This window comes from Colossoma macropomum, unplaced genomic scaffold (genome assembly GCF_904425465.1).
Source record: "Colossoma macropomum unplaced genomic scaffold, Colossoma_macropomum, whole genome shotgun sequence".
In the NCBI taxonomy this organism is placed as follows: Eukaryota; Metazoa; Chordata; class Actinopteri; order Characiformes; family Serrasalmidae; genus Colossoma; species Colossoma macropomum.
Window position 1 is genome coordinate 22,329,177 of NW_023494805.1, and position 141,074 is coordinate 22,470,250.

General features: G+C 38.5%; 12 protein-coding genes across 25 annotated transcripts; 10 read left to right on the forward strand and 2 right to left on the reverse strand.

The window, feature by feature from the left end:
* The first annotated feature begins 2,612 nt into the window (after positions 1–2,612).
* Positions 2,613–5,096, forward strand: leap2 (liver-expressed antimicrobial peptide 2). Its single transcript, XM_036596763.1, has 3 exons — positions 2,613–2,837; positions 3,270–3,439; positions 3,953–5,096. Exons 1-3 carry the CDS (start codon positions 2,763–2,765, stop codon positions 3,990–3,992), a joined length of 285 nt encoding a protein of 94 aa, XP_036452656.1. The 5' UTR covers positions 2,613–2,762; the 3' UTR covers positions 3,993–5,096.
* A 4,335-nt stretch (positions 5,097–9,431) lies between these two features.
* phka1a (phosphorylase kinase, alpha 1a (muscle)) lies at positions 9,432–32,534 on the forward strand. Of its 3 annotated transcripts, none has more exons than XM_036596310.1 (33): positions 9,432–10,020; positions 11,444–11,602; positions 12,959–13,006; positions 13,242–13,410; positions 14,810–14,892; positions 14,997–15,077; positions 16,102–16,200; positions 17,062–17,208; positions 17,309–17,362; positions 17,587–17,709; positions 18,250–18,345; positions 18,484–18,591; positions 18,740–18,818; positions 18,930–19,064; positions 19,243–19,352; positions 19,567–19,711; positions 21,488–21,566; positions 21,813–21,883; positions 23,361–23,531; positions 23,693–23,781; positions 24,392–24,537; positions 25,525–25,678; positions 25,806–25,885; positions 26,232–26,310; positions 26,523–26,652; positions 26,927–27,028; positions 28,721–28,836; positions 28,988–29,026; positions 29,394–29,450; positions 29,705–29,866; positions 30,026–30,079; positions 31,458–31,658; positions 31,757–32,534. In XM_036596310.1, the coding sequence occupies exons 1-33, from the start codon at positions 9,943–9,945 to the stop codon at positions 31,928–31,930; spliced, it is 3,618 nt and encodes a 1,205-aa protein (XP_036452203.1). In that variant the 5' UTR covers positions 9,432–9,942; the 3' UTR covers positions 31,931–32,534. The 3 variants fall into 3 exon arrangements, with proteins under 3 accessions (XP_036452203.1, XP_036452201.1, XP_036452202.1); XM_036596308.1 differs by having other exon boundaries at positions 9,433–10,020; positions 21,813–21,979; XM_036596309.1 differs by lacking the exon at positions 28,988–29,026 and having other exon boundaries at positions 9,433–10,020; positions 21,813–21,979.
* Positions 32,535–33,986: 1,452 nt separating this feature from the next.
* LOC118826253 (calpain-5-like) lies at positions 33,987–53,596 on the forward strand. 4 transcript variants are annotated; one of them, XM_036597171.1, is made up of 15 exons: positions 33,987–34,259; positions 34,719–34,771; positions 36,713–37,042; positions 39,684–39,849; positions 44,209–44,340; positions 45,018–45,229; positions 45,695–45,887; positions 46,989–47,182; positions 47,556–47,633; positions 48,451–48,931; positions 51,312–51,434; positions 51,816–52,012; positions 52,875–52,993; positions 53,143–53,279; positions 53,417–53,596. In XM_036597171.1, exons 4-15 carry the CDS (start codon positions 39,685–39,687, stop codon positions 53,579–53,581), a joined length of 2,196 nt encoding a protein of 731 aa, XP_036453064.1. In that variant the 5' UTR covers positions 33,987–34,259; positions 34,719–34,771; positions 36,713–37,042; position 39,684; the 3' UTR covers positions 53,582–53,596. The 4 variants fall into 4 exon arrangements, with proteins under 4 accessions (XP_036453064.1, XP_036453063.1, XP_036453062.1 ...); XM_036597170.1 differs by lacking the exon at positions 34,719–34,771; XM_036597169.1 differs by lacking the exon at positions 34,719–34,771 and having other exon boundaries at positions 34,006–34,083.
* Positions 53,597–54,514: 918 nt separating this feature from the next.
* Positions 54,515–63,939, forward strand: LOC118825833 (transmembrane protein 272-like). Of its 4 annotated transcripts, none has more exons than XM_036596677.1 (5): positions 54,515–54,599; positions 58,825–58,908; positions 59,078–59,128; positions 62,592–62,780; positions 63,625–63,939. In XM_036596677.1, exons 2-5 carry the CDS (start codon positions 58,845–58,847, stop codon positions 63,819–63,821), a joined length of 501 nt encoding a protein of 166 aa, XP_036452570.1. In that variant the 5' UTR covers positions 54,515–54,599; positions 58,825–58,844; the 3' UTR covers positions 63,822–63,939. The 4 variants fall into 4 exon arrangements, with proteins under 4 accessions (XP_036452570.1, XP_036452568.1, XP_036452569.1 ...); XM_036596675.1 differs by lacking the exon at positions 54,515–54,599 and adding an exon at positions 55,459–55,538; XM_036596676.1 differs by lacking the exon at positions 54,515–54,599 and adding an exon at positions 55,462–55,542.
* Positions 63,940–65,047: 1,108 nt separating this feature from the next.
* LOC118825379 (transmembrane protein 272-like) lies at positions 65,048–71,728 on the forward strand. Its single transcript, XM_036595964.1, has 5 exons — positions 65,048–65,147; positions 66,275–66,325; positions 66,456–66,662; positions 66,748–66,884; positions 71,711–71,728. The coding sequence occupies exons 1-5, from the start codon at positions 65,084–65,086 to the stop codon at positions 71,726–71,728; spliced, it is 477 nt and encodes a 158-aa protein (XP_036451857.1). The 5' UTR covers positions 65,048–65,083.
* Positions 71,729–74,789: 3,061 nt separating this feature from the next.
* On the forward strand, positions 74,790–78,898 carry LOC118825835 (transmembrane protein 272-like). Of its 2 annotated transcripts, XM_036596679.1 has the most exons (5): positions 74,790–74,835; positions 74,960–75,034; positions 77,809–77,859; positions 77,999–78,190; positions 78,594–78,898. In XM_036596679.1, the coding sequence occupies exons 2-5, from the start codon at positions 74,986–74,988 to the stop codon at positions 78,797–78,799; spliced, it is 498 nt and encodes a 165-aa protein (XP_036452572.1). In that variant the 5' UTR covers positions 74,790–74,835; positions 74,960–74,985; the 3' UTR covers positions 78,800–78,898. The 2 variants fall into 2 exon arrangements, with proteins under 2 accessions (XP_036452572.1, XP_036452573.1); XM_036596680.1 differs by lacking the exon at positions 74,790–74,835 and having other exon boundaries at positions 74,860–75,034.
* A 2,167-nt stretch (positions 78,899–81,065) lies between these two features.
* LOC118825380 (transmembrane protein 272-like) lies at positions 81,066–84,578 on the forward strand. The gene is made up of 4 exons (XM_036595966.1): positions 81,066–81,266; positions 81,394–81,444; positions 82,023–82,214; positions 84,388–84,578. Exons 1-4 carry the CDS (start codon positions 81,224–81,226, stop codon positions 84,576–84,578), a joined length of 477 nt encoding a protein of 158 aa, XP_036451859.1. The 5' UTR covers positions 81,066–81,223.
* Positions 84,579–84,879: 301 nt separating this feature from the next.
* zgc:103586 lies at positions 84,880–89,161 on the forward strand. Its single transcript, XM_036596681.1, has 5 exons — positions 84,880–85,168; positions 86,767–86,877; positions 87,042–87,153; positions 88,459–88,516; positions 88,715–89,161. The coding sequence occupies exons 1-5, from the start codon at positions 85,162–85,164 to the stop codon at positions 88,826–88,828; spliced, it is 402 nt and encodes a 133-aa protein (XP_036452574.1). The 5' UTR covers positions 84,880–85,161; the 3' UTR covers positions 88,829–89,161.
* Positions 89,162–97,753: 8,592 nt separating this feature from the next.
* LOC118825465 (4F2 cell-surface antigen heavy chain-like) lies at positions 97,754–105,539 on the forward strand. Of its 2 annotated transcripts, none has more exons than XM_036596061.1 (9): positions 97,754–97,885; positions 98,193–98,412; positions 99,122–99,312; positions 100,825–100,998; positions 101,250–101,338; positions 101,467–101,603; positions 102,932–103,244; positions 103,352–103,414; positions 104,249–105,534. In XM_036596061.1, the coding sequence occupies exons 2-9, from the start codon at positions 98,222–98,224 to the stop codon at positions 104,594–104,596; spliced, it is 1,506 nt and encodes a 501-aa protein (XP_036451954.1). In that variant the 5' UTR covers positions 97,754–97,885; positions 98,193–98,221; the 3' UTR covers positions 104,597–105,534. The 2 variants fall into 2 exon arrangements, with proteins under 2 accessions (XP_036451954.1, XP_036451955.1); XM_036596062.1 differs by having other exon boundaries at positions 97,766–97,885; positions 98,196–98,412; positions 104,249–105,539.
* A 257-nt stretch (positions 105,540–105,796) lies between these two features.
* Positions 105,797–126,669, forward strand: si:dkey-19b23.10 (transcriptional-regulating factor 1). Of its 4 annotated transcripts, XM_036596057.1 has the most exons (15): positions 105,797–106,616; positions 109,754–109,989; positions 111,313–111,367; positions 117,883–117,943; positions 118,054–118,864; positions 119,009–119,127; positions 119,844–119,981; positions 120,201–120,415; positions 120,782–120,933; positions 123,835–123,938; positions 124,055–124,115; positions 124,486–124,574; positions 124,671–124,814; positions 125,066–125,166; positions 126,110–126,669. In XM_036596057.1, the coding sequence occupies exons 5-15, from the start codon at positions 118,117–118,119 to the stop codon at positions 126,516–126,518; spliced, it is 2,280 nt and encodes a 759-aa protein (XP_036451950.1). In that variant the 5' UTR covers positions 105,797–106,616; positions 109,754–109,989; positions 111,313–111,367; positions 117,883–117,943; positions 118,054–118,116; the 3' UTR covers positions 126,519–126,669. The 4 variants fall into 4 exon arrangements, with proteins under 4 accessions (XP_036451950.1, XP_036451952.1, XP_036451953.1 ...); XM_036596059.1 differs by lacking the exons at positions 105,797–106,616; positions 109,754–109,989 and having other exon boundaries at positions 111,238–111,367; XM_036596060.1 differs by lacking the exons at positions 105,797–106,616; positions 109,754–109,989; positions 111,313–111,367 and adding an exon at positions 115,622–115,709.
* Positions 126,670–128,617: 1,948 nt separating this feature from the next.
* On the reverse strand, positions 128,618–132,898 carry zpax4 (zona pellucida protein AX 4). Its single transcript, XM_036595967.1, has 16 exons — positions 132,820–132,898; positions 132,668–132,744; positions 132,480–132,569; positions 132,262–132,383; positions 131,987–132,130; positions 131,581–131,745; positions 131,349–131,445; positions 131,035–131,246; positions 130,684–130,786; positions 130,237–130,442; positions 129,981–130,098; positions 129,667–129,872; positions 129,361–129,478; positions 129,016–129,185; positions 128,846–128,943; positions 128,618–128,747 (listed from the first exon to the last, which is right to left on the reverse strand). The coding sequence occupies exons 1-16, from the start codon at positions 132,840–132,842 to the stop codon at positions 128,618–128,620; spliced, it is 2,079 nt and encodes a 692-aa protein (XP_036451860.1). The 5' UTR covers positions 132,843–132,898.
* Positions 132,899–133,345: 447 nt separating this feature from the next.
* On the reverse strand, positions 133,346–138,857 carry LOC118825382. The gene is made up of 9 exons (XM_036595968.1): positions 138,524–138,857; positions 137,915–138,068; positions 136,960–137,168; positions 136,710–136,827; positions 136,346–136,554; positions 135,976–136,093; positions 134,856–135,025; positions 134,023–134,120; positions 133,346–133,403 (listed from the first exon to the last, which is right to left on the reverse strand). The coding sequence occupies exons 1-9, from the start codon at positions 138,644–138,646 to the stop codon at positions 133,346–133,348; spliced, it is 1,257 nt and encodes a 418-aa protein (XP_036451861.1). The 5' UTR covers positions 138,647–138,857.
* Between the last annotated feature and the right edge of the window lie 2,217 nt (positions 138,858–141,074).

Below are 141,074 nucleotides of genomic sequence, written 5' to 3' on the forward strand. Positions count from 1 at the left end.
AACAGAACCATGCCCACTGGTCATCAGTTCTATCACTGAAAGAGCTAGGAAAATCATCAAACTCCTTCAGGATTGGAATGAGTGACCCCAGATTTAGGCAGTGACCTCTAGAGTATCTATAGTTGAGACTAGCTTTAGTCTTAGTCTGAACCAAGCTCAAGATGAAAATGAGCTGAGAAAGAGGTTGTTAGGGATTGAGAGTGAGTAGAGACGAAAGCCAAAACCCCAACTTATTCTACAGCATAACAGGCAGTTCATGTTCCAACAGTGCTTACGAATAAGAAAAAGCTTTTCTTTTAGCTGAACTTGGCAGGTCTTGGTTTTAAATTGGTTTAATATCCCAAGATTAAGAACAGTCTGTCAAACATTTTGAAGTGATGTACCTTGTTTCATCCCAGTGGCCTCTTCCATCAATACCACAAATAAAACCAACAGATTGTTTTTGTTGTTTTTTTTTCTTTAAACTGTGCCTGGTGTTACAAGCTTGGCATTTTTGTTATTTTATTTGCTTGTGCCTTTCATGTTCAAAAAGCTACCAGCCTGGAATATCTGGTATAGCAGTTTTATACTTTAGGAGGAATTCACTGATCAGTCAGACTTTTTTTCATTTCATTAGGACTGGCTGAATGCAAGGGGGAATGGTTCATTCTTGAATGCCAAAACCTGACTACAAAAATAAAAATATTTATCATTTAAAAAGGCAGGCATGCAGTATATTTAAACAAATATACCCTGAGTTTCAGCGAACTTAGTCCAGAGCCCACAAACAGTTCAGATAGAGAGGGTGTATTGACCTCACTGTTAAGTCTACAATCAGTGCATCATGATGGAGACAAAACAAAACTTTGGGTTAAAAGATGATGCCACAAATTATTAAGACTAAGCCTATATTCTTATTTCATTTTTTCAGTAAAGTCCACTTAAGACGTTTGTGTACCAAAAGCAGTCATTCTGACCTCTCTTGATCTCTTGGAATTAAACAGGCTGCTTTTTATTACTGTGCCTGTAAGACTATATATGTAAATGAGCCCTGTTCTGATTGGTTGCACTGTATTGTGCCTCATTAAAAAACACTGCAGGGTAACACTTCTTATAACTTCAGCATGAAGGGGTGGGGCTAAACTGCTGTAATCTGAATAGGTGAATATATGTAAATGTGTTCATGACATCACAAAAACTGTGTGTGTGTATATATATATATATATATATATATATATATATATATATATATAATATGCACACACAGAATCATGCAGATACAGCCTAGCAGCTTGTGGTAATGATGAAAGCAACCATCAGAATAGGGAAAAATCTGATGTGATTTGATGAATATCGATGGCACAATGATGGTAGGGTCAGAATTTGATTCCAACAGCATTAATCCATGGACCCAATTTACCTTGTGTCAACAGTCCAGGCTGGTGGAGGTGGTGTCATGGTGTGGGATTTTTTCCAGGCATACTTTGGGACCATTAATACCAATGAATCATCACTTGAATGCCACAGCCTATTTAAATATTGTTGACCATGTTCTTCCTTTCATGGCCACAATTTACTCATCTTTTAATATTTACATCCAGCATAATAATGCACCATGTCACAAACAAAAGTTGCCTCAAACAGGTTTTATGAACAGGACAATGAGTTCAGTGTTCTTCAGTAGCCTTCCCAGTCACCAGATCTGAATAGGACAACTTTGGGGTGTAGCAGAACGAGAGATTCGCAGCATGAAAGTGCAAATCTGCAGGAATTGCATGATGCAATCATGTTAAGATGGAACAGAATCTCAGAGGATCTCAAAATGTTTCCAACATTTTGTGGAATTCACTAAGCCGCTAAGAAGGGAGGCTGTTTGAAGAGCAAAAGGAGTCTCTGCCTTTGACTAAAAAAAAAGTAATCATGGACACAATGATTAATGTGAAATTCTTTTGTTGTACACATACTGTATACAGACAAAACAGATTTGCCTTACATGCAAAACAGACCAAGCCACCAGAGTGTCACTCACCAGAATTGAAGAAAAAAAGGGGAAAAAAAAAGTGTTATGCTGTAATAATCAGATTGTCATCAAGAGATTAGAGTTTAATAAGGTACCGTGTTTGGAGTAATTATAATGATTACCAGAGGAATATATCACAGTTAAAAACAAAACTGGACAGATTGCTGTTGAATTGTTAGAAATGTACTATACTAGAATCTGTGAATTCATCTTGTTTGGAGGCTGTGAAGATAAGGTTTCTTGTCTCTAAAAGTTGATGCCTGTGTATTAATCTATTTTTAAAATGCTTAAAGCTCCTTTTAAAGCAATGAGGCAAAGCGAAAAGCAAAAAGGAAAATTTGGTTTTTCATAATATGGGCCCCTTAAAGACTTATGAAGAGGTGAACGAGGTTAGCATGTTACCCCTATATGTAACTGTGCCACTCTCTAGTCCTGTGTCCTGTCCATTTTTTTAACCCTTGGCCTGGTGATAAGCCTGTGATGTTCTTGTCAACCCCTCCAGTCATCCTTGCTCATTTTTACTGACTGCATTCTCACCCAAAGCTCCAGAGGATCGCACTTATCCCCGTCACAAATATTAAGCAAACATGTGAGGTCACAACTGGGTACAAAAAGGCAGAGAGAAGGAGAGGCTGAACAAAGAGAGAGGGAGGTGAGGGGGAGACGAGCAGACTGGAAGTCTCAGTAGGGTTGACTGGAAAATATTCAAGGCTGTAAAGTCACTATTGCCAGAGTTTACAGATAGAAAACATATTCACTCAGCATGCAGGAGCAAAGACACTTCAGCAGAAAAGCTGTGGCAACTTGGTGCCTGGTGCTCATTGTGCTTGTCCAGCAGGTAAATCTGTTTCTCTTTTTTGCCTTTTTTATGTCAAATAACTTTAATCTGCCTTGACAGTTAATTCTAATGTTCATGTGTGATTGCACATCATTTTCGGTAAGATAAACAAACAAATGCAGACAATAAATTCTTACAGAGCCAGTTCCCTAGATCCAGATTATGCTTAGGCTAGACTAAAATGCTTTCAATGGTGAATAACCACAGGGAAGTGCAATTTAGTTAACTAGGCATTATCCAGGCCATGGAAACTGGCCCATAGTGTTTTTTATTATCCTACTTCTATGATGAAAGTTCTGTATTTGCTCCTGCTCAGTGCTCAGTTTATATTTTGACATCTGAAATGACTACTTTCAACAGGATTCAGTCACCTTGTCTGTTTTTAAGCTTTCATACTGTACTTAGATATGTGTATGTGTATTTGTGTTTAAGGTGACTTCTAGTCCTGTTCCAGAGCTGGGCAGCAGCTCGGGTTCTCTGAAAGGAGCTCAGAGGTCACTCAGGAGGTCAGCTCGCATGACGCCTCTTTGGAGGATCATGGGCACTAAACCCTATGGAGCCTATTGCCAGAATAACTTTGAGTGTACCACAGGCTCATGCAGGTATACTCGTGTTAGAGCTCTTAATAAGTTTCATGCATTTTGTAATATTTCACTAAGTGGTTACAATTTGATTATTATGGCCATTTTCATGGCACCAAATTCTATTTTTAGTCACAAAACTCATGCTCTAAAAAAATGTATTAAATTCTTTCTAAATGGCTTTTGGCTTGAACATATGGTTCTAGGAGAACTTTCATTGGTGAAGAACCTTTACATTACATTTGACTCCTGTGACTCCCACATGTGGAAAATGTTTAGCCTGGCCAGTCCCATGAGGTGCCTTATATATTGCTAAAAGGTTCTTCATCTTTTACAAAAAGTTCTTTAGTGCAGTGGTTCTTATACTGATCCTCAGGGACCCCCAGACAGTCCACATTTTTAATTCAGCCCAACTCACAGCAACTTTTAGAGCATTGCTAAAAAACCCCTTTATGTTTAACAGTGAACATTAATTCAAATCTGTTCTTTACTGTACGCTTTGTGTAAAACAAATATTGATTATTTTTCTTACAGGGATGGCCACTGTTCCTTCATCCATCAAATTCAGTCCTAAGAGTGGGAAATGTTTCTACATCTCCAGCCCAAGTGAGGATGACTGTCCAGCCCCTGCATGAAAACCTATTTTTACCTGGTGGAATCAGACAAAGGGCTCGATTCAGTCAGCAGTAAGGGTAAAATGTAACATGTAGCGCAGTGTGTCCGAAGGCAGGCTAAACAAAGAGTAGGTTAGAGTGTTTGTGTCTACTGATAGGCAAAACAAAATGGTCTGAAGTTTTTAGGTGGGCATGTTACTCATAATAAATTATAATCATATTAGCTCATAATACTGTATGTATCTCTCCAGTGTATCAACATAGACCTCATAACCTACAGTACAGTATATTTATACTACTACATTATGTCTTCTATTTAATAACAAATCTTTCTAATGTTTTCTGACCAAGGTCAGCATATTTTATGTACTACACATATATCAGATTTCAGGTGGTGCTAGTGATGGAGGTGTAATGGGTACAGTACTGGACAAACATTAAGCCTAGAAACTGGTTATTTCCAGGAAAGCATTCATTAGTATTAGATCATGCCATGAGTGGATGCTATGCAAGTAGATCTGGCAGCATGTTGTAAGTACAGATTGTGCAGAGTTTCAACCTGAGTGTCAATGAACTACAGATATTCTGGGGTAGAAAAGGGAGAGAAAGCATGAACAAAAGTGCAAAGGTAGCCTCTGTCAGCTGAGGGAAGCTATTAATAATGTCATGTTGCTCATATCAGTTTCAGTTCTAATGTTTTTCAGGTTTTTTTTTAACATAACTGAACGCTTTTCTATTTATGTAACTGCTGATCCAGAACTGACCTTTGTCATACATCTTGACTGACATAACTGTCAATTTTCAAATGTCCTTCTATGTTCCAGATAATTTATTTATTATATTCCTTATATACTCATTTTGTAGTCTTCAGCTGAGGCTTTTCACTGGCTCAGAAAGTAAGAAATGTTCTGATACTGTAACCTTAGTCAGGTATTTAGATAAGTCATCCTTGAATCTGTGTGTACTGTTTGTGTGCTTTCAATATAGTACATTTTCCTGTTATGCATGCTGCATGTGATATTTGAATGAAACATTATTAAGTAAATAAAAACACTTTTATATGACTTTGTGCATGTGATATGTCTTAAATATGAAGTTAAAAGTTGTGTCCATGATGAGAAATGTCACAATGACAAAGAAAAGACTAAATTTGTAAAAATATCTGCCTACAGCACTCTCAACAAGAATTAAACACTCCTTTGGATACAGATCTTCCCATATTTGAACATATCAGAAGAGAAATTCCAAACTATTTTTCAAAATGTCTGCATAATTCAATTGTTGAGATGTAAACAACGTTTTTGAGATATAAACAGAGTGGTTTGATATGAAATGCTTCATTGATTTACTCATTGACAAGTTTCTTTAGAATGGCGGTGATGGGAACCAGGGGTAATAACGTCTACGATGCAGAGGTTTTTATATGTAATATTCATAAAAGCAAAATACTGGCAAATCCAAATGTCCTCTTTGGGCAATATTTTTTCCCAGCATCACTACATGTACCTCACTACTATGAATGTATTTATGTTTGGGCCAAAACCTTAGTTCAGTATTTTAAATGCTTCAGGCATCAGGCAACATGTTTGTGAACATTTTGTCTCATGTTTTCTGTAAGGTTGCTTTTAGAGGCATTAAACATTTTGGACACTTGGTTCCTATCACCACCATTGTGAACAGTTCTGACTCTCTAACTCTAGAATGGAGCATTTCATATCAAACCACTCAGAATTACTTTTTTTTATTTTTTATTATTTTTTTTTCCCATTGCAACCATTTGATTATGCAGAAATGTTTAAAAATCAGTGGAATTCCTTTTTAACTGCTGAGCTGAATTGGTTGTGTTTAAGCAGAAAAATCTCCAAAGTGCAGGAAAACTGCTCTCTAGGACTGTAGTTCCCCACCCCTGACATTCAGGCAGCACATGCATGTTCATAAAGGAGCTCTGAACAGAAGTAATTCTGATCATGGATCAGATCCCCCCACTGTTCATGCCAATTAGTGATTTCCAGAAGTGATCTAGAAACAGCACTCTTAGCGTACTGCCCTTCTCAACATGCTGTTACAGTTTGTTAAGGTCAGCCAAGCACATGCAAGACACAGAAGGAATTAGTGATCAGAGACCTATAAATCATTGTTTCTGACCCAGCAGCTAACAAATGAAACCCCACAGGACATTCAGAAATGCACTTCGGTTCACATGCTTTCACTTGATGTTTTCTTGCTCAGTCTCTTTTTTCTCATTTACAAGCTGCATCTTTAGTTCTTTCTCTTCTATATGCCAAAAAGAACAGTACTACAAACATGCAACTAAGCCTAACTATCTTTGAAATATGAACACTGGATTGCCGGTTTTTAGGTAAACCTATTTCTCATTGGTCATTTAATTACGTGCAGCCACTATATAGTTACTTTTTGTAGGTTTGTCTGGAAAGATCACACATTTTCTAACACTCTGGGACTCAAACACAGTGAGAGCCATTATCTCAAATGGAAAAAAAAACTTAGAACAGTGGTGAATCTTCACAGAAGTGGATGCCCTACTAAAATTCCTCCAAGAGCACAGCAATGACTCACCTAGAAAGTCCCAAAAGAACCCAGATCTAAGAAACTGCAGGCATCGCTAGCCTCGCTAGGGCAAAAATGGTATCCAAGGTGAAAACCACTGCTAATCAAGAGAAGCATCAAGGCTCGTCTCACTTTTGCCAAAAACACCTTGCTGGCCTTCCAAGATTTTGGAATAATGTTCTGTGGAATAAAAAATGGAACTTTTTGGAAGACAAGGTTCCTGTTACATCTAGTGTAAAGCTAGCATTCCAAATAAAAGCATCACAGCAACAGTCAAGCATGATGTGTGGGGATGCTTTGGTACTTCAGTGCCTGGGTGACTTGCCAATTGGGTCATGCAGCAAGACAACAACCCAAAGCAGAAGAGCAATGGCTCGGAATGGCTCGAAAGAAAAAGAATTAAGGTTTTGGAGTGACTTACTGAAAGTTCAGACTTAAACCACATTGAGATTCTGATGCCTAACTCTGGACCTTAAACAGGCTGTTCATGTTGGAAATCCCTCCAGTGTGGCTGAATTGAAATAATTCTTCAAATGTTGCTGATGAAGGTAGCACAACCAGTTATCAAATTTAGCGGGGAATTACCTTTTGTGTTTGTTGTTGCCAAACGTTTTTCCTTCAATAAATGAAATGAGAACATTTAAAAACTGTGCCTTTTGTTTCCTTGTCTTATATTACGTTTTGTATTAGGATCTTAAACAATTTAAGGGGAGCAAAGATGTTTTTCATGGCACCGTACAAGTAATATCAATTCTATTATGATTGATACCACTTTTATTACAGAAATAAAAATGTGTTTTTGACAAAGTGCATTATATGTCAGCTGTTATTCTTTTCAAACCTCCTCTTGTTACAAATGGATATATAGCATTTATACCTGTCATCTACCCCATCCTGTAAGGAAAAGGGACCACCATAAGACCACCATTGACCAGATATGTTAATATTACTGCTGTGCTGAGAACAGCCCACCACCCAAATAAAAATCTGGTAGCAGTGATCCTCTGGTGGTCACTTTCCAGTAATGAATGGGCTGTATGGAAGCTAATATGACATTTGCTTCTTTTACTTTGAAAACATCTGGATCTAACTGAATCTGTTGTCAAGGGGTTTGTGCACAGTCCAGTATAAAATATTTTCATTCATGTTTCTCCTAAACAACACTACACAGTCACCATTTTAGAGCTATAATGAGGAGAGGAAAATAAATGCAATTTTTGTCTTGTCAATTCCAGTTAAATCTTCACTCTTATAGAAGAATTACACACTAGATTAAAGGCTGGATTATAGGTCGGTTTTACCCCTCCACCCCGCTCCCCAGAACAACAAATACACAAAAATGTCTCCAACAAACAGAACAACGGTGTTTCATGCTACCTTTTTAATCATGACACATAGGACATTTAGACCTTTGATAGGCTAATCCTTCACTGATTTGGCTTAGAATTTGATACCGGTGATCTAGTCATGGCCTTCCTAGCTATCAGGCCTTTGTAAGAATCACAGGACCTACAGCGGACAGTTACTCTTCGCATACTGTGTTGTAAGTTGTAAATATTTCTTTGTTGATCTCATGAGGAGGATAAGACAAAAAATGGTTTCAAGATCACACAAACCACTAACCTTCCTTTTGAATGCTATTGCATTGTTTTTATGGGTATTTTTATAACCTTCAAAAGTTAAGGATTCTTTTTTTTTTTGTTTTGAAATCAGGCTGACTACTTGTTTTCTCTGTTTTCAAGGATATACTGCAATGTGACTAAGTAAAAAAATATGTTTGCCTTTTTCACAAACATGGAATTGTCTGGACAGTAGGCAAAAGGTAATTATGTGATAAAGGACGTGATGATTGTACATTTTTTAAGTCTTTTGTTCAAGGAAGGTTTTCCAAGTCACCTTGAATTCTTTTGCTTCAGGAGGTCAGGTTTGCATGATTCTGAGAGAAAATGCTTCAAAACCTAAGAAAACTTTAAAGCAAAATAGGGAGATTTGTGGAGAGTTTAATTACATTTAAGCCTTTTAAAGTTCCTGTTATCATTATTATTATAAAAAATCCTACCAGATTCATATGGGTGTAAAATCATACTGGCGACAACTATAAATTTGCATTTTACTTTTAAATACCTGAATATTTTTAAATGTAGACTTTTTATACTTCCACTCCATGGCTCCATTCTTCCACTTTTAAGTGAGTGAGATTTGACCAACTATTCATAATTTTACAAACATATCACTTCTATGTACTTTTTCCGCCCCTGTTCCTGTAATTCATAGGCTGAATCTCAAATGGCTCCCTGTTCTCTATGTAGTGCACTTTGTAGGTCATAATGGTAACAATGGCTTCTGCACACAAACAGAGCATCATATGCCGGACAGAAGGTCATTTATACTCGGCTATTAGCTGCACGACTTCCTGTCTAACATTTAAAGACTATTTGGGCGATGAAGCAGAACAGTTTCACGACTTATGCAGTGCACTATGTAGGGAGCAGGGAGCCATTTGAGATTCACCCTATAGTAACTTATTCCAGACTATCCTGTGGCCTGTACAGTTTCGAATGCCTGTGCTGCCCCCTACTGGATACTTTCAGCCCAACATACTTACCATTAACAGTACGAAAACAGGGTTAGTATAAAATTAAACTAAATGAAATGTGAGGTTTGAGCCTCTCTTCACGTAGCGTTCTCTCAGTAGTTTGTACTGTAGTTTAGGTTACAGTCTACAGCAGGAGCGGGCTGTATCAGTTTGACATGGTGTCCAGGCATTTCGACCTCAAGACTTCACAATCTCACCCACACACATGCAGGTTTAGTGTACGGTGTTTTACTGCCCTGTGCACTTCATCTCCCTCCACTGAAGGTGTGGATTCCTAATCTGTGAGCACGTGCTCCTGACTGACCACTGACCCTCCGGCGCTCATAAATTCGTGTCAGATGTTTTTTGTTTCAAACGTCAGGTGCGAAACTAGAGGCCGAAACTCTCGCTCGTTGTTGTCGTTGACATTGCTATAAAAAACACTCAGACACACAGTTTCTGTTCACTCTTCCGGAGTTGTGCACGTGTTTTGTTTACATTCAGTCAGCAGAGTTAGCTGTATGGCCGAAGGTCTCAGGAGAAGAAGCGAAGCGAGCTTTGTTGCTAATAAAAGTTAGCCCGCTCTGACAGCTCGACGTTAGCAGACACCCGTTTGACTCTGAGCTCCGGCTCGAAGGGGTTCCGGCAGCAGCCTGTAGAAAGAGCTACTCCGAGCTTCCTCGCAAAGGCTGCTCAAAAGCTTCAAAACGATGTCAGCGGCGGAACTAGAAGAGTGAAGACAGCCGAAGAAAAGAGCAGCCGAGAAAATGAGAAGTCGCAGTAATTCTGGAGTTAAACTCGACAACTATGCGCGGATAGTTCACCAAACTATCCTTCGTTACCAAGTGAGTAACTTACACGCGGGATTTGGTCGATTTGGACGTCCACCTAGCTGGACTAGCGTTATGTCGGTTGTGATAATTTAGGTGTTTTTTTCTCTAACTCAGTCGGTGACATGACGAGGCTGAAGTTGGCTTCTCATTCGCCAACTTCTTATTCGAATTTTCCGTACCACCTTAAACGGTGCAGCAGTGACACACTGGCGCTTTAAGGTGGAGCGGAAAATTCACTTCAGTTCAGTTCAAACTTCAGTTTCGTAACTAGTTAACAACGCGGTGTTCGTTCACTGGTAGCCAACGGTACATATGTACCTGTACACTTCTGTTCTGGGTGTTTGGGACACAGCAGAGCTCTGATAGTGACATTTTGATGGCTGGTTTTCCTCTCTGTCCGTGGAGGCCTGTACTTGAATATTCATCCAGACATAATTAGCTTACAGTTATGTTTAGCGCTGTGTCCTTGTATAATGGGAACTGTTATTGGTAACAGCTGACTGGTTCAGTTTCAGCTGCCCTTCTGGCTGGTGTTGTCTCTCTGTGTGCGGGCCAGCAAGGTCAGTTTTCTAAGACGTCTGGGATGGTCACACTGTATGGCTAAAATGACATCCCTAGAAAGGGTTCACAATGCCTACACTCTTAAGAAGGTTTTTAAAAAGGGTTTTAATAAATGCAGTGGTTCTGTTTAGAACCGTGAGTCTTATGTGGAACCATTTTATGCCTAAATGGTTCTTTGTATGGTAAACTTGTTCTTCAGGTTGATGGAGAAATGTATGTGGTTGTATATAGAACCTTTTTGAAAGGGGTTCTTATATGGTTATGATGTCAAGCTTGTAACAATAGAAGAACCCTTTTTTGTGCTTTTAAAGAACCATTTGTTTTTTTTTTTTTTAAAAAGAGGTTCCATATTTAACACATACAACACACTCCTCTATCAATCTAAAGAACCAGTTCACCGTGCAGAGAACCATTTAAGTATGAAATGGTTCTATATATAACTCGTGGTTCTAAATAAAATCGTTCTCTTTACTAAAGAACCCTTGAAAAACCGTCTTTTTAAGTGTGTAGCTGTGTTCAGATGAACTCTCTACCTACAATAATATAAGCAGTGGACACAAGACATTTCAAGAAGTGACCAGGCTCTCAAATTTACATTATTCTCTTGTCCTGTATAAAGAAACACTCGAGTCATCTTGACTTGTGTGGTTCATGTATGCAGTGGAGCTGTTTAACTGAAACCATGACCATGTGTTATTTGGATGGTTGTTTTGCTTGATGTTCAATACAACAATAGTTTAATCTCATACATTGTTATTTTTTCCTGTTTATATTCAGATTAATTGTCTGTTTGGATTTTGCATCACAAAACAGCATGTAGGCTGTATTAATGAAGATGTCTGTCATTTTCTCTAATCCTCCGGGTGATGTGTAGGACCCAGTGACAGGTCTTCTCCCTGCGAGTAAAGAGCAGCCGGACGCCTGGGTCAGGGATAATGTCTACAGCATCATCTCGGTCTGGGCTCTGAGCCTGGCCTACAGGAAGAATGCTGACCGTGATGAGGATAAGGCCAAAGCCTACGAGCTGGAGCAGGTAGGAAACTGGAGAGAGTATGAATCCTCTACAACTGATGTGCTGTGGGACCTGTTTTGTCTTGGTACATCCTGGCTCTAGATAGGTTCATAATCTAGAACCAGTCACCCTTGTTCATACCTGAATGTTTCCTTTTGAAGATAAATTGCAGAACTGTTCTTAGATTAGCTTAGAACTGTAATGGCTCTTAGAAAAAAATGACTCTCTTGAAAAAGTAAGAATTAAGTCCTAGTAAATGTATGAGCAAAGAGCCTCTCCAAAGAAGCTTGAGGACTTTCCAAAAGTGATGTGTTTCTGTATTGAACGTTAAATCTGAGCCTGTATTCATGAAGCTTCTCAGAGTAGGGCTGCTGATCTGGGATCTGGTCCTGTCTGTGAAGTCATAAGTCAGTAAATATAAGAGGAATCTGATCCTAGATCAGCACTGCTATTCTGAGAAGCTTCATGAATACACACCCAGGTCTCTTTGCTGACCTTTGATCATGACTTTAGCCATGTCTTTACATTTCTTTATTTGTTGAATAGAATATGCTGTACTGTGCAAAAGTCAGCTACAACCCTTTTGTTATTCCAGTCGTACCAGCCCTTAAGTACAAGCTTCAGTTGTGTATTAAACTGAAAAAGCCTCCAACATAAAGTATAATTTCAGATCTTATAGTATTTAGTTTGTACATTCTTTACTTTTGTGCACCTACTGCCACTTTAACTCTTCTTAAAACCAACAAGTTCCAGCTGTGCCCTCACGCTCCCCTTCAAAGAGGCACTAACATTCACACAAGCAATTTCCCAAACAAACTTTAGCTGCCTTGTCAATTTCCTCCTCATGTGCATCTAAAAAGGGTAAATAAGCTATGTCTTAGGAGGTTTAATGTGAGATAATCCACTTGCATGAGGAAGTGGAAAGTCAAAGGGTTTGTGCTTAGAACTTGTACTTAGTGGCTGTTTTGACTGGACATTAAATGAATAAAAGGGTGGCCTCTAATTTTTTGCGCTATACTGTAGCTGAATCATCAGCCTAGCCATGCAGTACAGCTGATGATCTAGAAGTGTTAGTAAACTTAAAAACAAGTGCATCAGGCTGTCTTGATCATATACTCAGTAGTGGAACTATGTTTGGGGCCCTGTGGCTGTGTGTGTTTATCTGAATGTAAGCTGCTGCAGTGCAGAGAAGACTAATCAGGCCCCCGTCATCTCAAATTACTCTTTAAAGAGGAGATGAAAAGGTCAAAGTTAAGTTTGTACTGTGCATTCATTTTAAGATGGGTTCATATGTACTACAAAACATCGCTGTATTTTGTCTGTCTTTTCCATTCTCTTATGGAGTCTAACTCTTTGTCTCTCTTTCTCTCCCCCCAGAGTGTTGTGAAGCTTATGAGGGGCCTGCTTCAGTGCATTATGCGGCAGGTATTCCAGAAGCCCCGAAAGAATATTGAGATTCGTTGAATACATTAAGAGCCGGCTGACTGATACTGATATGCCAGCGTGTTCTCATAGTGACATGCCATTCTATTTCTTCTCAGTACATTCTAACCCCACTCACACATGCACACCCCTCTGCTTAGTAAACATGTTCACTGCTTTGTCCCATCAGCAATCTGAAGGGCATTACATGGCTGGTTTTTTGCTTTTTACTCCTTAGCTGGACAAAGTGGAGAGGTTCAAGTACAGCAAGAGTACAATGGACTGCCTCCATGCTAAATACAACACCTGCACCTGTGCCACTGTGGTGGGGGACACTGAGTGGGGCCACCTGCAGATGGATGCAACCTCCCTCTTTTTGCTCTTTTTGGCTCAAATGACTGCCTCAGGTATGGTGGGCATCACCACAGGCATCAGGCATTAGCTTAGACAGTACACCATCACATTTTTCCATGACAGACTGTCATTTGTTTTTAGTTTATGTCATCCAGGCTTTGGTGAAACCCTTGCCATCCAGAAACAGTTTTGCTTTGAGCACTGGCTAATACCAATACTGATATTTTTGTTCATTTAAAAAATAGTAAGCTATAGTGATGTAAAAGTACTATGCTCAAACGTGCTCAAACGTACTCAAACACTCTACCCCCGTATTGGAAGAAATACATAACCAACAAGCACAGCTTTTTTTTAGTTAAACTCTGTCATAAATTAATATGACTGCAAATTTGTGCGAAATTCAATTTTAAAAATTAGAGCTGGCACAGTACCATTTTTTTCTTTTCTAACATTACTAACAATATTGAAACCTTGAGTATCAGCCAATACTAATCTGATAATTCTTTTAAACATCTACACTTTAAAATAAGCTTCATAAAGTGCCAGAGAACACTGTAAAATTACAATTGAGTGTTATATGAATTGTTTAAACAAGCAAACGGACTGAAGAATGAACGGGCAGACAGATGACAGACAGATGATCTAGCTTCATAGCTCAGTTATGCCTGATAGATTAGCTTTTGCACAGTACGTTTTTCCAACTTCAATGAAGAGACTCTGTGGGGACACAGTTTTGTTAAAGCTGTGTGGTGGGGAAGACCCATTTCAGCCTTGTGATTGGTGAGGACACTGATTATGTGCATGTTACCCAAGATTAGGAACGCAGTTTACATCGAAAGAGGAGAATTGTGGCGAAATACTTTGGTCATTTAGTTGACATTGTAAAGTTATTCACAGAACATACTTTGTCCATGTGCATTGTGTGTGCACAAGAGCAAGATTGACCCACTATTTAAGTTCCCTGTGGCTTTAAAAAGAGCATCTGTGCTGCCCCACAGGGTGAAATACAGAGTGTGAGTGTGTAATATTTCAGACTAGGTTTGTTACGGGATGGGATTTTTTTCCCCATTTTCTGCTGGTTTTGGCCCGATACCAAAACTGATCAATACTGATATGCAAATGAGTTTGTATAATACATAACTAGCTTGTTTACTATTCAGTTATAGTTATCACAAGACTGACTTTGCTTTGCTTTATGTGGCACTATAATAACAGCAATTCTCTGTTATTTCGCATTAGATTTGTTACAGAATTGGATTGTATTAGTTCTTCTTCTCTCTGATACCTGATCCAGCATTTTCTGCCCAGTACAAATGTAGATCATTGGATCAGTGCCATTAATAATTTGCGTAATACTAATTGGTAACATTCACATATTTGAACTTTAATGAATCAGGGCCTGAGTGGTTTGAACTGACGTGTTTGTCATTTGGTGTGATTTGGTTCCCTCAGGGCTCCACATTGTTTACACTCAGGATGAGGTGGATGTGGTCCAGAATCTGGTGTTCTATATTGAGTCTGCATACAAAGTGGCAGTAAGTCTGTCTAAGAAACTCTAAACACCTGGTCCATTTATGTCATTGTAGATCAGCATTTTCAGGGTAACAAGTTTGCTTGATGTCATTTTTCTGCTTTGCAGGACTTCGGAATGTGGGAGCGAGGAGACAAGACCAATCAGGGAATCCCTGAGCTCAATGCTAGCTCTATTGGCATGGCCAAAGTGAGTTTATATTATTAGATACAGTTCAGTCAATTGAAGTAAAACAGACTTTGTGTTTTGTTTGTCATCACTGTTGTAACATCTTGTATTTCTAAAATAGTAACTTTATAGGTGATTCTTAACTTTTAATGTACATTAATATGAGATTTTATTTCAATTTAATCTGAACATTTCTATTCATCTGAACTATTTCTATTGGTCCATTCATCATAAAAAGTTCACACAATGTTGAAGGAAGCTGCCGTTTTCAAATGGAGAAAAAAAAAGTTATGAGATAATAAAATTACTGTGATGTACAGCCAAGATTTAATGCATATACACTGGGCACAAAAGGTCTGAGACCACCAGTGAAAATGCTTCTATTTTGCTTTGTTTTCTAATTTAATACAAAATGTTTAATAACGATTAATATTATCAGAAAAGTAGCCTCTGATGAGCAGATCAAATCCACTGTATAGTGACTTCGCAACAATTGTTTGCTGATCAGCTAGTCAAAACAGAACTACACACAATTTGTTTCACTCAAATAACCTTTTTTTTCTCTTTTCTTTCTCTTTCTATTCTTGCTCTGTCACGTTTCCGCACATACATGCATACCCACACACTCATATACACAAATTTTTCTGCGCTGAGCAGCTGAGAATGTTGCTGAGGTGGCATGACAGAATGCATTGCTTCCATGTATGTGCACCCCATGACACTGTTGGTGCTGTGCCTGACCTAATATAACCTCCACATGGCTCCTCTGGAGTCATTGACAGTATCCTTTCAGGCTTTTGCCTGTGAACTCCGTCCAACTGCAGTGAAGTCTTGCTGTTACTCTGGGTAGTGAGGCAATGAAAGTTATAGCCTTGGCACTAAGTTTGTATACAGCTACAGTGAAATATCACCTTGGCACTCCAAAGTGGAAAGGCTGTGATTTCAAGGCCAGAACTCTGAATGCCCAGAGTGAATGTTAGCTTTGTTTTTACTCATGACCTGAGACTTGAGCACAATGACTGAATGGAGTCGTTTGTGTCTGTAGGCAGCACTAGAGGCCCTGGATGAGCTGAATCTGTTTGGGGCCAAAGGGGGACCTAGCTCAGTGGTCCATGCTCTACCAGATGACATCCAGCACTGTCAGGTAAAGTTAGAACCGGCCTGAAAACATGCTTAAATAGTTACAGAGCACAGTCCAGGCCTGAAAGAGTCAACTTATGAGCAGTGGTCCTGAAATATGTACTTGCATTTGGACAGTCTGTATGTTTAATAAACTTTAGAACAACATACACTGTAACTTTACTCTGTAACATTAGGGGGCGCCATGGTGGTGCAGTGGGTATAAACATTGACATGACTATAACATAATCATAATTTTTGCCATGACGTGTATGGTTATGTCCATGTGTCCATGTTGTGTAACAGTGTTATCCTTTACTCTTATCTCAATTACTTTTGTATTTTAAGTCCTGCTTTACCCTCGTATCTGATAAGCATTTTGTCTAGGCAGTTTCATTCAAATGTTCCAGCTATGACATATTCAGCTTATGCTAGGGGCTTTATGTCAGTTCTGGAAGACTGCAGTAATGTGCAGTTCAGTGTTTACCCTCGTCCAACAACCCTGACATCACTTGAAAAGAATGGCTCAAATTTGTCCTTTAAATTTATTATAATGGCTTAGCATTTAAGCATTTATGAAACATAGTTAGCCAGCTGACGCCATTTGCCATTTTGTTGTTTTAAGAGATTCAACTGTTAGGTGGAACATTCTGCTGACCCGAAAGCAATGGGAGCCATCATATCTGCAACATTCCACTGTATTCAGTACCAAAGTAAATTTCTCTGATTTCCAGGCATCTTCTTAGAGCATGAGGTGTTTGGAAATGAGATTAATGATGCACTGAACTGTGCAGTGCTGCGGCCCACCAGGATTTGTGTTTGAAAATCCTGTATTATGTTGTTAGTGTGACCATGGTGTCAATCTTCCCTTCCCCCCCAACCCCAGTCCATTCTTAACTCCATGTTACCCAGAGCCTCCACGTCAAAAGAGGTAGACGCTGGAGTCCTCGCCATAATCTCCTACCCAGCCTTTGCTGTGGAAGACATGGAACTAGTCAACATCACTAAGGAGGAAATCATATCTAAACTACAGGTAGGAGCTGCTGTTATTTTACATATGGTTAGGCTGAGTGCAAATTATTTTCGCTGTCCTTCTTCTTCTGACACTGTACTCTTATGTTTATTTTCTGTAGGGGCGATATGGCTGCTGTCGGTTTCTCAGAGATGGCCATAAAACACCTAAAGAGGTAGAATTTATTTATGACTACATCACATCATGTTGGCACGACTATTAGCCCTACATCCTTTTTACTTTGTAACCATTCCATATTACCAATTTAGCTAAATAATGGTTAAGATTCAGATTGTACGCATTATCTGTGGATACTTTCGTTCTCTCAAGATTTTCTACTATTAAGTCAGTCTTCACTGTGCCTCCCCATGCTAAGTATTAACTATGTCCTTTCCACAGGACCCCAGTAGACTGTATTATGAGTCTGCTGAGCTGAAATTGTTTGAGAACATTGAATGTGAGTGGCCTCTCTTTTGGACCTACCTCATCCTGGATGGCATCTTCATAAACAGCCCAGAACAGGTTAAAAAAAACCACTGCACATTCGGGTGGGCAGTATGGCAAAATATTGTATCACAGTAATTCAAGACATTTTCATGATACCCAGTACACATCGAGATGTTCAGTTTTTTTCTTTGAGATTAAATAACTTGGAGCAGACAAAATAGAACCTGTAGTGCCACATATATAAAAACAAACTATAATAATTAGAATAAACCTAAAACTAGTGATTTCTGTTCATTGTTTTACAATCTGCACTGCACTAAATCCAATTGAACAGATCTAATTATGCGCACTTTGTAATGAAACATGTAGCTGGTCGGTGTTCTTTAAGTGCTGATGATATCCACGATAGCATATTGTAAAAAGCATATTGTGACATAACACTATTTTATCGTTATCATAATAAATTATATCGCCCACGCCTACTGCATGTTTTCCCTCAAATGCTGTTGATTAGCCAAGACACATTGATGTCTGAAGGTGTTGATGCTCTAGATGTCAAAAAGAGGACCAGTCTTTGGGTTTCTCAAAGGCATTGCGTGAAATGTGTCTTCTCAGGTGCAGGAGTACAGAGAGGCATTGGATGGTATTCTGATCAAACAAAAAGATGGAATACGTCTAATGCCTGAGCTCTACAGCGTCCCTCCTGATCGAGTAAGATTAACCTACTCCATGGTCACTGTGTAGTAAAACTTTGGCATTGACATTTTTAATTGTGGGGAGAATCTGTGCTTTAAATACCACTGTGATTTTTCAGAACTGCATTGATGTCATGTATATATCTTCTCCCAGGTGGATGAGGAGTATGTGAACCCTCACTCTGTGGAGAGGATCCCGATGGGCAAGTGTCCTCTCAAGTGGGGGCAGTCCCTCTACATTCTGGGAAACCTGCTGGCAGAGGTGAGAGCTTAATCAGTTCATGGTCAAGGATTTAAAGTTTTTAAAGGAATCAGAAATTGTTCTTTTGTATCATTCACTCCAAATAACCATAGATTAGAGTTAGATGTTATAGGAAATTTCAAATTTCAGGTTCTCATTCTATTTCAAGGGTTTCTTGGCTCCTGGAGAAATAGACCCACTCAATCGCCGATTCTCCACCATCCCCAAGCCTGATGTTGTTGTCCAAGGTAAGCTTTGTTCTGTTTTTCTAATTTGTGATGCAATTTGTGATGAAACATCTCTTCTGTTTTGATGTAGACTTTTTCATTTCTTGGATGTTGGCCTGTTTTTTTGGGTAGTGTCCATTGTGGCGGAGAATGATGAGATTAAGGCATTGCTGCTGAAGAATGGGATAGAGGTGGAGACAGTGGCAGACATCCACCCTATCAGAGTGCAACCTTCCCGAGTTCTTAGCCACATTTACGCCAGGCTAGGTAGGACACAATGTGATAAAAAATTAAATAAAATTGTGTTCTGCGTTTTACAACTTATTGACAACAGCATGTTGTCAAATATCTTCAAAGATTGGATCAACATTAACAATTCTCTTTTGTTCATTTTGGGCCAGTGCTTGTGATTTATCTGGAAGATAAAATTAGCTTTCTCCTAAAGGTCGCAATAGGAGGCTAGGGCTGACTGGCAGGCCATATCGCAGGATTGGCGTATTGGGAACCTCTAAGCTGTACATCATTCGCAACACCATCTTTACTTTTACGCCTCAGGTACTGCGAGATACAGGACACTTTTATGTTAATTGATTTAGAAGAGGGATATTTTTGTTTCATTATTGTAAATAAAATGTTTGAGAGGTTTAAGTGATAAAATTTCTTAAAATATCTTCTGAATTTTTTTGTGGTTTTTGCTTGGAAGCTTTTCTATTATGCTTTCTTCCATGTGTTTTTATTGATCTTTGTTTTCCCTAATCTCTCGGAACAGTTCATTGATCACCAGCAGTTCTACCTGGCCCTGGATAACAGGATGATTGTGGAGATGCTGCGAACTGACCTGTCCTACCTTTCCTCTCGCTGGAGGATGACTGGCCGGCCCACTGTCACCTTCCCTGTTTCCCAGACCATGCTGAGTGAGTGGGGCCAAAGGGGGGTATATTTACAAAGCTTCATAATTATTAGTTATTAGACAGCTTTAACTCAAGATAACACTCAATATAGTTGTGTATACACTACCAGTCAAATTTTTTTTTTCGTTTTTTTTGGAATAGTAATGAAATGGGAATATAGAAATACTCCTGTCAGTAATATTGGCTTCTTACAAATAGGGGTGTTTAGACCTCGCCCTCCCTTCTTACAGCACAGCTGATTGGCTGAAATGCATTAACATGGACAGACTTCACTTGTTAATTCTGAGAAACACATAGTAATTAGTTTGATAAGAGAAACATGTAGTAATTAGTGGCTCCAGCTCTACATTTTGCAAATCCAAATTTGACCAAAATGCTAAATGAAAACTCATTGTGTAAAAGTAGATGATCCAAATGTCAAAAATTCAAGAAAATAGAAAAACAATCAAATATGTATATAACTTTATTATGGAAGTGTAGTTTCTTTGATTTCAGCTCAAAACTGTGAACTAATTAATTAGCCCACCCTCAGAGTACACCTCACTTTTGTTAAGATGAGTGCTGATCTTTGCTCTTTTTCCCCATCCCTGGACATAGTTCATGGATCTCCACAGTACACATGAGCCTCTAAGGCCCGATCCCATTTCTTCTTTTTACCCCTACCCCATTTCTTCTTTTTACCCCTACCCCTTGTTTTCGAGTGTCACCCTAACCCCTTGGAACTGAGTTACAAGGGGTAATGGTTGAAATCTTGCCCTACGAAATGGGACAACCCTCAAAAAAAACAAAAAAACAAAAAAACACATTGCTTCATTAACAGCTACTAGCGGTGCTCTGTAGGCGACCCAGCCCGTCTTCAGTGATAGCAGAGGAGGGAAAGTTCAGCAACCTCACCGCTGGGCTTTAGTTACATTTAGGGCATCATATGCTTTCAAAGAGGGGGGATGAGACAATTATTTATTATCGCCCACCGCTGATTCTTCGGTGATATGACGCTGAAGTCAGCTATTCGCCAGCTTCTTGTTCGCGTTTTCCTGTTCCGCCTTAAATGGTTCAGCAGTTACATTCTGGCGCTTCAGGTGTCAGCACTGCTGGACTATTTAAGGTGGAACGGGAAACTTAGCTAGCTAGCTACCAAGACATTAGCATGCTATTAGCGATGTGCTTGTTATGAAGAAAACGACCATAATACACTGAAACGACGTTAAACTAAGATAATACAATGGTTATTGTAATTTTTTTAACAGAAATTCTCACATTTGTGGCTTTCTTTGGTCGCTCGCGCAGCCATCTTGACGGTTTTTCTTTTTTTCTCATAACACTCTGTTTGGAGTGAGCCTCTGTAAAACCTATGTTTGGAGGGCCATGTAGCCCTAACATTTCGCCCTACCCTTCTATCTCAACAAAAATTGGGACACCCTAATGCTAGACGTGAACACGCAAAACAAAGGGCTAAGGGCTATGTGGTAGGGGCAAGGGGTGAAATGGGATTGGGCCTAAGTCTTCTTTTTCTTAATTTATTACTTTGCCAGCTGAAATTATGTATCCATGTTTTTTCAAATAATTACATCACATATAATGAAAGATGGTTAATGATATCATCGTAATGATCATATCCATATTGTTTTGGCCAACAATATTTTTATCTGGAACTGGCAATTTCTGTCTGAAAAAGGCTCATGTACAAACCCCAGATATAAATGCTAACCGTAAATGCCTTTAAATTTTAAGCAAGTGAGGAGATGAGTAGGTGAGGTATGTTTTTGCCTCTCCATCCAGCTGAGGACCACACAGACCTGGACCCTGCAGTACTGGCCACTCTGAAGAAACTCCAGGATGGCTACTATGGAGGAGCACGGTGAGAAAGTAGCTATGAGACGTTTGATTAGCATTTTCCCCCAATCTGTTAAACACTTTAACCAATATCATTTGCCTGATAAAGACGGAACAATGAAAAACGTCATATAAATTCCTAAATAAATAATGAGGAAGCTTTGAAATAATCAGTGGGCAGACATTTGAGTAGATAAATGTCTTGTGTCTTGTGCCTGTAGCAGACTCTGGTGGGATGTGCACATTTTACCCTGCCCTTACCTCCTTTTAGGATACAGACGGGAAAGTTATCAGAGTTTCTTACTACTTCCTGTTTTGCTCACCTGAGCTTCCTGGATAGCGGTAAGCCACGCTCCAGCAGCATGGGCTGGGGTGAGGATGAGGAGGAAGAGAACTTCTTTAGTGAAGGGACTGTGCATGATCTCCACATTGATGATGGTAAGGTGGAAGAATCACAGGCTAGAATAGTTAGATAACAGTGTCATTAATGTGCAATCCGTTTAAAACTTAAGAACCTTTTATATGATGGATGCTTCTACTCTGCCTATAACGCAGACTAATTGTATCGGGTTTGAACCTGGGGACGTCCATTCACTTTCTTGTAGTGCTTGTATGTGCTAAAACAGTGATCATACACTATATGGTCAAAAGTATGTGGAATTCTGACCATCACACCTGTATGAGCTTGTTGGACATCAATATGGAGTTGTGCCCACTCTTCTTTTTAGAGTGTCTATTAGGCCTGGGCAATATCTAAAAAGAGCATGATATTTTCTAGTTTTAAAAAAATGCAGTTGTCCGTTGTCATCAACAATATCCCATCACATCGCCCAGGCCTAATGTCTTGAGGGAATTTGTGCCCGTTCAGTCAGAAGAACAGGTCAGGCCCTGACATTGGACAAGAAGGTCTGGCTCACAATCATCTAAAATGTCTTTGTATGCTGTAGCATTAACCTTACCTTTCACTGGACCTAAGGGGCCAAGCCCAAACCCTCAAAAACAGCCCCAGACCTTTAACCCTCTACCACCAAAACTTTACTGTTGACACTATGCATTCTGATAGGTAACGTTCTCCTGGTATCTGCCAAATCCAGATTTGTCCATCACACTACCAGATAGCTCCAGAGCTTCCACAGCTCCGGAGTTCAGTGGCGATAATCTTTACACTTCTCTGGCTAATGCTTGGCATTGCATTGTGAGCAGCTGCTCATGCATGGAAATCCATTTCATTTAGCTCTGGACACACAGTCGTCATGCTGACTTTGCTTTCTGAGTTTGTGAGTTTGAACTCAATAATTAGAAGTGTCCATGTACTTTTGGCCATGTAATGTAGCACATACAAATGCAGTTCTCATAACATGCTGTTCTCCTCTTTAAAAAAGTATTTACTTCTGACCCTGTGTCTGATTTCTCTACCATCATTGTAAGATAAGGAGACTGCTTTTCATGGCTTTCATGGTGTCTAGTAAAGTAGCAGCGCTTACTTACAGTGCAAACAGAACAACTATATGCTGTTTAAAGGTTTTTATGTATGTAAGCATTTAGATGTTTAGATGCAAATGCATTGAACAACCACTGCATGACTGGCCATGAATTAATTGTTTCATTTGCTAGGCTTATGGAGAATGCTTTTTGATTTGATGTGCACTATTTTTTAGGCTTTGTTTCAGTGAATGGAACAATGCATGAGTTTTGATTAAAAATGTACTTCAAGTGAAATACAGTAGAGTTCAAAATGAACTTACTTTGTGTGAATTTATGCTCAGAACCCTCCATACACATATGCTTATCTGTCCATCTTGCACTGAAACAAATTCAGATTCAGATGACCTGGCTCAGTATCTGGATCACCTCTTGGCTACAGCATTGCCGCAGAGGGGTATGAGAGCGGAGGGCAGGGCCACTGGACTGTGCCGTTTCAAAGCTGCAGCCAGTAAGACCAGGGAGATGGTGTCTTTAGTGAACAAGGCCAAAGAGCTCCACATCCATAGTAAGTGTAGCTGTTAGCATTTTTGTTCTAGCCTGATTTGATTAATGATACCATTACTGGTTATAGGTGGCAGCGTTTCCTCTTCAGTTGTATATTTGCATGTAGATGTGAGGTGATGTGATATTCCCTCATTTTCATTTTTTTCCATTTTATCACTATAGATGTGCACATGTATCTGCCCACTAAGCTCTTCCGATCCCCACAACCTTCTCTCAATCTAAAAGACTCTTCTGGACCAGAAAACAGCCAGGTACACACAGAGACACACACACACAAACACACACCTATGGTTTAAATAATTCTCATTTTAAGAAATCACTGGTATTTTTATGTATTGCTGTAAATGCTGTTGCTACTCATTTTGGAAAAAAAAAGATCCATAATTTGTAGGTCTCATTTAAATCCTTTAAATTCCATGATTTGGCCACCATCTAATGGGCCCATATCCCACTCTTGTCCTGTATTTTGCTATTATATTATATGTCATAATTTAGTTTTAAATTTTTCAATCTCTCTTTACTAAACAGGCTATTTTTGTTACTGTGCCTTTAAGGCTGATATATGTAAATGACCTCATTCAAAAAGTGGTCTAGGCCAAAAAAATCTTTTTTTTTTCAGTGTAAAGTGTTAAAACCTAAACAGCCATAGGGTCACTAGGTAAATATATTTGTGACATCACACGCTAATGGTTGTTTGAATCTGAGTCTGACTATAGGACAGCCTCTTTCACACCATTAAACATGTAAACATGCAGTAAAATTGTCTGGTTATGCAAAAAAATTATACTATAATAAAATTGCCCAAGGCTACACACACAAACAGAAACAAATAAAAGCTTTTCTCTGTGTCACCCATTGTAGTGTCCGGAGCTGGATGTGATGTCAGAGAGCAATTTGCCCTGCGGTGCTGACGGCTCTATAGACTACACGGCTCTAGCACAGCACCTCAAAGACACACACAGTCTCCAGGACCAGGCAGACATTCTCTACATTCTTTTCAAAGACAAGTCAGCCTCTCACATGTTCCTCTACACTTTCATACTGTACTGTGCAAAAATCAGAGACCACCCACCGTTTATTTAATCTGTAACATTGCACATCAAACTACGTTGAATATCTTTATTTACATCTCAGTGATTGAATTGTGCAGTGCAACAATTTTGACAATAATTAATACAATAAATAAATGAAGTGTGGTCTCTGACCTTTCCACGGTATTGTAACGTAGTCTAAAGCCCTTTTTGGCTGGGATTGGTTTTTCATGGGGAGGTGGGACAAAGGCAGTTTACACAGGACATGCATAGTTTTTGTGACCAGTTCACACGGGATAAGAAATCTGAGTATAAATGACAGAGATGGGAGAGGCTACTGGGTTTATGCACTGCCTTCACTCCAGAGATAAGTAGATAACACAAAAACATTTAATTTAGCTGTTATTCAGGTTATCCTATCCATTTATCTTGCTGTCTTAAGTGAATGTAGTGTGTCATTTAGTACATTTCAGGTAGGACTGTACATATCAGCTTGATTTCAGCCACAGAGAACACAAGTAAACCTTGAGTGCCTTTTCTCCACAGAATATGATAGCATTTTTACTGAGAAGTTGATTCGCATGGCATTAATATAACCTGAGGTTATTTCTATGGTTAGTTTTATGGAAAGTAAAAAGAATTTTTATTGATGTGGAAGCATACAGTGCATAAAAATGACAGACGTGGCGCATTCCGGTGGCACTAAGATCACCGAGACACACCGCCAAAAATGACATTGTCACACCTTCCTGTGTAAAACTAATTCCATCCAAATAGGTCTTAAGTGTCTTAAGACCCAGTGCTCATTTAGAAAGAAGGGAATCACTAGAAATTGTCATGTAATGTAGAGTTTATCCATGCTTTAACCTGTGACCCTGCCTTAATAATCAAAGATGATACAGGTGTCGGAGTTAGAATCTGTGCTTAGCAGGTTGTTTTTTTCTGGTGGGTGTGTTCCGTCAGGGGAATGGAGTGGGACACTGAGCTGCATGGTAAAGGCAGCACAGTGCATGAGCTGCTGCTGGAACTGTATGAGAAAGCAGGAGATCTGCGCTGCTGGGGTCTCATCCGCATGATTTCTGGCATGCTCCGCAAGAAAGTGGAGGAGCTTGACTGGGTGAGCAAGCAACACCACTGTGTTTAGTTTAGATGTGTGATTTGATCAAGAATTATCTTCAGATGGAATATTCTTTATAGTGTGCAGTATGTGGATGGTGGTGTATGTTGCTTGTGTGTGTTTGCAGGCCTGCTCTGATTTGCTGGCTCATCAGAAGCACCTGACAGTGGGCTTACCACCAGAGCCCAGAGAAAAGACCATCACTGCGTGAGTTAGCTGCTAACTATCTGCAAGTTTCAGTGACAAACTGTGCACATGCATACTGCAATTGTAAGAAAACCGCGCAACTTTTTCATGTGAATACTTCTTGACCCATGAAATTGCCCAGTAGAAAATTTGAAGAGCCAAAAGAAGCAAAACCTGCTTTTTTACATTAAAATTTGCATTAATAGATGCTTAGAATATTTTTCATTCTCCTATACCAGTTCAGAGCTACAGTGTTGTCTTAAGAAAATGATCTCCTGGTACAGTCTGTTTTTGACAGGATTGCTTATTTTGGCTTTGTGTACAAGTAGTAAGAAACAAGCAGTGTCTGATTTGTGTCTTGTCTCAGGCCCATGCCACCTGACCAGCTGGCTAAACTGATTGAACAGGCTAGTGAGAACAACATCACTATCTCCATCCTCACCCAGGTTAGCTAGATCCCTACTTCCACATCGTACCTATCCTTCATGTAGACTTTTCATATAAAATAAAAAGAAAAAGAGAAACTCAATGTTGTTGTTATTATTAGCTATGTGAATGAAAACAAGTAGTTTTTTTTTGTATATATATTTAGTCTAATTTATGCTCTCTGTCCTAGAAGTCTTTTGGCTGTATGTTACTATGTGGGTGTGTGTGACAGGAGATCATGGTGTACCTGGCGATGAACATCAGGACCCAGCCTGGACTGTTTAGTGAGATGTTTAGGCTTCGGATCGGCCTCATCATTCAGGTCATGGCTACTGAACTGGCCCAGTCACTCAGCTGTTCGGGTACAGCAAAAAAGAATGAAATGCTCTGTTTTATACTGGATTTTTTTTTCTTTTATAGTAATTAATCTTTGTGTAAGACGGACATAAGCTAAGCTTATGTAGCTTAAGTTACCATCTTAAACTTTAAGGACCTGTTGGCCTCACTCTCATAACTGCACTCTTATAACTACATCACTTTGTCTCATAGTAGTTACAAAGTAGGAAGCTTTAAGATTAATGACTGAATAATTAGCTTAAAGTTTATGCATGTCTTTGTGTGTTTTGGGTGTTTCAGGTGAGGAGGCTACAGAGAGTCTGATGAGTCTGAGTCCCTCTGAGCTAAAGAATCTATTACATCACATCCTCAGTGGCAAAGAGTTTGGTGTGCAGAAAAGCGGTTAGTGACTTTATGCCTTAATATCTTTACCACTTCCTTATCTTTCCTCTTCTTCCCCTTTGCTTCTCCTTTTTTGTTTTCTTGGTTGAACTGTTGATAGTGTATGTATATGTGCTAGTGTGCTATGTGCTGCACAGTATTTAGTGTGTTCAGCCGATGTACAGCACTGTAAAATAGCAAGATGTTTACAACCATTTATCTCAGCAGTAAGTGTGTCAGGAAAATCTCTCTTTAACTCTAGAATAAATACGGTGAAAACGAAGATTTTTTTTATTTTCATAAAAGTAGTTTTCTACTTTTACTAGTTTGCTATGTACACTTGTTTGGAGAACACAGGTTTGCTTCTAGATATGTCCTCAACACCTCAGCCCACTACAGAGTTCCACTGATGTATTATTATTTTTGCATAATTAATACATTAAGATGTAAGCAAAGTCAGTCAGAGTGGTTTGATATGCTTCGTTCTAGAGAAACTTCTAAGTCAAAGTTTTTCTCAGCAGTGATAATAGTAACATATTCTTAATGTGTATTTAAAAAAATATATTTTTTTGTGGCTCTGCACTTCACTTATCACCAACCAGAGACTAAATAATGCTCAACATTCTGAATAATAGCATCTGACTTGGCTCATAGTGTAGCAGCAACAGGAGTGGGAATCAGATCACCCATAAATAAAATTTAAAAAATGAACAGCCTAATTATCGTGGCTACAAAATGAAATTTAATTTCCACTTTGACAAGTGTATTTATCAGTCAGGGCCTTTTGAATAGCATAACAAACTGTTTAATCTGGATAAACTACATAATGGATATGTTTACACCTTGCATTAACCTGTTTTTTTTGGTGATTGGGTCATATTTGTATTTCACTTGAAATTGAAATCCTTCAATCCAAGGTGCATTGTGAGCGGACTACGATCAGATCACTCAAACCACATTCTGAGGTGGTCAGAGATGAATCTTAACCACAATTAACACACAATCAACAATTAATTAAGTGTAAATGGCATGAGTTTTCGATATCCGTATAAAATTGTATGAGCAAAAATGCGTCTACTGAGTGCTGACTAGTGAGTGAGAGAATAAAAAAGGAAGCAAAAGATGGAGGATACAGGAGGCTGAACCAGTAGTCCTCATGCACTCTTGACCAATGAAAGCTTCCAAGCCAAGCTTGTCCACTCGTATCGTAATGGGGGAAAGTGTAAACAAAAATGAAATGGAAACAATGTATGTCTTGATATGCTTTTTACTCAGGTATAGTACAATTGGATCTCATATGATCAAGCTTTTTTAGTGAAAAATGTAAATAGATTCTGGTCAAAGTACATCCAGATACGATCTGGACACTAAACTCATGTTAGTGCAAGATGTGAACAGGCTCAGTGTGTTGTCTTCATGCTGGCCTTGTGGGCATCACTGCCGACAACTCCAAGAAAACCCAGCATCCCAGATTAAAAATAGTTAGAGGTAATGTGGAGAGGAAGAATAAAGTTGAAAGAAAACCTAAAGCAAGGAAAGGTGCAGGACCCAGTTTGCTGAAGGTGAGAGATGGACTATGACAACCCAAACGTGAAACTTGAGCTTGACCTTGGCAATTGACATCTAAACTTGAAAGCTGATGCAAACAGGGTTTGGACAAATATTTCAAGCTCTTACACTTCTTTTGTTTGTGTTTGTTTTCCTGCTGTCCAGTCCGCTCAGTGGAGACAGGTGCAAGTCCTGCCATCTCTATCCATGAGGTTGGCCATGTGGGTGCCACCAAAAGCGAGCGAGCAGGCATCAGCAAACTGAAGAGTGATATGAAGCTGGTAAGCAACAGAAACAGTCAGCAACAGGAAGCAGAGACTCATCATACGTATAAATTACTTAGGACATTACTCACAGCACTGGACCTGGGAAATTTAAACAAGTCCTGCTCTGCTGTGGTAAGAATGAGCTCAGTTGTGTCTTCATTTGCAGCTGGAGGAGAGCAGATTGTCTTGGTCTTCTCAGAGTAAGGTGATTTGTCAGCCCTAACATGCTTCAGTCTGGTGCAATGGGAGTCAATTCAAAAATGTTCAGGCCTAATGCAATAATTAATATTTGCTGAAGTCCGTGTGATAACTAGATAATAAAGAATTTGCTGGTGTTGGAAAATGAAAATTTGCAACACAATTTCACACTTGGTAATCCACTCCAGTCCAATCTCACAAAAAACCTTAAGTGACCTGAACAACGTGTCCACTGATGTCACAGGGGCTGCAGATGCATGGTAATGTGGTGATCGTCAGAGCTGCATGAACTTAATTGTAAATAGTGCTTTGTCAAGCAGAAGTATAGCTTTTAAAATTGATCCTCAAACTGGTTTCTGTTTTCTTCTCCACAGACCTTACCATCACCCTCCATCGATATTGAGCATATTGAGCCCACTGCAAGACCTGAGGTATACTTAATTTTAGTTCCAAGTGGTTTATTTTAAATTCCTGAATGTTATGTTAAATTTTGAAGTGCTTTCTTGACAAAAAAACAAACAAAAAAAAAACCCAGTGAACTGAATATGGCCTTGATGGTGTTTTAAACAGAGTAATACTGCTGACATGAGCCATTTTTCATATTGTTGCGGTCCAAAACAAGTGTAGCTCCATTTTCTTTTTATTTAGTTAGTACTGATGTGTGTCTGTTCTACGTGACTGCCAGATGCGCCGTCTCCAGTCGATGGAGTCGTTTGATGGCTCTGTGAGTGTGCCTGCAGTGCAGGACAGTCGTCAGGGTCAGTGGCTGCGCAGGAGAAGGCTGGATGGAGCCCTTAACAGAGTTCCAGTGGGTTTTTATCAGAAAGTCTGGAACATTCTGCAGAAGGTGAGCAAGGTTTACACATTATGAGCACTAAAAAGACTCCACATTATGACAAGTGCTTTTAAAGCTTTTGCAGTATGATTCATTGTGAAGAGAAATTACAATACTGTAAATAAAATGAGTGCAGAATTTTTTATTTGTTTATTTTTTTTTCTCTATTAGTGTCATGGGCTGTCCATCGAAGGCTTTGTGCTTCCATCATCCACTACAAGAGAGGTTTGATACTGACAGAGCATGTATATACTTCCATGCAAAAAAACTACCACTACCACTAGGGGGTGGCAAAGAGATGTATAGGAACTACATCAACAATATTTTTTGTGGACATAGAAATACATTGATCTTCTACAGCTATAGCAGCTCTGGAGTCATGTGCACTCATACATCAAAAAGTCGGTAGTTATATCCAATGTTTTTCCATGTACGTATTTGCTTGTGGCGATGCATAAACATTCATAAAATATAGCACTTGGTACTACATTTACCTGGATTAACATGAGAAAGAAATATAGGATTTATTTATGAAATTCAAGTGTTATAAATACAGTACCCCATTGTCACCTACATGTTCTACTCTTTTGGAGCACTATAAATACGTTATCAGATATCAGTTTGAAACATTGATCAAATCTAAACATCTGTCCAATGGAGAGTCTGAAACTGGTGGCAGTTTTGCTTTTCATTGGTAGTGTGTTGGAGTGTTAGAACTGATCATATTTGATTACAATCCAGTAAAGTATGCATTCATATTTGGCCAAAATAAAATACATAAAAAATTCTCAGGCTAATTTTAAATGTAAAATTTGAAAAACATTCTTTTCTTACTGTTTTTAATGTGTTGTGTACTTTATGCCATACTGTGCAAATTATTCTTCTAGTCACATTAGTGTATTCAACACATTTGTAAAAGTACATTTGGTGCATTCTGAATTACATCAGAAGTATGGAATCAAATCATGTTGGAATTTGAGATGATGTGACACATTGAATTGTTTTTCTAAAGATTTGTAATGGAATTGATTTGAATCAAAGAGTTTTGCGAATTCAGACCATTCCTTCAACATATGGTTGTGGTATAAAAGAGAAGTAAGACTGCAGGAGGGGAGAGAACTCTAAGAACTTGGGCTGGCATTCTGACGTTCTCCTCAACCCTTTGAAAAACAGAGGAATGACTGAGAGAGCACTGATGAACAGGAAGGAGATGGGGTGATGGTGGTGGAATTTATAAGATGGTCGATTCTAAGGAGGTTGAGCTTCAAACATGGTCCTTTCAAACATTAGTTATTTCATAACTCCATTAGAGGTCAAAGATTTGTACCCTTATTATCTGCAGATGCTGTTTGTTGATACTCAGTTAATTATCAACGGCGTTAGGATTAGGCATTTTAATTTGAGAGTAAAGTTAGGGTTAGAGTGAGTGTTAGGTTTATGGTTACAGAAAAGATAAGTTGAATTTAATAGATACTTTGTTAAATGTCAGTTAAGCACAAGGTGAGCAGCTACAAAACGTCTACAGTGGACCATCAAAATGAAAGTCCTACTGCATCATCTGGACTTTTTGTTTCCATGTGTCACCCCCAACCACCACCTCCAGATGACCCCAGGTGAGATAAAGTTTGCAGTGCATGTAGAGACGGTGCTGAACCGCGTGCCTCAGCCGGAGTACAGGCAGTTGCTAGTGGAGGCCATCCTGATGTTGACCATGCTGGCTGACGTGGACATCAGCAGCATCGGCAGCATCATCCACGTGGAGAAGATTGTCCACATCGCCAATGATATGTTCTACCAGGACCAGGTGACTAACCTGTTTTTCCATTAAGAGAACAAACACAGATCAGTAATACTGCTATATGCTCCTTTTTGTTTCTCTTTTTATTCCTCCTCCTCTTGTAGAAAGCTCTAAATGCTGAAGAAAACATTCTAGAAAGAGACCTGTCCACAGGCATCTGCTGCCTACTGTATGATACTGCACCCAGCGGCCGTTTTGGCACCATGACGTACCTCACCAAGGCAGTGGCTACATACGTCCAGGACTTTCTACCCAGTGGTGCGTGCGCGTTGCAGTGAGGCACTGTCTGCACGATCTATACAAAACTCGCACAGATGATGCACGGTGTCATTCTTCGTAGTACTGTTGTGACTGTGTTTTCATTTCATTCACAGATTGTGGAACAGGAAGTGTTATCATGTACTGTTTGTTTATCATATGGTTGTTTGAATTTTCTGTACTCAATCTGGCAGCTTTTCTGTCAGTCATGAAGACAAATTCTCTTGTTTGTCTTTCCCTTTTTAACGCACATTAGTCTCAGATTATTTAAAGCATCGTTTCTAACCAGTAAGTGACAGAAATGTGTCATGAAAGTTTTATTTAGGGATTAAGTTGTTTTTTTTTCTCTTTGGCTTACATATGTGTTGTCTTAACTCCATATTAATTTTACCAGATAAATAATTATTTTAATGCTGTAAGGCTGTAACATGCCTAAATGACTATACTACCTTATCAAAAGAATTTCCTTTTAGTGAAAACAATTGCATGTTTTGGTCATAATAGGGGCTGATTTGATTTTGATTGTATGTCTTAATTTTTCTTTGTATGTACCATGTTTTGTGTTGCTTTAGACTGAAATAAAGGAAAAAGAGATATATGGTGTAACATTTAAAAGTGAACTGACTTGTTCTTGAATATTTCAGTCTTATTTACACTATTTTGAAGAAAAACGTAAAGAGCGCAGTGTCCCCAAAATTATTTGGATGTCATGTTGGTTCATTATGTTAGGAAACAAAATGTCAAACCAAGTGGTATTTTAAACAATTTCAAGACTTGATTTCTTTTTGAAAAAGTGTTCTTTCAAAAGGTAGCATATTGTTTGCTTTGCAAACTTCTGCAGGTTTGCATCCAAAATGCCTTTGTACATCTCTGAGTTTATGATGTCAAATAACAAAAGCTCACCGACAGCATTGTAAGAAAAGCAGACCCAGACTTTGACGTTTTCTACCTGTTCTTCTTAGTGCCATTGGGTTGGATTTTTTTCTCCACACCTAAGTCCACAATTAGTTGATAGATGTGCTTAAAGTGCTTTTCTCTGAAACAAATATATAGTTAAAACTTTTTTGTGAAGTAACCTAAAGAACAGTGCTAAATGGTTAAAATCCATTATAAGGTCCAAATACTTTTAGGGCCACAGTATGAGCTGATGTCCTTTTGTGGTTTGTATCCGTCTGATTTAAAAGAATAGCCTGAACTAACAAGCCAACATAGCTAACGGTAAATACAAGCTAGTAGCCACCAGTTGGGATGATGTCAGCTTTGATCGAATATTATGGAAAAACAAGGAATTTGTTATGTTATAATGAATTGTGCTTAATATCGCCAGGAACATGACCTAAAACGAGCTAAAAAGAAAAACATTTTGACTACTGGCATACTGGTATAGGGGAATTTATTAATTTTTTTTAAAAAGTCCTTCAGAGTGGGTTGATGTGAAATGTTCTTTTCTAGAGAGACTTGCGGAGTCAGAATTATCCACAGAGGTGGTGATAGGAATAAGATGTCTGAAGTGTTTATTGCTTATAAAGAATACATCACAGAAATTACAGTGTGAAATATTCATGAATGTGCTATAGATTTGAGATAAAGTTTTGGCTTAAAATGATTTTTTTTTCCTTCAAATCCAGAGACGTAAATGTAGGTCACAAAAGTGGATTTGACTTTTTTGAACCACATCAACAACTTTACATATAAAAACCCAGAAAACAGATGTAGATTCATTGATCACTTTATAGTAAATAGAAAGGCTTTATTTGCACTGTAAACATTGTGACCCCTGGTTCCTATCACCAGCACTGTAAATAAATCTGTAAAGACTAAAGTGTTTCTCTAGGATGCACCGTTTCACATCCAACCACTCTGAATGACTTTGCTGACATTTCTCGATGTTTCTCATATTGATGACATCACAACTTTGAAGACAAGATTATTTTGTCTGTAGGAAAAATAAATGTGTAAGCTTATTAAAGATAAAACAGTTGTAGTGATTTTGTGTGTGTGTGTGTGTGGGCTGGGAGCCTCTGGGGGACTCAGATGTCAGTGCCACGCGCTTAATGACAACAGATATGGCATGATGAACTTAGCAGGAGAGAGAGAGGGAGGACGAGAAAAACAGACGGGGAGGCGTGGTGAGCGAGGAGCAGAGAGGATCAGAAGAAAGACTGAAGAAGACGTAAGTGTGTCTTTTGCATTTGTGTGTGTGTGTGTGTGTGTGTTTCTGTGGCAGGAGATGAGGTGCTCCGTGCCAAACGGACAAAGTCATGAAGGAGCTGCTTGTTAATGTGCACGAATGAAATACGGGAAGAGGGGGAGTGTGTGGAGGAGGCTCGTGGTCAGCGTTGCTTTAAGGTCAGCAAGAGGACAGGACCGAACACGCTATGAGATAGGGAGAGAAAGAGAGGGAGCGTGAATGACCAAGGCAAATATAGATCACTAACATGAGGAGGGGAACAGACTGGACACTTGCATGGTCAAACTTTTCCAGGCTTTATCATTAATGTAAATGAATGTAAATTTTTCATAAGCTTTTACAGTCTATATACCTGTTGCTTTACTGCACATGCTTTCTGATGGTAATAAAGCAAGCTTTTGGTGACTTTTACCATTTACAAAGGTAATAGTAAATTTACATTACATTTATAATGTAATTTATGTAAATGCAAATTTGTAGTTTGTAGCATAAATTAGTGTAACATGTTTAGAAGCTGTTACAGCTTGTTGTTTTACTGCGAATATTTTAGTACTGAAACAAGCTCTTGGTGCTTGACCTATTAAATTGACAATTTAATGTTGTTTGTATTTGCATAGTGAATTTACAGTGAATTGAACTCAAGCAACAGCCATGCAGGCTGCATTCAATTGTAAGTTTACAGTTCAGTGTAAATTGATGTAATGTATGCCTAGTACTTGACATCCTTTCTGTTGAGATAATATGAGCTCTTGCTGGCTGTTTTTAGTGACGGTGTTATTACATGTTAGCTGGAGTGTCTGTGGCTGCAGTAGCCGTGTCTGAATGGGCCTTCTGGAGTGTAACTGAGCTGTTGTCTAGCGAGCCTCTGCTAACTGTCTATTATGTCATTGCGCTTTGTGCACTAGTGTGGCTGGAGGGATGGAGTTACAGCTGCACATACAGGGCTCCTCTGATACCGGTGAATGCACGTCCTCCAAGTAATTTAGAAGGGAGCCCCAACATGAAAGGGGAATTCCACTAATTTTCCAAAATTTTCAGCTTGGTTGAGATTTAACCCCTTAACAAGCCATGGGCCTGCTGACAGGCCCAAGGTACTATTACACACTTCTATAATCTGAGAACAACTCCATTAGTTTGCACTGAAGTCCCTGTAGCTACTGAATAATAAACTTTTGTATGTGATAAGCCTGGATTGTTAAGGGGTTAAACAAAGTCATTCAGAGTGGTTTGCTGTGAAAAGGCTCATTGTAGAGAAAACTCACTGGCTCTGAGTGGTGGTGGTGATAGGAACCAGGCGTCTACAACACAAATATAGCCATTTTATCTACTAGCTACAAAATTACCAGTGAACCTAACCTAGTCATCTGAGTTTTATATGCATGGACCTCTCCACTATGGATGGTTTTTAAAAATTCCTTGGAGGTCTAAAACATCTCAAAACTATCGAAAAACAATATTTGTAATTATTTCAAGTAGAGGTGGACACTGATAATATCACTTTTTCTACGCATTTTGTTGATATCGTCTGTACTCAAAGGACATTAACTAACTGCATGCTTCTATAAAAAAGAGAGCACAATTAGTCTTGGTTAATTGGATTTCAAGTAGATCAATACTATAAAAAATCCATACTAGTACACTGTGTGTGTGTTAAAATGATCATGATACGTAATGTGTATTGTAAAAATGATACACAGAATACAATGATACAGTAGTGAAAGTAATGTGGCATTGGCGCAGGATAAGACACAGGGGAGGCCATGATTCTGCTGCGAGTAGTGCTCTTTTATTAAACATCAAGCTGAAAGGCACATACAGAGGCATGAAAATAGCAGGGAGGTCCTAAAACTCACGCTGACAGTGACCACCCAGTTCATACTAACTAAATCCACACCCCAACACGAAATAACACACAAACACATATACACGTTCAAACTTACGTACTGCAACATTAACAGCATAAAATGTTCCTTTTTACAAGGAGAGCGCACATCCATCCAAATTAATTTTCAACTGTTTTTGGTACATAAAAGTACCAATAATGGTATAATGGAACTAAAGTGTAAAAAATGAAATGCAATAAAAAAGTAGGAAAAGTAGCCTTTAATTCTTCAGAAATTTTGAAAACTTAGTGGAATTCCCTTTTAAAGGAATACGTTTTTCAACTAGTCTCTATCTGCTGCATCTATTGTACAAGGTTGGTTACCACAGATATCTATTTTGACATTTTCCTGTACTTACAAAAGAGCAGACACATTTAGAGCAAAAGCCAATGGCCAGATGCTTCAGTGACTTATCAAGTTCTCACACATTGTACAATTTACAGTTTAAACCCTTTTTTCTAGGTTGAAAAATACTGGAGTATTCCTTAAAGCACACTGTCTCTTCCACGTGTATAAACTGAAATAACTAAAAACACTGTTGTTGTATCCGATATGACATTCTGTAAGCTTCAAGACTATGTAAAATACATATGCAGAAACAAACAAATGCACAAATGACACACTAGTTTGACCAAGAATGAGTGGCTTTTCTCTATACTGTCATGAACTTCCCTCCTGAAAGTAAAGAAGCATTTCCATACAGTTTTCTATCCTAATGCTCATGCCAGGACTCCAGTCTACGCTTTAGTCTGGTGCACAAGATCCGGTTGTCACGGAGACGACGAGCAGACAGGTAACAACAGAAAGGAAACACCTGTCGCTCTCGACCATCTCCATATAACAGCCCCATGAAGAGCACAACAGCGAAACAGCTTCTGACCAGAGTTCCAGTGATCACACTAGTATGACCATTAGACTCCTGAGACGAGCTGCTTTTATAAAACCCAAAGATGATGCCAACGATGAGCTCATGAAGCTATATAGATGACTGGATATAGCTGAGCAGTCGGAGAACGCTTCAGACAGATAAAGACAGCACTGGAACCAAAAGAAACAAAGTAAGTGAAACTGTCTTACCTTTGTCTTCAGTCTATGGTTGGATTTAATGATTGGTCAGTTGGATTGTAATGATTTGTTAGTGACGGGTGATCCCTAGTTCTTTATTAAACACATTGTCTTTAAATATAAGAATATAACATATATTTTTTCCAGGCATTTTGCACTGAATTTAGAATTTTCATACATTTTTATACACTTTAATTAACAAAATATTTGTTTTATCAATTGTGTAGATCATTATTCCTGATGAAGCATTCATTTTGAATGAATAGCTGCAATTAATCCTACATCGAAACAATATAGACACAAACAAATAGGTAATGTAGATAATATGTGATCATACACTGTCATGATATATAATATATAGTATAATCTGGATGTATTTGAGCAGCTTATATGGTTTTTAATCTGTAAAATATTTTCCTACAAAAGCAAAATCAAATATGCACTGAATTGTTTATTTAGGATAGTAGTTTGTAGTTGTAGTTGTGTAGGTATCATTTTGAAATTCAGCTGAGCCTTATTTAACATTTTCCCTTTTAAATAATCTAAGTGTGTTTAAATTCACACAGCCAACCTGTCAGCATGTTCTGATTGTTCTGTCATATCAGGGACTGCAGTACAACAGTACATTGTGCTTTTTTAGGTTTCCTCCATTTTTATTTTATTTATTGGAATTGATTTATTTAAAAGTTTGAGTGTATTTCAGTTATTGCTAAGACTAAGCTGGACTGGTGCACAAAGAACAGCCTGCAGTGTAAGCTCAGGCATGGCCATGTGTTGATGTGGAAGCTGTACATTTTGTGTTGTTTATCTGTAAAAGATCCTCTCGTTCGTTAGTGCATTTCCTTTCTGAGAGGGAAGTCGAGAGTGCAGAGTGCTAGTGATGGCCTGTGTGGTATTTGCGTACACACACACACATTATCCTGGCATATACACTGACACAGAATCAGTGTTGGCTCATATACTGATGCTCTCTCTTGGCCCCAGGCCTCCCCCTCTGCCCCTGCCAAAATCCCCTAATGGGTAAAACAGCCCTCTGAACCATAAACCGTGCCGCACCCCCCCCGAGTCCAATCCCCATATCCCTGTATCAAGCTCATTACCTGATACACTCCTGCAACTTATCATGAGCCTGAACTCCTAAACATGTAAAGTGCTCTCTGGACATGCACCACATTCACTTATATTTTTTTATTCAGTTTGCTGTTTCTGGACACTGAAGGGCAACAATTATTTCACCCGCCCTCTCTTCTGACCCGTCTCAGTTCCAGGGCAAATTACACCTTAGTCTACAAATAAACCCTGTTATCTAATCATCCCTGGAACTAAAGCTAAATGTGAGGTTACCTGGCAGGACTTTATATAGAGGTTTACTAATCTTTCTGTCACAACAACACGTAAAATTCCCTGCAAAGATCTTCTGTAGAGAGTTTTCTTATGCTGTTCCACTGGATTTAAGTAAAATCTGAAATAATGATTTAAAAGTCAAGGGTGCCGGGTCAGATTTTACATAGGTTTCTCAGACCACGTCTTACCTTGTTACACATTAACATCACATGCACAGTCAAGAAGGTCCTGCTCAATGTGTAGGCCTCAAATGCAAAATCAGCAGACTGGTGAAGACATGATAACAGTAGTAGATAATTCACTCACGTCCTTCGTTTTGACTGAATTCTCTTGGAATACTCTTTCAAATCACTGTTAATCATCACATTCAGCCGCTCGGGAAAGGTGTCCAAAGCACAACCAGTGTCACAAAACGTTTTTCTGCACATTGCATGCAATTACACATTTCAAACAGAGAGGTCTCCAGATACCCAAAACTTACATAGTGTAGCTCTGTGTGTAGCGGAGTTCTCCCAAACCTGATGGAAAAGCATTACACAGATGTGATAATGGAAGTGATTCCTGCACAATTTAAAGTGTTTCAATTTATCTCTTTAAACCTAAGGGCCTGTATATGTATTCTTTCCTGGAGGTCCACTTGTATTTTTGTAGGTTTCTGACAAACGAATCATAAGTTATGAATCATTTTTACGTAGCCATTTTGCCAGCTCTTTATCTCTTCAAATTAAACTGGCTGTTTTTATTACTACGCTGTTAAGCTGACACATGTAAATGACCTAAGTTCTGGTTGGCTGCACCGTATTGGGCCTCATTTATAAAAATAGTCCAGGCTGAAACGCTCCTTGAAACTTCAGTGCAAATGGGTGGAGCTAAACTACTGTAGACTTTACGTGTAAATGTTTGGTACTGCCCTGCGACGGACTGGCGACCTGTCCAGGGTGTATCCTGCCTTCCGCCCAATGACAGCTGGGATAGGCTCCAGCACTCAACCGCGACCCAGAAGGATGAGTGGTTTAGATGATGTGTGTGTGTGTGTGTGTGTGTGTTTTGGTACTCGTCACAAAAAAAAACATGAATTCAAAGCAGGCTGCAGCTTACACACCACATCAAACTCATTTAATTAAAAAAAGCAAGGAAAATGTGGTTTTCCATGATAAGATCCTTCATTAACAACTGAATGATACACCTAGAGGTTGAGGTTAAAGGATTAAACACTGTCATGTTGCATTGTATTGTCTCTTATTGTTTCATATATTTTAGTATCATCTCTTATCATCCTCTTCTCTCCAGGATGCCAGAGAGAGTATGTCTGTTTCAGGGTCAGAACTACCATAAGTTAAAGAGAGCATGTTTGAGACGAGGGGCTCTGTTCCAGGACCCCTATTTCCCTGCTTCTGCACAGTCACTGTTCTACAAGAGAGCTCCACCTCCCAGAGTGACGTGGAAGAGACCAAGGGTGAGAAAAAAACAACACATAAGAAAAGGAACAGCCATCTCCATGCAGCTCTTATAGTATATAACACACATAGCAAAGTTATCTCACCGCTCCCTTCTAAAACACTCAGTAAAGTTCCCCTCATCTGCCCAAATTCAGAGATGGACTGTGGAAGCTTAGGTAACATCAGAGCTCAGTGCATATATGGTTGTAGTAGTGCTTCCTTTTTGTCATCTAGTCCGTTCCAGTCTATATAACTGTTAGAGACTGTGATGTTCTAATTCTTAGTAATGTTCTAATTTTTTAGTATATTTCTGGCTGCATTAATGAAAGCTACCAACGCTGAGCCAAATTTTTACCGTCGTAAGTCTGTGTGGTGGGACAGATCCCTCCCCAAGAAAGCAAGAAGTTGGAGAATGTGGTATGGGTGGTCTGTACACTCCCCAATAATCCGAACTACTTGAGTCCAAAAGGGAGAGGCCAACGGAAATTTCCAAAAATATCAATTGAACTCTTACATGTCCAGCATTCATTGCTTTATATTAGGTTCAATAGTTGAAGTCTCACTGTAATCTAATAATACAAAGTGCAAGTATACAGTAATCCTTAATATCCCTTAATGGCCAGCCAGAGACAATAATCTCCCATACTTCTTGCTCAAATTCAACATCCAGATCCCATTGACATATTATCTTTAAACTCAAAATCACTTTTTCCATATAGAGCCTTTGCTGCTGTTTTGTTGATTTTCTAAGTTAAAAATAAGTTCACACATCTTCTACAGAGAACACACTCAATTTTGGCATTTTTCTGCAATTGTAAGTGCAAAATTTCTGTTTATCTGTTGAGTTTAACATATTGGAAAAACAAAATATAAAATGTGCCATAACCTTTGAACAGGCCATTTTATTTTTTTATATTTTTCCCCAATGTGTTAAATTCAGTAACAACAGTAATTGTGCAAATCTCAAACAGACTTGCTGACATGGTTTTTGACATTTTCTTGGGCCTGTAGCTACTTGGGAGGTCAGAAGTTCGTAATGTACTGCTGTCTTTATGAGGATGTGTAGCTAATTGTAGCTGCGCGGTCAGCAGAGCTATAACAGATATGTTTAATTAAAGGCCTTTCTAACAGCGGCGAGGCGTCAGTCCATTGCAATAGGACACCCTGGAGAGTGTGTGTGTCGCGTGTTTGGCTTCAGGGGTATTACCAAGGTTTGTGCAGGTTAAGCTGTAAAAAATAACTGACGTTGATTAAAATAGTGTGAGTATGTGCTAAAGTGTGGCCAATCAAATATAGCAGTGGAGCATGCAGCTGTGAATATTTCAGCAAGTGGTTATCACACAGAAATAGTGAGGGAGACGTTTGGAAGGCAGTGGAGTGCTGCTTAATGGACTCCACTCCCCTTAAAGGACTACTTAGAATAGAACTCAGTGGGCAGGTGATGGAGAAGCTTCCTATTGGCTTCTATTATAAGTGTGTTTTCAGATAGTTTTCTGTTCTTTTCTAACGATAAGGAAACACATCAAAACGATTGTCTGTGGTAATTCACTGTATGCTACAGGTAGGTCCAGCAGATAGAAATTAGGTTGAAATACGATGGAGAATTCTTTAATTCACTTCTAGGATGGGGCTTCCCTGTAGAAATCTTGTATATATTGTATATATCAGCAATATAAAAATACGGGTCAATGACAGTTATTATTTGGTTCATGTTTCTGCATATTTTTATTACATTTATTTTAACACAAAGATTATTAAATCTTAAAATCTCACATGATTTAACAAAAAACATGCTTTTTAAAATAAATAATGTATTTAGAGACAGACGTGACTACTGTGAGTTTCTCGTTTTTGAATATTAGCACTATAGGGCTTTTTGAAGGCTTAACCCGCTGTTACATTGGAATGTGTTGAAGCCTAGTGAGAATTTGCAAAGAAGTGGTGCATTTGTCAACACTAAAGTCAGTAGAAATGTGCCTTATTTTTATAAAGGCTGAGGTTGAAAAACAGTAAACCTGCCATATGCAAAAGAAATATGTTTTTCAAAATACGTGTCAAGTTTGTAACATATGTAAATATTAAAACTTGATTCTAATATATATATTTTATCTACATATGTGCATATATTTAAATGTATTGACATGTATTCGCATATAGTAGCATATATTTTAAGAGTAAAAAATGGCATAGTTAAATATATTTCATACATATTTTAAAACACATAAATTGCAGATATATTTTTGATATGAGCAAATATATGTACATGATTTTCCATAATTATTTCCTGAACAACTTATATTTTACATGATGTACAGTAGCATGCAAAAGTTTGAGCCTCCCTGGTTTTATTTTTTCCTAATATGTTGAATTCAGCAAATAAAAAAAAAGTGCAGAAAAATGTAATATATTGTTTCCTAAAGAGAATTTGCAAATGTATTTATTTATATATTTATAAAATCAACAAAATGTGTAATTTGACCAGGGGTGCCCAAATTTGGAACACAACTGTATGTGATGTATTTAAGGGAACTGAACATCTTTTACTGCTTAGAAGGGATGTTTATATAATACATTACTGGCTTGTAAGATCTTTGTTGAAAGTCTTCACTCAGAGGCTTGATATAGGTAGAAAAAGTGCACTAACTGCATCTGCTTAACAATAAGTGTTCTACTGTATGTGGGGGTGTAAAGTTAAAAGCAAGGTCAGACTATATAGCACAAATATTTTCAGCATGTGTACAACATGGGTCAAATGATAGGATTATATATCACACGCACAGACACACACACACAGACACACTCTGTGGTGTCAGTGCTCAGTTCTAAGTTTACCTTCTGAGAATCTTTATGATACTGTATTGCACAACCTGATAACAAATACGCATTGAAGTTAATTATGTGGTATAACATTAAGTGTGTGTTTCTGTGTCTGTGTCTGTGTGTGTGTGCATGACCTCTGTAAACTGACACCAAGTGATTTTAGGAGACAGGATCCAATGTCAAAACGTAGATCAACAAGTTCAAGCAGACAGGACTGCTCTCTTCTACACACACACACACACACACACACGCACACACACACACACACACACACTCATGATCCTATCTTACATTCCTTGTGAGGACTTCCATAGCTTTCTATTGATTTTCTATTGATTCTCACCTTAAGCTTAACCTCAATATCCAAAAAGATTTTTTTCTGCTCTTTTACTTTTTCAAAAAAATGTAATTTGTGGTGAAAACAACACATGCTCATGTGAGGACCAGCAAAATGTCCTCACTTGTAGTCCTCACAAGGAAAGAATTCCATGATTTTTCAAAATTCTGTGTGATTCAGTGTTGGAGAAGTAAGCAGAGTCATTCAGAGTGGTTTGGTATAACATTTGTTGCCTCAGGGTTGTCACAGTGTTGTCGCAATGTTATTGCAGTCAGGTCCATAAATATTTGGAAAATGACACTGTTTTTGCAATTTTGCCTCTGTACACCACCACAATGGATTCAAAACGAAGCCAGCAAGATGTGACTGAAGTGTAGACTTTCAGCTTTAAATAAAGCTTAAATAAATTTAAATAAATTAAAAATAAACTTTGAGTGGCCAAATTAACAACTTGGCACAGTCTTAAAAAGAAGAAATGCACTGGTGAGCTCAACATCATCAAAAAGCCCTTGAAGATCATGGCAGAAAGATCGGAAGTAAATACAGAGGTTTTATCTCAAGATCAAACCACTGATAACACTCAAGAACAGAAAGGCCAGATTAGACTTTGCTAGAAAAGGAAGGGCTCATGATCCAGAGCACACCGTATCATCTGTCAAACATGGTGGAGGCAGTGTTATGGCATGGGCATGTATGGAACTGGGTCACTGGTGGTTATTCATGATGTGACAGCTGTTAGAAGTAGCAGGATGAATTCTGAAGTGTATAGAGCTATACTTTCTGCTCAGATTCAGTCAAATGCTGCAAAACTGATAGGACGGCACTTTACAGTAAGGCAAAGAAATGGAATGTTCTTCAATGGCCGTCAGCCACCTGACCTCAACACTGAGCATGCTTTTCACTTACTGAAGACAAAAAAAGGCAGAACGGCCCACAAACAAGCAGCAACTGAAGGCAGCTGCAGTAAAGGTCTGACAAAGCATATCAAGGAAGGAAGCACGGTATTTGGGGATGTTACAGACTTCAGGCAGTCATTGACAGCAAAGGATTTGCACCTAAGTATTAAAAATAATCCTTGTATTTATAATTGTTAGTTTGTACAATTACTTTTGAGCATGTAAAAAGATTAGATAATTTACATCAACTGGAATTTTGGGTAGACACCCAAAAATGGGATGGAAATGTCAGTTGCTTAAAGATGTCTCTGTTTTTGTCTCAGGAGCTCTGTAAGGACCCTCGACTCTTTGTGGATGGAATCAGTACAAGGGATCTGCACCAGGGCAGTCTGGGTAACTGCTGGATGGTGGCAGCCACTTCCTGCTTGGCCACAGAACCTTCACTTTGGAAAAAGGTATGTGCATGTCAGAGAGAGAGAGCAGGAGCGAGTAGGGAAATTATGCTGTACAAATGCAAACTGGAGTGACTGGGGGTCTAAAGATCCAAACTGTGGTAACATTTTAGAAGAAAACAGAGTCTGAAAATCATAACGATGTTTTTCTCAGTTTCATTGTTGCTGTAGTTGCTGCTGTTTGCCTTTGTTCAAAGTGGTGGTGAAACCAGACGTCTGAAGAGTTAAATGGCTCTAAAAGTTCCCTCACACAAAGTGATTACATAAAATGGCTTTAAATACACTGCTTGAGGCCCGAGACATTGTTTTACGATAGTTCTGAGAAGGTTTTCAAAATTTTTCAAACTCCATTCAGGGAGGTATATGCAGAATGTAAATTAGAACCCCAAGACAACTAAGATATAAGATTTTAAGATGAAGCACTAGTTTACAATTTTCTACAGTACATATATTTTCACCAGTTTGGAAAGAAAATAAAATGGCTATATTTGTGTCATATACCCCTGGTTCCTATCACCACCATGGTAAAGACATCAGAGTGTGTTCTCTGCAGTGAACCATTAGACATGAAAAGACTCTGTTTACATCTCATTGTATTATGCAGAAATTTTGAAAAATTGGTGGAATTCTCCTTTAACCCTGTTTCTCTTTCTCCACCTCTCTTCTCTCTTCATATCCAGGTCATCCCTGATCACATGGAGCAGGAATGGAACCCGAAGCGTCCAGACCTGTATGCTGGAATTTTCCATTTCCGATTCTGGCGGCTGGGTCAGTGGACAGACGTAGTGGTGGATGACCGTTTACCGGTCAGTGAGGACGGAACTCTGCTCTTCTGTCGATCAGCAACACCGCGGGAGTTCTGGAGTGCCCTGCTGGAGAAAGCTTATGCCAAGTATGACAACTGTCAGAGCAGGAGCCCAACCAAACCAGATATACTCACTGAATACATTTCTTTCTCTTCTGGGACTGAACTGGACAGACAGGGCAGGTCTTAGCTTGTGATGCTGTGCCACTGGGGTTAGATCAGGTTGTCATCATGAGGCTTTCTCTTGTTCTCTTTTGCACTCCAGGCCAGGCAGAATGGCAAGAGGATCAGGAAAGAGAGACGAGGGATAATTTACCTCATTAAAGTTCTCAATCCTGAAACATGAAGGCTGGTGGTCTGAGCCTCATATGTGTCCTAATCTATTTTCACAGATTCAGTGACCATAATTTAGAAATAGAAAACTGCATTTATAACCCTTATCTTCACCATTAACATTTAATGTTGACATTAATTTGTAGAATTTATAGTCTGAGCAGAAAATCTGATGAATCTTTCACATTCTGTCTCCCTGTCTTTCCTTCACTCTTTCAGACTGAATGGCTGCTATGAGGCTTTGGAGGGGGGTAACACAGCTGAAGCTTTGGTAGACTTCACTGGGGGAGTGTCTGAACCACTGAATCTGAACCTAGAAGCATTGACCCAGAATGCTGACCAGAGGAAGGTGCTGTTCCAGACGTTAGCCAGAGCACACAACCGCAAAGCTCTCATCACATGCTCCATACGGGTAATAACCTCTGTTAAGAAAAAAAGGAAAACAATGCCAGACCTCAGTGTTCAGAAAGCTGCATTTACAATGACGCATGCAGAAATAAACACCCAAAGAATGAATATGAAAGGCGTTGCAAATGCTTAAAGGGGGACTCCGACCAAAATGAAAAATACAACCATCACTATATCTGTTGCAAACCTTCCTGCTCATCTCCTACAGTGGAGCCTCAGTGGACTCTAGATATTTCATTTTAAAGACTAGGAACACCCCCTTCTGATGGTGTATCTTGAAGGTGAGAGGAACTTTTAAAAAACTACAAGTGCTTTGGGCTCATATTTTAAGGGAGGGCTGGTTGGATTTTTTCCTTTAGCTGGTGAATGAAGGATCCAGATATCTAATGTCACTATATCAGTGGCTACGCTAGCACTCAAATTTCTTTATCACTGGTCCCACTGGATGTGTGATGCATTTATTTAATGCATGCTAGGTACTGTAGTGAGAAAACATTAATGGACAAAAACATGAAAACGATTAAAATAAGGTTGAAGGATGCAATGCATGACAAATAATAACGCAATAAAATGACAAATAACATGTCAAATGCTAGTTTTAGGCCAGTGGCGAATAATGTTTAAATGCTAGTTTTTTGGCTGGAATGCCCCTACAAAAACATGCACTGCTGAAATTTTCAGGTTTAGCCTTATACAGTTTAGCTTTCAGCTCTGGACTATTGTGTCTATTGTGTCTAAGGGCAAACTCTGCCAGCCTCTTTAATTACCTCAGCTGACTGTTTTTTTATGACTGCTCTTCCTGACAGCTGGTGGTCTGGTCTGTAGCTCTACAGCAGGAATGATGCCTCTCACCTGTCACAGCATGTACACTTTGACTCGAATCCTGACTAACCTACCTCAATCTTTGCTGATGTTATTCTACGATTCTTTTTCTATCACCTCATTACCCTCTTTCTTTCCTCTGCATCTCTTGCCTTCTTCATTATCCAGATGGTCTCTTTGACCTGTTTCTTACTTTATTGCACACTCTCTGTCTAAATCAATCTCTGTTCCTTTTTTGTGTTTCAAGTTTCTCCTTTTTATGTTCTCTCACCCGAATACTCAGCCAGCTGATGGAGAACATGTGGAGTCAGTGCTGGACTGTGGACTGGTGAAAGGTCATGCATATGGTATTACTGCAGTCAGGAAGGTTCGCCTGGGCGAGAGTCTGCTGGGCATTTGCGGAAGTCCTCGGATCTACATGGTGCGCATGAGGAACCCCTGGGGTACAGCAGACTGGACAGGAGCCTGGAGTCAGGGGTGAGGAGTAACAGGAGAGACAAATCACACCTGCAGGTTGTTGTGAATATAGACATGTATGAGTGCAAGGAGAGCTTATTTAGGTGTAGTGTGCTTATTCTGGCTGTAGTCTAATATGAATCGTCATACTTAAGGAAACTGAGTTTTATTTGAGTTGTATTTGTTTAATCCCATTGATCCCGTGGGTCCCACTGGTTTGTTAAAAAGGCTAAAAATGTTTTTGAGTTTGGTTGTCTGTAAGCTAATATAATGAAAGCATAAGTGTACATACAAGTACTACTGCTTATATGAGCAGATTTGGTCATTACTTTTATAGTCTTGAATTAGGTGGGTGATCCCAACACTTGTTTGCCTATTTTGGTGCCGCCTGTAGGTCACAGCAGTGGCAGCAGGTGGGCCGCAGTGAGAGAGAGAAGATGGGTCTTGTTGTCAGAGATGTAGGAGAGTTTTGGTAATGTACACACTTTCATGCCATTACCACATTATAATTATTTGAAAATCATTCCGTTCAAACAAATTCAGTGTGAAAACAAACAGCACTGTGCAAAGGTCAGAGACCACCCTTCATTTGTTTAATTAACTTTAACTACTGGAAATTAAATAAATGAAGGGTGGTCTCTGAGTTTTGGCTTTTGACTTCTGCACAAAAACCAGATGCTATGTTATTAGATACAACCCCTACCTTTACACAAATTGTTCATAGTGACTCCTTAGTGCCAGATTTGCCAAACATTGTTCTGTCAATGGAAAATGAAAACAAACAAACTAGACAAAAACAAGCAATCAAACAGAACACAACCAGGCAAATCACATCATAATTCAACAATGGTGAATTTATTAGACTTTGTTTTGAATGACTACAAGAATTAAATACCATGCTGGATGCCAATTTTGTCAACAAAAAGCAAGATTAAAAAGAGCATCTCCAGTGGCATAGAAGCAGCAAAACTGGAGCAGCTGAATCCAGGTTCCTTTTGCATGTTGTTCATGGAAGGATCATAATTTGTTGTAAGCTGTTCATTCATTCAATTTGCAGCAAATGCGCAACACAATCATTTCTGCATGCTATAACTTTCCAGCACTGCTCATTCAGCATCTTACAGAATCCATTACCCAGCAAATTCATGCTGTTCAAGGCACAACACACTAGACAGGTGTACCTAAAAAGTGGACACACATTATACACATACAGTGTAGATACATTAACAAAACCTGCAAAATGTCTCTTCTTCACCTCATGTTAGATCTTTGTGTGTCTTCATCCTCAGGATGGAGTTTGAAGACTTCTGCCGCTACTTCACAGATTTGGTGGTGTGCAGGCTAGTGGAGCGCTCTTTGCTCTGGCCCTGGGGACACTGGAAAGAGGTGCGCTGCCCAGGGGAGTGGACAAATGCCCCTGCAGACTTACCACCAACAGCCTCTGCTGCATCTCAGCCCTCCAACACACGGAAGAATTTCTCAGGTTCTCAGTGGTCCCATCCGGCTCCTGTTCCTGCTCCAAGAGGGGACAGGAAAGAGGAGAGGCTGGGGGAAAGGCAGATGGACAGGAGTAGGGTCCATGGAGCCAAAGAGAAGAAGAAAGACAGGGGTGAAGAGAAAGCTCAGCCACCAAAAGCAGGAGAAAAGATGCAGGAGTTTACGGTAAAGGAGGAAGAAGTGGTGGAAGAGGAATGGGAAAGAGAGATGGACAAGAGGAGTAGGTGTGGAGGATGCATTAACCACAGAGAGACGTTTCTTCTTAACCCTCAGGTACAACATAGGGGTCACTGGTTTAGTTTGGTAGGTTTCGTCGCTTAGTGTCAGGTCAGCCATGAATCACCTGTGTTGACGGGAAAAGGCCAGTTGACTACATGCAATATAACCAATCACAGACATTTGTCAAAACAGTAATGATAAGGACATTTCTTTTTCCACCACTTGGAGACACACTTGGAGAAGTATGCAAATTGTCCAGGGCCCAGTTTCCCAAAAGCATCTTAGTGTTAAGATAATTATAACTTGTAGAGATTGTTCACTGTGATGCTCCCTCTACCATTATCTGAGACTATGCTGTATTGGACTCTTGGTGTGACAAAAACAGCTGATGCTGTCAAAAGTTGATGTGAGATTCTTGCAGGGTCAACTTCTCACATGTAAAACTGTCAATGTTGAAAGTGGAAACTGAAAGAAACTGACACCATAAAATATTTTTACACAATAATAACATGTCAATAACATGTCTGTGTTTTACTAGCAATATAGTATTTAAGTCAGTGTTTTTGTTGATGTACACGATAAAATGGCCAGTAACAATGAGGTTCAGACTGAAGCCCATAAAATGTCTGTCAAGAACAACTGTTTTGTAATGTTAAAAAAAACACCTGGTGGTTCATTGGCAACAGATCATTAACATGATTGGGTATAAAAAGAGCATCCAGAGAGGCTGAGTCTTTCAGAAGTAAGATGGGAAGCGGTTTGCCACTCTGTGAAAGACTGCATGTGCAGGTAGTGCAACAATTCAATAACGTTTCTCAACGTAAAATAGCAAAGCGATTTCATCATCTACAGTACATAATATCATTAAAAGATTCAGAGAATTCAGAGAAATCTCTGTATGCAAGGGACAAAAACTAAAACTGATATTTGCTGGCTGTGATATTCAGACCTTCAGGTGGCACTACATTAAAAACAGACATGATCCTGTGGTGGAAGTCACTGCATGGGCTCAGGAACACTTAAAAAAAATTTTGTCTGTGAACACAGTTCATCATGCATCCACAATTGCAAATTAAAACTTTACCATGCAAAGAAGAAACCATGTATAAACAGGATCCAGAAATGCCACTGCCTTCTCCAGGCCAGAGCTCATGTACAATGGACTGAGGGGAAGTGGAAAAGTGTCCTGTGGTCCGACGAATCAAAATTCTTCTTGGAAATTATGCGTCCTCTGGGCTAAAGACCATCCGGCTAGTCATCAGCACACAGTTCAAAAGCCAGTATTCATGATGGTATAGGGGGGCATTAGTGCACACGGCATGGGTGACCTGCACATCAGTGAAGGCATCATTAATGCTGAATGATATATAAAGGTTTTAGAGCAACATCTGCTGCCATCCAGACAACGCCTTTTTCAGGGAAATCCTTGCTTATTTCAGCAAGACAATGATAAACCACATTCTGCATGTATAACAACAGCATGGCTCCATAGTAAAAGAGTCTGGGTGCTAAACTGGCCTGCAGTCCAGACCTGTCACCCATTGGAAACGTCTGGCACATTATGAAACGAATAATATGTCAAAAGAGACCCCGAACTGTTGAGCAGCTGAAATCCTATATCAAACAGGCATGGGAAAAGATTTTTTTTTTTTTTTTGCGATCAACTTTCAAATTGCATTTTTCATTAAATTTTACAACAAGGATGGGGAAAGGTAAGGGGGAGGGGAAGGCAGGACAGTGACGTACATTTTTAGGAATACACACAAATCAAAAACAAAGCAAAGACAATACATAAACAACTACACAACTAAACAACATCACATAATTTAATTGGAAACTAAAGTTGGAACAGGAAAACTTTTGACTTACAGAACTACAGCAGTTGGTCTCCTCATTCCAAAATGCTTACAGTGTTCAGTTAAAAGAAGAGGTGAGGAAACGAAGTGATAAACATGCTTTGTTCCAACTTTGTTGGAACGTGTTGCTGGCATCAAATTCAAAATGGGCATATATTTAAAAAAAAACAATACAATTCATCAGTTTTAACATTTTATATGTTGTGTTTGTACTGTGTTGTGTTTTCAATTAAATATAGGGTTTACATGATTTGCATATCATTGCAATTGCTATGTTTATTTACATTTTGCACAGCATCCCAACTTTTAAACAAAAAAACAAACATGATTGTTCAGTCATTTTTCATGTGTGTGCATGTGCATTTGAATGATAAAACGCTGATCTTATCTTCATATAAATGGTTTTGCTATAAGTGCACTGACACTCCCTGATTAAGCATGTATACAGTTTTGTACAGTTGAGATAGACTTGATAATTGTGCTTTCAGTCTCTGGGGCTGGGCTATTTTTTGCTGTTTATGTTTTGTACTTGTCAACACTCTTGACTTTAGTCCCATCTGTATCACACATTATTTCAGTTCATGTTTGAGGTGGGAGGGGAAGGAGATGAGGTTCTCATATGCCTGCAGCAAGAGGACAGAAGAATGAAAAGGAGGGAGGGAGGAGGTGAAAATCTTCCAATCGGCTTTGAGGTACTGAGGGTGAGTCTGAACACACTTTCTGAGGCCTTCTCATCAGCAGTGATGAAGACTAAAATGTAATGTGGCAGATCATTTTAGTCAGCCACAAGTCTTCTCCCTTCATTTGTCAGAATTTGAGATAAATTTCCTATTCTCTGATTTTTATTTGTTTGTTCGTTTAAGATTTACTAGAGTAAAATTTTGGAGAAAAATGATAAAAAGTCCCTCAAACAGTGAACATATGAGGCATACAAAACACTAAGCACAACATAGAAAAAACAATTAAGAAAAGCACTGACATAAAGAGGTGAACTTTTATATATAGATTTTTTTTTCTCAGTTTATATGTCAATTTATATCTTCTTGTCATGCTAATGTGCAGTTTTCTCCTGACACTCTCAGGTGGAGGTGAATCGTGTGTGTAGAGTGCAGTGTTTTAGTGAGCAGGCAGCAAGCTCGGTCTATATGGACTCCCGCAGTGTTACTCTGCGTGTGACACTGAGTCCCGGCCGCTATGTTCTCCTCCCCACCACCTTCCACCCTGGATCCACTGGGCGATTCCTCCTCCGCCTCTTCTCACACACGCACATCAAGCTCAGGTGAGATACTGGAGGCTTGTGCTGCTTGGTATGTGAGTGGGCAGGTTCATTTCTACACTTTGGCCATGAATTACTAGGATCCCAAATAAAGAGTGCTAATGTGAGAGTGCAGCATAGAAGTACTAAAGAAAAAAATAAGAAGAACAAAAGAAAAATAGCAAATCATGATGGTTGGGACACAACTTCATATCTGTTTCTTTTTTTGTACTTAAATTGGCAAACACTTGGTGGTCTTCACATTGTGTGAAAATTTTACAAACAAAAATGTTCCAAAATTACTTAAAAAAATCTTGTTACATTAACTTCCATTATAGTTTAAGAATGTTTTTTCATTATACTGTAAACTTTATATTTGGACAGTGACAATATAATGAAACGTTGAGAAATACAATCAGGCCCAGCAGTAGATGGCAAGATCAAATGATATGGCAAGATCATGATGAAGACCTGTAGTTCCAAGGATGCAGAACAACTGATATTTAGCTTCAGGTGGTGGGCTGCCATCTTTGACGAGATGTCAGCCAGACATGCTGAGATGCTGGGAAGGAAAGGTTTAATTGAGCATCATCAGCATAGCAGTGATAAGGGAGTGGTAGGTTGGCAAGGACAGGATCTTGTGGTTGATTGTTCTACACATAGATCAGGACTGATGACAGTTTGGCTGATCTTGCGTGGAGCTTCTCGGTCACTGCTACAAGGGCAGTTTCAGGTCCAGGGAGCAATTTAGATAGGATGGGGTCCAGTGGGCAGGTGGTTGGATTGGTGGATGTCAACTGTAGGACATTGTGGAAAGAGGTTCTAAATTAATCTATTTGCAATGATACTATTTGAAATGTAAACACTGAAGTCCCTCTCTCTGTAGGGAGCTGAAGGAGGATTTGCCTCCTCCCTCTCTGTGGAAGTGTTGTGTGCCTCAGCCGTGTGCTGTAACTACAGTCCACCTGCGCAGAGCTTCCACACTCAGCCAGCCCAAACAGCCAGGTCACTAACCACCACCACCACTACACTAGTACACTAGGACACAAGTCCACTGAAGGCCCAAACTGTAAACACACAACAATAAAGTCCTTATTTTCCTCTGCTCTTTCCATATACCTCCTTCTTTCTCTCTTTCTCTCTCTTTCTCACAGCTCCAGATGTGTATGCTGTCATTAGGTGTGAGGAGGAGACTATAAGGACTCGTGTCTTTAGAAAAGATGTAAGTCCTGAATTCAACATTAAAGCGATTTTCTACAGAAGGAGGCCTAGGACAATAATCTACATAGAGGTAAGGTGTGTTTCTCAGTAGGTTTCAAGTTACAGTGACAATAATATGGAAAGAACTTTAGTAGTGTGTGTGTGTGTGTGTGTGTGTGTGTGTGTGTGTGTGTGTGTGTGTGTGTGTGTGTGTTTCTGTGCATCTAGTTGTGGAGAAGAGGTTTGGTATTTGACTCCTTCCTGGGTGCAGCTCATCTTCAAACAGGCAACAGCGAAAGAGGGCGGAGCAGAGTGATTGATCTACAAGGTGGAAAATCTCGCGGCTGCATCTATGTAGAGACTTCTACCAGTCAATGCCTGACGGACTTATGATTACAGTTGCACTGCTCTCATACTAAAAGCTAAAAAACCGTGTAGGACCAAACTTGTCAAATGTCAGCGTTACAGGAGGGTGTTGTTCTGTATTTGCCAGCTTTCTGATTGGTCACCTGAAAAGAAAAAATAGGCAATGTAATTTTCTTGTTTACTTGCTGTTGGTATATTTTAACCAAACTGGTGCTATAATGTAAGCTAACGGCTGAAGTATATTATTGTCATAGCTACCCATGAGAGGTGGGAGTAAAATCACAGGGGCCAATAAATACGTTGCGGAGCCCAGTCACCATGGGTCTCCAAGTGCTACAGGCCCCAATGGAACAGGCCCACCTACACTAGTTATGGCGATGGTCAGGATCTACTTTCCAAAATCACTCGTGCTGCAGGTAAAAGTGAACACAGTGTCTGTTGTGCTAACTGTGATTGTAAATCAAGAATCTGACTTAAGGCCCCAGGCAAAGTGAACGTGATTGTCCTGACAATATATTTTTTTTACTGGTACTTTTACATCTTTCCCTAACCTAAAGAAAGCAAAAAAGCACTGATATTGGGTGTACAAGGTTACTAGTTAGTTCAAATAGCAATCTGTAGTTATCTGCTGGTCAGATATTAATAAAACAAAGTTGTTACATAAAGACACTACTGAAAATGTTGACGATGATCTTTAGACCTAAAATATCTAGTTTTCAAAATACATGTTTTCTAATAAAGATCGGCATTTCCTTTTTTTATGTGAGCTATATGTCATGATTTAAACTTTTTCTTCTGGGTACTGTGCCATCACTTCTGGTTTACTAATCTTTGATCTCATTTGAGTTTGTGTGGTGCTAATATGGTGACTACTAAGATTAAATTTCAAATGTAGGCTTTTGGTAATCTGATAAGTCAAAGCCAGTATAACACATGGTCTGTGGCGCAGGCATGCACACCTACAAGCAAAACAATAACTCTTGGAATGTGTTGCTGTGACATATTATTTTAGCTCATTCTTTGGACAAGTTGGACAAGTGCTCAGGTATGAAACTGATTCTTTGATGTTTTCATGTACCATGTTTTCACTGGAGTTGCTATTCTTTGAAAATATTTAAGTGAGATACATTAGAGATACTTAAAAAAGCTAGAAAGATGTTTTTACCATTATGCTGTAATTTATCATTCGTATCCAGACACCTCTCGTAACTAGTGAATTCTGCTACTTTAAGGTGGACCTCTTACTGATACAAGCATTCAGTTGATCACACGCAGCTTGTAGAATCTTCTCCATTGAAATGTATCGCTAATAGAATGGGATACTCTGGAACAGCTGCTCTGGTGAACCTAAGGTCACTATGCCCAGCACCCAACATCAGCCAGAGGGGTATAAAAGGTGGAACTGTGTTCTCTGGAGTGATGGAACTCCATTCAATACCTTTGGGATGAGTTGAAGTCGTGTTTTAAAACCAGAACTAATCATCCAACATCAGTACCTGATCTCATGCTGAATGCAATCAAATCCCCTCAGCAATGTCCCAATATCTAGTTTAAAACCTTTCTAGAAGAGGCTGTTACTGCAGCAAAAGGGGACAAACTCCCTATTAACACTTACAGCCTGAGGATAATATGGTGTAATTGTTTTTGGTAATTTTGTCAATTACAATTGCAATTACAAAAGTATTTACATGAGACAGTTACACATCATGTGTTATTATTTTCAGGAGATGCTAGGCTGCTTAGATAATCAGATAAATTCATCCGTAAAATGGCATGAAGATTCAGTCAGATAAAGAGCATGCTAAATGTCAGTTTTTACCTGTGCTTAAAAAACCTGTTCATCTTGTAAAGCAACTTGCCTACATAAAAATGCACGTCAGAACAGCAGCCACAAGAGCTTCAATCATCAGTTCAAACATTGCTTAGTCCAACCAGACAGGTGACACTGAGCCACTCTGGAGCAATTTGACGAAAACAACCTCTGGTAGGTGTGTTGTTGCCTCTCCTTTTATATGTGTGCAGTGCTATTATGGTACTTACTAATGGCCACTGTAAACACAGTCATAGAGTTAATTGTAATTAAACCCAGGGAGCTTAAGAACAACTGCCGCATTACAGCTGTGCAATATAAAACTATGTAGATGAATGACTTTAATTGAGAACAGAACACATTGTTTTAAATGTTACCTTGTGGTGGACATCTCAAATAACACATGTCGTCGCCGTCCAAAGAAAACCATGTATCTTGGAATAAAATCTCTTTACATTAACTTACAATGAAAGGTAAGAGTGTTTTTGCCTTCTTTTGTAAATATACTATTTTGGAGATACTTTCTTTGGACAGTGATGATGTGTTAGCACTTAGGTATAGCAGCTGTGAAACAAATAACTCAACTTGTACTGCCAATAGCAATTTGGTACAAAAAGTGGTGACAGAAGGTCAAGCTCAGTTACAAACAAGAGGATGAGGCTACAGGTAGCCACAGCAATAGTGGCTGGCTAGCCACCAATATAAGTATTCCAGCTAACCTTAGCAGACAGTCTGTCATGTATTCAAGTAACACTGTACAAAAGTAACCTAAGCCTAAATGGGTAACAAATAAATACAGTTGGCTGTTAACACAATCCTATTTAATTTATAAAAGCAAACACAAAATGACACAAAAAATGTTGTTCAGAGATGCTTAAACACTCTTAACAGTGAATATATATGCAGTCCAAGCTTGAAACAACAGATAAAAATAGCCTGTTGTAAGGGTGTTCCAAATTCAGAAAAGTTATTTTAACACTACAGGAGAAACATAATTTAGTGTTATTAAGCTCATGTTATTAAAAAAAAACAAAAACAAAAAAAAAAACAATTCAAACTTTTATGTCCTTTAGCGGTTAAACTCTTAATAAGCGGCATGAAACACCTAAACCTCTTTGTAATTCTCACAGAGAGGTTTAGGTTACATTATCTAAAATGTAAAACGACCGGCATCTCCAGCTCTGATTTTGCATGATAGGCATGGTTTGAGTTCAGAGCTGCTGAAACCACAGGGGCGAGTGGGCATTTGTCCTGCCAGTGGAGCGATGTCCCACAATTTGATTAAGTTAAAAGAGGATGCTAAACTAACTAAGAGTGCTAACTAAGAGAGCTGACCTACAGACACAGAGAAACTCATAGGCAGAACCAAACTTAATTTCAGCTGGGAGGCAGGACATTTCTCAAACAGTAAAGCTTTCATGAGTTCATGCTTAATGAGAGGAGCTGCAGGTCACTAATCCCATACAAACAGTAAAAGGTTTTTTCTGCAATACATGAACGAACTAATGTCAGTTTGTATTCGTTTCAGTATTGCTACCTTGTTAAACTAATGGTGCTTTCAGACCTACCTTGCGTGGTGTGAATTTTTTCTTTAACTTGGTCCGTTTTGACATGTGAACACTTCACCTGTATTCAGGTCCGCACCAAAGAACTGAACTGTGGTCTGGCAAATATCGCGGGTCTCGGTCTGCTTCTGACTGACCCCTTAGGTGGGAATGCATTTTTGTGATGGTACACATCAAAAGGGAGAATTCACCATCAAAGGATTATTTGCAGTTCTTCTAGTCAGGGGCATAGCTAGAACTTTTAGAATGGGGTGGATTTTATTGGGGTAGCACACTGCTTAGGAAAAAAAAAGAATAGAGTTACTGTATTAAAATGATAAATGCATGCATTGTTTTTTCTCTGTATATCACTAAATCTGTCCATCATTTCCACATGAATAAAATAGTACATCAATACAACTACTACCTTAAATGCATCACTTTGTTTCAATGCAAATGCTAACTTTAAGAAAAACATTTCATACAGACAGGCCATGTATAGGCATTTTGGCTGCATTCACTACAGATTATACACGAGTCTAATAATTAGAAAGCTAGCCAGACAGCACTGTATAAGCCAACCTACAACACATGCATGTATTCAGCTATAAAATTATTTAGCATGGTAAATTATTCTAGCTGATTAATCTTAGATTAGTTAACTTATCTTACCATTAATAGCCTACTTCATAATGTAGCTCACAGAGCAGCACTGCTGAAGAGACTCATTTACTTTATTTGCTGAGTAAAATAGCCTATCACAGCAAGATACACTAATTATTAGATTCAGTGTTATCAGACTCTCTTGATTGGTAGGTACTGATTGGCAACTACACTGATAGCAGATTTTCACCATAAGGCATAATTGATGCTTTATTAATGATGGCTGACTGTCTCACTGTCCATAACTTGGGTGGCCAGGCAGGTGTGGCCATGCTTCATTTTAGATTGGCACTGGCCACTCCTTGGCTACGCCTCTGCTTCTAGCAGAACTTCAGCAGTGTACTGTCTGCATAATCTGCCTGTTTTAACATTTTACTCTTTACACATGCGCATATTGTTCTTGCAGCATGAGCTGCTGTTAATAACGGAATAAAATAATAGTGAAGATATGTGTTTAATGGCACGTGGATTGCAGGGTGTATATTTTGCCAAACGACCTGATTAGATAAATTTAAAATGGTTAACCAATCGTAAAGAAGCAGATATGAAGTACGGTTTATTATTATTATTATTATTATTATTATTATTATTATCGCTTTAATTTGTATTTTCTATTTTTATTTTATTTTTATTTTATTTATTTTCATGGTGGCAAATATGAGAGCAACAGAGTGCACATAATCCTGCAACATTTCTGACCAATAAACACACCTACATGTGTAATTTGGTGCACTTTAGCTGTTGCAGTGTGAAACCGACCGAACCAAGTGAAAAACATACAATATCACAAAATATCGGAAAAAAAATAAACGAGTTATAAAAAGAGCCTTGTGTTCTTCAGAGATGTTAGCTATCAAAGTTTGCTCTCTGATGCTGAACCCAGTGAAGCACAGGGTCAAAGCCAACACTGACACTGTTCATGAACAGGTTTATAGAGACATGTTATTAACATGACACAAAAGGTAGTTGGTAGTTTTAGTGAGTCAGTGGACAACTTGTGTTTTACACTCAGTCACTTTTTGTTTTTGGAAACAAGTTTTGCCCCACCACTTTTGCAGGCCAGTTTGAGTTGAGTGCTTCACAACCAGTTGAATTTTCACAGAAATACTAAAGGTCAGTTTCCTAGACAGGAACTAGCCCTAGTTCTGAACTACATTTTCACTTCTACTTTTACTGGTGCTATTATCATATGTTAGAGGTGGGTGTTTGGTTAGTGTCTGTGCTGTGTTTGAACTCTGGCTTTCCCACTTTAGGTGAATGAATACAGCTCAGCATGAACACAGCAGACGTGTGGCTTCGGATAAATGTAGTCCAAACAATGAACACATCAGGCTTACGTGAGTAGTCCCTAACTGGACATGCATCAACAAAGCAAACAGCAAACACTATTTAGAATGTAATATCATGCTGTATTGTTTTGTTGACTATGACTTACTTAAATGGGTAATATTGTAATGTTATTTTGAATATCCTTGAGTACTAACTCTAATTGTTTTAAAACCACAGTGTTCTCCAAACTGATTATGGTGGCTTTACCCATTGCTCAGATTGCCATGGGTGAGTAACATTACATTGGTCTTTATGGAAACCTCTTAAATCTGTATCATAAACAATGGCTCAGGCGAGTGACAGCAGCAGAAGAAAGTAGATGAACACAGTTTTAGGCAGTGTATCCAGTATTTTTCAATTTATTTAAACCACCAAATTATTATATTATGTAGAAGTCAAAGCACAACTGTTTTCATCTATTTTATTGAGACATAGAATACAATACTGTATATAGCCCAAAAATTCTGAAATTAATGTTGAATTCTGAAGCCATTTTGAACTGTAAGCTTCAATAGTCACCTTTAGAAACAGATAATTTATAAGTGTGATAGAAATGTGGAATTACTCCAGACCAAAAGATTCCAGAAAAAAAGATAGAAAAGTACATCCAACCACTTAAAAGTGCATCTTACAGTTTACTTGTTGCATTAATGTAACATGAAATCAGTTGATTAAAAGTGAATTATTATTGTCAGCGCTGTATCATATTCAAATCCTCCAATTCAGATCAGCCTAGTCAGATATTCGCATGCTGTGAGCACTTAAACTCAACACTTAAATGGTAATTTAGAAGCTATGTTGAGCAGAATGCACTGCGATGGACTGGTGACCTGTCCAGGGTGTTTCCTGCCTTCCACCCAATGATAGCTGGGATAGGCTCCAGCTTCCCCGTGGCCCAGAAGGATAAGCAGTTTAGAAAATGTGTGTGTATGTTGGGCAGAATTCATATCTAAAAAACTATTTGGAGCACCATTTTGAAATTTTGGCTAATAGTAGTAGTGGTGTAAAGGACTGTAGTTAATCCACGATCCATATAGAAAATGCTTGTGGGGGTCTGAAGCACAACCGACAATACAAGATGTTCTGCCACACGTTGTCATGATGGCAAGATGTTAATTTGCTGTGCCTGGCACTTCAGTTAGACAAGGTGTTCTCCATAGCAGGGAATATAGTGACTGCAAATAGGTCTACCCTCTCCTCAGACAATGTAGGCTAGACATCCTCATCTTTTTAAAAAAAAAATTAATGCTACAGGCTCAGGTCTGCTTTGTGTTCTTTTTTTGATGGTGTGCACGAAGGCTATTTTTTAATTCAGTATGGTTTAAAGGAAGAAGGTATCATCATGCCACGTCTACAACTAGTAGTAGTAGTATTGACTATTTTAAGATTTTATGTGAATATAGATCATCTTGAATGTTGTTTTCATTTAAGACCATGGGCAAACATTCCTAACTTTAAGTGTTCTAAAAGTTCTCTAAGTAATAAATGGAAAGCAAAGTTATATTTGTCTCCCTTTTTATGTTAAAAATGATCCAATCTGTGACTCAAAACTGTGATACAATCCGAACCATGAGTTCTGTGATCTGTCACACCCTTAGTTGAAAGATATATTTTTGTTTTCCTTAAAATTTGACCTGCTACGCCCTCTGTATGTTGGTGTCGCATGACCCTTTGAAAACTTGGGAGCAAGTTCTCTGTGAAGTCTGTTACTTTATACCTCATTCTTGCTCCTGTAATGCACTTTCAAAATACAGCCCTCTGCTGGGCTGAAGGATTCAAGCTGAGGGACACTCTGAGAAATCACTGCTCTCCCTTGTGTAGAAAGGAAAGCAATCACATAGCATAGATGCCCAACTGAGGAGCAGGGCTGCTATGCAAAGAATTCCTTGTATGCAGGAGCAAAACATACTTAAAAATGTGTGTGCTGGGAAACAAACCTGTTCTTGAGCTGCATGTGATGACTCACATCACTGAACGGCATTCTGAGCTTAACTGTATATGAAACTGGCCATTTATCAGAGTTTGGATAAAATGATACATGCATGTCTGATATCTAAAACTCCAAACCATAGGCCTACTCCACTCTTATCCATAGGGGCGTTTCATCCATTTGCTACAAGCGAAAAAGGAGAGACAACTATATTTAAATATAAAACTACTTTTTTAAATTTGTTTTAGATGACTATTTTTCTACTAAATGCTTACCTTTTTGTTTTATATATGTCTGTAAAACTGGCTAGAGGGTCCACTTGCACCCTGAGGATTCCAAACTCTCCAACAGATTCAGTGCACTCTGCTTAGCCAATCATGCAAAAATAAACTGACTCAGGGCACTGGAGAAAACATCCTTGACCAGTTGAGTGGCCTTTGCTAGACAAAATCAACACATTGCTTTAAAAAGATTGGCCTCATTTTCGCCTATTGAAGCTTCGGTCACCAGATTTAGGAGCATGGCTAATGGACCATAGCGATCATTTTAAATCAAATTGAAAGAACTGTTGAAAAATGAAAAGCTAAGTAGAGATAATAAATGTTTGAATAGGACAAAGACCAGTTTTGGTAAGTATCCCTAAATATGTTGGGGGATTTTATGATTCTATGCTACAGTATGTTCACATTTCCATTGTAAATTTACAGCTGTTTGGATTTGGATTGTTCTGGTTGTTATGATCTTTCAGCTGTGTAGCTAAAGGTCTGTATATACTAGCTAACCATTTTGCTAAACTTATTTTATATTAATCTGGAGATCTTTTACATTTAGTGTTGTTTGTTGAATGCTGAGCTGATTGTGATTTTGATTGGCTGGTCATGATGGGGTTTGGCTGGTGTGGTGCTAGACTGATATACTTGATGCTGATGATATGTACTGTCCTGCTGTTTTGATTCTACACATCTCATTAGCCTTGTAATTCACACTCATTTAAGTATAGCAGGCTGAAGGTTCTCCACAAGGGAGAGCAAGTAGAATTTGTGTGTATCATTAGAATGAAGGAACTTAAAAATAAATAATGGTTATGTAAACAATAACAATTATAATGTGGGGAACATTTATTTCATCAGTAAGGTTGTGGATGACCACCAGCAAAGCAAGCAGTAGAGGTAGTACAGAAGAGTTTATCCCAGCATTCAGTGCCACATTGTGAAGCAGAGTCTGGTATGAGACTGGGTACTGACTCTAACTGTGTTAGAGGGAACAATGGCACCACCCTCCCTGTTGGCAAAACCATACCCCTTAAAGAGCTATAGATTACTAATGTATCACTCTTTAAACATATATATATATATATATATATATATATATATATATATATACATATTGTTATCAGTAACTAGTACTGAAGTGCTTTTTTTTCTGTAAATGGTGAAGTGTAAACTTGCAGACAGCATTTTACAGAAAGATGAGTCAGTATTGTTTCATTCAGCTTTGATGGCTTCAAACAGTTGAAAAACATCACCAAGACACTTTGTGTTTATTGTGAGACAAAATATTCTTTATAGGGTTTAAATCTGGACTCTGACCAGCCCAAAACCATCAGTAAAAACCATTCTAATTTGTTTGCATGGGGGTATGTATATAAGATTAATGTCACTTTTAATGAGTAAAGAAACCAAAATGCACCAAAAACCACAATCGTTGTTGTTGCATACATTTTACTTCTTCTCACAATTCTTCCCAAACACTTTCTTTTAGGTGCTGTGTATCTCCAGGAGTGTCCCAAGCAGCACTACATCCCTATATACTTACTGGTGTGTGGGGTGTTTAGTACGGCCCTAGGCTTGCTCACCTGCCTGCCCTGTAACAAAGACCAGGGAATGGATTTGTGCTGCTGTGCTTGGAACGGCTTGGTGTCTGTCTTCATGTTCTGTTGGTTCATCAGTGGTGAGAGAGAGAGAGAGTGATATACAGACACAGATGAAAAGAGTCAAAAGCAAACATACTACTATACAATTAAGATGAAGAAAAGAAATTGACATTCAGTTATGGTCTACAGTGCAGGCCCTAATAAAAATAATAGTTGTTATCAACATAGAAATGTGGAAATAATGCATTAGTTTTGTATGGATATCCACTGTCACAATGACAGTAAATGCCATTAAAACAATAATCCACAGTAACACTTTATTTGGAGTGGTCCTTCGTAGATGATTAATAAACTCTTAACAGATTATCAGTAACACATCAACAACATATCAGTGAAGTAGCAGTGGTGAAGCATCTGAATACACTGAAGATGTACTCTTGATACATTACTTACATTAAGCAGATGTTTTGTTAATATGTTACTTCCATCACACAAAACCTAACCTTAGCCAACCTTACCCAAAACCTATCTCTAATCCTGGCCCTAATCTTAACCTTAACCTTAACCTTAACCTTAACCTTAACCCAAAACCTAATCCTAACCCTTATATGTTTTTGACATGTTACTGAGAGTCTGTTGAGTGTTTGTTTCATCTAAAAGGACCACTCAAAATAAAGTGTCACCGACCTATTAAACCTCGATTTTCTTGTGTTAAATACAAATATAAAACAGTTCGTTGCCAAATCTAGAGCCACTGACTGACTCATATTGATGAAGTCATATCATTTTGCTACAAATGAGAAACTTGCTTAATACCATAATACTGTTATGAAAAAATAGCCATGAACTGGTAAATACTTATTACACCTTTGAAGTCATTTTAAATGCATTTTCTCAAATGGTTTTGTCCATGTCTTACAGGCAGTGTGTGGATCTACTCCATCTACCCCCCCAACTACAATTCCACTGTGGTGGGAGAGCCCTACTGCAACAAGAGTCTCTACTTGTTTGCTTTCTGGACCACCACGCTGACATATATTTTGTTAGCAGGACTGTTGGTGGCTGCTTGCTGTGTACTCATTTGCACGTGTTTCTGCAGAGCAGCTAACCATGCCTGATGTTTTCATTCTCAGTCAAATTCTCTTTTCTTCTTGTAAATGTATGAAAATATATCATCAGTGATCACCCAACATGTAAAAATGATAGGAAACTTAATGTTGAAAAACAGTATTTTGAGTGGTCCTTTGTAGATGATTAATAAACTCTTTACAGAACATCAGTAACATCAACAACATATCAGTGAAGTAACAGTAGTGAAGCATCTGAATACACTGAGATAAATATGATAGGATGTACTGTATTGCATTAGATGCATTAATTATATTAAGTAGATATGTTGTTGATTTCTTACTGAGAGACAGTAAAGTATTTCATTTAAAAAGGACCACTCAAAATAAAGTGTGACCTATTGTGGTAACAATAAATAGTAGTTTTTCATTTCTGCAGCCCATCCTGATGAATTGAGTCATCCTGTCTTGTACTACATGTATGGTGTAGCATATTTATCCCTCTTCTACTTGGTGAATTTAAATGTCCTTCCTACAGATGGTTGTGACTTAAGACTCAGAAATAAACAATGACTTCTTAATGATTGATGATGTTACTGATCTTCTCATTTTAAACACTGCACTAAGCTTGGATGCTGCAGTCCTATAAAAAGATCGTTTTTTGTCTTTCATCTTTCACTGACAAAACTGCAAAACTAGTTAACATCTCAAGGAGAACTGTCTCAAAAATCATGGTGATGTTTGCCAAACACAAGCTAACAGCACTGGGAGGAATAGTGGTCACTGTTTAAGACTGCAGTTGCTACAAAGCACATAACTGCGGCCTCAAAACCACAATGTAGACAAAAGTCTACATAGTGATCTTCTTGGGCTGCTCTTTGAAAAGTGCTAGAACAGACCAGGATAGTATTTGCATAGTACACGCTAATGAACAGAAACATACTGCCACGTTATGGGGTTTGAATATGTCAAAATGTATTATATCTACAAGTTAAAGGCCAAAGATACTACAACTGCCGCTATGCAAACGCAGCACATGGAGATTTGACTATCAACACTCAGTACATAATTCTTGTCCACTCATCTTCAGTTCTTCCCTTCTCAGCTTCAGGACCTGTTACTTCTGCAGGGTAAGTCTGCAAACTAAACGCACTATAAAAATGTTGTGGGCCACTTAACATTTCAATGTTGTCACTGATTTTTTGTAACATTCACTTTCTAACAATGTTTCAAGCTTGTGATGGTATAACAACATCTCAAGTGCTATGTCTGTATATTTTCTATCCTTTAGAAGGTGAAAGGTGGAAAGAAGCATGGAGAGACAACAGCTGTTAGCACAGATGTACAATGCACACACTCAGAATGTTCCCGGCATTGGTAAGTATTACCTAACCCTGTGATTCATATCAAAGTCCTGTCTTAGATGGTCACGGCACTCCAATAGTAGGGTTTTCCATGCTGTAAGACAAATAATTCAGCCCATAAAGTTCTTCATCATTTCTCATTTACAAAAATCGGGAGTGCTAGAAGAGATACATTTTAGCACTTACTAGAATGGTGCTAGGGCCATTCAGCATTGTATCTGGGCTCTCATGTACAGCACTATTGAAAAGTTAGAGATCATACATCATTTATTTAATTTTCAGTACTTTTTCAGGAGTTATTTCTAAATATATATAACATAATCCATTTGTATGAGGACAAAGAAAGTCAAAGGAAAATAAGTGGAAAAAAGAGTTTCCAAAACTGGAGTTATAGTGAGAAAATGAGACTTTTAATTACTATACAAGACATAGTAGACCACCAAAACAGAAATCCACAGGTGTTTCTGTCTATGCTTCCACTGTGAGAAGACAACTCAACACTGAGTTTGAAAGGATGTGTAGCTGTCAAGAAGCTGTTACTAAGAAAAGGGAATAGATCAAAAACGTCCAGGCTTCAGCACCATTGAATGTGTTCGGATTATGTGGATTGTGTCAAGCAAAAAATGTAACCAACTTCTAAAACATGAAATTGGTGAGAAAAAATATAGCTGCAGATTTCTTTGAAAAAATAAGGCAAGTCTCCCAAAAAGAATGGAAGCTGTAATAAACGTAAAGAGACACACTAAATACTAAACACTATATGTTATATTTAGTTGTTGATTCTTCTGTGTCATTTTCTGTTAAGTATATGTTTTTTCTTTTTTCCTGATGCTGAAAAATGAATAACTTGGTGTTCATACTGGCTGGAAATTAAATAATGAAAAGGTAGTCTCTGACTTTTACACAGTACTGGATATAGCAGTGACAAATTGTTGGTGATCTTTGGAAATGACATTGTAATCTTGTCATTTGTAATGTGTTGCACTATTTATTAATATCCACAATATTTTATAATATCTGACAAACATTGGTTTGATATAGTTGAACTACCCTTTTGAGCTACCATGTGGATAGAAAGCCTATTACTATAAACTATCACAAGAAAGAGAGGGACTCACTCTGTATATCTAAATCTTTCAGTGTTCTCCAAGTTATTCCTTGTGGCTTTACCCATTATCCAGATTGCAATAAGTAAGTTATGACCAACAGATGAGTAAGTCATTACTAATCTAGACTTCAAGTGAAATACATTACAAAGATATTTAATTTTAATTTGACATACTACTCATACCTCAGCCTTCAACCCTCTCACTTCCTGCAGGTGTGGTATATCTGCACGACTGTCCCCAGCAGACCTACATCCCACTCTATATGATTGTGTCTGGGGTGTTTGGTCTGCTGCTGGGCATGCTGTCCTGCCTGTCCTGTCCTAAGCCAAATGAAAATGGAGGGCTTTATGTTCTCACCTATTTGTGTTCAGTGTGGAACTCATTGGTCACCCTTTTCCTCTTCTGCTGGTTAATTGCAGGTAAGGATTTTCATCCCTTTGATGTCAGATAAGTGCTAAAATAATGTAAACAAATCCTCATTTGAAAATTCTTCATCTTTTACAGGCAGTGTGTGGATCTATTCCATCTATCCTGCCAACTACAACAAGACTAGAACTGGACATCCCTACTGCAACAGGACCCTCTATCTGTCTGCCTTCTGGACCACCACACTGGTGTATATTCTGTTAGCAGGACTGATGGTGGGAGTTTTTTGTGTGCTACTCTGTATGTGCTGTTCTAAGCAGGAAAACACACAGAGAGAACATGCCTAGAAACTAGAAACTGGACCTGTGCATGTTACAGTAATGTTAGCTCCTGTAGCTATTAGAAGAGTCTTTGCATATGGTATGTGTTGCCATTTGATCTTTTGATCTTTTCAAGTGAAATGATCTGAAATTTTGTATAAATATCTAATATTTCTAATTTTGAGATTGTTGTAAGCTTATTATAAGATTATTTAACTTATTTCTAGACTTTAGTTTTTGTTTTAAGCGATTTTATGAAGTCAAATTATCTTACTATATTGGCAGATGATTTGGCTTTCAAGCATATTTCTTATAACAAGCATAATTATCTGTCAAAACAGTGAGATAATGTGACTTTGTAATCTCACAACAATCTCAAAATAAGAATTATTAGATATATCAACTAAATGTATGATAATTTCACCTGACCAGATACCTCTTTTGCAGTGTATGAATAGATAAAGGTCTAACTCTGGACACTGCATACATTAATTGAAATTATTAATTAAGTTATTGTAATATTTGTTTAATTGTATTATTTCACTTTCTTGCTTTTGGTTTTATGTTCTTCTGGTCTGCAAGTATGTAAGCTGTTGTGATGCTATAATCAATCACTGAAAATGTTTAAACACTGGAATTAAATCATTTAAACCTGGTTTGTTACCCTAGTATGAGAGTATAAAAATTTAGCTGTGGAATAATACATCAGTGAGGCCTTAAGACAGGGGTTTATCCACCGCATCTCCAATATCCAGCGTGTTAAGTTTATCCCTGATAAGTTTTGATACCACCTTTTGGTCCCAGCTCGTGAGGGCCTAAAGCCTTGCTCCTAATCAAGATGTATTTTTTTAATATGCTTCCAATGTACAGTATCACATAAGCAAAGGATATTGCTAGTGCTATTGCCTCGAGACACTGAATCAATATGAGCCGCACATCTGGACATCACCCTGAGTACAACTGCCAGATGGAGAGGCTGAACCTGGTGGGGAGGAGGTTCCAGCAGTCAACGACTTGTTCAGACAGAGTAAGGAGGTTTAGACCTCAGCTTGGATTGAGCTGTCCAGAGAGAAAAGGTTCAGGTCAACCATCACTTCAGGGAGACATCTGAATATAGGCCTCAGCAGAGGGTATAGTTGACCAAAAGAGACCTCAATCTCCACCGCCCATCAATAAAGCATTACAGTCTGAAGGAGAGATCTTGGGTCCCTACCTGGGATGTCTTAGGGCATTTTCTTATTTGAGTTTTTTTTCTGGACCCAAGAATATTTGAGAATTTATTTTGTCAAGACTAAAAGCTATTTTTGAACCTAGCTGTGGTCCAGAAAACTGATCTACACTGTTAGAAATAAAGGTACTTTTTATACATGATTTTCAGGTCAGTACCCCTCTTGTCATTGGGGTGGTACCCCTAAAGGGTACATCTCAGTACCTTTAGTCAGGAAACATAATTGTACCATAATCCGTTGAAATTATGTTTTCTAAGTTGTATTGACTCCACACACCCTGTCTTGTCTCCAGGCTTTTTATTTTATTGTTCTGTTTTAAAACATTAGATTTTGAACAGGTACAAATATGTACTTTTCCGCTGTGAAAAACTTATTGAAGGCACACAATTGGATTTTAAAACCACTGTTGTAACTTTGAGGGTACATTTACACTGTTTGTACCTTGATGAATGAAAAATGTACCTGCACAGTACTTTTATTTCCAACAATGTAGCAGGGAACAAAAGGTCAATCAACATAGACAATACAGAACAATACTACCGTAGACTGAAGTATACAAACTTATATAGTTTATATAAACTTATTTAGAGTCAGCATTACAAATGTGTTTATGGAAGCCCTAAATGAAGAACCAAAATAATAGTAATTAAAGTATAATAATAAGTAAGACAAGAGCAGAAAAGCTCCATGCTGAGCCTACAGAGAGTTTGTTTGATTTAGCATTGAAAAGAGCCTTAAAGTTTATTTGTTTTGTCAGTGTTTGTTATGTCTGTCTCCTGTGTCTTTCCTTCACACAATCAAGAGGTTCTACAGTCATGGCCAGGAGATAGACATTGCATTCTGATGTTAAAACTTGACCAGTAGATTGTTGTAGAAAGTACTGCATAGCAACAGGAGTAAAATTGTACTGCTTACCAACAAGCAAAATTCATGAGTTACATGAGTAACCCTTCTGAAAAATCATGTATAAAAAGGCTGATTTTCGAGATGAGGGGGGCTTTTAGACTTGCTAAGGTAGTGCAATGTGTCCAAAGCCTTAGAGAACATGACCCTTTCTGAAACAACAGCTGAGTGCGTATAAGTGAAATATATGGCACAGAAAATGACAGCTAAGCATGTTCTTTAGAACTGGCGGCTGGGGGAGAATCCTGTACAGTTCATTTTGTGCTAAATGTTTTATACAGCAAAATATGAAATAACAAAATGTAAAAGTTGCAAAGAATCAACTTTGCTGGTTTGACTCTTTTACAGTCTGTATGAATGAAATAGATCAAGCTCAGTAGCAATTGGAGTAGTCATTAGACCAGGGTGCACAATTCCAGTCCTTGAGGGCCAGTGTCCAGCACGGTTAGGTGTTTTAGTGTGTGTGTAGTGGGGATACCTTCACACTGTGCTGGACACTGGAGTTATGAAGCCCTGCATTAGACTATTCAATAGAGGTGAAAATGTCAGTAAACCGTGAAAACTGCCACTGGCATGTGTGATTTTTTTTAAGCAACAGAATTCTAACAGAGCCCTGCGATGGACTGGCGACCTGTCCAGGGTGTATCCTGCCTTTCGCCCGATGACAGCTGGGATAGGCTCCAGCACCCCACCGCGACCCAGAAGGATAAGCGGTTTAGATGATGGATGGATGGATGAATTCTAACAGAGTTCCAGAGTTCTAAAGTTGTTATCATGTCCATATTAAGAATATGGGCCTTGGGCTCCCGAGTGGTGTAACTGTCTAAGTGTTGGCCCTATTATCAGGAGTTCACGAGTTCAATCCTTGGTGATGCTACAGCCATCCGTGGCTGGGAGTCCAAGAGAGCACAATTGGCCTCGCTCTCTGGTGTGTAGGATGCTCCCCCTTCTCTGTTAGCTGTTAGGTGTCTCTTAGCTGACGTAACAGATTTGGCGGTTGGCACTTTCCTCCGAGCATGTTTGGCTGTCCAATAACGTTGCATGAGCGGCAGTTTGAAAAGATGCAGCGGCGGCTTCACAGGTCTCAGAGGCCTGTGCCAGCCTTCGCCCTCCTAGCGTTGGTAGTATGGTGTGACTGGGGGAGTCGTAACTAGCGGGTGGAATTGGGTAAAAATCAACAAAGAAAAAAGAATATGGGCCTCATTCACCAATATCTTTTTATAAGTTTTTTCTTAAATTTGTTCTTGAGAAAGGTCCTAAGAAAAAGTCTACTTCAGATTCTTGACGTGTTCTCAAACTGCAGAATTGTTTGCACCTTTGTGCTGATGAGGGTGTGTAGATTCTGTTCTTACCTAAAAACAAATCCCAAATAAAAAAAAATGGTGAATGTCGGAATCGCCACAAAACTGCGTAAAATCTTAAGAACGGTCACATGCTGTGGTATACAAAAATGTTCAAAAGTTGTAAGTACAATCTTCCTTTGAACGTCGCTGATTCCTCTGCACTGTAAAAAATTAGTCAATGTTTTAACTTTCGAAGAAAGTAACCTGCTTGCCTTAACCTGGTTGCACCAAAATACCTCACACAAACCAATATGTGTCAAACGTGGTAGTTAAGAGGCTTCAGCAGTCGTAGTCTGCAATTTGGGTACCAGAGGTCATGATGGAGGTGATTTTTGAAAACATCAATCAGTTTTTGCATAGACAAAATCTGCTTAGAGCTGGAATTCCTAATATGGGCAAGATGCCAACTTTAGAATGATGACTTCAGAGGTGTTCCTATAAAACTTATAAGGCCTTTGTAAGGGATGGCTACCTTTCAGCGTTTGAGGGGAATCCTTTGCCCTAGGATCAAGCTTTTGAATCCATTCTGGTTGCAGGGCAGTCTTATACTAGAAGGCAGAGAAAAATGTGTAAAGATGCTTGGAGGAAAGGTACCAAGATGCTGAACAAACATGACATTTTGTTGGCAGAAACATCTTCAGTTTGTCACTGACATCTCAAATATTGCTTTGTCCAATCTGGGTTAGACAGAAGACACTGAGCCACACTGGAGCAATTTGATGAAAACAACCAGTGGAACTGCTGTCATTGTCTCTTCCGTGGCAAAAGCTGATCATTTTCCTTTTCTTATATATGTGGCCACTGCTATGATAATGATTGCTAATGAGAAATGTATACACAGTCACAGGGCTCAATTATACAAAGCCATCAAACACAGCACACTGTCTCAGAATGTCACCACCAAGGACGAAGCGAATGTCAGAATTGCAAGAGCCAGCATGACACAGGGCAAGATAACTTTTCCCCATGCTGCTCTGTGCTTGTAAAATAGACAGTGTTCCTACATTATGCTAAGAAGTTTAACCACTTTCATACAAAGTGCCTCATGAAAATTTGTTAATACAAAGTGGCAGGACAGGATTCCATACACTGCTTGCCCAAGCAAGCCTGGCTAGGAATAAGCCATGTGGAGCTTCTCAGTAAGCAACGGTGTCTAGCTGAGTGAGGCTGCAGCACAGCAAAGAAGGCAAACTATGAAAGCACCAGCCCAAAATCCTCCATATGATGTCCCCTACATACCTTGTCCCGACTGTCAGTGCACCAAGTGTGTCCAAATTGGTCTCAATAGTCATCTGTGCACTCATAGGTAGACCTGTCCCCCTAAACATTCGGATGACTAGAGTGGTTTTCATAGTATTTAATGGCCAAAAATAAAAAATAAAATAAAACGCAACAGCAATAACAACAACTTTTTCTTCTTTGTACCACAATATATACTATGTGCATCACATAATACAGTGTGTCACTTGTAGACTTGTCTGAGCTCATGTTTGTCATGATTGATTCTGTCAGATGTAAGTTAAAAAAATGTAATAATAAGTAGCACAGTTTTCACATTTTGAGGAGTTGCATTGATGAAATAACTTTTTCTTTTGAAAATCTATTTCTAGATGAGTTGGAGTGGAATGAAGCCATGATAAATCTGTGAGAGGAAAAAGCCTGTTTTTGTATGCCTCATCTACGCTTCTGTAGCACTGTTTCAAAAGACAGGTTTCAGTTGCCATTAGGTATTCAAGCTGTGGGGCATTTTGTGAAATTAGTGCTCCCTCTAGTGTAGAAAGAAAAGTAAAAACAGAGTATGAAAAATGCTCAGTTGGGAAGCAGAACAATCACTATACATAAAAGACTTGGGAAGATATGTACATGTGCAGCGGTACAGACCTGTTAACTCACTGACTAACATTCTGAACCTGACTTTTCTTCCTGGATGAATAAATGGCAAATTCATTCAAATGTAATTCTTCTCCATTATTGTCTGTTACCTGTTTAAGTGCTCTGGGTTACAAATGATAAAAAAAAATATACATGATTATTTGCATCACTCCCAATGACTTAAGTATGATGGCCAGCAAGACACTATGCACAGTATAATGAAAAATATGTTGCACTCATAAATGCAATGCAAATTCAGAAAACCCTTTAATCAAAATGATAACACCTGATCTATACTTCACAAACATGCTGCAAATACAGAAAACACATTTTCAGAAATGCTGGCAAAGCCAGTCACAAAACAACAGAAATGAGCTGTAAAAAATGTCTTGGGAGGACTCTCAAAGGAGACTGAATATCTGTGATTGAAAATTACTGACAGAAGTTGATACGATCACAGAGACTCACATTCCAGTAAGTTCATGGTTAACTTGACTGGCTCATTAGCTTTTTGACATATCATAGCTGTACTACAGTAGTTATCTGTCATATCTGGTATTGCTATTTGAATTTTTATAGTTGCCTTCTACAGCAATTCCTGCTCATTTTCAATACAGTGATATTGGCTATCTTTTTAGTTAAAGGTTAAGTCTTATCAGCCACCATAGTAAAGTAACCAAAATGCACTGAAACTACAAAGAGGGTCATTGTGATACATTTTAAACAACCTCAATTCTGTGTTCCTCAACTTTTTATCCTAGGTGTGATGTATCTGAAAGAGTGTTCCCTAAGGCACAACACCACTGTGTACTTGATTGTGTCCAGGGGTGTTTACTATATATATTACAGCGCTGTGAAAAAGTATTAGCCCACTTCCCAATTTCATCTATTGTCACAGCAAGAGCCATTATCCTCAAATGAAGAAAACTTGGAACAAGAGTGGCCGGCCACGCAAAATTTCAATGACGAACATCTAAAGAACTGCAGGTCTCACTTGCCTCAGTTAAGGTCAGTGTACACTATTCCACTATAAGAAAGACACTGGGCAAAAATGGCATCCATGAGAGAGTTGCAAGGTGCTGATGACCAGAAATGCAAAGGCTTGTTTTACATTTGCCAAAAACATCTAGATGAGCCCCAAGATTTTGGGATAATATTCCGTGGATTGGTGAATCAAAGGTAGAACTTTTTGGAAGACATGGATCCCGTTACAACGTGGTGTAAAACAAACACCGCATTCTGCCATAAGAATGCAATACCAACAGTCAAACATGGCGGTGGTAGTGTGATGGTCAATCAACTAAAAATCAAACAACTAAAAAAAAGCCAACTTAATATTTTATCTTGATGTGATGTACACTGAGGGTTAGACATCAGGTAAGAGGCTTAACCCTGAGGAGGAGGCACTTGCATCAACAGTGGTTTTGAAAGTTATGTTAATATGATCTTTTGATCAGTTTCCCCGATTTTGCAATGTATGGTTTTGTCAGAGGTGAAATAATGTAGAAATAATGAGTTATCAGTATGTTTTGTCGCACAGTTGGTGTAAGGTAATGTTTGTTGGAAATATTTCCAGTAGATCCTACTGTTTTTATTTTATAGAGGTTTCCTGTTGGTACTGTGTAGTAAGAGCAGAAGTTATAAACCAGCTCTCTGCTTGTGAAGAATAGTTATATATTGGCTCAACAGTCCAAGCAGCACACCTCTCACTCCTACACATACACTCCCTTTTAGGCAGGTTAATCTATACAGGTCAAGTATAAAGTATTTATCCTTCCTACTGTGCTGGAACATGAGTTTCTGGTTTGTAGTGTCAACGCACACAACATTAACCACTGCAGATTATGTATTACTGAATCTAGTTTTGGTTCTCATCTCTCCCGTCTGAATCCACTTCACTAAGCCCTCTGCTGTCAAATTCATTTAGTATTGCGTTGTCATTAGCCAACAGCATGAGGAAACATGAGCCCTAACCATATTCATTTCTGTGTTAACAACAATAAACAAAACATTGATTGCCAACTCCTAAAGATGCACTTTATATAGAAGAAGCAGTGCTTCTTAACACTGGAAAAACTTCAAAGACTACAGCGAAACCTCTCCAACATTGTATGTTTTCATTCAGAAATATGTTTTACAGAATGTGCAGCTTTGACAAAATGTGACAGATTCTGTGTGTACATAGAACTATGTGCTTGCTTATCCTAGTCATTATGTAAAGTCAGTATCTTTAAAAAATAATGAAGCTTTACTAAAAGCAAGTGTTGTTTGAGAACCCTTTTGAAACCGCACGACAGGTGGATCGCCAAGTTGTCTTTTGCTTTCACCACAGGGCATAATCTACTAGCTCAGGTGTGCCATTAATAGATGTTTCTCTTTGGCATCCTCAGCCAGTTTGACTGGCTTTCTGAATACAAATGTTAGCTTTAAAGATCATGACTATTGATTCATCCATGGTGGGTGGAGTTGAAACTGTTAGGAAATGAGATTTAAGCATACATCATTCTCCATCTGGAAAGACAGCATTGAGCATCTGCCACAGATTCACTACCTTCACAGGTGAGCAAATGTGAATTTCTGTCTTCTATCTTGGTGCGTTCTGTTCTTTATAGTTAACAATGAACTGATTATTGTTAGAGCTAATCTTTCCTCGTGCTGTTGGCTGTTTTTCTGCGCTATTCAGAAAGAGAGGACTAAAGACAGATTAAGATGGGATTTGCCTCTGACGTCTTAATTGCTGGAGGCTCCACCTGCTCAGGTATCTGCCGGCATTGTCTTTTTTAAACTGTGTAATTTACATCTTGTTGAAATGCAGAGCTGTGCCCTGGACTGAAAGCCTAAGACAGTTTTGAGTTTAGGTGTAAAATGAAAGTTTAAAATATATTTGTAAGCAAAGAAAAGACTTGCAGTTTGTGAATATAGGTACAACAACAGCAAAAAGATAAAACAAAAAACACCAAAAACAATGCCCCTTTATTTTACAATGTGGTAAGGCTCCAGCATTTAACAGGTAAATATGTGCTACTTCTGGTACAGACTTTGTGTATACATAGTAACCTACAGAAAAACGTCAAAATATGTACAGCAGACAGCAGTACTAGAGTTTAATAGTACATATGTAACACTTACAAGTAACACACACACATACACACATTATCCAAGCCGCTTATCATTCTGGGTTGCAGGGGGGTTCTGGAACCTATCCCAGCTGTCACTGGGCAGAAGGCAGGACTTATAAGTAATACTTGTGCATAATTTGAAATTGCACAAAGTAAAGATGAACTAATCTAGTGGTAGTGGTAGAAGAGGTGAGCCAGCAACCAGAAGGTTACAAGTTCAAATCTCATGACTGGGAACACCTGGTTATGCCCTTGGCCAAAGACTTAACTCCCACCACCACAACCCCGCTGCCCCAGGTGGTACTGCTCTGCTGGCAACACTGTGCTGCTCCCAGACTGAGCAAAGTTAGGCAGCAAAATGTCAAATTTCCCTTGTAGGATCAATAAAGTACATAACATGTTTTAGCATTTAATGTTTTCGAAGCTACAAATAAGTGGTAATTACTACCAAACTTATTTCAAGAAACTCATGTATACATGATACAGAGCAGTAGATAAGTACAAGTGACAAAAGTGCAAAAAATTCAGGGATACTCAGGAAGTACCTTTTTTCTGGTACACTAATTTGTTCTTTGTTAATTGATGCATTTACTGGTAAATTGTCTGTAATTTTATGAAAACAGACTGTAAATTAAAGTGTAACCCTGTACATAGTAATTATAGCAACTGTTTTCTTGTCCCATACACAGTGTTCACATAACCATAGATAATGTTGTGGATCTGATGTAGGTTAAACCACAGTAAACATACCAATATTACCAATCTTAATTGGTAAGCATAAAAATTCATATGGACTGAATTACTGTATTGAAGATGAAGAACAAGGTTCTTATTGAGTGGTAGGTACCCTATAGTTTTTGCACATCTGTCACCTGTGTTTACTTACTCTTCTCTGTCATGTATGTATTTACTGAAACGGTTTGGTAGTACATGATCAGATTACTCTCAATTACATCTTCAAGGGCATGGAAGTTAGAAGAATGGGTGCAGTAGCACAGGTTTCATTCTTTTCTGAGCAAATACTGTACGGGAATGTGTCACCCGTGTGTGACTCATGACTCTGAAACTGAAACAGAACGTGCATGCAGTAGTTTTTGTTCCACATTGTCAGATCTACAGCAGAGAACTATAAGGTCAATATAATTTCACAATGTGGAACAAAAGGTACTGTAGACTGAAGTAAGATAAACTTATTATGTAGGGTCAATGTTAGGACTGTGATTCTCAAAGTTTTAAATGAAGGACTGAAAGTTCGTGTTTTTTTTATGAGTAAAGTTTTATGCGTATATATATGTGTGTGAGAGAGAGAGTTCCCACACACACAGTGTATACAGATCCCCTCATTACATTACAGAGTTATGTAATGTTTATGCCTTGGTGACAGGTGATCTTTTAGGGCAAATGTTTTAAACACATGTTAAAATACAACAACCTTTAGTGCACTCAATGCACACTAATTCACTGCTCTTATAATCTGGTTTAATGGAGAATATTTTACACAAAAGAATGTGGCCATGTGACTTTGAGAGCAGAATAGAAGGAAAGATAAATAGAGAGGTAAATATAGGGAGAGTCAACAAAAGCCATGCTTCAACTTCTAACAGTGCACAACAATGCGCCAGGACAGAATTATACCCAAAACTTTAGGCTATAAATGGGAGGAGTAATACTCAGGGGGGTGAATGGTGGCCCTAGAAGAAAAGAATCTCAAGAATATTCCACAGAACACACTGTGAAATAGCAAGAATAACACATATGATACATCAGAAAAAGAGAACAGGACAGTGTAGGACCAATGTGAGAAGACAACTCAACACTATGTGTCTGAAGGGATGTGCAGCTGTCAAGAAGCTGTTACTGAGAAAAAGAAACAGATAAAAAGATGAAAATCTGCAAATCAAAAAAAGAAGCTGCTGTTGTTCTCAGAACAATGGACTGGTCACCCCAGAGTCCAGACCTCACCATCACTGAACATGTTTGGGATTACTTGGGTCATGAGAAGCAGAAAGTGCAACTTCTACAACGAAACTTTGAAAGTATAGAAAAACATTCTTGCAGATTTCTTTAAAAAACTGAAAGCAAGTCTCTCAAAAGGAATGGAAGCTGTAATAAAGACAAAGGATGGACACACTAAACACTGAAATTCGATATTATATTTACTTGTTGAGGCTTTTGTGTAATTTTCTGTTAAATATATGTCTTCTGCTCTTTGCCCAATGCTGAAAAATTAATAACTTAAACTTAATAGATATTTTGACTGGAAATTAAATAAATGAAGGATGGTCTCTGACTTTTGCACCGTATGCTGTAGATACGGGTCTTCATAAAATATAATATAACCTATGATGTTTAATATGTTTAATGTTTAAGCAGTCTCTAACTAAAATGCCCCCCCCACCTTCTTTACTTCCAGTAAGAATGAGCATCCTTTTAAGTCTTTTGCCTGTGGTCATCATTGTCTTAGGTGAGTGAATATAATCTGGCCTCTTATGCATAAAGGGGAACTGTATTTTTTTTACTGTAATATTGATTAACTCAGAACACTGTAATAATATTTCTAAAGCCATATAATTCTAACTGTACTCTTCTGTGTTCTCTTAAAGGGGCAAAACACCTTTATGACTGCCCAAAGCAGCCAATGGTTCCTATTTACCTGCTGGTGGGAGGAGTGGCCTGTCTGTGTCTACAGACATTCCCTATCTTTTATTGTAGACAATCAGATGGCAAGGTCATTCTAATATGCAGAATTCTCAATTTTCTGCTCCTCGTTTTTTGTCCTATCTGGTTCATCACAGGTGAGAGTTAAAGAAAGCCAAGAAATGTAGAGAAACAAAATTACTTTTACAATGAGACACCTTAAAAATTTCTTATTCCCTTGGCAGTACCATACTTAACTAGGCGCTCTTTGAGACACACCTAGTAATTTTATCTTTTAAATGATATAATAAAGATATGATATTATAAATCATACTTAAAATGACCAGGGACACAAAGAACAGATCATTTAAGCTCAATGGTGTTAACAGTTAAAAAATGGTATGGCCTGCTTTAGGGTGTTCATAATTGTTCCCATCCGCCCTTTTCAGGAAAAAAAAGGAATAAAAATGACGAATTGAAATGACGAAGTGAAAGTGCTCATTACATTTAAGGAAGAATTTCACATCAGGATTGGTGATTACATTTCATATTCTGTTGCAGGTAGTGTTTTTGTATACACAGCATATCGACCAAACTACGAGTCCCGTTGGTCTGCAGAGTATTGTGAGAGGATACTCTATGAGGTTGCCTTCTGGATTACAAACGCCATATATGTTATGATACCACTACTGCTGCTGTGCCAGTGCTACAAAACATGGTGTGAAAACAGAGTTCCAAAGAAATGCTGTATAAACACAGTATCCTGAGAATGATGTGAGATGAAACTGAAAATGAAAATGATTACGCACAACTGCAGATTAAGATTTAAGAGCAATATCTTCCTGACTGAAGTAAAATAACCCTGATGTGCCCTTTTGTAGTTTCAAAACCTAAATGTAGATGTTTCATTGTTATTTTAGAATTATTCAAAAGTAAAATTGTCCAATAATGTCCAGTTGTAATCATAAATCCATTCTCATAAATGTTACTTTTATACTTCATGTTGCTGTTTTTACTCTTATAAAATGTTAACTGAGTACAATTTTAGGAAATGTCTGGATTCATTCAATAAAACGTCTCCACTAATTTTGTTGGTGGAGTCTTTATTAATATTAATGGTTTATTAATGGAGTGTTTATTTATAATAATGGTTTAACATTGTGTAGTATGACTTTGGCTTCATTTAGATTTAGACAATATCTTGGATGTCAGTTAAGTTTAAGCGTACAAATAGTTGTCATGAAGTCAAAATCAAGCATACAAACAAAGCCATTTAATCATATAATTTCTTGCTCACTTCTAACAAGGTTTACAACAAATCTAAGGAGCACTCCACAAATTTGAATCAAATCTGTGAATTTATAATACATAACTCTGATTCTTGAGATAGCTAGAGAGAACACTTAGCTCTAATATAACATTTGTAATATGTTCATGTTCCACTTATATGTTGGACATTACGGCCATGTTACTGGTTGCATTATGTCCTTTGTGACTTATACAACATCAGAATACAGTAACCTCCTGTTTCTGCATGAGCAGCTACATTTTCCTAACTGAAAGGCCTCTGTGAGTTCAGTTCAAATGAGTCGAAATGTGAGTCAACAGCGAAAGTGTAACAAACGTATGGATTAAAAAATATGGTTCCTGTTGTCATCTGATAGCTGTTGTTTCTTGCCTCATATCCATCTACATCACATCCTGCCTCTAGACCCATAATGCTTCTGTTTCACTGTTGCTTCATAACCACAGAGCACATGTGGAACATTAGTACAGTGATTCAGAAAGGAAAAAACAGTCAACTGAACCTACACTGTTACTTTTATTCTGCCACGCATTGAATCTCAAACACTCTTGAAAGTCACTTAAAACTACTTAACATTCACGGATGTCCAATGCCTAAAGCTTATAATTCAGTAACTTCATGTAAATCAACGGAAAATGATCAGGGCTGTTTCTAAAGTCACAGGAGCTCAAAGCAATACTTCACTTGGGGACAATATTCCATTTTGTATGCAAGAATTCTTTTTATGTCTATAAATTCTATATGATTAAAGATAAAACGCAATAAATATAAAATATATATATTATAAAAAATATAATATAATTATAATAAAATATATATAATATATATAATAAAAGAGAATCCTATGTTATTAATGTAATTTTTTAGGAACTATTTTGCCTTACAGTGCCCTGTATGTATCTCTGTACCATGAATAGATTTTTAAAAAGGCTTACCGCTAAACTGTTGGAAACAACATCTCAAGAATCAGACTATGTATTTGTAACCATTAATGTATAACTTTATATATGATGCAGCTTTTAGAGGCTTTGGATAATTTGGAAGTCTGGTTCATATCACCACCAATTTGAGTTACTCTGACTCTGTTCACATCTTAACCACTTAAATATGCAGAAAATTGAATTCCCCTTTCAAACTGAATTCCCCTTCATGTTAATAGAAGTCTGCGAGTGGGTGAGTAAATGTTAAGGGGTTTTAAAAGTACCAAATGGGTTTGTTTAAGCGATGCTGTAGAATAACCATTTTGGTTCCCAAATGAACCTTACAATGGATTATTCTTTAAACAAATATTTTGTAAATAAGATGTGTGAGTATGAAGAACCTTTAAATGTGAAAAAACCTCCACATAATATATATTTTCTGCACTTATTAAATATCATCCCTCTGTACATCCTACCAAGAAAAATTTAGAACCTTTATACTTGGGATCTCTGTGGCTTTTAAGTGGTGAGGATGAGCATGGTGAGTGTGGTGTCAGATGAAAATCAGTGAGAATATCTGTGATGTAAAATGTAATATGAATGTATTAATAATGTAATCTGTTTAAGTACAACTAAAACTACACAAAGTCACCTAATGCTTGACAGCCAAAGGCACATATAATATTGTAATCATACTCTGGACATCAGTTAAAAATACTCTTGTAGGCCTGGCTTAAAAGGTTTCTCAATGCCTTACCTCAGGGAGGAAGATGTCTCAAAGCTCTTAGGCAATCCTCATCACCACAGTGCAGTTAAAGTGAGCCAGGACTCACACAGCACAGTAAAACTAAAACTGTTTGTCAAATGATCTTCTTTCAGTATTTCATTTTATTGAGACGAACGGAAATCCCAGTACAAATTAGTATAGCTAATATTAATATTTATTCCTGGTGAACACACTGGAGATGGTGGCTGCAGAAAGAGCTGGTGCCTATAAATCATTTATTGGTAAGAGATATGCTAGGATTTATATTACTAAAATCTGTGTTGAATATTTTGGCATAATAAAAACATTCATGTCGTTATTTGTGGTCTTCACAACAACATATTTTTGACTGCTTGTTTTGCCTTTTAGTGACACTGAATCTAATTGCATGGATGGTTCTGATAGCAGCTGCAGGATTAGGTAAAGTGCATATTAAGTTCTGTTTGTGAGTGGTTTTACATTTACCTTAACAGGTTTATTGATTTTCATTTATTATTTTGCTTATTGGAAGAATATATACATATATATATATATATATATATATATATATTATATATATATATATATATATATATATACACAATGTAAAATACAAAAAGGCAGACTTGGGTTCAACAGCATGCAGTGTAGCAACGTGCGGTGACAGGACCCTTAACCCCTAAAATCCTAGGCTTACTACATACTAAGGCTTATAACTACAGGGACTTCAATGCAAACTGGCTGAGTTATGCTTGGGTTAATGAAGTGTGTAGGTAGGCCCTGGACATTTAGGGGGTTGACTGGCTTTCTTTTATTCCAAGACTGTCAAATTGATAATCAACAATCAGCAAAAAAATGCACCACAGCTACATAATCACTTAATCTAATATGATTAATATTAGTCATGTTCCTGACAAGAGCCCAGAAAACCTTGACTGCATCACTGTGTTTTCTTTAGTCCTGTATTACCCACATTATGAAAGTACACAATATTCCTTGAATTATTCAATCAATTGTAGGAACCATTCATTTCCATGAGTGTCCAGTCCAGCCTCACATCCCCACCTATCTGATTATGATCGGAGTATGTGGTGTCATTTCACTGATGCTGGCCTACCTGAAGAACACCCTGCATGAAGGAACCCTGAGTCAGCTCTGCACCGTCAGCATTTTTGGCATCCTCCTCTTCAGCATCGGTTGGATGCTTACAGGTAATCAAGGAATGGGACTGAGGAAGAAATGGTAGAGAAAGAAAAACTAGAAGATAAAAATTTAAGATCACAGAGTTATTAAAGGCTGCTACAGTGCTGTGAAGAAATATGTGCCCCTCACACTGCTAATTGATCACATTTAAATATTTCAGATCTTCCAACAAATTTTATTATAAAAATAAGATAACACAAGTAAATACAAAATGCAGAGTCTTTTATGTCACTGTGGAGGAATTATGGCCCACTCTTCGTTGCAGAATTGTTTTAATTCGGCTGCACTGGAGGGGTTTTAAGCCCTGACCATTTAAGGCCTTGCCACAACATCTCAATGGGACTCAAGTCAGGACTTTGACTTGGCAACTCCAAAACCTTAATTATGTTTCTATTGAGCCATTCAGAGGTGGACTTGCTTGTGTGCTTCAGATCATTGTCCTGCTGCATGACCCAACTGCAGTTGAGCTTCAGATAGGTGAACATTCTCCTTCAGGATTTTCTGACAGAGAGCAGAATTCATGGTTCCATCAATTATGAAAAATCATTCAGGTTCTGCAGAAACTCAGCAGCCCAAGACCATCACACTACCACCATCATGTTTGACTGTTGGTATGATATTCTTACAGTGGAATGCTATGTTAGCTTTACGCCAGATGTAACAGGACCCCTGTTTTCCAAAAAGTTCCACCTTTGAATCCACAGAATATTATCCCAAAAGTCTTGTGGGTCATGTAGAAGTTTTTGATAAATGCGAGATGAGCCTTTGTGTTCCTTTTGGTCAGCAGTGGTTTGTGCCTTGCAACTCTACCATGGATGCCATTTTTGCCCAGTGTCTTTCTTATTGTGGAATTATGTACATTGAATTTAACTGAGGCAAGTAAGGCCTGCATATTCATCTGGGTTCTTTTGTGACCTCCTGGAGTCGTTGATGCCACTCCTGGAAAGGTTCACCACTGTTCCAAGTTTTCTTCATTTGTGGATAACGGCTCAGTGTGGTTCGCTGGAGTCCCAGAGCCTTAGCAATGGCTTGTAGATTTCACTGACTTCGTTTTGCACCTGTCTTTGAATCTTTTCAGAACATGGCATCATGTGCTGCTTTTTGAGACCTTCTAACCTGCTTCACATTGCCAGACAGGTTCTATTTAAGTGATGTTTAGATTCAGCAGGTCTGGCAGTAATCATGCCTTGGTGGGGCTAGTCAAATTGAACCATATAGTCAATTGAATTTGTTTAAGTGGTTGATTTAGTAGCTAAGGGCCAATTACTTTTTCAAACACGGCCAGGCAGGGCTAAACAGCATTTGTCCATCAATAATCATCATTTAATAACAGCATGTTGTGTTTCCTTCAGTTATTTTTATCTAATATTAAAAGTAGTTTGAAAAAATTGTGAAGAGGTAAATACTTTTTCACAGCACTGTATATGAGTTTGTGTTAATCACAAGGCACAAACCATATGCAATATTTCAATAACAGAGTGTAAAACTCACTCAGTTAACTGTGCCATGAAGCTTTGGTAACCCAGTCATTCCTAGAGTTTTACTCAGAGTTTGATCTTCATGAGATTAAAACCCCCTACTGCAGTCGAATGCAAAAGTTCGAATATCTCTGTTCAAATGACATGTTTTGTCGATTTTCTGAGTGAATATAAGTAAATATGGCATTTATTTGATAAGTTTAACATATTGGAAAAAATAAAACTAAATATAAAATGTGGCAACAGCACATCAGCACTTCAGTGCATCACACTGCCACATTCATCTTTGAGTCATGAAAAACATAATGTGCATATCTGCCATATATGCATACATGCTCTGAGAATATGGAAAAGGTACAAAATAATTGTATTTATTTTAAAAAATTGTGATGTAAGAAAGTTGACCAACATCAGTGTATTTGTTTACTCCAACTGTATGAATTGCAGATCGCAGTTCTTTTGTCGCATTCTGTTGCCATATGGCAACACTTATTTTATCATTTATATATTCTTTATATATTAGTTGTATATATAACATATTCAGTTTTACAAAGAAAGTGTATATATTTTGTATTTTATGTCATAATCAGGCAAAGAAGTACAAGCAACTTTGTTGTAAAGAGTCAGTAAACAGTTAAGAAGTGAGCAGTTGATTCTGAATAAATCTTATATTGTTTCTAATTGTTTCTAATTTGTTTTTCAGGAACCTTCTGGGTTTACTCCATATATCCGCCAAACTATGATTCTTCGAATGTGAGACACTACTGTCAGAGGACCCTTTACCTGTTTGCATTTTGGCTCAACAACTTGTGCTTTTTGTGTGTGTTCATAGTGTTTACCTGCTGCGTATCTTATCTCCTGTACAAATGCGTTATGGTGGCATTCCGTCCATAAGGTGCTGTTTTCAAGGGTATACCATAATGACCGCAAGTGAATAAAATGCCTCATTAGGTAGATGTATATTGTATTGAGCTTATTTAGTGAACCAATATATATATTATCAATCTAACTCATGTTGGAATGACCAGCACGTGAGTTCTGTTTGTAATAAAGGTCCTCTTACGTACATTAAAAATTAATGGCCTGCTGTTAGTGGTCAGGCTCGCGCAGCACTCGCTGATCCAACAGGCTCAGAGGTCAATGACACGTAGTCGCACCTCAGCCAATGAAAAGCACAGCAGCGCACACGGTCTCACGAGGCGTTGTTTTTCCCACCAGTATGCTGAACGGTCCCGCCTCCTGATTGGCTGGTAATATCTCCGAGCTGCTCTGAGTGAGAACTACAAGCCAATCGCAGCGCAGAGGGCGGAATTTGTCGGAATACAGGTGGGGACTAACGACCCGGCGAACCAAAACATTGGTGCGAACAAACCACATGTCATGCTAGACTGTATACAAGCGCCTATTTCCGCTATTTCTGATATGTTTTAGCAAGTTTCATAACTAAATAGATGCTGTCTCTATCCTTTTAGACGATATGGCTGGTAAGTATACATTTGTTTAAGGAAAAACGTTTGCTTCAGCACGCACATGACCTGTAAATAGCCTGTAGCCCAGTGGATGCTCGAAACAGCACTGTAGGCTCCACTGTGCTGGTAACTTGAGCTCCAGGTTTAGCCTAGCTTAGTTCTTTCCTGAAGAAAAAATAAAGTAGGTTAACGTTGCGTAAGACATGCTTAACTGGTTTTCTCTATTTTCTGCTCACAGCCTAACATTCATACTGCTCAAGAGTGCAGCAATTAGCACATGAGCTCGTGGTCTGTCTGGTTGTGTCAGTCAGGACTGTTAATCTGTTGCAGTGAGAGAGAGGTTTTAGAGGTGGAGGCTCCGTCGTAGACTGTATATCTATTAGAGTTGCAGCAGAAAGAGTAACCTAAAAACAAACAACCTAATGGACAGTACTGTGCAAAAGGTTTAGGCAGTTTAGAAAATTAGAATTAAAAGATGTTTACTTGGACAGCATTTTTTTCCTCAGAGAAACACTAATATTAGAATAAATAAATAAAACATCTGCAACCAAGCTTTGTTCTTAGCTGTCTCTCTCTCGTGTGTTATATATTAATATATATATATATATATATTCAGGCAACAAAGTCAGGATTCAAGGGTTCCATCACTAATATTGCAGATATGATTGGTAATGCAGATATAAACAAATACATCTGGTGAAATAAGTAATGGTGAGGAAATTGTATGTTAATTATATGTACATTAAATGTTGTGGTTGTCCATGGTAGCTTATCATCAGAAACCTGTACTTTTTTGACATATCAGAAAAAACTTGTCAAGCATGACTGAATTAGAGTTCAGGCCCTATTTTAGATAATCTAATGTAATTGTACACTGCTTATCAAGACTGAACTTGGCACAAACATGGCTGGAACACATTACATCAAGATAATCAAAAGTGAGTTTTAAGAAGGCTATTGAAATGATGCAAATATTTAAATTAATAATATAATATATAAATATTCACAGATGAAATCCATAGCACATGCCACTGTTATCAAAGTGAAAAAAGGTCTTTTTTTGAAGATGTTCAAAATGGCTCTTAGATTAATTTTAAAATCTCAGTGATCACTGATTGTATTGTTGACAGCAAATGTATAGATAAGCAAAGTCAAGCCCACAACAAACCAAGGAATACAACAGAGGCCCAGTTGAGAGGGTCTATAGTAGAACAACACTGTGAATGCTGACTGCCCAATGAAAAAAACAAGACTGGGAGACCTAATCCACCAAACTCTCAGATGCTATACATTACAGACATATGTCAAATTGAGTAGATCTATAACAGTAAAAACAGATTTGTGAATAATACATGCATTACTTTAAAATAAATATAAGAACTTGCAGAACATTCATTTAGATGAAATTGATCAAGGAGAAAGTTTTGCTTAAAAGGAGGAATCCCTGCCAATTACTGACTTGAAAGCTATAGTTTTCAATAGGGTCAGTTTTAGGCTGTGCATTTTCAAATTGTAGAAGATCATTACTTACTTGAAGTGTCAAGCTAGCCTACTCATTCATTTTTGTTTTAATGCTTGTTTCTTTCATACGTTCATCTGTTGTATTGGTCAAGTTGCAGAACTGGTTGCAAAGTGCTTGCAGGCAAGGGAAATGGCTTATTGTCCATATAGCCGCTTTCCAGTTGGTGCTGCGATCTTGACATCAGGAGGCACCATAATCACAGGTAAAATACACAAGTAAATTCATGAGTGGGCAAATTCTGGAGTTAACTGCTTAGTGTTTTCTCAGTTCTGGCAAAACTAGTTTTACCCATCTGCTAAATCATGCAAATTTCTCAGTGGCAGTGACACACCCTGATGTGCCATGTGTTATGTGTGCATATGGCAGGCTGTAACGTAGAAAACGCTTCCTACGGCCTTACAGTATGTGCAGAGAGAACAGCTATACAGAGAGCTGTAGCTGAGGGCCACAGAAGTTTTACAGCTATAGCAGTTACATGGTAAGGTACATGCTTTTATACACTGTACAAGCAGAGTAACTTACTGATTGTCAAGTATGTTAAATAGTAGTACATTCTGTCCTGTTCTTCCACTAGGACCGTGGCCTATTCATAACCTATTCATGTTCCACCCACAAATAAATTCTTTTGTAGCAGTTGTCACCAGGTGGAGCGAGCTTCACAGAACACTGGCAAAAATCCCTTTTGAACTAATGAGAAATTGTAGAGCATTTTATTCAGAGTAGCTCCATATCAAACAGTTTCCAGTGGGAGAAATGGGAGTTTTAAACCACAAACTGTTTAAAAAATGATTCACTGTTTCAAGGAAACAACCTGCTTGTCAAATTGCATCGCAAAACCTGAATTTACTAGCATACATATTCATGTTTTTATTATGATAATATTGAATTTGTCTACATGATTTTGGCCCTAATTTAAAAATTTGATTTAATGTTTTTATGTCAGTTGATCTGGCGACCTGTCCAGGGTGTATCCTGCCTTCCGCCCAATGACAGCTGGGATAGGCTCAAGCACTCCGCCATGACTCAGAAGTATAAGCTGTTTAGATGATGTATGTATATATGTCAGTTGATCTGCTCAAAACTGACTGACTGACTGCTGATCAGCCAAGTTTCATTTGAATCAGTACTTTAATATGAGCCTAAACTACGACAACAGATTCGAGATCGGCAGGTGACGTACGTTTGACACGGATTCACCCTGAGGGTTGACCCCCTGGTTGGTGTCAAACCACAAACCTTTGGAATATTTTGAAACAGTGATGACATATTGAAGCTTTGTTTGCTGAAATCATGTGACTTGGTCCTTTGATAGTGCCAAAGCACTGTCGCTGTTTCAAGAACACACATCTCTAGTTTCCAGTTCAAAGTGCTACGCTGCTACACTTTCAAGCTGGACTGTGTTGTTGTAGCTACTCGAAACTAGGTCGCCATCATACTAACGTTAACTTGATTACAGGACACAGAATGCAGAACACACATTAAGCCTCAAGGCTTTTTCTATGTAGTTTGATTAAAACAGAGTTACAGTTTCTCGTTAGGTTGAATTGGATTTTTGTCATTGATCTGTAAAGCTTTTCCAACCTACCGTTACTTTGAAAGAGGGTATTTGTGGGTGGAGCATGGATCAATTGCTATTACACTGAAATGGAGAGCTCATGGCTCATTTGAAACTAGAACCTGAAAATCAGTTTCAGGGCACACATTTTCACTTCTAGGCAATTGTTCTTAGGTATTAATTGTTTTTGGTGCAAAATTAACAGTAATTGCCTTTGCTTTATTATAGCGATATTAAAGATAGTTTTGTAGGACCCTGTGGGGCCTGTCGACAAGTACTAATGGAGGTAAGAGCTTCCACATGTGCATATTTTTAGGTGTTGTGGCATTTTAAGTAGAATTAAGCTGTCAGTATTTATGGTGAAATTACAGTATGTATCCTGTCATTAATACTATATGGTGTAATACCTTTACATTACTTTGTTTGTGCTGTAACCATATTCACTCACTGTATTTGTTAATTGCTTTCACTCTCTTTCTGTCAGTTTGGTACAGAATGGGATATTTACCTGACCAAACCAGATGGTTCCTATAAGAAAACAAGCCTGCGGGACTTGCTGCCTTTAGCATTCAGCCCAGCTCACCTGGCAAAAGACTGAGTTTTTAAAAGCCGCTTGGAATTTTCTTTGTACTTTTAGTCCACAAATGGACAGCTTTTCTGAGCCAGTAACTTCTCCGAAAATGTTTGCAGTGTTGAGTGTATGAGACCTTGCACAAGTTTCTTTTTTTTTGGCTATACTGAATCACTTATTGTAAACTGACCTGAGCCTTTGGCCATTTGTCATTCCATATCCTTTTAATTAAGTAGGCAAAATAACTAGATGAAATCTTAAATGCACTAATTTTTCACATTTTTTGTTTATACTTTGTGGTGAGTTAAAAGATAATGCTATAATTCTGAATACACTTGTATTAACCAATAAAAGTTTCACTCTCACAAAAACTAACCTTTACTGAGACTGAATCAGAAGCATAAGTTAGCTACAGCAGTGCCAGAAGAGGGCACTACAAGCACGAGTTAATACAGCCTTGATATATTGCCTGTGAACCACTGAACTGGAAATAATCCACATGGGTTTTGCTTTCAGAAAGGAAAAGCATGAATATAAATCAGTCTTTTTCTTCTGGCAAATCACACACATAAATAAATTACATTCAGAATGACAGTACAGGGTTCACAGCTGTCATTAAGTGTATGTACTACAACTGTTTTTATAACCTTAAATCATTGGGAAACTTTGTTGGGTTTAGGCTGCACTGAGAGAGAGAGAAAGCAAGAGAACAAGGCAGGCATGCTTTAGTCTTTAGGAGAGATGTTATGATGTTGCTGTATTTGTGGGCCTCTCTCTAAATAGCTCAAACTGTATTACAATATACAAGTGAGTTTTACATACAAGACATTGCAACAAAATGATGGGTGTTCAGCATTACTAACTGCTGTGCCCTTAATGCCCCTCAGGCTGTTTGAAATTCTCCTCTGCAGCATAGCAGGGGCCTACATTCTGTTCTGTCATCCGGGGAAAACACTCTGACATTGTTCTCTGTGAGAGATGGAGGGAGAAAAAAAGGGAGGGGGCACTAGAAGAGCGAGAGAGAATGAGAAACAAAAGAAAGGGCAAAAGGAAAAAGAGCACAAGCTAGACTTTGTTCCCATCAAGGGCAATCCAGGGAAAATGCTTAAGTAATTGTACTTCATTATTAAAAGTATTATTTTATTTTATTAATGGAAGATTTGTGCTTTAGTCAAGTATTACTAAAACCGAACACTAGTATGCTTACTCAAGTACATTTCCAAAAGAAAAAAACATACCTTTTACTTGTTAGATTTTCATTTAGACCTTCTATGAGATTTTTCTCTTGCCAATCAGTCAAGTTCCATACAATTTATTTCATGAATTAAAGCATTCAATTAAAGTGACATTAATCTAAAATAAATTGCCTATGACTATGCTATGTGTTTCTAAGCAGTGACAAATACTGCCCATTAGTCTCTGCACCACACACCACCTGCTAGCTTAATAATTTTCTTATGACCGATTGCTTAACTAAGTGACTTGTCATGCAGAAAGTGAGGTGCAGGAGTCTTTAATGTGTTGCTGCAGGACAGAGAGTGAGCGAGAACTAAAGCTGCACAATGTGGTGATAGACATAGATAAAGATATAGAGAAAATGTGACTTCTAACAACCGTGCAAGACCTGGTAGACCACCAAAACTGTCATCATCAGATAAACAGTGCTTAAAGCTTTCATCTCTTGCTTCAGATCTGAAAATAATCCACAGTTATTTCTGTTCATCCTTCCACTGAAAGGAGGTGTAGCTGTCAAAAAGCTGTTACTGTGAAAAGGAAACAGACAAAAAAAGAAGAAAACTCGCAAATCAAAGAAAGAAGCTGCTGGTGTTGTCAGAACAATGGACTGACCACCCCAGAGTCCAGACCTCAACATCATTGAATGTGCTTGCAAATACTTGGTTTTGTAAGAAATGGAAAATGCAACCAACTTTTAAGATTGAACTTTGGAGGTGTGGAGAAATCTCCCAAAGTCTCCCAAAATGAATTGAAGCTGTAATAAAGGCAAAGGGTGCACACACTAAATACTGAAAACTGTGATATTATATTTATTTGTTGAGGCTTCTGTGTAATTCCTCCCACAGTCCAAAGATATGCAGTCAGGACAATTGGACATGCTAAATTGCCCCTAGGTGTGAATGTGTGTGTGTATACGTCTGTCTGTCTGCCCTGCGATGGACTGGCAACCTGTCCAGGGTGTATCCTGCCTTCCGCCCGATGACAGCTCCAGCACCGCACCGCGACCCAGAAGGATAAGCAGTTTAGATGTTGTGTGTGTGTGTGTCTGTATGTATTGCTTTTTCTGACACTGAAAAATTAATAACTCAAAATTAATGGCTGTTTTGAATGCAAGCAATGCAAGTAATGTTTTAACTTCTCACAGGTGAGTAATTAGTGTTTAAATGTATTTGAATTTTAAAGACTTTTAAGTAAAAGGGTTAAGGAAAGGCAGACTTGTTCAGTCTGGGTTATGTAGAGTGGGATCATCTCATGGTAAGCATTAGTGTTACTTTAATTTAAAAAGAAATCGTGACTCAATTTTCACTGCTATTTTGCTTTTTTTGGTCTTTTTAAACTTGTACTTTTAAATGTAGGTCATTTCACTTTCACTCAACTATATTTTTGGTTCTATACTTTAATGTTTATTGAGCAGGATTTTGAAACAGCACTGATACTATTCTTTGTACTTTCTTTACCACCGCTGAAATCAAGAGATTTCAAGGCCTAAGCCAGGTAGATATAAAGAGGCCATGCAAAACTAAAAAGATGACAAAGATAATGAGGGAACGAGAGAAAACATAAGTAATAAAGAAGAGAGGACAGCGCTGATGAAGCAATGTTCGTATTGGTGAGATAGCATGAGAGAGCAGTTACGAGGGGTCAGGGCAGCTGTAAGCATAAGATAAGCGAGACGGAGTGAGAGTGCATTTTCTGCCTTAAACAAATACACACCACAGGTGGCACACTCCATTTCCCACAGAGTGTCTTATGTACACACACTCACACAATATAATTCTGCCTGCACTGGTTGCATATCTAAATACATAGATTTTGGACATTCATTCTGAATCTCTCAATATCCTGTATTTACATACACAATATACATCATAAAGATGAGTATTCAGAGTAAATTTTCGTAAATACAGACATAGCTTTTAATCATAGTTTCTGTTTCACATGAGGTGCACGATGCATCAGCTGTACACATTAAACCTGGAGCAAAAGTGGTGCTGGCAAAAACACAATATTTCGAAGATAAATAGTTTTGAACAATTTTCTTAGCTCTAAGTGTCTAAGAGTTTTGCACAGCACTGTATGTTAAAATGATCTATTTATGCACACTAAAACTCTAGAAACTTGTGTTACCTGTTTTATCACTTTTTGTGTCATATAGTTTTCTGATTTAAAAGTAATACACAATGTGTTATCCGTAACCGGACACAAAAATATTTTTTTTGTTAAATGTAACTCAGTATTTGTTGTCTCCAACTGAACACACTGATGTGTCTAGTTGGAGACAGATGAAGGAATCTATTGTTGTGTAATGTGTTTAGTGCTACAGAATGTGTAGTTTCTTCACACATCTGTTTTAGAGTGTATCCATAATAACATAATAACATGTTCCCAGACCAGTTTTCAGTACATTAAATATGCTGCACATCCTGCACTGTAAAGTCACTCTTAGTAGCCAAGCTGAATGTTTAATGCACCACATAGACAGTACTCAGAATACAGTTTTCAGTGTGTACAGCCCTGAACAGTACACGCAGAGAGCTAAGGATGTTCTGGAATTGTTATTTTGTAACAAAAACTACTTACTGGAACAAAACTACTTTTACTGTACGTGCTAAAAATACAAAGTACTTTGGGGAGCCTCTAGTTCTGTATGTATCAAAATGTATATTTTTGTTGTGATGCAAAATGAGCTTTTATTGCACACCAGTAAAACATATATTGCCAAAACCAGGGGTGTAGCGAAGGAGTGACCAGTGCCATCATAACCTAACCTCATTTATGCAAAGTGAGACAGTCAGCCGTCATGACTAAAGCAGTGAATACCAGAAAAAAGCTGTCCTGCCTGACCTGTTCACTTACAGTGAAGATCTGTCATCAAGGCAGTTAGTGATATCTGCTGTAAGAGTCTGATAACGCTTCACTCAATGATCAGTAAGACTCACTGTAATAAACTGCTCCACTGAGCAGACAGGCAAGAACGCATGGCATAAATTTAACGTTGATCTTGTTTATGCTCAATGAGACAGCAAACATTGTTTTATACATAAAAAAACACAGTTAACATCTACATTGATATGTAGTTTAATCAGTTTAAGATGTGTTTATGTATTTATTGTGTATCCGTATACCTACATGGGGTTGTGGGTTTAGTGTGTACTGCATAGAGAAGAAGCGTAGGGCTCATGGCGACCTCCCCCTGGTCTAGCTGTATTATGGGCCTTTTCTGCTTGTGTTAATAACAGGGAAAATCTCGTAGGAAGGAAATGATGGCCTCTCCCACATCTTGTTCTATGCCGGTATCACAGTATAGCGCTTTTGTTTTGTTGTCCTGTGCTTTATGTATTGCATGAAGATTTTAATCAATATAACAGACACTGATCAGCAGTAAAAATAACACAAGAAATTTTACAGAACCGCATCAAATACTGACACAAAATCACTTTCTGCTTTTCCAAAGCAAAAACTACATTTAATTATGTGGTTACATTATAATTTTATACATTATTTTCTACACTGCTGAAAAAAAAAACATCTTAATGGAATGCAATGCATGCTGATCTAAGCTGGTTTATGCTGATCTGACGCTGTTTAAGCTAGTCACCCAGCATGTTCATGATGGTTGACCAGCATACCAGCATCCAAAACACAGCAAATGCTGGTTTTGCTAGTGACCAGCTAGGCTGGTCTATGCTGGTTTGTCTAGCAGGGTACACAGAATCATGACCACATTAATTGTTTGCCTAGTACACTTGTTTCCACTGTGCTGTATCCCCTCAGCAGTGCTGCCCTGTGAGCTACAGTGTATGAAGTAGGCTAAGGTAAGACGTGTTTACTGTCCAGAATTACTCAGCTATAATCATTTAGTCATATTAACTAACTCCCTTTAACAGCCGTGTACGTGTGTTTAGGCTAAATTCATCTGAGCTGAATCCAGTGCTCAGTGGACGTTCTTGCTAAACGGAGGTCAGCTTGTCAGTCAGCCAAACACTGTTCAGTCATGTCACCTTACTTTGTCATCTGGCTGCTTTATCATTAGCTTCAGGAATAACCTGTAGCAAGGGCAGACAACTTCTGTGATCTTAAATATTCATGCACTGAAAATGTCTTGCAGCATCACTGCTCCTTAAAGCAGCAAACATTTCTAGAAACATTTTATAGAAGCATATACAGAAGTTTGGACACCCCAGGTCAAATTACTTGTTTTGTTGATTTTCTAAGTGACAATAAGCTTACACATCCTCTAAATTAAACGTGACCTTTTTAGTGCACAATTTAGGTTTGTTTGCTGAGTGTAACATATTAGAAAAAATAAAACATAACATTTAAAATGTGACATAACTTTTGCATGTCACGTTTTTATTTTTTCCCCCTCAGTATATCAAATTGAGAAATTAAACAGTTATTGTGCATTAAATTGTGCAGAAATATGTTCTCTGTACAGGATGTGTTACTTTATTTTCACCTAGAAAACCAACAAAACATGTAATTTGACCAGGGGTGCCCAAACCTTTGCACACAGCTGTAGGAACACTGTAGTTTTGCATTTCAGAGTTCTCCACGAAACACAAAGGGGGAACCAACACCCTTCTAGAAGGCCCAGGCCAAAACTAGTCCCCTCCAGTTTTAATCATTTATTTTTAAAGCAGCGGAAGCAGGGTTTAGAGAGCAGGATCAGACAGGCTAGAGCTGGTCCCCCCAACCCCCTGCTGATGATCTCTGTGAAGCCCAGCTGAGCCATGAGAAAATAAACTACTCTCCCTGCAATCTTCCTCTCTCCAAGGAGACAGAGAGAATATGGGTGGGTGTAGTACATATGGCTCTGTTTGAAGGAGAATGCTTTCGAGTCACGGCAGCTTCCTGGAATAAAGAGGAAAATTAGGGCAAAGGTTGGTGGTGAAGGAGAAGTGTGAGTGTGTGTGTGTGTATGTGTGTGTGCTTGCACATGAAGTGACTACAGTGTACAGGGCTCTGCTCATTGCAAATAATCAGTTACAAACACTACAGGACTACAGTACTTTTAAAGTATTATAGGCTTGACAGTTTCATGCAAATTGAGTAGAATCAAACTGGATAGACAAGGATGGCAACTAGTGCCTTGTTATAAAAAAGAAATATTGTAAGCTTACATTTCTCAAAATTCTGCACAGTTCGGTTGTTGAGATGGGTATATGTTGAAATGATTCATTTTAGAGAAATCTAGCTACTTAGATTTCTTTACGGTAGTGGTGATAGGAAACAGAGCTCATTATGTCTGCAACTCTAATATAGCCATTTCATTTAATTATCATCGCTGTCCAAAGAAAAACAAGTATCTCCAAAATAATCAGTTTACAGGAGAGGGCAAAAACGCTCTTACCTTTTAATGTGAGTTAATGTAAAAAGGATTTTATTCCAAGTGATTCTGAAGCATTTCTATTTGTCAAATCATCATAAAATTTTCACACACCATAAAGGAGAGCTGGTGTGTTGAAATTATGTAGAAAAACAACAACTGACAAAAATGGAGATACATGGTTTTCTTTGGACAGCAACGTTATACAGAAGTCCTGAAAAATGGCTGGAATTCCCTTTTCAATGTTTGCCCCATAGACTGTGCTTAAGCCTAGTGTGAAACTGCATATTTCTTACTACTAAAGCTATCAGCACTGTTGCTGTGATTATAAATGATGGGAAACAGCTATTTTTAATAAGATGTGGATTGGAAAACAGTGGACATACTCTTTCATGTACAGGAGTCTATTGGTTACATGTAGGCCTACATACATGGCTCTTTATCAACTAATATTATCATGAAAAGACTCGGGCTGACTCAGCATCAGTACTTTGAACTTCAGTCATAATCAGTTCTGTAATATATGACAGGCTAACATGAAGTAGTAGGTGTGCCAGGGGCCCAACCCACGCTGGAATTGAGCTTTGCCTTCCCGCCATCTCTCATGGCTGTCGTTGGTGCCCAGGGGTTGGGTGCCTGGCACAGTAGGCTACAAGGAAGTGCTCCAATTCCAATTATTTGCTAGGATAAATGAATATTATAGGATATGAACACTTTCTGAACACATATTAAACTGCCTAGATACATGGGCCTCAATCAGTGGCGTAACTGTGGTGACTGGCCCCAAGCTTGGACTGCCCATCGGAAATTCAAGGAGATTTTCCAGCGAGTGCTTGACCTGTGAGTTGGAGGGTCTAGGCCAGCTTCGCTAAAGACATGCTAAACTAGAGAACAGCACAGCCACATCCATTATTATATGAACAAACCCCTCCCCCTCCCCTCTGCCACCTGATCTCTCACATGATTGGTTTTCCTACATACATGGTATACAATAATATATGATATTATTGTTATTAGGTCAGAGACGTGTAGTAGAAGTAGCTAGCTTAGTTGACTAGCCTACAGCATCCGGGTTTGTGTTCATTTTGCAAAATGGATAAAAAGAGGCGAGAATGGTGGACTTGAGAGGAAAATTGCACTCAGATTAACAAATAGAGCAAGAAAGCAACAGGTCAGTCTTCAACCTCCTCTTCTGACCTGACCACTCTAGCTAGCCAGCTACTGCAGTAGGCCATTTCTCTCTGTCAGGACAAATCAAATTAATCCACCACTGACTGAGATTATCTCTGTTATTGATTTTCAGACTCTAGTTAACCAATTTCATTATTGTTGGCACAAAGTATCAGTGATGTGAAGCACCAGCAGGTAATATCCCAAAAGTCCTAGAGAGAATACACTTCTCACATGTCCACAAAGCTTAATAAACTCATTTCAGCTAACATAAGTTTGTTTTCACTCTAGTTACTAGAGTGCCACTAGCTCCCCCTTTTTGAGAGTCTTGATAAATGTGAGTGAGTGAGTGAGTGAGTGAGTGAGTGAGTAAGTGAGGTCCATGAGGTGCTTCACATCTGAAAATGGCCCAGGTTCTTACAACTGATTACAATCAGAACCCAACATTTGTAGTTTATACTCAGAATAAACACGCAAATGATACTGTCATTTTTTTCATTCATTAAAAGTAATTTCCATAAGGGGGGCCCATTAGATCCTAGTTACACCACTGGCCTCAACTGATGAATGTCCACCCAGTCTCCAGAAATTTCACAGTGAAGTGAGCTGCTCACCCACCCCCAAAAATTCCAGTCCATTCACACGAACTCAAGCTCAGTGATGTAGAAAAAAAACACAAGAAGGGGAGGTTATAAAGCTACCACCTGGACAAAGACATCTAGATATACATGATTTATTATTTTAATCATGTGTTAACGTGATCGCAGAGGTGGATACAGTAGCCTAAACCCTTATCAAAGTAAAACTGTATTAATTTCAGTGGAATAATGTTTCGAGTAAAAGGAAAAATAGAAGTACAAAAGTAGCAGCTCAAAACTCTACTTAAGTACTGAGCAACTTATAGAACTGTCCTGGAACTTCTACAGAGTCTGTCCCCAATTTTACATAATAAAAATAAACACAACCAAGGAATACGTAAGGAAATGTTAATTACTTCATAGAAATATTACTTTCTTCTCAAATAAGTAAAAGTATTATCATTTACTCAGCGAAGTAAAAATCCATCACAATGTCACATAAGTACATGTAACTGAGTAAATGTGTGTTGGTGTTGCCCACAGGACGAACAGTAAAGTCATGATTTAACACCTATTCTTACCGTGCAGTGCTGGCAGGTCCAGCAGGCTGCAGTGTGTGTGGACAGTCATTTACAGCCAATAGCAGAGCAGCAGAGAGAGGAGCCCGTATAAAACTCTCTGAGCGACTCACACAGCCGCTCACAGTTACACTGGACTGCAGGGTCAAGAACCTGTAACGTTAGCGGGATTACAACACCGACTTTTCTACAGGTACTCTAACATTAAACTCTTAGCTATCTGTATGCTAATGGTGAACGTTAACGTTCATGTTCACTGCTAGATTCACATCGACGTTAACTGTTTGAGCGAGACACGGTTTGACTATGTTTTTTGAGTCGTTATATGAGTAGCTTTTATCTGTCTTGCTGTTTTAACAAAGATAACGTTTAAATTTAACATTTATGCTACAGTTAGCTTGTAGCTAGTGTTATCTTGAGAAATGCTGTGGGGTTTGGTTAACTTCACGTTACTTAGCGACCTCACGTTAGTGTATAAACTTACCCTCTTTTCTCGCCAGAAGTTCGGTTATAACACCGCCGTAAAATCATGAGCAAAGAGGTGGAAATGAAGGAGGTCGAGCTGAACGAGCTGGACCAGGAGAAGCAGCCAATGACCGGAGAGACTCCGGCAGGAACGGAGAAGAACGGCTGTGTGAGGGTGAAGGTCCCGGAGGACACCGAAGTCAAATTCACCGGCCTGTCCAAAGAGGAGCTGATGAGAGTGGCGGGGACTGCAGGGTGAGAAATAAGACACGCTCAGAGCTCAGACAGGACTGAGGGGACAACATGGCCAACTCTGACTTCTACTGGAGTTATTAACATATGTTTACTTATTTCCACGTGCTGAAAAAAGGGACGATTAGAAACTATTAGGATTAAAACCTAATGGTTTTGCTTTCTAATGTGAAGTGGCTTAATTGTGTCCTATAGAGACCACTAGTTTCTTGTAGAATACCTTCAGATCCCATTAGGAAACCACCAAATGCATTTAGAATCAGCCACTGGTCACCTGTTAAGCCATTAGGATCCTTTACGTTGTGATATGGTCTAAAACACCATCTCTGAGAGTGCTCAGAGATTCTATTGTTTATAATACATAAATACCTTCAATTATTTATATATATGTATATATATATATATATATATATATATATATATAATATAAATATATATGTATATATACCTTTATTTATTTTTTATTATTATTGCAATAATCTAATTTTCCTCAGTTATATAGTAGTCATCTACATGTAGTTACTTAGTTTAATTTCAGTACATTTCATAAGAGACATCTACACTGCTTTTGGGATTGGGCACGTTACGTTGACAGTTTAGCATTTTATTTAACATTAAAATTATCACAAAAAGTTAAAGGTCACAATGTCTTAAACTCTTTTTAGCTTTTTATCTCTCCGACTTTGACCGTTACTGTCATGTGGTTCCACAGATGGGTGCGGACTCGCTGGATCTTGCTGGTTCTGTTCTGGCTGGGCTGGGTTGGCATGCTGGCCGGGGCAGTGGTGATCATTGTTCAGGCTCCGCGGTGTAAACCCATCCCCGAAATGCACTGGTGGAATGAGGGTCCTCTCTACCAGATAGCCGATGTGAGCGCCTTCTCTGGAGACAATGGCTTTAAAGGTATTGGGGTGATGTTCTAGATATAACTTTTTAAACCTAAATTAACGTCAGCCCTGAAATGGTAAATAAATACTAGGTATGCATTCTGCAAAAAAGCCTTTAAAAATCATTCAAATCAAGAAAGACAGTGCAATGCATAATACATTAAGTTGTATTCTCACTCAAAGATGTGCGTGATCACCAGTTCACTGTCATTTAATTGATGTAGCTACACTGGTTGTCATTTTTGTCCTGAAACCTGCAGGCACAGTGCTCTGTCACTCTTGATTCAACGTCTCAAACACCTTTTAAACCCCCCGTGGGTTGAGATAGGTGTGAAACCTTAAAGTGTGAAGATTTAGGGTATCACTTGTGGGCCTTCAGAGTTCAGGGTGAAGAACATCACTTTAAACGTTCATCACCATTATGATACACTTGCTTAATTATACATAGTATATTTAAGTAGTGAGAGTGGTAGTGAGAGTGTCCAAAGTAATACTGTGAGCCAATTATAACCTTTAATTTTAACCTTTGTGGGTTGGTTCTGGTGTGTTAGAGTGAGTGAAATTTCTAGGCACTGTGGCCATTTTAGTGTGAAGAACATTAAGTGTTCTACAGTTACTAAACATGCTAAAGTATAAACTACAGATTTGGACTGTAATGAGTACATTAGAACATTTAAAGCTCCCCTATTCTACATTTTTTATTTTTTCCTCTGATGTCCACTTTTAATATATGGATTGTTTATGTAGCAAGAAACAGTTAATTTAATTCAAGGCTGTTTGAGTTAATGTGTCTTTAAGACTGGTATATGTAAATGACCTCTGTTCTGATTGGCTGTATTTCACTTACTTCAAAAAGCAGTTCAGGCTGAAACACTTCTTCTAACTTCAGTGTGTCATGCAGAGGTAAACTGCTGTAGACTGGATAGGTGACTATATGTACATTTTGTTTCATGATTTTCACATCACAACCATTCAAAATTGGTAGTTTTTTCATGTTGGTCATTTTTAAATGTTAACAAAGTTCACATAGCACATCAAACACAAATTTAAAGTCAACATTAATATTATAGTAATTTGTTGGAGTAGTCCCCATTGCTCTGTGTTCAGTGGTTATTGGTAATGTCTGGTTGCTGTATGCCTAAATTAAAGCTTGCCAGCGGTTGCTGACTGTCTTGTGACTCTCATGTTAGAGGTCACATGCTGAGCTAGTCCTTCAGGGTCTGCCTTCCTTTTTACTAAAAAATGCCTGGAGATTTTTACATAATTTATTTGAGTATATTTCTGTTGAGTAGTGGAAGATTTAGGGTATCACTTGCACACTCACACTTACTGCAGTGTCTTGCAGTTCTCCCAGCTGTAGTCTCTATAATGCGTTTAATCAGTTATCAACCACAAAATGTTCCTAACCTTTGGTATTGATGAGACAGGCTGATAGTCAATAATAAATGTGGTTAATGATTACAGGCTTGGCAGAGACTGTGGCATAGTGAAATGGGTTGAATTGATTTTGCCATTGTTTTTTTTTAAGGTGTGGAGGAAAAGCTGGACAGTTTGAACCAGCTGAAGGTGAAAGGTTTGGTTCTTGGCCCTATACACAGTGTTCAGGCAGACCAGCCGAGTACTCTGGATTTCAAGACCATTAACCCGGTGGTGGGCAACGAGAAAGACCTGAACAGCCTGCTTGAAAGAGCCCACAAAAAGGGTGAGGGTCTTCACAAACACTAATGACTCCTTAGGGCTTGTTTTAGAACTGCTCTCACCGCAGAGTAGATGCTTCTATTCACATCTCCACTGCCAAATACCAGTGCCTCTATTTTCACATCTCTCATTGACATGTGTCTTATGTTCCTGTGTCTGTTGATTTGTGTTTTGTAAGGCTAAACTACATGGAACTCATGGTGGTGTTACTTCAACAGTATTGTGGTTTATTTACTTTCTCTCTTTGCCTCTCAGGTATCTCCATAGTGCTGGATCTGACACCCAACTATGAGGGAGCTGCAGCTTGGTTCCACAGTGCTGCTTCTGTTGCTGAGCAATTCAAGGTAAGGGCTGATAAAAGAGGGGAATCTGTGGAGTCTGTGAAAAGTGGGTGGGGAAAAAAGTCAAACAAGTGAAGCCTCTTTTCTAGAATAAGAAAAAAAAACCCCACTTCCCTCTTCTGTTCTGTCAGGCTGCATGTGCCTACTGGCTCCATAAGGGAGTGGACGGCTTCCTTGTGTCTGATCTGGGCCAGATTGCTAGTACTGCTAGCTGGCCATCCATTCAGGCTGTTGTCCAAACCAACGCCACAGAAGGGACCAAGAAAACGTGAGTCGATAAAAAGATGCAGTGAGCCACCTTGTGGTTGAACTGAAGTATTCGCTAAAGCTTTTTGAGGGGTTCCACTAGGTCCCTCTGTTGGTAGCTGAGTGCCATTGTACTCTCAGAATTTACTCAGCCTCTGGACCAGCAGTACATTCAGGGCCAGTTTCGTGGATGTGGATTAAACCTTCAGATAGTTTCACCATTAAAATCCTATTTAGGATAGGCTTATTAGGATTAATTTGGACCTGGGAAACTGAACCTACGTCTTTATCTTAAGTTGAATGCTTGATAAATTTAAAGCTGTCAATTTAAATTTTAATGTTGCACCTGAAAAAATCTGAAGTGCCAAAACTTGAGGTACAAAAATGTACAATTATTGATTTTTTCACTTTCCACTTAAATATTTCCCTGGACAGATTTTACTTTGCTCACTTGTAACAAGTTGACAGAGAGCATTAGAAGATCCCTGACCCTAGACACTTTTAAATCTGGGCTGAGAATGTTCCTGTTTGAGGAAGGCTTTCAGCTCAGTTTAGAACACTGTTAGCTCTACTGCACTTCTGTCCTGTAACAGCACTTATGCTAATTTCATTTTTAATTTGATTTTTAATTTCAATTATTCTCGCTTTTAAAATATATTGTTTTAATCATGTTTTTAATTTATATTCTCCTGTATTTTGTTACTTTTTAAATTGTTTTTAAACCCAGTAACTAAAAGGGTGCATACATGGCCCACACTATAATTCTTCAATCTCATAACTATACAACTTACAGTTGCATGCAAAAGTTTTGGCACCCAAGGTCAAATTATGTGCTGTTGATTTTCTAAACGAAAAGGAACACACATCCTCTACAAAAAATAGAATAGACTTCTACACATTTTAATGCACAGTTACTGCTAATTGTTGAATTTAACATATTGGGGAGAAAATCTAACATAAAATGTGACCTGTGCAAAAGTTATGGCATGTTTTGTATTTTATGTTTCTTTTTTTTCCAGTATGTTAAAGTCCACAAATAAATAGAAATTTTGCAATAAAATTTAAAAAAACTTTGACATATGTTTCCTTTTAGAGGATCTGTTGACATATTTTCACTTAGAAAATCAACAAGAAAAAAAATAAATTTATCCAAGGGGTGTTCGGGCTTTTGAGTAAGGATGTACATAGTTATCATAATAGTTACTGAATGACAAGTGTTAAGATTAATAACTAAAAAATAAGCTATAAGATACAAGATGTTAACAGAAGGTGCAGTTATTCTGAAGCCCAGGATTAAGTCTTATCTGAATTGAGAAACTCCCTAAACTCCTTAATGCATCTTTTTCTTAGGGCTCTGATGGGCTCAGTCACCAGTGTGTCTGTGGATGATGCCTCTCTGCTTCTGAATCGCTCTGGAGTTGACCTGTTGCTAACTAGTCTGCCAGACCTAACCCAGTCTGGGGTGGACCAGGCTCAGACCATCAATAAGCTTTATTCTAGCCATCCACAGACCAGCCTGGGCTGGAGCTTGAGTGGACGCTTGTTAGGTCCGCTCACCTCCAGATCTTCAGCTGTGCCCATACGCCTCTACCACATGCTGCTCTTCACCCTGCCTGGCACTCCAGTGTTCAACAGTGGGGATGAAGTCGGGCTGAAAGCGGGGGTGAGTTAGGATAGATGGGTAGATTGATGGTTAGACAGATTCACCTCTTGGATGTAGATATTTTCACTGTGCAGTTCTGCTGACCATGTTTATATGCCCCTTTCCAGGAACCTCTTGATGTAATCTGGGATTTGGAAAGTTCAGCTGAGGAGAAAAATGAAACAGCAAAGGTGATTATAAACATGTTATTGTTATTTTATGTTATTGTTATGGAAATAGTTTGTAACTGTATTTAACCTCTGGTCTGGTGTTTTAGAGTGGAAGATAAAAAAATAAGAGGGACATAAATGTATTTCTATGTTTACAGTAAGAGTATACTACACATTTCTCAATGAATGCATGAGAATTTTGTATAAAATATATTAATTTGTAACCCCTAACTGTGAAGTCAGTTCTGAAGATGTTTACTTAAAAATCCTCATTAATACTGTAGAAGGACAAAACTTTAAGTTAACATTCACAAAACTTAATAACTTGGGATAAGGTTGAAAACTACTATATTTATCTTCTAATACTGTAATATAGAGTGTAATATAGAGTATAAAACAGAATCAACTGCAGTCAGTATAAAAGTATCTGCTGTGCAACCAGTGGAGCGATGCTTTCAGGTTTGTGCGCAAGACATGTTAGTGAAAGTAATACAATGGTTTTGAAGTCATAAAGTGTGATGATTTGTCATGTTACTTGTGGTGAACTGCTGATAGATACTGACTACATACTTTTATTTAATATCTATAGTATATTAATATATAATATATATTAAAGAATTGCTCTTAGGAGCTGTTCCCACTCTTTTCTCACTGTTATGAAAAGTTTTATAGAAGCCACACGGTGCATGCTCTGTAGGAGTATCTTCCACCCAACTTGCCGATACTGTGATTTCCCTAAGTAATTCTGAGAAGTTTTATGAATACAGGCGCAAAGGTGCATTAGAACCTCTTTTATCTTTTATCATCATTCTGCTGAAACCAACAGCCTTATTCATTTCTCCCTGTCTCTCTCAGACTGTACGAGTGGAACGCAGTCAGCTGCGAAGCTTTTTCAAGGCTCTCAGTGATCTGAGAGGTAAAGAGCGATCTCTGCTCCATGGAGACTTCGCCTCTCTCTACAGCTCTGCCTCCTCGTTTGCATTCCTCCGCCTGTGGGATCAGAGTGAGCGCTTCATCACTGCCTTAAACTGGGGTGATGCCCCTGTCACCATGACGCTGGCCAATAGTGACCTGCCCTCGGAGGCCCGCGTCCGTCTCAGCACTGATGTGGAGAAGCTAGCTGTAGATGACATGGTATCCCTAGAGAAACTGCAGCTATTGCCCAAACAGGCTGTGTTACTGTCGTACCCTTATGCAGGATAGACATATAATTAAAAATACTCATATACACATACAAAGACCCTTTGTGCGTTGTTTTATCACCATCAGGACTTCCTCCTAAGGTTAAAGTGGAATTCCATTGATTTTTCAAAAGGTCTACATAAAAACAATCATAGAGATGTAAACAAAGTGATGTGAAATGGAGCTTGGTATAAAACTTACCAACTCAGATTTCCTTTTACAGTAGTGGTGACAGGAACCAGGCATCTACAACACAAATATAGCCCTTTTATTTACCATTTAAAAAGACTAGTGATCCTACACAAGTTTTCTACGTTTTTATATTCAGTGTTGACGACGGTAAAATAGTGTTAAATCTAAAACAAATAAGTTTTCTTTGGGGACTGTTTGGCCTTACAACACCCTGCATGTATCTCACCGCCTTGAATGGATTTTAAAAAGTAATTTTAGGGCCAAATCCCTAACCAAGACAACCAGACATCAGGTAGCGTATTCATAACCACTTCAAATATTAACTTTCTGTTAGGGATCTTTTAGAGGTAAGCCTATTAAACTCTTTAGATGTCTTTTATCACCACCTCTGTGAACAGTTCTGACTGTAAGTTTCTCTAGAACAGCGTACTTCACGTCAAACCACTCTGAATAGCTTCTTTAACATCTTGATGATTTAATTATTCAGACATTTTAAAAAGCTGTAGAATTCCCTTAGTGTTAAAGATGTTTGACAATTTAGTTTGTTCTCATCAGTTCATAATTATTATTATGGAAAAATGCAATCTGTCTTAGATTAGGTCAGTTTCCTACTAAATGCATCAGCATATCTTTTATAGTACTTTAAGATATGTTGTAGGGGCACTAACTGGAACACTGAAACAGTCTTTTGTAAGTTAGGGGGTCTTTGGACATTCCAACTTTGTGTGTGAATTGATGGAAAGTGTAAAATTAAATAAACAGTTGCACAGCTGCAGACGACTCATGTCTGTAATTACTTCTGATTCTCCCTATTTCTGTCTCTCTCTGTCTGTCTCTCTTTCTAATCATCTTTCTCTGTTACAGTAAGTTTTTATTTGTCACTATGACTATATTGAACACAAAAACTTTTTGTGTGTGTTTTGGCTCTGTGCCACATACCGTTATTTCTCAGGGCAGGAAAAGGAAGACTATAAACTACAGGTGTGTGTAAGTATGTCAAATGCACTACAGTTCTCTACTATATAAAACTCAATTACTTCCTCTGCACTGAAGCAGGTTGGAAGATGAAAGACAGTAGTTCTTTTGTTGTTTGTTTTTGGCACAATTAACAATTTAGTGTCTGCAGTTTGCCTAGTACTTATGATTTGCTATGTTTAGAAATATGTATAAATGCTGTCTGAAACTGTACATAATAGTCCAAACGATTTAAATATTGCCTTAAAATGTCACTAATTAGTTTTACAGATGTGCTAAATTCACTTTCTAGGGAAAAGGTGCACACTTTTACCTTTTCATTACCTAGCTGGTTTAAATAGGCCTGGAGTCAGAACAGGGTTTATAGAGTCAATGCAATTTAAAGCATATAATTCCAACTGAATATGGTACAATTACGATCCCAAACTAAAGATGCTGAAAACGAACCCTTGAGGGTGCCACCCCAGCAACAGTTTAGTACCATTTTTCCCTGAGAGTTCATAATGAACGATTAATGCTCTTTTAACATGGGTTTGCAGAATTTTTATTATCTTTGTAAAGGTAAGGTTCTTCAGACATTCAGTTAAAGCAGATGTAAAATTTAAAAAATGTCTTTTTATGCTGTTTTTTATCATAATCCAGCAGTTGATTTCTTGATTTACTGAATAGCAAAGTCAAACAGCCGTAACCGTGCAAGTCTTTTAAATAGCAAGATGTTAGAGAGACAGGGACTTCTTATAAGATGCCGTTCCTGTCTGCCCACTTTATCTTTTTCTGTTTCCTTTCCATTTTCTGCTCTTTTAGATCCCTCACTTCACCTGCTTTTAACTCCGTTATGGCATGTCTGTTGACGAAACTCCCTCATGCATTTAAGGTGTGTGTGTATGTGTGAACCTGTGACTGTGTAGCATGTTTGTTTGCACTTCCTCCCCCTGATAAAAAGGAAAAAGTCTGTGGTTCACAATTTTTCAGAAAACACATTCAGGCATATTCAAATAAGTGTTAAATGAAGTTGCGGTGAATCTACCAGGCCACTGACTTTTATTCCAAATTTAACTTTCAAGCGCACTGCAGGCCCTTAGAGACTTTGTGTAATAAAGAGTGCAAAGCAAATCATTCCAACAGACATAAAATGTGGAAAAATAAAGGCAAGATCACTATGATTACATTTAGCATTATTATAATTAGTATAAAAGGACTGTTACTACTTAATAGTTTTATTTCTACTAAAACAATGCCAAAAATGTGTGTGGAGGCAATTTGTATGATGATAAAATTCCTCATAAAACTTCCTTCTTAATATGAATAAATAGATTAAGGTCCCCCTTATTCCTGAACTAGGCTTAATCTTTATGAGACAAATCAAAAGTAAAATATTTATGCATTTATATATATGTTTTTGCATAAATTACTTGTAACAGCTGTCTCACCTTGTAGTAAAATAGATTCCCTGTATTTCAAGGAAAAAAAAATCAACCTTTTTTTTCTCTTTTGAAACTCTGTACAACTTCTGAAAGCATCCAAAAGGGATAAAATTCTTTGGAGTATACTAACACAGGAATAACTCAGCTTCTCTTTAAATGCGAACTATGTAAGACCTGAATTTGCCTGGTGTCTTGCCTACACAGACATCAGAACGTGCAGCAAAGCTGCTCTGCTTCTCTTTGCTATTCATATTCATAGCTTTTTGTGTCCTTATCAAATTCTTCATTTAAAATTTTTGTATCAAAATATCTGTTTAAATGTTTATTTTCTTTGATGTAAATGATCAAGCTGTGACATTACAGAACTTCATGGATTCTTAGATATAGGTATGTCCTTGAATTACTTCCATTGACTTAATTTTGTGTCGTTTTATTGATATTTTATGTCTTTTTTTATATTTATTGACTTAAAGGCTGATTAAAAAGGACAGTTTTAATTTATCCCCTGCATAAAGATGATTTGAAAATGCCAGTTGTCCTTTACATTGTATTAAAACTTCATGATAAACCATGAACCAGTAGTTCAATAGAAATGGTGCAAAATGACTTGGAATTTTTTTTTTTACTTTGATTTGAAATTAAGTCCAACGGCAAAGTTACCATTCTGGACAAACAAGATTTTGTCCTGACAGCAACAGCATATATATTCACACACATTGTTCTGCACATTTCAATGCATGCATTTCTATTTATTTGCTGAGTTTAACATATTGTGAAAATAATATATAAAATTTAAAAAGTGCCATCATTTTTGCACAGGCCACATTTTATGTTCTATTTTTTGGGCAATATGTTCAATTCAGCAAATAAATAGTAATTGTACATTACAATGTGCAAAAGTATGTTCTCTGTAGAGGATGTGTTAACTTATTTTCACTTAGAAAATCAACAAAATGCATCATTAGGCCGGGTGCCCAAAATTTTGCATACAGCTGTATATTTGTATTGTCACTGTCAGGACACAATATATTCAATTGTGCAAGATATAAACATATCAGATATGCGTATACAAACATACATCGATATTTAAATGGTATATACATAAGACTAATAATGGCCCTAATATTTAGACTTGAGGGACTCCGTATGCAAGATACGTGAGACCATATGGGAAGTTTTATAGTTTTATCTTTTTGTCTTTGACTGAAGGTTAGCCACAATAATCATTATGTTCTTATGACAAATCTGAGACAGAGCAGATGATGACTTGGACTGATTTTGGAACATTACTGTACGGCAGCCACAGTACACTAGCAGTTTGTGTGTGTGTGATGTATGTTCCGACTCTCAGTGGGGCATGGTGATATTTGAAAGCGCACCAGAGAGTGCGACAAGTTTCTGGTAAAAAGCGACGTTGCTCTCTTGTTATGACAATGTGTGGTTGCGGAACTGTGTGTATAACATGTCAAGGTGTGTATGTGTGTGCGTGTGTATATGTGTGTTTTCAGTGGGGATGGGTGTTTCACTTTGACTCGGGTCAGCTTTTGACGGCAGTGAATAGGGTTTTTTTTTTTGTGCGAGTTCGAGAAGAGGCCCTTTACCCAGAGACTAATCTAACAGTCAAATCTTTTTTGTCTAAGATTAAAGGTTTTATACACATATGTGATAGTTTTGTGGAACATGTGGGGAACGTGCTATGCATTCAGAGAACATCTTGAAGTGAATACCTAACACACTGCCTATTTAACTGCTTACCATATTTAAAACATTTTTTAGAATTAGATCTATTTGATTTGAATTTGGGCATAATCTGAAGCTCAACTTCTCTCTCTCTTTCTGCCTCTCTTCCTTGCTCTCTCTTACGCCCCCTCTTGCCCTGACAATGTGAAACTGCTCTCGGAGCGATGCACAGTCATGCCCGACTCTCAGTTTTACTGGGTCAGCCCACTGACATTCACAACACTCCAGCTAACCTTTGTTATCGCCAACTTTATCTTCATCATTATGAGCAGACTACATAACATCAGTGCAAATTTAATGGCTTGCTCACATCCAGGTGTAAAATGCAGTATTTTCAGTCAACTAACTCATGGACCTACATTACAACTGTCTATAGCAGTCTCAGCTAATGTTATCACTCTTATCACTTGTGCTACAGTCACTGTGAAATCTATACGTCTCTGTCAGATTTAAATTCTGACACCTACAGGAAATTGGGTCATAGCAGTATAACCAAATGATAAAGACAATTACAAGAGTCTTCTATGCGAAACCAGTGAGAATTCATCTGTGAGGTTAGGTCAAATAGGACAAATCTACTGTCATTTTCAAGATCTACTTAAAATGATAGCTAGATTCAGCAGAAATACATACAGCCTTGGAAAAATGAGATGTAAGTGTACAATTTGGTAAAAAGATAAAAGACATAAAGTTAAATAAAATGACACAAAGGACGAATGTAGAAGAAGGAAAAAGAAAAAAGCTTAAGGACAAGTGCTTTGTCAAACTGAGAGCTGCCTAGGCTGGCTCGGAGCAATACGTGTTTTTTTATTCTCTGTGGTGTTTTTTTTTTCTTTTTTGTTTCCAGGATCCCAGTGACGAAGTCTTCAAGAGATCAGAGGAACCAAGAGAGACTGCCGTACCAAAGAGCTAACCATTACCAACGCCTCCACAGTCTCTCTCTCTCTCGCTCTCTCTCGCTCTCTACTCATATGTGTACACACAGACATACACACTCGCATACACACACAAACATGCATCTCTTGTCCTATGTGACAGCACTCCGACCGCTTTAAGACCTGGACTGAAGGTTTAAATTGACAGGTAAGCCCAAACATTCTAAACCTATTCTGAATCTGTTTAAGTACAATGACATGCTTTGTATGTGTGTATACTCCTGGCGAGCACTGTACGCATCCAAAGTCAGGCCAAACGAGACACCGCTGTCATAGCTTTACCAGTATACTTAAAAGTTCCAAACGTAATGAGATAACTACTGAAACCTGTCAGAACTGTTGACTAAACCAGAGCAGTTTTACCTAGAGACACTTTTTAGACTCAGTAGTTTGCACATCTGACTGTCACCATCTAGAAAGGCCTACATTTTCCTGGGACAACTAAATATGCCTTGCGTAAGCTTCTGTCCTGTCAATGTAAATGTAATCGGCTTAATACTGCAATGTCTGCACTCGGTATCAGTTTTGATTACATATCTGTCCTTATTTTTGTAATTTACATCATCTTCTAATGTTGCACAATTCATTCATAATGTGTTTGCATATTGTCGCTGTCATATCAAAACCATGTATCTCCATTTTTTTTCCCATTTTTATTTTTCTACATCTTTTGAGCTGCTCTTTAGATTGTGTGGACATTTCATGATGAATGAAAATGGTTTGCAGTTTCATTACATTAACTTACATGAAATGTAAAGAACATTTTTGCCTTCTCCTGTGAAAGTTGCCATTTCAGAGATATAAGGTTTTGTTCTTTTTAGCTACATTTTGCAAGAGCAGTTGAATAAATGTGTTGTCATCTATTTAACATTGTTATCATCATCTATTATAGCATTTTATACTGTTCTAATTGTGCGGTGAGCAAGATATTACGGACGCAATAAAATCTCGAGTATAAACTTCTGAAACTGAACTTTTTCTGAACATCCTGGTAGGTGCTGAAATACACATTTCATATATGTAAGCAAATGTGGTAAATGAGTACGTGTAGACACCAGAGATGGCTCTGTCTACACCGAAGTCATCTTCGAGATGTTTTCAGTTTTTATATGCTCCGTGCTGGAACATAAAAGTGTTAGTGTGGTTCTTCATGGTGTTGTTTACAAGGCCTCAGTAAGAGTCTCTAAGAGTTTCTCCTTTAGTGTAGTTGTCTCAAACTCAAAAACTCACACATCAGATATTGTAAGAAGTGTTCTGGGGATTTCTTTGCACTGATTCTGAGGCCTGACTTGTTCTTTGCCGAGAATAAGGATTGAAAATTAAAGTATTAGTTTATTTACGCCCTTCATGTATGCAATCCTCTATCACTACCAGTCTGTCGATGACCGAGTGAGTAGTTATTTAAAATGTTTTTTTTTCTTCAGATTCAGTTAACAAGGAGCTTACAGACTTTTCCATTTGTTTTGGTTAGACTCACTTCCAGTTTGCACCAGAAGTTCCTCTGGATATTTGTCCACCACTTCTGAGTAAGTATTGTGTGTTTTCTCTGCTAAATGAATGCATTTAAAAATTCAGAGAGCACTTTCTCATGTTAGATAAAGACCAATTTCCTGAACTTTTTCTGCCTTGCAAGAATGTTGCGTTGCTTTAATTACAAAGCTGAGAAAAGTGCAGCGATGAGATTTCATTGCAGTAGGAGAGCCGCCACTGGCTGAAGTCTAGTGAAGATGCACTTCACATGTTTACAGGCCACATTAAATAAACATTTCTGGTTTTGGTTGGTGTTTAATCTGCTGTATTCAAAATACAAGTGATTAAGCCATATTATTATACAAAAATGTATCCTTTTACAATTATGTAAAATTTTTTGCTCTGTGCCAAAGAAACTGCTGTTCTGCTGCTCTGGGTTTATTAGTGGTAAATTGTTCGAACTGTGCATCTTCACAGTGATCCGAGTTGCAGCATCATACGTACGATCATAAGATCAACCCTAAATATTTCATTTTCATGCAAGCACTCGATCAGCCCAGATATGCTCTTGTCTTCCCAGATGTCTCAGAGTGGCCGATGAGGAGAAAACATAAAACACACAAATATAATATTTAGACATATAAATCTCATATTTACATACTTGCTATAGGGTTATTTGCTCTTATTCCATAAATGTGATTCATCAGAGTAATTACTGAATATGTACACCATTATGAAACACTTTGGTCATGAAAACAACTCATTTTAATATAGGTCACTGTCAGGAACTGACGTTGATGTCCAGCAAGATTAGAATATTTATCTTAAAATACATACATATATTTGTTCACTTTTAAGAGCTTAAATGGAAAATATGCCTTATTACAGTAACAACTGGGTTTTTGCTTGTCAGTATGCAGGCGTAAAACTTGTATTTATTTGGGTGTGAGAGTTTACGCGCTATTAGTCAAGCATTTATTGGAGTAATTACTGGATTTGATTTTTTTCCTGTAATGACACCACATGATTTATGATCGTCACACATATTCTCACAGTCTCACAGATTAAACAATTGGCTGTGTTAAACGCAAAAACTTATTTTCCTGAATTTTCCCATTTGCAAGTCTGGAAGTTATGAAATTAAGGAGATACAGATTCTGCAGATGAAGAAAGTACAATATAAACTATAAAAAATTCTTTATCTTGAAAAATTCTTTACCTTGATACTGGCTTATAAATGTCATAAAAGATGTATAATCTTATTGATATCTTATTAATAATCTTATTATTGAGCATAATTAATATGTTGTCAGACTTTTCTGAAGTTTAAAAAGTCACAGAGGACCTGGACTCTTCAGTTCTGGTTTATTCCACAGTTTCTGTGATTTAAGTGACAGATTATTTATTGTGCCGGTACCTTTGTTCATAATCATGAATCCAATTGTATAAAGGAACAAGATTCATATTTCAATGCTACTCCCTAAATATGAATCTGGAAAAAAAATATTTTAAAAAAATCCCTCTTGAATTGGTCTCATTACGGCACCAACAAATTTATATCATGTCAATAAGCATCTTATTATTATACCCTCCTAAAAAAGGTGGTTCTTCAAGGGTTCTTTTATGGTTGGTTTTATAGAGAACCATGACAACTCAAAGAATCTTTTGAATCCATGAATCGTTCTTTGCATAGCTAAATGGTTCTTCTATATGACACATATGGTTGTATATAGTTATTAATACGGCTATATAGAACCAAAAAGGGTTCCGCTATTGTTATGTCATTTTTGCTAAGAGTGTACAGAACCTTAGAGCCACATCCTTAAAAATAAAGATGCGAAAATAGGTTTGAACCATTTAATGGATCACTTTTTGTTAATGAGATGTGAGTGTGAGGAACCTTAAGGTTTGAAGAACCTCCATGTAACGGTTCTAGACCAATTAATGGCTTCTGCTATCCAAGAACCGCTTAGTAACCTTTATTTTTAAAAACGCTCTTGTGGATGAGAATTTGTACCACATGTTCTCATAGAAAACTGTTTCCCTTTATTTCTTTTAGTAAAATTTAGGAAACACTTTCCTTAATATACAGGAAATTTATCAAGTTATCTGTATGACAATCACAGAGTCTTTAATGTCATATAGACTTGCACTGATTGTATTTTCTGCACTCAGTGTGTAGAAAGGTTCTGTCGCTCGGCCTTCCCATCCTGTTATCTTTTCTCTTTTCTGTTTAACTCTATCGCGCTTGACCTTTTCACATTTACAAAGAAGCAGAAGACTGATGGAGACCCAGAGTGATGGAAATGGAGAGAAAAAAAAAAGTCCAAATCACTCCGTTATTTTCCCCCTCCTCTGTTTACTCTTTCACACATCTGACAGAAAACTAGACTAAAAGCCTCCACAATCTTCCCTTCTTTTTCACCCTCTGTTTTCAGCCCCTTATCTGTTGGTCTCCGCTACAAGCTTGAGTACTGAGGCTTTTGAGTGTTTTGCAACTGCGCATAGTTGGGCCTGAGTAAGAGTCTTTCACAATTGATGTGTCTGAGCATCATTGTGAAATATTGTCACGTCTAGCATCAGGCGTATTTCTGAAAAACAGTTATCTGCAGAAATCATCAGAACATCTGTATTTGCAGAATGTATTTTCTCAACTTTAGACATAAGGAACAAACCTGCTATAGCTTTTTAAAACATATACATTTGCTCGCCCAAACGTGTCTGTCTGTGACACAATGTCTTCCACCTTCAGTCTCTCGCCTACACTATGATAATGCTGAGGTTAATGGAGGTGAATGTTACAGGTACATTCACACTGTACAGACCTCATTATTAGCATTCACCCACATCATGCTATTGAACTGAACCCACAATATGTGTGGGTCAACTAGATCTGCATATCTCCATGTGTGTGAATAGATTTAAGTTACTATACAGAGCTATTCAAATCACAGCCTTTGAGGTCCATATAGATCCTCAGTACTACAGTACTAAGTACTGCGTCTGGCCTCCGTTTACCTTCATTTCACTACCAGCACCGGTGAGCGAAGTACATAAATCCTGTATTTGAGTGAAAGCGAAATACCACGCTCCCTATTTTTACGTCTACTTGGGAAGTACAAAACTACTTGCTTTTAAATGTACTTTAATATTATAAAGTAATAGCACTGAGAGTTATTGTAGTCATTGTGCTATATTATTTTGATTAACAATTTCAAGGATAACTATAGACATAAGAAACAGTTAAAATTTTCATATTAAGAAAAAAAAATAACGGGGTAGCAGCTGTTACATTTACTCAGTTCCATGTACTTGTATTTTCAAATTATAATACTTGTACTTAATTTTCCTTTAATCTTCTGTTGGTTAATCACGTTGACTGCTCTGTTGCTGCTCTCACTTTTGAGCTTTAGCATTTTATTTAAAGCAAAAGAATCCCAAAAACTGAAGATTGTCTCTATTCTAGTCTAATAAACTTATATTCTGATACGTACTGGATGTACTAGGAATTTACACTGCAGTTCTAAAGGAAATTGAAAAGTTGAGTAGCTTATTTGCCTAATACAGTTCTTTTTGCTAATCTCCATTTATTTCTACTTGAGTCATTATTTAATTGAGGTAACAATACTTTTACTTGAGGGGGTTTAGGTTTCTCTACCCACCTCTGTTCCCCACACACAGCTGTTCCCCAGCAACACAAGCCTGACACAAGACATTGGGAGAAAGCAGACAAAGAAGTGGTACACATGCTAGAAAGTCTGCTAATGCTATACAGCTACAAATGTAAGCCCCACAACGTCAGACAAGCATAATGCTGATTTGCCTGTGAAGACTGGACATGTGTACCATCTCTTTGCTGTTTTTCCAATGTGTTGTGTATGACTTGTGTTGCTGGGAAACAGCTGTGTGTGGTGAACAGATGTAGGCAGAGTAACCTAAAGCGTCATACTGTATACTGTATACTGTTTTGTTGGTTCAGTTAAATAATGACTCAAGTAGATGTAAATGTGCAACAGGTAAAACAGATCACATGCTGTAATATGACTGGCTTGTTTCAAATTGAAAGTGCATCATGGGCTTTTGGATATTTTAGACCATCCAACTTTCTCCCGCTTCGGGGTAACGAGTATCGACACATTCTACAGAAAGCAGAGGACTAAATAGAAGGCTATTTTACTGGGGCAATAAAGTACTTCATGAAGGACAGATACTTGAAAAAACATACTCAAGTACATTAATAAATTACATGCACTTTGTTACTGTCCTCCAGTGATTACCAGGTCCAGGAGTGGATTTGTACTTAAGGTCTAGATTTGAATACGTTTGCCGTACTACAAAAACGTGGCACGCTTCTCGACATCCAGCAAAGGCCGACCTATCATCGTAACGTTAAAGAAGGTAACTTTAAAGGAGAAGGCAAAATCATTCTTAACTTTCAATTTTAATGTAACAGTATTTTATTACATGTAATTTTGCACTGTTTACACAATGTAAAGAGCAGCCATTGTGCTCAAGTGGGGAAAAATACAAGAAATTGACAGCGATGATATGCTCATTCCAGACTTATAGTCCAGCAATAATCTTCTCTGCACATTTCCATACTTTCCCTAAATATCCATCGGTCACTGTTTATTTTTTCCAATTTGGATTCTGGACCCAGGGAGTGAATACGTAGTGAAAACATATTAGAGTCAGACACTGGGTTAAGATTGAGTTCATTTGTAAACATATATTGGCCTAGACGCATGGCTAGACTGGAAGCATGTAAAGTCAGTAAACAGGCTGCCTTAAAATGTTGAGTTCATCTCACTTCATATGTTAAATTACCAGAATGTAAGATGCCAATAATTGTTTGGTTAGTTTACTATTAGACGTTCAATAAGCTCTAAATTGTAAGGTTTTTACTTACTTTTTTACATTAAATAAATGTGCACTGAGAAAATGCATGGTGCTGCAGAGAACGATGCCGGAAAGGCATCCGTAGAGGGAAAGAGAGGAGGAGAAGGAGACATAAAGTAAAGGAGAAGGGAGCTACACGGGGGAGCCACGGTGTGTAGGTGGAAAGATGGGTAAAGAGTAAAAGGTGTGAAGTACCAAGCGGTGTATGGAAACTATACTTATGTTGTGGATTTGCGGGTATGAGAGAGGTGCATGTATAGAGAGAGAGCAAACAAGAGCGGAGGCGGGATGTACGGAGGTTTCCCTTGTCCACTTCCTGCGCTGTTGTTGTTTCATGGTCAACTTCCTGTCACATGACTTCAAAACACCAAAGATCTTCTCTGGCTTTAACACAACTCTTCTTCTCGCCCACACAAATACACACAAACTCACGCAGACACTCAAACAAACTGCTCGAGTGCTCACAAGCGTACACTCTGACCGACACACACACACAGAAACACAGAAACAGTGTTGACAGGAAGCTTTGCCACTCGCATATCGTATACACACTCACACACACGCCCACGCTCTACCTGATGAGGCCTACATGTCGACTCATACGCTTCTCAAACCTAAGACGCAGTGACTCACTCACCACACGAGATGCTCAAGATAACACACTCCACCATGTGAACAATGGTTTTGGCAGGGGTTGTGCTTTTACTCTGATCTGAGATCAGTTTTGTGGTTACTTTAAGATAACACTTAGATGGTGAGCGATTCAACGTCAACATTAAAAGGATTTTTAATCCTTATTTCGAACAGCAGGCCACACTGCCTTTGGAAAGTCATTTTGGTCGTCAACCAAGACCTCACAAAAGAAAGACAATCTGGATGTAGTAATCTTTCTTTTTGCTAATGCTCTTTTCAAATAGTCAAGATATGATTGGACATTATGTGATACTGAGCGTTCCACATCGCCGTGAGTATTGTCAGTAGTTACTGCATTACTTGCAACACTGGGAGTCGGCTATAAATAGATTGAGCGGGAGAGAACGAATGAGGGATGGGACGAGAAACAGAGACAGAGGGAGATCCGTGACTCTTTCCCCAGGATGTGGTTTTCTTTTTGGGGTTTTAGGGGTGGGGTTTCTCTGTGAGTTACCTTTTGATCGGCGGCACCTGCTTGTGCGTGTTCACATGTGTGTTCCTGTCTGTTTGAGTGTGGGTGTGCTTTAACATGTTTATTTGAAATGTTTGTGTGTATGTAACATGCATGAGGACAGGGGGCGGGGAGGGGGACAGAAAGAAAGAGAATGCACGTGTCAAGGTGTCGTACTTTTATTTGGAAGGAGAAGAGAAGAGATCACACAATCACACCATCTAAGCAAGTTGTCTAATGTAGCTAGCAGAAGAAAAAAAAACAGATGCGACACTGAAGAGAAAGAAAGAAGCATGAGAGAAAGACGGGTGAGTGAAGCAACAGCCAAAACTAAAGCTAGATAATATTGGCTAAATTGGACAACCTTGACAAAGTGCTACACAAGGAACTATGAAGATGAAATGTGAACCAATCGAAAGTACCTAGTGATGTAAAAGACACTGAAGCGTCATAAGTATGGCAGCACCATATTTCTCTTCCTTTCTGTCACGCTCTCAGTTTTTTCTTCTTTTCTCTGTTTGACTTTAGGCGTTGATTGGTCTAAGAGGTGGGGAAGTCACCGAAGAGACAGAGAACTGAAATATTTGAGGTAAACACTTTGAATTCTGAAACTCTCTTACTGGTTCAAGCCAGGCTTTTATCATCTGATTTAGAATTTAACATAAAATTGCAACTGTATGTGTCTCACATTCTTCTCAGCTTCTATGATGACTCTCCTGTGAATACTCCAGCTTGGCAACAACAGAGCTTTTAAGCTGCCTGATGCTCTCTCCGCCACAAACTTGCCCACAGATCATGGCAGACCACTCTTCCATCCATCCTTCTGAGTCTCTAGCCTTCCCTGCTACGTACCGCTTTCAGGCGCAAGGTCACAGGTCAAGCCACAGCCTTTTTCAGAACAGTTCTATGGGCAGATTAAGCCAGTATGGGGACAGCAGTAACCTCTTGTGTGAGCCCGTCAACAGCTGTGCAACCGCTGGAACCAGCATGAACGGAGTCGACGAACAGATCAACTCGGGATACTGGGATATGGAGTCTTCAGTGTCATCTCACTCTCTTGCACTGAACAGAACCAAAGCCCACACTGGAGCATATGAAGAGGAATGGAATTCTAATTCCCAGCAACAGGATGCAATGGAGGATTATGGTGCCACGGTTGGGAACCATCAGAAACTCGACTCCTTTTCCGAGGCATTTTACAGCCGAAGCGTTTGCAGGATTACCAACAGCAGTGGTGAACAGGGAGGATACAGTATTGCTCCCAACAACTCTTCGACTCCTCCTCTCCCCTCTCTTTCCTTCCCTCTGGTTCTCAGTCCTCCTCCTACACCTCTGCCTCCCCCTTCGCTCTCAACTTTCTCTCCGGCCCACTGGCTCCCACTTTCCACTGATGCCGGTGCAAGTGGAGACATAACACAGCACCTTGCTCAGGATCCAAGCCCATCCTCAATCTATCCAGAAGGGGTGGGGCTTCATCTAAGGCAGCTGAGTACTACGCACAGAGACACAGGTAACTGAATTATTTCTCAAGAAGGTTTCTCCATTGCTGTTTGTGCAAGCCATTTTTGAGACTTCTTGTGAGAATCTCATTGCTTAGAAACCCTGACCCTTATCAGTTGTTGAAATCTCAATGAATAATGATCTCCTCTCTCAGATGGTTCTCTTGAGACGTCTCCATGCTCACCTCTGGGCCAGCATCCACAACCACAGTCTGTTCCAAAGCTGGTGGAGCATGACCCTATAACCTCTGAAGATCACATGACATGGTCTCAGGTGAGTTCTTTGGGATGGTTAATTCTATCACTGTACATTCCAGCCTGTTGTTTTCATACAAACATGTTCCATGAGTCCTTGATCATGTACATGCAGAAGCTGGTACAAATGCAACTTAAAAACAAACAGGAGAAGAGCAAAGCAAAGCAGCTGCTTTCATCTCTACTGTGTTTAGTAGATAGTCCTCCATTGCTGTTGGGGATATTTGGGGATGCTTTAGCTACAAATGTCATGTGGTCACATACAACCGTATGTGTCCCGCCCACCTACAAAGATGATATGAGTGTTCATATCACGATGATCTGCCTTTGTGGGCAGAGTATGGATAGGTCAATTGAGGCAATTCTTAAAAAAGATTTAAAAAATCCAGGACTGTATAAACTGTGTTTTGCATAGTTTTTTATTGCATTATTTCATAACACATGTTGTGTAATTCTAACTAAAGCTCGCTATTGAAGGTTTCGTCCTATCGTCAGGAGGTTGCTTGTTTGAATCCCAACAATACCACAGCCGTATGTGGCTGGGAGTCCAAGAAAGCATAACTGATTCTGCTGCCTTCCCCTCACTCTATCATACAGTATGTTACTCTCTGGGCAGGAAGGATGGACTTGTTTCCTCTACATCATTCATAGCAATGTTAGCCAATCATCAATCCAACAGCTCACATAAAAAGAGGAAAACTGGTTTAACTTCTGTACTTTTTTCCTTTTTCACAGACAGTTCAGTCTTCTCAACCTTTTTGTCCGCCACTCCATCAAACACATACACAGGCAGAAGGGCCGAGGGTGGACGAGGATACAAAGCCCAATTCTGTACTCCAGCGAAAGCATTTTTTTTGTTTGTCCAGCTCACAGGTATGAGGGCACAAGCTACCATGACACCAGGAATTTCCCATACATTTTTACAGAATCTTTCGGAACCACTTTCATTTTTGTAACTTCATTTAAACCAGTACCCAACTTTTGGTGAATTTTGTACATTTGTGAGGTTCTGGTCTGAAGCAACTAGCAGAATCTGAGTCCCATTGTGAGACCCATTGTGAATCATGTTGGACTTTGTCTTTTCATTATTAGAACACTCCCTCTGTTATCTACACTGGAGTTCCTTTCCACAGTGTCCTCCAGTCAGGAGTACTGGGGGATGAGTATTGGCATGCCAACCCCCGTTATACTCCCCCTCCAATGCTTAATCCCAACCGGAATGGAACAGGTCTCTTCTGCAACCTTCTGCCTCTGCTGGACAGTAGAGGATTGTGGTCAGAGGAAACAAGGCACAATGGTCAACAAAGGTAAGAAAATGTCAGACTTTTAAAGCAATAGTTTGGCAAAATTGTACATAATTTTTATCTTATAAATGTATTTTATGGACTAAAAGTATACAATATGTAATGATTTATGCATGTGGTTTGCACAATATCTACAAAATTCAGACACCTTTTGGTTGATTAACACCATTTTGGCATAAGAGCAAACTAATTAGGGAACTATTGCTTTGAGCATAATTCTCTCTCAGTTGATAAGTAGTACTGATTTACATATTCATATATTTTTTCCTTACTGTAAAAAGATTAAACAAATTAAAATGACTGATTAAAACACGAAAAAGTACTGTAGCTTTGATTAAGTTCTCACTTTCCCCTCAAACACACAACAAGGTACGTAAACATAGGGCCAGAGTTTCAGGCCAACTTACCAGATCTGCTGGAGAGGGAGGAGCTTGAGGAGTGGCCAGAAGAACCATTGCGGGAAGAGTTACTTTGGAAACCATGGGCAGAGTTAGAAGAAAGTGATGTCATCCAAGAGCACGGTAAGAACACCAGAAAAGACGTGCTGATCTTAGTTGACTTAAAGTGCCCTTCTAAGCTCTTTGTTGTATACTCAGTTTGAATTAAAGATAAACACTAAGGTATTAACAGGCATGTGTGTTTTACTGGTTTGGAATTATGTTTCTATGCTCAGTCCACCCTTGTAGGCTGAATGCAGATATTGAGAAAATTTTATTTTAAAATAATTGTTATAATATGTTAATAATAAATTTGGTCCCTCCCTTTACCTAAAGCTACACTGCCTTCAATCTCGAAAATGTTATCACAAATATATAAAATGGACCTCAGAAACTCGTAATCTCAGCTGGCAAAAGATATGCAGTGACATCTTCTCTATGATCAGCAGTTCAATACTTAAGTTAATACAATACAAAACCCTTCACAGAACCTATATTACAGCCTCTAAACTGCACCGTATGGGATTTAGCCACAATGATGCATGCCTACATTGCCCAGCTTTAACAGACAATTACTATCATGCTTTCTAGATATGTCCCCCTACCCAGCAGCACCCAATCACATCAGATCCTTTATATTAATATCACTCACCATTCCAAAAAAAGTTATACTGCTGAACTGGAAGGACAGAACCCACATTTCAATAAGCACTGACTTAACCTCCTTACAGATCAGATGTGGAAAGGCTTACAGTAAATCTTAGAAATAATGAAAAATCATTCAGTATATTGAGAGCCAACTTCTCTTTCAACACTTTTTAAGTAAAGGTTAAAAAACACATAGAATTTGACAATACCCATATCATAATTATAGCATGCAAAAAGAAAAAAAAGGGAAAGGGGGCATTATTACTTTTATTGTTTTGTCAGATGTTTTTGTTTTTCTGTTCTGTGCAGTTTGTACATCGTCTTTTTCATCAGACAGTTTGTATGTTATTTCCTGCCTTTTCTGCCTGTATCAGCTCTGTCTCTCTTTTCTTTCACTTAGATAGGAGGGATGGGTGGAGGGGAAAGGGCAGTGGGTGGAGGGGGGTTGGGTTTTTGTGATACCACATCACCTTATATCTGTATGACTATGAATAAACGGTGAATTTTATGACATTAATAATGAAACAAAAAAGAAAAGTTAACGTCCCTGTGGGGGGGTGGGGGGGTGATTGTGTGGCCAAGGAATACTGGCCTAGGCATATTAGAAAGAAAAGAGGGGAAAAAAAAGTCCCATATGCTTTACTGTGAGTGGCCAACTGATCTCTACAGCATGGGATTTTGTTGGTTTCATTCTGAGTGGCTAACTGTACATACATGTGTATGTTTGAACAACACTATTAGTCTGACAGGACGCATGCAGTGACAAGAATGAGCATTTTAGAGTCAGATATAGACGCTGGATTGAAGGCAAAATGAAAACTTCAGACTGTCATATATTTAAAAGTTATCCGGAGCATTCTTTTAAGAATTCTTCTTAAGTGAAATATTTTTCATTTGCATGTTTGTCTATGCGTATACAACCTACACTAAAAAAAAATGGTTCTCCAAAGGTTCTTTAGTAAAGGTAATGGTTTTATTTAGAACCCTAAGCTCTATGTAGAACCATTTCAGGCTTAAATGGTCCTTTGCATGGTGAAATGGTCCTTCAGATTTATGGAGAATGTGTTCTACATGGTTCTATACAGACCCTTTTTGAAAATGGTTCTATGTAGCACCAAAAACAAACTTCTATTGTTGCAAGGTTGACATTGTAACTGTAAACGAACCTTTTTGGTGCTGTACAGAACCATTTTCAAAAAGGTTCTATATAGAACCATATATAACACATTTTCCATCAATCTGAAGAATCATTTCACCATGCAAAGGACCATTTAATCATGGCATGGTGCTATTTAGAACCACTGCCTTTACTAAAGAACCCTTGAAGAACCATCTTCAACCATGTAGCTTTTTCCCATGTCTATTTTTGCTGTAGCCACAGTCTGTGGTTGATCAGTCTGCATGTCAGTCTTAAGCAGGTTCCTGGCCACATTAAACATACTGCCATCTTCATTTACAATGACAATAAACAAGAGCACACCAGTTTTAGAGGTTCCTTTGCACAACTAAGCTATGACAGTACTTCTGCCATGTTTCACAGGCGATGCATACTTTCCATACTTTAACCTTTTCAAATTTTAGTAGATGACAAATTGTCTCTCTGTAAAATTAGTGAATTCTGCATGGTCAACTGTATACTTGGCCTTTCTGTTTTTGACCCTAGTGGAGTTTATATTTTAAACAAGACTTCAGCATATGGTACACTGTCAATCTGTTCTTTTATTCAAGAAATTCCACATCATTTTTACATAGTATACAAATATCTTCCGTTTCACACAAAAAAGGCAAAAGACTGGCAACATGGGGTTTGCAGACTGTATGTAGTTATTGTATCCCATGTATATGCAAACAATAACTTTGGTATTACTTCTCATTCCTTTTATGCTCACTAAAATCGGGTAGAATGAACAGGAGGAATACAATTACAAAATGTTGACCATGGTATCTTTGCTGTCCAAAGAAAAACAGGTCTCTCCAAAATGGCAACTTTACAGGAGAGGGCAAAAACTTTCTTTACTTTTAATGAAAGATAAATAGATTTTATTCTAAGCAATTTTTGGAGCACTCTACTGATCTGTTCATGGTTAGATTTTTCACACAGTGTAAAGGACAGTCCCTGTGCTTGACTGATGTAGAAAAATAAAAACGGGGAAAAAATGTACTTGACTTGATTGTTATGCACATCACATTCATCTTTCAATCTGTAGTCAAAACTGTTTATTAGGTAAAAATTATAATAAGTTTAACCTCATTGTCCCAAAACCTCTAGAATAATATGCAAACCCTGCATGACCTTCATGTATTTATTTATCTTCATAACACATTTTTTTTTCTTAGTTGAAAATCTACTAGATCTCAGCACATCTACTGCTTTACCTGGAGGTGGCGCTAATCTGGAGTTTGCCCTTCACAGTCTCTCCTTGTGCCAAGGCAACATAATGGTGAGGAAAGAACTATTCTTAGCCATATATTCAAGACCAAGTTATTGAGGTCACTTAATGACAGCAAATGCCAGGTAACAATAAATCTCATCTCTTATTTACATCATCTGTTACAGGGTGCTTTGGAGATGATGTTTTTCTCCAACTCTACACCTTCAAGAGACTACCATTATGCCGGTACCTAATGACAGCTTTACCTCTGACTCATTACTCTTATGCACTATGCACAGAATGTGTTTCAATCTCTCATGTCTTCCCACGACTACTCTGTGCCCTAACTGCTGAGCTTCCTTTGAGGGAGCCCCACGTTTGGTTGCCTTTTAGCAAGGGAAAGATTCTTTCATTTAAAATTATATCACATGTCCACATTAAAACTCTCCTACCCTGTACATAACAGTGCAATTGGCAGTCTTGCTATATTCTAATTCAGATTTATTTCATAGACAAATAAATGTGAACAATTTAGCTAATCCACAGTTTTTCCTATTCCCTAAAAGTACATTGTATTAGTCTTTATTATTAAGTTACCCTCTTCCCCCTCTCACAGGCAGCGACGTGTGGCGTTTGAGTGAACAAAAGCTGTTCCATAAGGCTTTTGCCATGTATGGCAAAGATTTCTCATTCATTCACAAAATGGTAATTTTCTTTAATACTGAAACTCCTGAAAGCACCTTTTAAAGCACATGTGGGACAAAACCATTCAAAGTGTGCTTGTGTGCATGTGTTTTTAAGGTAAAGACAAAGCAGATATCACAGTGTGTGGAATTCTACTATCATTCCAAGCGTCTACAAGAAAAACAGAGGAAGCAGAAGGAGAGAGAGAAAGAACAGCAGCAGCAGATGGATGCTGAAACTACTTTTACTTCCACTAGCCAAGTAAATCTCTTTCCTACATTACAAAACCTGAGTGTACTAAAGTATGTCCAATAGCCTAAACTGACCATCTTAAACAAATTTCATCTAAATTTATACAAAATACTTTAAAATAAATGGAAATGTTTGATTTGATTAGTAATAAAATATTTCTTTTAATAGTAATTATCAGGATGTGATGAAAATAGATTGAAAGCATTCCTGTGACTGCCATCTCAATTATGATGCTACCTCCACGTTACTTTTCTTTACAGGTTGTGATGCCAACCAAGATAATGATGAATCCTATAAATATGGAAAGGCTAATTCATACACCTTCCCTGGCTACAAGCTTCCCATGTAAACAATGTGGAAAGTAAGTATATACCTGACTTCTGACATTCGATTAAAATCCCAGGGAACATTGTGTTTGAATGACACTAAACATTCAATAAAGTTCCAGAAACTAAACAAGGTAAAATTCTGATGAAACTACTTTAACCATACTTTATTCACGGATCAGAATCAGACCCATCTATAATATTCTACTGTGCAAGCTCATTGGACATCTCTTGGTTCACTCATGCTTAACTTGGCATAGCAGTGCACAGAATGCTGGCATGGCTGGTTGGATGGAAGAATGAACAAAAACAGACAGGCAGGCAGCAGACAGACAGACAGACTGAATCTTTGCAAGCCCATTTATGCTTCCTAGGTTAGCTTTCACTCACTAAATTGCTCAGACTCAGAGCGAGACTGTGGGGGAATTCCCAAGTTTGTTAAAGTTGAGTGGGCCAGCCATATCTTTTTGACTGGTAAGGGTAAAGTTTACAAAATCTTTAATCATATTTAGGAAATGACAGCACTGAAGTGCAATTTTGATGTACACTAGGTATTTATTGGACACATTAACTGTGCATATTTTGTACTTGTACACTGTGTGAGCAAGATTCACCCAATTAGAAAGCTCTCTCAGGCTTTGAAGTTTCAATAGTTCTGTCTTCCATTTTGTGTTCCTAACGTTAAAAATGCTTATACTGATTGCTTATTTTCCCCATCATTGGAAAAAAAACAACAAAAAAAAACAAACCAACTTCCCTCAGTGTTAGCAGTTAGAACCTCAGGAAACCAAAGTCTACCAATGAACTTCAGCATCTGGTACACTCGGTCAGTTTTGCTGACTCAGACCAAAAAGTTCCTTCAATGGTAAATCAAAACAGACTAGATCTGATCTATCCAGGAAACCAACTCTGACTTCTAGAGAAACTGACAAAATATGGAGAAATTGATCTTCTTCCCCTTTGTTGCTCAATTATCAGAATGTTCTACAAGATCAAAAGCAGAAATGCCCACATGAAGATCCATCGGCAGCAGCAGGAGGACTGGAGGGAAAGAATCCACCCCAACAACCACCACAACTTAACTCAGGCCCTGCAGAACCAGAACCGAACCCTGACCCATGCTAATCAGCTTGTTACACAGAATCATCAAACCCAGCTCTTAACCCAGAGTTTGATCCAGAACCTGGTGCAGTCGCAGGCCCAGCTGGCATTCCTCCAGAACTCCAAGACACAGAGTGCATGTTTCACCACTGCCATCAGTAGCATGGGCCCCACACAAAGCCCACAGACAGCACCCAAAGCCCCAACACTGCCACTTTATACTGGGCACCAACAGGCTTGGGGTGCCTTGCATGGTAATTTAGAGCAAAGTCTCTATTATAACTAACAAAAGAGCTGGTGGGGGTTATGTTAAACTTCTACAGCCATGATTGGATTACTGACAGACTTGAATTGAGAAAGAAACTTTTCAGGCATAATACAAACAGAGTAGGACTGACCTGTACAGCTTAACTTTGTAAATAAGTGAATTTTTTAAATATGCCAATTAAATGATGTTTCCTCCATTTCCATTATTTTCAAATCTACGAATGATCCTGGTTTTTCTGCCTCTGCGTTTATGTTATTCCACATCTCATTAACAAGTTGTCGGATCGATTGCAGAATGTAACTTAACACTCCCAGAGTGCTTTAGTTCCTAATATGGGATGAGAGTCTTGCCATATAACGGAACACATCTGTAAAACCGTCTGGGAACACCTACATGCATTAGGATCAGTTAATATTACATTGGGTAATCCTGTCTGAGCATTGTGCTCGTCATGTCTGGGATACATCCTAATAGTTAAACGAGACATCCTTTCCTATCTGATTTTTGCTAAACTGGTAGCAATGGAGGATCCACTTGTTAGTCAGCTCTGCCAATATTTTGTGAAGTCACGGGCTACAGATCAGGCATGAACAAGAAACGCACACAGGAAATGAAGTTTCATTCAACTATTCAGATACAGCCTTAGTGTTTCCTTAATTCTAGCCCTGGACTAGATTTGTTAAGTCAGCTCTGTGGAATATGGAAGCCATCAAAGGGCACAGTGCAGAGTATTGACTAGAACTCCAAATTATTACCCTATAAAAGTAAAAATTTAAGTTTAGGAAAGACTTTCCTCACTGCCCTATTCTTGGAAAAACAAGTGGTAGGTACACTTGAAATACTTGCAAAGTTGGCGACCCTGTGTATTAAGTGCATTAAAAGGTTAGACACAGAATAAAGTTAGAAACAAGAAATTTATTATATTCAAAGTGAAACAATTCCCAGGTCTTCCTGAAAGAAAAAAACATTAAGAGGCATACATTAGTTAAACTGCACAAAGCAGTTCTACAGGAACATCTTAAGTCAATGGCAAATTGTGGCTATTTACCTAACACCACAAAGTAAAATACACTTTGGGTCATCCTTAAGTGGGCATAAACATTAGTGGAGCCATTAAGACAGAAGCAGGCTTTCCTCAATAACTCTGGGTTTTGTAAGGTGAAAGTCTCCTGCTGGGTTCAGGCTTCACCCTATGAACTAAGAACCAGTGCAGAGGTCAATCAGTACTGGGATGCTGTCTAAAAAGAAAAACATGCAAGTGAATCTAACCGTCAGCTCCATTAGATACTCCTTATAAACAAAAGACATTGGACTTTTCTCTAAACTTAAAAGGGGACCAGTCATGCTGATAATTTAATCAGTTTTCCAGCCCAAAAAATAAATGTTCAAAACATTGTGTTGTAATTCTAAAGATATGAAAGGCATCTCCTAAAGTCAGTTGGAGGGGGTACAGCTATATCTGCACTGTACGGGCTTGCTATAAATAACCTGAACTTATTCTGAGAACCATTTGCATAAGTTCTAAACAGTTCACAAGCCAGAAGACTTCAAGGAGGAAGTAAAGCTTGCTTTCTGACCAGCATCAAATCCAGACAAACATTATTTCTGTTGACACTCAACAAAAACAAAACTGAAGATAAGGCATGCTGTTGGTAATACTGCTTTACCTACTAAAAAGAAAGCTCACTTGACGCTACTAAATGTTTCTCAGCACAGCAAAACTACCTGCAATAAGTAAATCCACCTCGCATTCAAAATCAGACTTGACTCCACTGTTCTCTTCTCGTACTGTAACAGTCATCGTCACTCCATCACTTCCAACATGAAGTTTAGTTAAAAATGGTATGGTTTTATGGTCACTCCACAATTAAGCGACACTGGGCTAGTAGGTGAGGAGTATTTAGACCTTGTACACTACCAAGAATCCTTGCTCTGTTTGGACCACGACCCAATGTGTCACTGGTCTAAGTTTTCCTCCTCCTCTCTCCACCTTCTTTTTTAGAGAATTACATTAACAGCATAGATACTGTGATTAGTTAAGTCAGATGTTGCACAGAAGACAGAGCCAGCCAGGTCCTTTATACAATGAAGACCAAGCAATAAAAAACAAGAACTACTTAACCTTTCACTGGAGCTTTTGCTTTATGATCAACTGGAACAGTCATTGCAGGAGCCTCAGCTTTGAATTTCCTCTTGATAAATAGCCTACTGGTGCCATGCACTGAATACATGCACCTTACGGTTATCCTGTAGAAAGGAGTAGTTTGGAGATGTTTTTGTGAGTCTCCAAGAAAATAACTTCACTCAGTTTCTCAATGCAATACATCAATGCTACAAATTCTTACTTGTATGCAGCATCCCTGGTGATGACTGGCTTGATCTCAGAGGAATATACCATGGGGAATAGGATCTCATTTTCATACATGATATACTGTTTGTTAATCTGTAAAAGACAAAGCAATTGTGAGCAAGGAGCTGGCTAGCATCCATAATTAAGACGTGAGACAAAACAAACCTTGACCCTGGTCCCACAGGTATTTAGACCAAATGAAAATAGGACTTTGGTCTCATCAAAGTCTCTGGGTTTGCAGTTCCTATCCAGAAGGGTAGCCCTTGCAGGATCTGCTCTCGGGACAGCCTTGGTGACATCACTCACAACAGTCATTACCCCATCAGTGGAACACACTGGGGGAGACATGAAAGGTCATGGCACTATTTCTGCATAAGACTTTGAAATCCACATCAGCTCTGGAGTACTGCGCCATTTGTTTACACTGAACATTTTAAACACAGTTTAGAAGGGCAAGTAGCACAACTTGCAATTAATCTCAATTACACCATGGGTACTGTCAGGCATTACCTAACAGCTCAGTGGTTTTGAACAGGCAGCGTCTGGCTGAAGACTGTGCGACCTCCAGAGTCTTTGCATTCCTTGTGAGAATTTCAAATGTGCCAAAGAACTGTTGCAGAGTAATATTCTTCAAAAAGGAAAAACAAGAAAATTAACATCCTATTTGATCAGTCCATTACTAGCCTCTAAGCGTGAAGGCACGTTTAGCTAGTGAGTTGAATCAGGTGAGACAAAGCACAAGAACGTGCATAGTGCAAGATCACCAGAACTGGTCTAGTACCAGCTACACATTAATGCAAAATAAGTGTTCCAAACCTCATACAAGTATCCAGTTGTAAAAAGGGGAGCATGCATGACCAGACTCCGACTATCGTTGATCATGATGTAGCCTTGGCTGTCAGCCAGCTGCTGTGTCAGAGGGTAAGGCCCAATGGTAAACTCCCATATGTAGTTAAACTTCTTGTGGTCCAGCTTAAAGCTGATGCCATTCACGTCACACTGGCTACTAAAAGCAGGAGGAACTAATGGGAAGAACATTTGGGGTAAGTCTGCAGTTCTAACAGAAGGTCTTAGTAAAAAGAAAAATCACAGTTAACTTGTAGCTTTGGTCCTGTATACTGAATACTTACGGACATCATGGGCATAAGCCACCACAGAAACAGAATGATGGTACAGTTGCCCCTGCGGCATGAAGATCAGAATGTACTTAATGCTTAGGGAATACTTGAATACTCCCTCAGTAATATACTAAAAAGCAGGAAACAAACACAATGTCAACTGTCAGTTGTGAAGATGTTTTTAAAGAAAGAGCTAATTCTCCCGCAGAGTAAAAGTGAGCAAACTAGTTTAAGACCTTATCAGTTAAGATCACATCAAAGGACTTACGATCATTTCCACAACCGGGTCTTCAAATTGGACCTTAACACTGTAGGCGTGAGTACCGTTAGAATACGTAATCTCACTGATGTATCCTCTCTGACTCGCTGCCCATGCAGGGAAGTAATTACCATTGAGCTCAACAGCTTCCAACACCACATCCAGGGGAATATTACCCAGATAGACAGTGAAGATACGTTCCTTGGGGACAGTCTCTAGATTAGGGAGTTGTAAAGGCAAGTTTGTTTAAACAGACCTCACCTTTACTGGAACTCTGCATCAGATACAAACTAACATAGTTGATCATTTTTTAAGCCATTTTGGCAACCATATTACCTCAGTTGGCTGTAATATTGCATGCAAAACAAGTAAAGGCTTAACAGTATACTTGTAAAAAAATAAAACAAATACATAAAAATCAGCAGTGTTTACATTTAAAAAAAAATATCAACTCACGGTTGACCGTTAGCAGGTTGAGAGGTAACGGATGGGGAGCCACAACTTTAACACCCGTGTCCATGAAAGAGTTCTGGTGGTAGTATTGATTCTCCAGAAGATTCTAAAAAGTCACCAACAAGTGAATGATCCATCTACATGAGTCAATAACCAATTAAAGTTCAACTGACATAAGAGGAACTGAAATTAACATCAATTCACGGAAATATGACGGCTAGTAGTTCCTATACCCTACTACAGCAGTTCTCTTATACCTTACAAAAGCCTGAGCCTATGATAAAAGATCATAGGTTAGTGTTTTTCAATAGATGGTCCCTCTTTACTAAAGGCTTTAACAGCTAGTGGTCTCACCTTTCTGAATTCCTCACTGGAAACATATGGGATGCCAGTCCCCAGTGTTCCTGTACTGCCTGGCATGGCGTGACCACGACTCATGATCGTTTGCTTTTCCAGAAGTTGGCCAGTCACCCTGTAGCTAGTCAGCTTGTCCTCAAAGTCAGATTTCATAAGCAGAGGGGTCTTCATTGGAGTCTCCCACAGGATCTGTGCACCACTGGAAGAGCCTTTACCAGAAAGCAAAGGAGGAAAGTAAGCAAGTTACAAGCTCCCATAAAACCTGGCAAAAAAAAACAAACAAAAAAAAACAAAAAAAAACAGTTCCTTACTAAGGACACAGGCAACATCCAAGTCCGTTTTCATAACAGTCGACTTCTGCCTGAAGAGCACAACTGAGTGGAGCTCATGTATAGAAACACCATTGGCCTTTGGAAGCAAAGCGTGTTAGAATTTCAGACATCAGGAAATCAAATGAAATCATCAGGAATGCATTAAACAAGCAAATCAATACTATGAGTTGCGACAGTCATGCATGTTAAGACTGGTTTGGCAAAGGCCTACCACTTTGATGGCTGTGCAAGGTCGGCCAAAGGCAGCGCGGAAGACGATTCTCCCTGTGGTAGACATTAGGAAATAGCCTAGAGCTGCTGCCTTCTCAGCAGACATGACCTCAGAGTGCTGTCCCTCCTTCTCAAACATAATCTGCCAGCCAGACACCACTGATCCCTGTGAGTGGTCAGATGCCAAGAAACCATATTACAATTATTTTTAGGTTTCATCATCAAAGCATTTTATATTGGACACAATCACTCACTACAGAAAGTGTTTTAGTTAGGTCATCTTCAAGGTTACCAGCATATGGACATGAGAGATCTCTACTGACTGAAACCTAAAGGGAAAAAGAAAAACAAATAAAAAAATGCTGCCAGAATGAATCACACTGGTTAAGATGCACTAAAAGATGTACCTCCATATAGTTTTCCTCACACAAGACCTCTCTTGGAGACCATGGTAATGTCAGTGAACAAGTCTTGGAGATAATAGCAGATGTTTCTCTTCCTTTGGGGTTCACTATTATCAACTTGAACTTGAAACTAAATACCTCATCGTTCTCAAAACAAAACAAACACAAAAGCTGTTTTGCTACAGGGAATTTCTAGCAATTTTTATTCCAAATAACTAGCTTTATTCTGCATTTGAGAACATTTCCTGGAGTTGGAATGATGCATTCACATGTTGTACCTGATTGTCTGTGTGGCAAGAGAAGTAGGAGGCCCTAAGAACAATACGATCAAAAACAGCCTGAACTGTATAGCCACAAAATTCCCCATGTTGTGCAGTGATGGGATATGCTCCACCAGCATCTAAGAAGCAAAATACTTGGCTGGTTAACAGCTTGAACGTTTTAAGTTTCTGGTAGTAAAGTGGTTCAAGTGTAACACAAGGCATAGTGATTTTACCAAATGCTTGAAATTGAAGCTCACTGCCAGGAGAAGGCATCTTGACAGAGACAAAGAAATATCTGTCCCTGCATTCAGTCTCAAAGTCAACTGCAGACAGAAGCAATATAAGTAGACATATTATCTGAAACAGACTCACACACAGAGAACTGAATTCTTGTTGTGCCAAAAGACATTTTCCTAATTACCATCAGGCACCAGAGCATATTGTGGCAAATGTTTTGGGTCACACAGTGCACAAGCAACTGTCAAAAGAAGGAGCCATCTGAGGGGAAACAAGAAATAAACAGCTTGTCTACACAGACAAATAAATTAAAGGAAAAACAAAACACCCAAATACCCTGAATAAAATCCAAAAGCCATTGCCACTGATTTGCAGTGTCTATAGTTTCATTATACTACACTGGCATGAAGACAACTACCCTGGCCAAACTAGCTTTGCGTACACTGACGTGGTCTTTTGTGTGGTTTTATCTCTTTCACACTGACTAACTGGTCTCAAGCCAGCTGAGCTGATTAGCTGATTACACTGTTGAGCTGCACTGATTGGGTAAACTGTGTTGATTGGCTAACTGGGCAAATGCAATTTAAGATCGGCTGAAAGTCACTCTCATCAACAAATACCTTACAACCTTCTGGAACCTCTCAAAGTGTTTTGCTAAAATAACCTTTTTGACATCCCAAAAGTCTCTAATCCTCAAGCTATTATTGGAGTTATGCACAATAATAATAAGAGACTTTGCTTTGCCTCTCTGTGGTTCAGTAGTTCTAGTAGGAGACACAACAAAAAATGAGTACATGGAAAACATGGTTATGTATGATTATTTTATTGTTCTCTGAATATCACATACATTGCAGAAATGCACTCATTTGCTTGTTGCAGCACAAGACCACATGGTGCAGGTACTGGATTCTTTGTTGGATCTATAAACACAATGATAGAGGATCATGAAACAGTTAATGCTTATGAAACCGCTAATGGGAGTACACTGCATGAACTATTTGATGCATAAGCAACTTCATGAAGTATTTGTTTGACAAGTCCAGCAGGCACAACAGTTATACCTTCCATCCTGACCTGTTCAACATATCACAATGGCAAAGCATGAGCACATACAAACAGTAAATTATTAATTTAATTGATAATATCAATGGCTACTGCAGCACATTACTATACTGAGGAATATTATTTTACATTCTGAACAACGAAATAATGATACCTCTGATGAGAGGCTGATAGCAATGGTTTATCCCTTTGGACCTTCATGTCTGTTTCCAAGGCAATGATGGACGTTGGACGGCTGCATTGCGAAGGGGATGGAGTGTCAATGTTCTGGTGTTGTTTACCGGGTACCGACACTGCAATGTCAATCTTTCACAGCATTTCACACAAGACCAAGTAAGTTGGAGGTAGGAGGAAAAAATCAGCAGGATTTCAACCAGTATTATTCAAGCATGAGCACTCCATGAATTTCAAGTAGTAATGGCTTCCAAAGTCTTATTCCTCAGTCAATATTGAGAAGTGGTTAGAGTTGCATATTACCTGTACGGTGAGTCAACGTGTATAAAGGGGTCTTCTTTTGGTAGAAACTTCTGCCTGTATCTTATCTGATTCTCATACAGCAGAAAATTGTCCTCCACCTGGATGACGACATCAATTAAATCTTTAAGGCTTTCAGCATCCCAACTCTCTGGCATCTTGCTGAACTGTTAAAATTGTTAAGTAAATTACCAGTTAAAGTTAATGGTGCTCTTTAACGAGTCTTGTTTGAGGGAAGGACTTTGAGCGTTATATAGTCTTCAAAGTAGAAGTTAACTGGAAGCGAAGGAAACCATCTGAACCAATCAGGCCCAGTCTATTCAATTCCAAAGCTAAGATTTCCGATCAACAGATGCCCTTGCAGAATTTAGAGTGCCTGGTGCTGGGACTGCCATATTTAAGCAATATTCCTATGCATAATTTATAAAACGTTGTTCAAACTTCTGTCTTATAGCTCTGAAATAACTGAACTCTGATTGATGCAGTAACAAGTGAAAATTAGTTTTTTTATTTTTAGGTGAAAATAAGTACACATCTTCCACGGATAACACACTTTAAAGCACAATTTAATGCAATTTAAGTTTGACACATTGGGGAAAAAATGTGACCTGTGCAACAGTTATGGCACATAATGTCTATATTTTATGATTTTTTTTACTGAGTAAAACCTAGCAAATAAATGGAAACTACAATTTGCAGAAAAAATGCATTAAGTTTGTTCTCTGTAAAAGATGTGTTAACTTATCGTTAACTTAGAAAATAAACAAAAACCAGAGGTGTTCACACTTTTGCATTCGACTTCATCTATCACGTCTGCTTTCAATGTGTATGCTCACAGTCACGGTGGTGCCACAAGAGTCCAGGCTGAAGTTGAACAGGGCTCTGGTGCTGTCTGTTGCCACAGGTGTGCAGGAAGGGTCCAGAAGAGTGGTGCTATTGGGTCTGACTGGAGGGATAGAGCGAGTCGTGTCTGCGACCACGACCATCCTTCCCTCAGGCAGACATGCTGTGAACACAAAGGCAAAGGTCAATGTGTGTCATATGAGAACTGTGAAATTCAAATGATGCACTCATTTTAAATTATTTGTATTATGTATTTTTGAATTTATGTACTGCGAGACAAATCAAGTTAGTTCTGACTCGTGTTTCTGGGAACATCTTAGCTTCAAAGGGTCTTCAAACTACAACTGATTTGCATAAGTTTAAAAAAAAGTCTTGCCAAGTAGACACTAAAACAGATCTGCTAAATGCTTCTTTGACAGAGAAAAAAAATCAAGCTTTACTCCTGCTCCAAAACTGAAAAAACCCACAAGTGTTTCTATCCCACTGATAGAAAGTGTATCTTCCCACTGTGACAAGACAGCTCAACATTGGGGGTCTGAAAGGATGTGCAGCTCTTAGGAAGCTGTTAGTGAAACAAAGAAATAGAAAAAAGAAGAAAATTTGCAAATCAAACAAAGAAGCTGCTGGAGTTCTCAGAACAACGGATTGTCCATCCCAAAGTACTTCATCATTCAATGTTTTTTTGATCACTTGGATTGTGAAAAACCAAAACAAGCAACAACTTCCAAGTCTGGAGGTGTGGAAAAAAACATCCCCATGGACATCTTAGAACAACTGAAAGCACATATTTCTCAAAAAGAATGGAGGCTGTAATAAAGGCAAAAAAAGGAGACAAAAATTGAAAACTGAAAAAATGTATATTATATTTATATTATATATACATTATATTTAGTTGTTGAGGCATCTGTGTAATATTCTGTAAAATATATGTCTTCTGCCTTTTTCTAATCCTGAAAATGATTAATCTTTGTTTATTTGCTTCTTCTGACTGGCTGGAAATTAAAAATAAACTGAATGTCTGTAATTTTGCACAGTAGAGACAGAACTGTATGTGGTAAGGTAGTGTGTGTGTGTGTGTGTGTGTGTGTGTGCGCATGTGTGCATGCATATTACCCAACAAATCTCTGACTGGAAATGTGCAGCGCTGGACCAGGGAGTGCTCCACCTTGAGCGTCAACACATCCAAAGCACTGACCTCCACCTTAGCAACCAGGTCCTTCAAACTGAAGTCCTACACATACCAACAGCTTGAGTTCATTCATGTTCAGCCACTTTTCATTATCAGTGTACGAGATAATCTTTCTTCAGCACAACTAAACAGTGTTTGACACTCCTGGTTGACTAGGATTAGAGTGTAACCGAACAGACCACAAGATGGCAGCAGAGGTGAACAAAATCTCTATTCCTAAAACTTACTATGCTTCACACATGTTTAAGCATAAGCCTTGCTGCATTACTGCTACTGTTACAGCTTTTCCAGCACCTCATAAGTCATGCCAGGGCTATACAGGGGCAATTCCACACTCAAGTGGTCATCTTCACTCTTCAGTCTGTAACCTCCAAGCCGTACAAGCTCCCAGTCCAGCCTGCGTTGCCCCACATACAGCTCCCACTGCACATCTTCTGAGCCATAGTGCAGGCGCACCACAATCCCTCTCTCTGTACATCTGCCCTCTAGCCTGGAGGAAACAGCTGGCAGCGACAGGAATAATGTTACTATTTCAAAAATACAAGCTTTTGTTATAACAGTGAGGATATACACACAAAAGCACTGCAAGACAAACCAAGTTAGTAAGCCAAAACAGCGAATAGCAAGCCACGTTCACAATAAAAAACTCTAGTTTTACCTGGTATTTTTAGATCAGACACTACATCTGTGCTATAGCTGAAATGCTCCTCTTCAGGTAAGATGAAGAAGTCAAAGGTCAAGGCCAGGATGTGTCTCCTGTAATGTTTACTGATAACCTGAATGGAAACAAATAGTGGTGATGTCTTTTTATCTAGCAAATCCAAACTGTAAACAGCAGAAAATCATACCCAAAAGTATTATTATAAAATATGTACACGTAAGATGTAACTGCAAAGGCAAATATCCACCTTTTGGGTGACCAGTGGGTGGGAAAAGGGGACGTGAAGTGTGTAGGCATGGCTGCCATTGGTGAAGAGAAGCTGGGTCAAATGAAGTCCTTGGTGTTGTGCCTTTGTCCAGGTCATTGTATCATTCCCCACAGTGATATTTTGGAGTGACACATCAGCTGGGAACACACCCAGGGTGATGGAGAACATACTGGTTGAAGAAACTGTGTCTTTAGACAGAACAAAAAACATAGGGCATATCAGGACAGTAGTTCATTTTTAAAATGCCGATGACGGCTGCCTGAAGCATCTAAGTAGAGGTCTGCACACCCGCAGAACCCACCACAACATCTTGTGGCGCATGACTAATTTTCAGTCTTGTGCACGGGAGCTGATGGGTAACAAGCCCACAGCAGACAAAGCACGCCTGAAGAGAAATCACTAAATCATACACATAAACAGTACACAATAACAGTTAAATGACTAAAATAAACGAAGTCATTCTAAAGAGTCGCAAAGCCACCGATCACGTGAACAACACGCAAATTCTTGTAGCTTACAGAGATGGCGGAGCCTTCAGTCTGACGGCCACAGTTGCCAAGCCCAGAAAAATACCAAAAATAACAACTCTGTCGTTTAATTCTTGCTTTGTGTTTACTGGGAATAAATGGCGTAAGGTAAAGTTACTTCACAGGAAGCCCAATTACAAAGACTACTGTGTTATTTTAGCAGAGAATAACGTATTTGTGAAAAGACTACATCAAACACTGGACGTCAGTTTGCCTTGTTGGAACTGAGCGGGTGGGAGCGAGCCAAAACTTTTTGGTTGCTGGCGGCAGTGGGACAAATTATTCAGAGTTTTTGCAGGAGAGGGATGAAATCTTGTGGGAGCGGGTGGGAAAAAACAGTCTCGTGCAGACCTCTACATCTAAGCATGTAGTTTTAAGATGAGTACAGGTTTCTGGTGGATCCTCACCATTGATGAGGGTTGGTGTTTGAGGCACATATGGTGTACAGAGGAGTCGGAAGCTGCGATGCTGAGTGTGAAGCCAGATCAAATCTTCCCAGTGATGCATATAAAAGAGCTCCACTGACAGAGACTGAACATACTGGCCCATAATGACATCACTCTAATGATGAGAATGAGAGCATTTAAAGGAATACACCATCATTTTTCAACCTAATCTCTATCTGCCACACCGGAAACATGACTAAATACCATGGACAGTAATTTCCCTGTAATCATAAAAGAATATCCATTGTCTCAAAATACATTTAGGTTAATGAGAAGGAGTTTCAGCATCTGCCCACTGGCTTCTGTTATGCCTTTCATTCTTTCACTAATGAATGGAAAATGTGTCAAAATTATTGTCCATAGTGATCCTACAGATGCAGCAAAAAGTATGCAGCACTGAAGCATGCATGTATATTCTATGATAAAATTATTTATGAGCCAATAATGTGCATGAGGGGCTTTTTTCCCCCCCAGATAGACTATAAAAAGATGATCTAATTGCACTACAGCAAGGTTAACACTACTATCATCAAAGTCTTACTTTTTATTTTTTTTTACATTTTTGTTTACCTTTATTTGTGCTCCATTTGCCTCACTTGGAATCCTGATCTCCATGGTATGGTCTTTCAGGGTGGCTTTGTAACCACTTTCATGCATCTCACAGTCACTCAGCATTCTTCCCCCTACTTCCATTCTTATTCCGCCGTTTCTGAAGCCATGCACCAGAGAAGAAACGGCCAGAGGGAACGACCACAGCAGGTGAAGACCATCCACCACAGCCTCAGCTGAGGAGAGTGAGAGAGGTGGATAAAGAGATTAAGGGCAAAAGATATATACTGCAAAAAATGAAAAAGAAAAAAACAAACAAACAAAAAACAAACAACAACAACTGAATAGCATTATAACAAATCTACATTAAACACAGACTAATGTTTGTTGTTTTTTTTTTTTGCTCTATGGCATTTTCCTGGCTTACGGTACACTGATGGCTGAGTAGTAGTAACATTTATTATTGTTATTATTATTTTTTTTATTATTATTATTATAAGCAGCAGAAGAAAGATGAAGAAAAAAATAACTAAACTCCTTGTGCAGGCCACTGAAATCTCAACTGGGATGGATGCCCCTTCAAGCTGAACAATGATGATAGCATCAACTGCTTCCATCTGGATGTTTTGTTCCTAGTACACACAGAGGCAAAAGAAATGATCAGTGAAAAAGCAGTGAAAAGTTACACTAATATATTAATAATCACTGGTCAGATAGACTGTGTACATTCTAACCTTGCGCATATAGGAGAATGGTGATGAGTAGGCACCGCGCAGTAGCATTCGGGTATCGGTGGCAACAATGTGGTACCCTAACGCTTCAGCCTCTTTGATTGACTGAGATGCATGGTGAGCATCACCTGGCCTGTAGAAGATCACACGCTCCATGCGCATTTGTTCTACTCTGTCTTCAGATGTCTGGATTCATTCATTCAACAAAGACATATGAGTTCAAAATCAATCATGCATTCAACTTTACCACTAGTATTCTTTCAAACCAGCGGGTTAAAATTTGTTTGGACCCATGGCTAATAACTTACAAGCAGTAACCTTACATACCTTAGACTGCAAATCAAGCAGTTTCACTCCTTGTGATTCAACTGGGATGTGCCATTGAACGGAAACCTTAAAAGAAAGATATATTCAACTTCTGTCTCATGCCCAATGCAAGTATGCTGCAAGCCGCTGTGGTCCCACCTCCATGTAGTTCTCCTCACAGACAATCTCTCTAGGGCTCCAGGGCTCAGTCACAGAGCAGTGGAGTTTAAACGGGTAAGCATCAACGCTCCCATCTGATTGTCTGTTGACAAACCACACTTGTAGTCTGAACTCAGTGTCTCTCTGCAGCCACACAATAGAGAGATTGGAATACAGTCAACTCACAGAGCACTAAACATACCCGCATAATCAAGCAGTCAAGTCTGAACTTAACAGATTATCTGAAAACAATACAGTGTCTTAAAGGGGCATTCCAGCCTAAACCAAGCATTTACTACATTATTCGCTGTGTTATGCAGCATTCTTTACCACAGCATAGCATGCCTCAGCTTCAACTGTTTGACAGTCCATGATTTTGTATTCGTTTGGCATTCTCATCCAATTAATATCCAGCATGCATGACGGACACAAAGAGGCCACTAAATGCAGACATTATTTAGCTTCTTAGCAGTAACATCGGCTATCTGGCTTCCTTCTGCATTAGACAGCATGCAGGGAAAAAAAAAACAAATTTGAAACAGTCCACCCTCATGTATCCACCTCAAAGCGCTTGTAGTTTTTCAAAAATCCCTCTCACCGTCAAGGTACATCATCAGAATGGGGTTAGTCTTTCACTCTTGGGACTATTGGGGCACCTGAGCAGACATATTTATAATAGATGTAACAATGGTTACATTTTCCATTTTGGCTGAAGTGCACCTTTAAGGCATGGAGATGAAAACCCATGACCCCTCTTGAGCAAAAGGTCTTCTGTTACATCTTAATCAGCTGCATTACAGTAATGCATTGAGAGAAAATTAGGCTGTATAACTTACCCTATTTTCTACATAGCAGGCGAGGTAAGAGGCCCGGAATACAAGATCTCCATGGTGATTCAACACCACTGTGTAGCCACATTCTGCAGCCCGTTGACTAGACAGGAAGTGGATACCAGTGCTGTCTGATACAGGAAATTAGGTCATATATTTATTACTCACCGGAAAGGGTACATTCACTGACCACCTTATTAGAATCATCTACCCTGTAGGTAGACCCCGCTGGTGCACAGTTATAGCCCATCTGCTATGATGCATAATTTGTTTTCAGTGGTCAGTTTCTGACCACAAGGCTGCTCTTTGCTGGATTTTGGCTGATGTACCGATACCAGCACCACATACCACCATACCACCACTATATCAGTTTCACTATTAAATTGAGAACGGTCCACTATCCAATTAATATTTGATCACAGCGGTCCTGTGGAAAGAAACTGAACAATGATGAATAGGGTCACAGGTAGCTGCCACAGAGTGCCTGAACACAGATGGATATGAGGGAGATATACTACATGAAATGTCCCAGCTGTCTAACAGTGT

Bases quoted from the DNA above. Each gene is read 5' to 3' on its own strand.
- leap2 (XM_036596763.1), top strand. From the start codon at position 2,763: ATGCAGGAGCAAAGACACTTCAGCAGAAAAGCTGTGGCAACTTGGTGC. The intron at 2,838-3,269 runs GTAAATCTGTTT...TTTGTGTTTAAG, and splicing joins TCATTGTGCTTGTCCAGCAG to GTGACTTCTAGTCCTGTTCC. The intron at 3,440-3,952 runs GTATACTCGTGT...TTTTTCTTACAG, and splicing joins TGTACCACAGGCTCATGCAG to GGATGGCCACTGTTCCTTCA.
- phka1a (XM_036596308.1), top strand. From the start codon at position 9,943: ATGAGAAGTCGCAGTAATTCTGGAGTTAAACTCGACAACTATGCGCGG. The intron at 23,532-23,692 runs GTAAGTGTAGCT...TTATCACTATAG, and splicing joins CAAAGAGCTCCACATCCATA to ATGTGCACATGTATCTGCCC. The intron at 27,029-28,720 runs GTTAGTGACTTT...CCTGCTGTCCAG, and splicing joins GTTTGGTGTGCAGAAAAGCG to TCCGCTCAGTGGAGACAGGT.
- LOC118826253 (XM_036597171.1), top strand. From the start codon at position 39,685: ATGCCAGAGAGAGTATGTCTGTTTCAGGGTCAGAACTACCATAAGTTA. The intron at 45,230-45,694 runs GTATGACAACTG...TCACTCTTTCAG, and splicing joins CTGGAGAAAGCTTATGCCAA to ACTGAATGGCTGCTATGAGG. The intron at 51,435-51,815 runs GTGAGTCTGAAC...TGACACTCTCAG, and splicing joins TCGGCTTTGAGGTACTGAGG to GTGGAGGTGAATCGTGTGTG.
- LOC118825833 (XM_036596677.1), top strand. From the start codon at position 58,845: ATGAACACAGCAGACGTGTGGCTTCGGATAAATGTAGTCCAAACAATG. The intron at 58,909-59,077 runs GTGAGTAGTCCC...TTAAAACCACAG, and splicing joins AATGAACACATCAGGCTTAC to TGTTCTCCAAACTGATTATG. The intron at 59,129-62,591 runs GTGAGTAACATT...ACTTTCTTTTAG, and splicing joins CATTGCTCAGATTGCCATGG to GTGCTGTGTATCTCCAGGAG.
- LOC118825379 (XM_036595964.1), top strand. From the start codon at position 65,084: ATGGAGAGACAACAGCTGTTAGCACAGATGTACAATGCACACACTCAG. The intron at 65,148-66,274 runs GTAAGTATTACC...TAAATCTTTCAG, and splicing joins TCAGAATGTTCCCGGCATTG to TGTTCTCCAAGTTATTCCTT. The intron at 66,663-66,747 runs GTAAGGATTTTC...CATCTTTTACAG, and splicing joins CTTCTGCTGGTTAATTGCAG to GCAGTGTGTGGATCTATTCC.
- LOC118825835 (XM_036596679.1), top strand. From the start codon at position 74,986: ATGGGATTTGCCTCTGACGTCTTAATTGCTGGAGGCTCCACCTGCTCA. The intron at 77,860-77,998 runs GTGAGTGAATAT...GTTCTCTTAAAG, and splicing joins TGTGGTCATCATTGTCTTAG to GGGCAAAACACCTTTATGAC. The intron at 78,191-78,593 runs GTGAGAGTTAAA...ATTCTGTTGCAG, and splicing joins TCCTATCTGGTTCATCACAG to GTAGTGTTTTTGTATACACA.
- LOC118825380 (XM_036595966.1), top strand. From the start codon at position 81,224: ATGGTGGCTGCAGAAAGAGCTGGTGCCTATAAATCATTTATTG. The intron at 81,267-81,393 runs GTAAGAGATATG...TTTGCCTTTTAG, and splicing joins TGCCTATAAATCATTTATTG to TGACACTGAATCTAATTGCA. The intron at 82,215-84,387 runs GTAATCAAGGAA...TTTGTTTTTCAG, and splicing joins CATCGGTTGGATGCTTACAG to GAACCTTCTGGGTTTACTCC.
- zgc:103586 (XM_036596681.1), top strand. The intron at 87,154-88,458 runs GTAAGGTACATG...GCTTTATTATAG, and splicing joins ACAGCTATAGCAGTTACATG to CGATATTAAAGATAGTTTTG. The intron at 88,517-88,714 runs GTAAGAGCTTCC...TCTTTCTGTCAG, and splicing joins GTCGACAAGTACTAATGGAG to TTTGGTACAGAATGGGATAT.
- LOC118825465 (XM_036596061.1), top strand. From the start codon at position 98,222: ATGAGCAAAGAGGTGGAAATGAAGGAGGTCGAGCTGAACGAGCTGGAC. The intron at 99,313-100,824 runs GTATTGGGGTGA...TTTTTTTTTAAG, and splicing joins TGGAGACAATGGCTTTAAAG to GTGTGGAGGAAAAGCTGGAC. The intron at 103,245-103,351 runs GTGAGTTAGGAT...GCCCCTTTCCAG, and splicing joins AAGTCGGGCTGAAAGCGGGG to GAACCTCTTGATGTAATCTG.
- si:dkey-19b23.10 (XM_036596057.1), top strand. From the start codon at position 118,117: ATGCTCTCTCCGCCACAAACTTGCCCACAGATCATGGCAGACCACTCT. The intron at 118,865-119,008 runs GTAACTGAATTA...CTCCTCTCTCAG, and splicing joins TACTACGCACAGAGACACAG to ATGGTTCTCTTGAGACGTCT. The intron at 123,939-124,054 runs GTGAGGAAAGAA...CATCTGTTACAG, and splicing joins TGTGCCAAGGCAACATAATG to GGTGCTTTGGAGATGATGTT.
- zpax4 (XM_036595967.1), bottom strand. From the start codon at position 132,842: ATGGCTTTTGGATTTTATTCAGG. The intron at 129,873-129,980 runs GTAAGTATTCAG...TCTTCCCATTAG, and splicing joins GGCTTATGCCCATGATGTCC to TTCCTCCTGCTTTTAGTAGC. The intron at 128,944-129,015 runs GTTTGTTTTGTC...TGTCTTTTACAG, and splicing joins CCTGTGGGACCAGGGTCAAG to ATTAACAAACAGTATATCAT.
- LOC118825382 (XM_036595968.1), bottom strand. From the start codon at position 138,646: ATGGAAGTAGGGGGAAGAATGCTGAGTGACTGTGAGATGCATGAAAGT. The intron at 136,828-136,959 runs GTGGATATTTGC...GTTTCCATTCAG, and splicing joins ACCCACTGGTCACCCAAAAG to GTTATCAGTAAACATTACAG. The intron at 133,404-134,022 runs GTAATATGCAAC...TTGTGTTTATAG, and splicing joins CACGTTGACTCACCGTACAG to ATCCAACAAAGAATCCAGTA.